Source organism: Hemicordylus capensis, chromosome 4 (assembly GCF_027244095.1).
Source record: "Hemicordylus capensis ecotype Gifberg chromosome 4, rHemCap1.1.pri, whole genome shotgun sequence".
NCBI lineage: Eukaryota > Metazoa > Chordata > Lepidosauria > Squamata > Cordylidae > Hemicordylus > Hemicordylus capensis.
Genome location: NC_069660.1, coordinates 80,355,726 through 80,497,953, shown reverse-complemented (window position 1 = coordinate 80,497,953; position 142,228 = coordinate 80,355,726). Strand labels below are relative to the sequence as shown.

At 44.1% G+C, this 142,228-nt stretch overlaps 3 protein-coding genes across 6 annotated transcripts; all 3 read right to left on the bottom strand.

The window, feature by feature from the left end:
- Positions 1 to 901: 901 nt before the first annotated feature.
- Positions 902 to 1,710, bottom strand: UBL4B (ubiquitin like 4B). Its single transcript, XM_053249011.1, has one exon. The coding sequence runs from the start codon at positions 1,659 to 1,661 to the stop codon at positions 1,056 to 1,058; it is 606 nt and encodes a 201-aa protein (XP_053104986.1). The 5' UTR covers positions 1,662 to 1,710; the 3' UTR covers positions 902 to 1,055.
- Positions 1,711 to 15,916: 14,206 nt separating this feature from the next.
- On the bottom strand, positions 15,917 to 46,677 carry STRIP1 (striatin interacting protein 1). 2 transcript variants are annotated; one of them, XM_053246119.1, is made up of 21 exons: positions 46,417 to 46,676; positions 45,672 to 45,741; positions 43,830 to 43,904; positions 42,877 to 43,011; positions 41,012 to 41,132; positions 36,827 to 36,895; positions 35,922 to 36,028; positions 35,278 to 35,405; positions 33,432 to 33,614; positions 33,101 to 33,318; positions 26,594 to 26,659; positions 25,356 to 25,419; positions 25,085 to 25,156; positions 24,480 to 24,554; positions 24,057 to 24,154; positions 23,082 to 23,208; positions 22,879 to 22,979; positions 20,291 to 20,357; positions 20,045 to 20,149; positions 19,683 to 19,887; positions 15,917 to 17,716 (listed from the first exon to the last, which is right to left on the bottom strand). In XM_053246119.1, the coding sequence occupies exons 1-21, from the start codon at positions 46,552 to 46,554 to the stop codon at positions 17,469 to 17,471; spliced, it is 2,472 nt and encodes an 823-aa protein (XP_053102094.1). In that variant the 5' UTR covers positions 46,555 to 46,676; the 3' UTR covers positions 15,917 to 17,468. The 2 variants fall into 2 exon arrangements, with proteins under 2 accessions (XP_053102094.1, XP_053102095.1); XM_053246120.1 differs by lacking the exon at positions 24,480 to 24,554 and having other exon boundaries at positions 46,417 to 46,677.
- An 8,492-nt stretch (positions 46,678 to 55,169) lies between these two features.
- Positions 55,170 to 132,238, bottom strand: AHCYL1 (adenosylhomocysteinase like 1). Of its 3 annotated transcripts, XM_053246591.1 has the most exons (18): positions 131,954 to 132,238; positions 81,586 to 81,697; positions 80,532 to 80,675; positions 79,586 to 79,686; positions 78,600 to 78,702; positions 76,684 to 76,778; positions 74,599 to 74,705; positions 73,503 to 73,619; positions 73,015 to 73,078; positions 70,205 to 70,293; positions 68,546 to 68,616; positions 68,146 to 68,240; positions 67,961 to 68,059; positions 67,228 to 67,296; positions 59,713 to 59,791; positions 58,752 to 58,872; positions 57,417 to 57,472; positions 55,170 to 55,512 (listed from the first exon to the last, which is right to left on the bottom strand). In XM_053246591.1, the coding sequence occupies exons 1-17, from the start codon at positions 132,062 to 132,064 to the stop codon at positions 57,466 to 57,468; spliced, it is 1,584 nt and encodes a 527-aa protein (XP_053102566.1). In that variant the 5' UTR covers positions 132,065 to 132,238; the 3' UTR covers positions 55,170 to 55,512; positions 57,417 to 57,465. The 3 variants fall into 3 exon arrangements, with proteins under 3 accessions (XP_053102566.1, XP_053102565.1, XP_053102567.1); XM_053246590.1 differs by having other exon boundaries at positions 55,170 to 57,472; XM_053246592.1 differs by lacking the exons at positions 55,170 to 55,512; positions 57,417 to 57,472 and having other exon boundaries at positions 58,748 to 58,872.
- Between the last annotated feature and the right edge of the window lie 9,990 nt (positions 132,239 to 142,228).

The following is a 142,228-nucleotide window of genomic DNA, read 5'->3' as shown; positions in this document are numbered from 1 at the left end:
ATGGAACTGAACCTCCAGATTCAGAGGCAGTATGCTGGTAAATAGGAAATACCTGTTGCTGAGGACATGCCCTGCTTGTGGGATTTCCAGATTGGGTCTCCTGACTGAGAAACAGTACTAGACTAGATGGGTTGGGTGGATCGAGCAAGGCTCTTCTCATGTTCATAAAATATCTGTTAGATTTAAGACAGAAAGAGCCCACAGCAATGATCCATCTAGTCCTGTGCCATCAAGCCTGATCACTCTCAGAATAGATTTACCTGTAGAGATGGAAGGACCTCATGTGCAAAGCATGTGCTCTGCTATATGCGGTTTGATATGAAAGGGGAAGGAGGGTGGAGACTTAGTCTAGCAGAACTGTGCATATTTACAGTCGAGTATCACTATATCATTTTTCTTTACAGCAAAACTGAAATGGGATGAGGGGCTGATTTTCACAAACGTCTTTGCACTTCCCCAAAAGTGCTTGCTCTGGGGTGAATTTTTAGGGGGTTGCAATGCATCAACCTGTTCCCAAGACAACCAAGATGATGCCCTCTTATCTTGCTGTGCTGGCAGGAAATGAAACTGCCAGCAAAGCATGGCAACACAAGGAGGGAGCACTAATCAGTTGCCCCACTAGTGGGCCCATTCTCGCTTCCCCTCTCCATCCAGGGCCAGGTCAATGCAAGGTCTGCACTTGGCCTCAGTGATGTTGTCAAATGACCAGCTCAGGGTGGCTACATGAGGCCATCATATCATTGCAGTGGACAGATGACCTCTAAGTGCCTAGGACCCCATAGTCATTGGGAAGAAGGATCAGTAAACAGATGAAAAAGATATGCTTTTAGATGAGCAAGGGCTGCTTTGCCTGCTCCCCTGGACCCCTTTCATGCCAAAATTATTCACCCATAAACACTGGTGCAACACTATTTTTTTTATCCCAGCTGAAGCACTGGCCTTTTCTGTACAATATGTTGATTCCTCTGCTATTTACTCACACCTCCCCCTAGGTACAAAGGCACCCCTCTTTCTATGCTTCTTGCATCTTCACTTTTTATTCTGAAGATCCAGGTTCAGACCTTTCTAGAAGTCTTCTCTTCAGAGTTCTTCCATCGGTGCCTTCCTTCCAGGAACTGTTGTGGCTCAGTCTGGGTCGCTTGTTCCTTCTTTGTTACAGACATTGGGGCCTTAGGCTGCTGCTCCTGCTGCGGGAGGTCACCTTTAGTCCCTGGCTCACCATCGGCTTCCGTGGGGTGCAGAATGTATCTTGCCAACTCTTCTATGTTTTCCAGGCTGAGCAGGCCAAGTCCTCTATAGTAGTCATTCAGCACTCTCTCAAGAACCCTTACTGCATCAGAAGTTCTGAAGTGCTTCTCTAGGACCTGGGAGAGTCGATACCATACTGAGTGAGGCTGGGCACGGACTGGCTTTGGGGGTTCCTCAAGACAAGTTTGCTCAGGTTTTTTAATGACCAGATAGAGGATGGATTCTGGCCCAATGGGATAGTCTGATAACCTGTGCTCCCCCTCCAGTACTCTGCCCTGGAACAACAGGGTCTGCTGGCTCTCTGGGACATTCAGTTCTTCTGACACCAGGCTCTTCACCAGAGAGATCCTCTCCTCACCGGATACCTGGAGGCGGCACTGCTGCCCAAGCAGCCTCTTCACTGTGAGCAGCATCGCCTTGCTCAGTGGGCTGGGAAGCCAAGCCCTGCCTCAGAGAGGAAGCAACCAGACCCATGGAAGGGACAAGGAGATGGGAAGCGATTGGCTGATTTCTTACTGATGTCATAATTCTATTAGGGCCAATGTCTGAGAAATACTCCTTTCTGCACCCATGAACCTTACCTGTGGAACAAGATTATATCTTAGGGAAGGCTAGCTTACTTGTGAACTTTTTTTGTTAGCTATCTACTGTTTATGATTTATCTGCATGTTATCATTCTCACTGTGATAAATCTGTTTGCAGTGGTTTCTCTCTTTCCACATTTCATGCTGGGCATAGTCATTCCCATTTATCACAGTGAGTAAGAATGTATTGAGAAATGTGATTGTTGAAAAGGACATTAACTATTGATATAAAAGAAGTCACAAGTAGTTATTCTGATTCCCAGATCAGTCAACAGTGCACCGTCTTTCTACTACTGCTTTGCCCAAGATAGCATACAGTAGTAACTAAAGCTGACTTAATACTCTAGTCAACTACCATCAAGGGTGTGTTATCCTATAATGGTAAAGGCATTCCTAGCAGTGGTTCTAATAGCAAGCAGGGAGTGCAAATATACCTGGAAAGAGGGACTGAATGGGTATTAAATGTACAAGTCTATCGGTATGATTTGTACTGTGTAATCTAATATTTTAAAAGGTCACAGTGAAGAATCTATCTCATCTTCAATTTACATTCTACCGAACTCTACATTTAAGAGTTCAGGATAGCTGAGGGGGTAACACAGACTTGCAGTGCTGACCCAAACAAGCAAAAGACTGCCTTTCCTGTTTCATTATATTTCATAACCTCAGCTGTAAAACTGTGAACTTATGTTAAGTTTGGACAATAGAAGTCAGTAGCATAAAATGGTGTTTTAAGAAAGTTTACTACAGAATCGTTCCTCTCAATTACAGTGAGTGTAAGCAAGTCTAATTACAGAATCAAGGCATGTAATTGCAGAGAGAATGCTGTAATTAGGAACCCAAACTGCTGCCTGAAACCTATCTTGAAACCCGAGTTTGTAGAGAAAGAGAAGGAAATGGGACTGCAGAAGGAAATAAGGGAGGCCCTTCTTTAGTTAAGGCCCTGCAGTAGACACGCCATAGGGACAGAACTTCGTAAAGGTCATAGGAACATAGGGAGCTGCCTTCTACAGTCAAATCCATGGGCCATCTAGCTTTTGTCTACAAGAGCTAGATTGTTGACAAGGCAGAGCCTGGCAGAGGCTTCTTTGAGGTTGCAGGCAAGAGTCTCAGTCTTATCCTGGAGATGCCAGGGAGGGAACTGGAACCTTCTGCATGCAGGTGCTCTTCTCAGAGCAGCCCCATCTCTTAAGGGGAATGGTGCATTGGCACTTACCTGAAGGGTCATCCTCCTTAGTGTTAGGGAGATGGGTTGATCCTCCCACCTGCCCGGAGACAGGGCCAATAAACCTTCAGGTACGGAGCCCCGTCGGAGGATCCACCCCCTTAGGCTCCAGACTTCAAAGCCCTGGGGGGGAAATAATAACCACTTTGGTGTGACAATTGTAACTCTTAAGAAAAAAAACTTGCATAAAATGCAGATAAAGCCTACAGCAACAGCACTGTCAGTGAAATGTAACACATATCCCAGGGATAGGGAAGACCCCAAGGAATCTGCCCTAGAACTAACACAAGCCCTAGGGAGACAGACCACCCAGAAGGGAAACTGCCCGACAGGACAGAACCGAAAGAATTGGAACCAGACAAATGAGGGAGGGAAGGATACACTCCCTAACACTGAGGAGAATGACCCTTCAAGTAAGTGCCAATGCACCATTCTCCCTCAGTGTGGGAGTATCTCCTCTTGAGTGACAGGACTTGCCAGAGCCCCTTAGACCTATGGGTGGGAGAGAGTCTGGAACCTTTAACAGGCACCACACTCTGCAGTACCCATCTCCCAAAGGATGCAGCTGCAGATACCAGTGGCTGAATTTTGTAATTTCTAACAAAGGTAAATATCTAGGACCAAGTAGCCACCCTGCAGATATAAACCAAAGGAGCCAATGTGACCAAAGTTGCTGAGGTAGCTGCACTCCTGGTGGAACGGGCCAGAACCCCTGAGGGAGGAGACCGACCCTGCGAAGTATAAGCCAAGTTGATACACTGGCAAATACACCTAGATAAGGAAAAGTTGGACACCTTCCGCCCCAACATACAATCACAAAAGGACACAAAAAGGGATTCAATGCATCTAAGAGACTTTATGCACCTCAAATAGATCTTGACGGCTCTATGCACGTCTAAAGAGTGCCATTTCTTTTCCTTAATAGAAGATGGATTGGAGCAAAATGATGAAAGCATGAGTTCCTGAACCCTATGAAAGTAAAATTTTATTTTGAGGACAAAGGTAGGGTCAGTCCTCAAGAGCATATAATCGGGGTGGAGGGGGAGACAAAGCTCCTTACACACAAAAAGGCTCCTAGTTCAGAAACCCTTCGTGCTGAGGTTATGGCTACCAAAAATAAAACCTTATAAGATAGCAACCGCAAAGGAACTAAGCCAAGAAGTTCAAAGGGATCCTTTGTTAACGCCATGAGAACCAAATTAAGGTCCCATGTGGGGAACCTGTGGACCATGAGCGGATTGAGATTAGTAGCACCCTTCAAGAAGCTCTTGACATGAGCATGATCTGCAAACCTCTGACTGCCCTCCAAACTCAGCACGGATGCGATAGCTGCGACCTGCCTCTTCAAGGTGTTGGGGTGAAGCCCCTTGTCCAATCCTGACTGCAAAAATGCCAGAACCTGAGGCACAGAAGTAGCTAGAGATAAGAACTCCTGTGACTCGCACCACTGAACAAAGGTCTTCCAAGTCGCCTGATATACCTGATTGGTGGAAAGCCTGTTTGAGGCCATGATGGTATCCAGGACCCCTTAGGAATAGCCACTAGCTTCTAAAGTGCTCCACTCAACCTCCAAGCATAAAGATTCATCCACCCCAGATCCAGGTGGAGACAAGCCCCTGACTGAGAAGATGAGGGTCTGCCCCTAGCCTCATGGGGGGTGGGGGGACGGGGGACGTAGGGCAGCTCCACCAGGTCTGAGAACCATGGCCAGTGAGGCCAGTGTTGCGCCACCAGAACCATGTCTTCTTGAAAGGGACAGCGCCTGCATATCATCTGGGGAATAATGGCTATTGGAAGAAATGCATACAGCAGGCTGCTTGGCCATGGGACCGTGAGAGCGTCCACATCTTCCGCCCCCTGAGCATGGAACCAGGATAGAAATCGAGGGAGCTTTGTGTTTGCCGGGGACACAAAGAGATCCATGATGGAAGACCGAATTCCATCATGATGATCAGAAAAGCCCGAGAGCTTCTGCTGGGTCTACCTGAGCCCGACTTAGCCAGTCAGCCACTGAATTTAACTCCTCTTTTAGTTGTTCTGCCAACAGAGATGCCAGGTTGGATTCCTCCCAGAACAATAGCAGGGATGCTTACAGCATCAACAACTGTGACCTCATGCCCCTCTACTTTTACATGGCTTTGGCCATTGCGTTGTCTGTCTGGACCAATACATGTTTGCCCACCATCTGAAGAAGAAACTGCTACAGTGCTAGCCAGATTGCTCTGAGCTCCAGCCAGTTTATACTGTGGGTCTTTTTGGTGACCAACCAGACTCCCTGTGCCTAGAGAGACAGAGCACCCCACTCTGACAGGCTGGCATCCATGGTTATTTGGATTTGAACTACTGGCAGGAAGCAGACTCCCCGCAGGGTAGCAGACGACATCCACCAATTCAGGGAGGAAATCACCTCCCTGCTGAGGGCCAGCTTTTGCTGGGATCACTGAGCGATCTTGTCCTGCCAAGGCAGAAGGGCTCAATGCAGACCACGGAAATGAAACCTCGCTCAGGGAGGTCAGACCTATGGAGGAGATCATAGTCCCTTGCAACTGGCTTAGGTGAAAAATTGATGCCCTCGGGTGGCGCTGTAGCGCCTGGCAACACCAAACGAGCTTTAGCCTCCGAGGAAGAAGAAGGAAAACGTCTCCTTTGACAGTGTCAATCAGAGAGCTGAGATGGAGACTCTCAGTTTGGGGCTCAGAGAACTCTTTTGATAGTTCACAATGAGCCCGTGTTCCTGTAGGCAGGACAGGGTGTCCTGGACATCCCTCTGGGTCTTCTGGGTGGATAGTGACCTGATGAGAACATTGTCCAAATAAAGATGCAAATGAACCCCCTTGGTCCTCAAGTATGCCACGAGTACCACCATAATCTTGGTGAACACTTGTGGGGCAGTCGAGAGATCAAAGGGGAGGGCCCAGTACTGAAAGTGGGACCCATTGTAAAAGAACCTGAGGTATCTCCTCTTGGCGATGAATCGAGACATGCAGGTAAGCCTCCTTCCGGTTGATTGAAGTGAGGAGGTCCCCTTCCTGCACTGCCATTAAGATGGAGTGAAGTGTTTCCATCCGAAACCCCCATTTCCTGAGGAAGTGAGTCACAAATTTCAAATCCAGGATGGCTCTCCATTCCCCACTTTTCTTTGAAACAAGAAACAACAGTGAATACACCCCTTGCCAAAGCTCTGACAAGAGAACTGGCTCACTCAATCACCTGGATTTGTAATAGGTGCTGAATGGCAGACAGCATGGCCTTGTGCTTGCCCTTCTTTCCTGATCTGGGGGAAGGCAAGAATCTGCGCGGGGGTTGGGGTGGCCAGATCCTCAGGGGTATACTTGTGAGTCAAATGGGCCATAACCCAAAATTTGGCTTTAAAAAAGCCAAATCTGGCGTCAGCTTCAGGGAGTAACCCTGAGAAATGGTCTGCTGGATCCAGAGATCTGCAGACTGCACTTCCACACCTCTCCAAACCCCTGTAATCATCTCCTTATGGCTAGGGATAAGTCATTGGTTATTTTGGCGGAAACCAGGTTTGCTGGGGCCCGACTGGTTGCCTTTGTTGTTGTCTCAAAAGGAAGCCCCGGGCTTGGCCCAAGAAAAGCGATCCTGCCTGGGTTGGCCCCAGAAATGGAAGGAAGACCTAGGGTCTTGAACAGTAGTATGGCTGGCTTGGCAGGCCTGCGATCCTCCTTGAAGGAAGCAGCAGGCATAGCCTTCTTTTTATCCTTCATTTCCACGAGAAAAGGCTCTAGAGCTTCCCCAAACAGCTTTCCATCCTTAAATGTAGAGTTGGCCAAATTCAATCGGGATTTGGAATCCACCTTCCAATTTTTCAGCCATAATATCCTCCAGACCATGATATCAGACACTAAGGCCCGGGCAGAAAGCTGGGTAGCATCCAGTGAGGAGTCAGCCATGAAAGATGTAGCCTTCCCTAGCTTATTTAACCCCTGCCTGAACTTGGGAGAATCTGGAGGCACCATGGGCAGCAGCTGACCCATAGCTTGGAGGCCCACAAAAATATGGAGTTAGCCATTGACGCATGCATGGAAGGAGCTGTAGCCTCGTGTGAACGATGAAGGGCCGCATCACACTTTTTATTCTCCTGGTTTTTTAAAGAGAATTCTCCCCATCTTTGGGAAAAATAGCACCCATTACCAGAGCATCGACCTCTGTGTCAACCAATGGAATTTTCAACTTGTCCATAACCACCTTAGGTACCATGTAACAACTTCGCACAGGCGTGCATGGGTGGGGGGGTTCGACCTTTCCCCTCAGCAGGCTTGTCCCACTCAGCCTGAATGGTGTTCAGAAACAATTGAGGACAAGGAACCACCACTTCCTTCAACTGACACAGGGAAAGAACCTCAGGGTCCCCTTCAATCTCTTTGGGTGCTGAGGGGAGAGCACCCTCAAGCTTAAGAATCTTTCTAACCTTGTGAAGGAGCACAGGGAAATCACTTAACACAAACAAGTGATGGGAAACATTTTGGGAGAACAGAGTATTGGTCACGTATCGTGAAGGCTTCTTCTGGTTGCTGTAGTCAAGGCCATCATGATGGGTTATCCCCATCATGTGCTCGTGGGCAAAACTATGCTAATTAGCTAATAAGAAGCCTGTCTAATGAAAGTTGACGGGTTCTTCCAGACCACTGCCTTACAGATCTCTGAGTCTGGGCCATTGGTAGCAAATGCCGCTGATGCTGCGGACGCTCTAGTAGAATGTGCTGTTGCACTCAGTGGAGGACATATGTTCTGTACTTTATATGCCAGATATATACAGGCATATCCATCTTGCAATAGTCATGGAGGAAACGGCTTCTCCCATCGTTGCCGGGAGATAGGATACAAACAGTGAATCTGTTTTGCAAAAAGATGCTGATCTCGTCATGTATTTTTTCAAGCAATGCCTCACATCCAATTTATGCCACAATATTGCTAGGGGGCAGGCTAACATTAATCACCTATTCAATTCCTACAGGATGGTCTAGACAAGGGACTAAGGCCAAACACGTTAGAGACAAGTGGCTTCTTTAACCTGGAGGTGACTAGGATGTGGACAAAAAGATGGTAAAAACACGTCCTGAGAGGTAAGAAACTGTGAAAGCACCTTTGGGCATACGAAGGGGTCCGGGATAAGACGAACTGAATCCTCTGTAAAAACGCAATATGACCTGTGAATTGTTAGAGCCCTCAGTTCTGAAACACATCTAGCAGAAGTGATAGCAATAAGGAATGCCAGTTTGAAAGACAGAACCCTTAAGGTTATTGAGCTGATACGTTCAAAAGACAGATGCTGGAGTGCTATTAAGACTGTATTTAGATTCCAGGATGGAAAACAGTGAACTATTGGTGGCGATAGTAACGTGGCTCCCCTTAGAAAATGCTTTAGGAGTGAGTGTCCAATCGTAAGTCTACCAGTTACTCCCGGTATAAGTCCGATTAAAGAAGCCACTTGTCTCGAATGTGTTTGGCCTTAGTTTCTTGTCTAGAACCATCCTGTAGGAATTGCAATAGGTGATTAATGTTAGCCTGCCCCCTAGCGATATTGTGGCTAAAGGACCATCGGAGGAAGGCCCTCCAGATATATTGATACACCCTGTTGGTGGAGGGCCTATTTGAGGCGAGTATGGTGGAAGCTACCTTATTTGATACGCCCTGGCTGTTCAGTAGCTGCCACTCACTCTCCATGCTGCTAGCTGAAACCACGTTGGATTGGGATGTAACACCGGACCCTGCATCAAGAGATCCGGCATGTCCGGAAGGTGCCATGGTACTGATATGCTGAGTTGAATTAGCTCCGCAAACCAAGGACATCTTGGCCAATAGGGAGCCACCATCACCACTTCTGCACGAAGTGTCCTGATGCGTCGTAAGACCCGACCCATGAGAGGTATTGGTGGGAAAGCACACAGGACGCCCGGCGGCCACTGTGCTGATAGATAACCTATCTGTATCCTCCGCATTTAAGCATGGGAACCTAGTCATGGCAGTTTCGCATTGAGGGGTGTCGTGAACAAGTCAAGAACTGGACACTCCCATTTGCAGGCCAGTTGATCAAAAAACCCTTGATTGAGAGCCCATTCTCCCGGGAGAAGATCCTCTCTGCTGAGCCAATTGCCTAGGGAGTTCAGGTCCCCTTTTACGTGGTGTGCCATCAGTGACTGTAGGTGGAGTTCCAACCAGGTCATCAGGAGCACCGATTCCTTGTAGAGGGACTTGGATTTGGTGCCCCCCTGCCTGTTTACATGTGTCTTTGAAGTTGTATTGTCAGTCTTTATCAGGATGTCTTTGCCTTCTACTTGGTGTTGTAGGTTGTACAGCGCCAACCGAATGGCTCTTAGCTCCAGCCAATTTGTGGAGTGTTTTCTCTCTTCCGTTGACCACTTCCCCTGAACTGAGAACTGAAGGGAGTGAGCCCCCCAGCCTCTTGTGCTGGCATCTGTTGTCACAATGGTTTTGGGGAACTCGAGAAATCTCTTTCCCCCAGTCAGGTTGTGTGGAACGCTCCACCAGCACAATGACTGACGAACTTGATGTGTGAGTTTCAGTAAGAGGTTTCACTTCAATGCGATGTCTGACTGGTGGGAGAGGAGAAATTACTGGAGTTCCCTGAGATGGAACCTCGCCCATGGTACTGAGTCCAGGGTGGAAATCATCAGGCCGAGGAGACGTGCCAATGAGAGAAGAGGTACTGCTTGTGCTGACAGAGCCCAAGTTATTTCCGAGTTTAGGGTCTGAACCCTGTCTGCTGGTAGAAATAATTTATTCTTTTAATGTATCTATGATGACTCCCAGGTGTAATAGACTGTGGGATGGAACATGGTGACTTTTCTTCTTGTTTATCAGGAACCCATGTTCCCTCAGCGTAGACAGGGTGGTCACCAGCTCAAACTGCTGTGTGGAGTGATGTTGATTGTATGAGAAAGTCATCTAAATAGGCAAAGGCCCAGATGCCTTGCAGACAAAAGTGTGCCACCACTGGGGCTAGAACCTTGGTGAATATCCTGGGGGCCAATTACAGGCCGAATGGCAGTGCCTTGTACTGGTAACTGACCCCCATGTACTTGAACCTCAACAACACTCAACTTTTGATGTGGATAGGTATGTGGAGGTAGGCCTCCTTTAAGTATATGGTCCCCGTGATGAAGGGCCTCTGTTATGGAGCATAGAGATTCCATATGGAACTTGCAATGGCGTACCCACTTGTTGAGGAATTTCAAATGTAAAACAGCTCTTTTGGAGCCATCTTTTGCGGGGGCGGTGAACAGAACAGAATAAACACCCCTCCCCGCCTGGTTTGGAGGAACCCACTCTACCGCTCCGATTGCTAGAAGGTTTGGGATAGCATTTTTTAAGCCTATGTGTTTTGAAATAGAGAGAAAATGGGGAGTGGGGAGAAACCTTGGGCGGGGAGAGCCGTTCAAGTCTATTTTGTGGCCTGATTGAATGATGTCTAGCACCCACCTGTTCGATGTAATCTGTTCCCAGGTGTGAAAATAGTTTGACAGACGATCCCCAAGTGCTGTTGTGTCCTGGTCAGAAGTTTCAGAACTGCTGCTTGGGTGGTTGCTTCTGCTGGTTGAAGGCTTGCCTATTTCCCGTAGTCCTGGGAGTGTAGCATTGGCAGGACCAGTTGCCGTGTTGGGGTTTGAAATCTCTATTGCAGCCTCTATAGAAGGGACAAAAAGTTCAAAAAGGTTGAAAATTTCTCTTAAAGTTTGGTCTTTCTGACTTCTTTGGAGCTGAAGGCATGGTTTTTCTCCTGTCTTTTGATTCCACAAGCACATCCTTAAGTGCTAGCTCTCCAAATAGTTTAGCATCATCATAGGGAACCGCTCTGAGGTTTGACTTTGATGTAGCATCTGCCTGACAACTTTGAAGCCAGAGATGGCATCTGTTTATGACCGTGGCCGCTGAGGCTCTTGCTGAAAACCTTATCGAATCCAATGTGACATCGGCTACAAATGTCTATGCCTTCTGGAGTTTCACTAGTTGTTGGCAGAGACGCACTGGGTCTGTTGGAATTTCGTTAAGCAAATCATCCAGCCACAATAAGCTGGCTCTAACCGCCATAGATGCTGCTGCTGATAAACGGGTAGCTAGAGATGAATTATCATGTACTCTCCACATTGCTAATTCCACTTTCTTTTCCAATAGGTCTTTTAAAGATGCCTCTCCATCCCGTGGTATCAAGGATCCCGAGACCAGTTGTGCCACGGGGGCAATCGGTATTGGGTGTTTTGAGAAGATCCACTGATTCCTATTGGAAGGAGTAGAAACGTGTGGCCACCGTCATTGGTTTTCTATGTACCGCCGGGAGTGCCCACTCCTGTTTAATGGAATCAATAAAACAGTCCAGCAGAGATAATAATGCATCTTTAGGCTTTGCTTTTGGGAAAACCATGTCCCCCTTACACGATTGGAAGGGTTCAGAGACCAATTTAAGACTGTAACCCAATTGCAGTGATTACTTTCGTCAAACTTTCGGATTAAAGTTCTCAGGTACAAACAACCTTTGTGAGAACTGAGAGGGCTTGAGGTCTTCTGCCCCTGACCACTCTCCTTATCGGGGACCATATCATGGTCTTGAGTATTTCCCCCTATGTTCACTGGGTCTGTCAAATCAACCAGTGGTTCAGTTTGGGATGCTGACTTCTTATGCAACCCAAGGGGTCTCACATTAGTGGGAGTGGGATCTCCCGAGTCAGCAGTAGACATCACCAAAGAGTGCACCTTCTGAGTTTATGCTATGTGATCTTCCCCTTTAACTTTTGTAAGGTGACGTCTTGGGTGACCTCTTATAGATTTAGAGGTTGACTCCACCTCTTTAGAGTGCTTTTATATATTTTTTCTCTCTGGGGAGCTGTGGGGGATGATGAACATTCATCTAATGAGGAAGCAGATACATGGTGACATTTTTTAGCCCTTTTCTGCTTTTTATGGGGTCTCAATTGCTTTACAGTATTCAAAATAGTATTTTGCAGCCATGCTTGCCATTCCAGGGTTACACATGGGGGCACATTGGATGCAGTCTTGGTAGAGAGAACCACTCCCAAACTCTCCCCCCCCCCCGCCCGCCATGGGCAGAGCTCACCAAAGGCTCGATAGCCAGTTCTCCGCTGCGATCTAAGATGGTGCTCTGATTTCTGGCAGGCTTCTCATTGTGGCCATTTTGGCTTCCCTCCATTCTGCTCCTTGCCGCCATCGCTGTTCCTCCTCCACCCAAAAGCTTGATTTCCGATTGAGAGGGAGGCGGTTTTGCGATAGGTCTTGCCAAGCCTGCTTTAATACGGGGGTTAAGGGGCTCAAAGGCACTTTCTTCAGCCCTCTTTTCAGCATGCAGCAGAGCCGCGGCTGTGCTGTGCATTACTCTTCCGGGTGGTGGTGGTAAATCGCTCAGCCTGGCCCATGCTTCGTAGCCCAAGGGCAGGAAGCTCATGGGGGTAGCCCTTGCAGCTGGCTCTTCGGCAGCCACTGCAGGCTTAATCAGCGGGGGCAAAGGTGAGGCTGGCGCCCTAGATCCCTTTGGGAAATTAGCTTTTGGCTGCCTCGTGAGGGGACAGATACTTCTCACAGTTCCTGCACACTCCATACACAGGGGAGCGGGGGGGGGGGGGGAGGACAGAGAGGGAAAAAGAGTAAACTTTTTTTTTTTAAGGTGAATAGATTGAATGACTAGAATTGAAGGAGGAAGTGGAGAAGCACTGAAGTATTAGAGTTAGTATAAGGTGGAAACTACGATCAGATAGTAGATAAAGTATAGATCGATAGGAAACATTCCAGGAGCGATGCAGGACTGAAAGAACTGGGCGGGGTCATCCCCATCGGGCTCTAAAGGCTTCTTATTAGCTAATTAGCATAGTCCTGCCCAGGAGCATGTGACAGAGATAACCCATCGAGACGGCCTTGATTGCAGCAACCAAGAACTCAGCCGTCTCCTCAGAAAGTTCCCCTTCCTCCCTGTCAGACACAGATTCCTTTGAGTCTGACTCCTTGTCAGGGGCATTAAGTTTTGGCAGCTCAGGAATCATTGGCCCCTGGGGTGACAAATCACGTGGCTGCTGTGAGAGCTTGGAACTTTTCCCCTTGTTAGCCTGGGGCGCTGGAGAAGTTTGCGTCCCACCCTCAGAACTGGCAGGAACAGAAGGTTTGATGGGAGCAGGAGAAGCGGACTGGTCCTTTGCAAGCTCCTCCCACACCATCTATCTGAGAAATGCTACAAAGTGTTCAGGGATCTCCTCCTTCTCCTCCAAACCACCTTCCCTCCGATTGGCTCATGAAATGAAATGGCTGCAGAAATAGAGGCCGCCCACACTCACCCGGGTTGTTTGAGTGCCCTCAGAGGCTCCTGGGGAAGCTGGGTCAGTTGACTTGGAGCTCTGTGCCAGGAGAGAGCCGGCATCGGGCAATGTCCCTCGCCTCCACCCCCTACGCTAAGCGTGGCCGCTTTTTTTGCCTGTTTGCCCTTCGCGGCTAGGGAGCGGGAACTCTTATGTCTTTTGGCCATGGCCAAGACTGCCAATGTCCACTCCTGCTGGCAAACAGCAGTGGCGGTGGAATCCTCTGAGAGAGAGCAGAAGCCTCTCTCTCTCTCTCCACTGCCTGCCTACGTGGCCATGGTGAAGGGCCAGCGCAGAAAGTTGGGCTAGACAAGGGAGAGCTGCGACCGCAGAGTAACCGCTTCCCTTTCCCACTAAGCTCACAGCTGGAACAAGGAGGAAAGCTGGGGGTAGAAGGAGACTGGCAAAGAAACACACTGTTTCACCAAGCTCCAAACAACAGCTCCTGCTCCGAGTGAGACAGGGCGAAGACTGGAGCCTAAGGGGGTGGATCCTCCGAGGGGGCTCCGTACCTGAAAGCTTATTGGCCCTGTCTCCAGGCAGGTGAGAGGATCAACCTGTCACTCAAGAGGAGACACTCCCACACTGAGGGAGAATATCTTACAATGCTCACAAATGCAGTCTCCTATTCAAATGCAAACCAGGGCAGACCCTGCTTAGCAAAGATGACAATGCATGCTTGTTACCACAAGACCAGCTCTCTTCCTCCTGAGGTTGTCTTAGATAGAGTGGGATGGATTTTAAAAGGACAATTTGTGCCTTGCCCAGGAAGATATTAGTGGCACAGTAGAAAAATAGGTTCCTACAAAGTATAAAGTCATCCACACGAAAGAGAAATACATGTGAAAGACTAGGATGGAAGGAAATGAAAGAGGGAAAATGGAGGAGAAAAGTACTCATGAATAGATGTTTGTGCTCCATCTGAATTAGATAAAATCTGTAGACTTCTAATAATCTGACTCTATGCAAGAAGTAGTTCTGAGGCAGTCCATGCTATTCATCTAATGGCTAAATCTGCAGAGGATTCAGCTACTAAGTTTCCCCCACTACCAAAGCATATCTCAGTTGCATATTACAGCTTGCAAAATACTCCAGTACATCCTCCTTGAGCGACAATAGTAATCCCTTCCACAACCATAGTGTATATGTGGTGTGGTTAGGCCAGCCATGTTGCAGTTCTACATGGAGAAGCCTTTTGTCAGGTTTAGATTTAGGTAAAGGCAGGCAAAACGTTTTCCTCTGGTGGGTACTTCCTCTGGTGGGTACTTCAGTGGGTACCCACCAGATTTTCCTCTGGTGGGTACTTCCACACTCATATTTTGTTTTTCTCTAGTATTTCGACTAACTTGTGATCCTTACTCCACAGAAGTTTGGGAGGCTGTGAGTTCTCTTCCCCTGTATATTGAACCAGATTATGGGCTGCCCCTCCCCATGCCATGAGCTCATTCAAGGTGGCAGCTATAGGAGCAGTGCTTTCTGCATCACCCCTCCTGTTGTTACTATTCACAGCATAAGCAACACATGCCTTTGAAAGCTCTGCTTCATTACTATCCCCCCACCCTCCACCACACACAGTAAAATTCCACTGCAGATAGATAGACCCTCTGAGGATGAATTTGATCTATTTTGAGGAACTGCAACTTGAGTAAAGAATTAGAAATGCTGCCAGAGGCAGACTCTCACATCTAGAAAAGGTAGTTTGTATGGTATGCAAAATTATGCATGAGAGTTTTGTACCTGGCTTACCCCCCTTTCATCCAGTGCTTCATTCCTGCTTCTACCACAGACAAGGGCTGTAAAAGGTTCTTCATTCTATCTGACAGTTTGTTTCTGGAAGGCATTCACATGCCAGCTCTTCTCTGCAATGGAGGGTGCAGCAAAGAGATTGCCCAGCTTACTCTGCTTTTGCACCACTTTTTCAACTCATTCCAGCAACAGGAAGAGAGCTGCTTGCTTCTAACTACCCACCTGCAAAATGGGTAGTTCTTGAGTAAGACAGCGTTTTCCCCAAATCTAATGCCCGACAACCAATAAGGTTTCCTGAGTTTGGATGGGCTTTGTTTAAAGGAGGACTAGCTATAACTAAGTACGGAAATATTCCATCTGCATCATGGAAAAATTGCATTTGGGCCAACTGTACAGTCCAAGTATGCTTTGTCTGCACTCTAAGTATTATTAGATGGATCAATTTGTTTCTCAAAAACGGGTGATAAATTCCACGCATCAATACATACACTCTTTGCCTATGTAAAAAAATAAAGTAATTGGGGGTGGGAGCTTTCACTGCCTCACTTCCAGGAAAGGGAACTGTTGCTTCTTGTCAGGCTCCCAAAATATCAGACTGTTTTTGCTTTCCAGCACTTGCATCAATATCCCAATAACTTGGTCCCACACAAAGATGACTCTGCACTCTCCCTCCAAAGTCCCAGCTATCCCCTGGGAAGGAATAATCTAGATTTCTCTCTAGGTGGCACTTTAAGCGCAGGACTATATACATAATCAAAAGTTGTAAGATGAAAGGTATTTCATTGTTTTAATGCTTGTTCATAATTCTTTTATGCGACCATATGCTTTAATTGCATGATCATGTCACCACCTTGTTCACAGTGCAGAGACAGAAGGAACTCCACCTCGAAAAAGCTTGTAACTTTCATCTGTGGTTACATCATAATTGTTGCTTGACTGGCTACCTGGCGGCACCTGCTCAAGCTAGTTGTGTTTGCTTTGTTAAACTTGGTTCTGATTCCAAACAATCAATATATGCCTTGGTCCCTTCTGCTCACTGCTTGAGACACCCTCTGCAACCTCAATGCTACAGGTTACTCTTATAGGAGTATTTGGTTATAAGTAATTCAGACTCAACACAAAGTGCTGAATCAGTCCCTTCCAAACCTGCTGTGTTGTAGTAGCATCTGAATGACACCCCAGTCCTAAACATGCTGACTCAGTCCCCTTGATTTAAGTGGGACTTCTCTCCATGTAAGTAGCCCTACAATTGCAGCCTATGTATGCAATCGGACTGCAAAGCAGAAATAGAAAAATGCCTCAATTGCAGTACCAGCTGCTAGAATCCAGTGTACTCTTCTTGCTCCTGAATGTTTGTAAGACAACAAAGGAGCCTGAAGGGAGCGACACTGGCAAGTGCATTTGTGCTGTAAAACTGTTTGGAAGGGGAAAGGGTGCACATTAAGGAAAACTGGAGAATGTTAGCATTTGCCTCTCTCTCTCTCTCTCTCTGGTGCAGCTTCCAGAAAGGGGGATTACTCAATGGAAACAGGTATTAATATCCAGCCACACTCGCTCGGGTACAACTTACAGTTATTATACAAAGTTCACCTCCTAGAGGGTGATCTGAGTAAAGTTGCCTTCTTGCTTCTCCAAGCAGAGACAAGCTATTTATAATATATATCCACCACCTCCAAGCAGATGCAAGTATTATTGACACTGCTATAACATATCCTATTCACAACTCTGACTTCTCCTAACTAGAATGAATTCCTACAAGCACTTGATGGGTCCTCTCTTCTTTGGATCAGCATGGACAATGGTGTGCACCTTTTCCCCCTCTCAGTCATGACACCATGAAGCTGCTCTTCTTCCTTAAAAGCTAGCAGAAAAAGGGTGCCATTCTCTTTTTTGGGGATGTGGGGGGGGACACACACAGCAGAGCAAGTTACCATTCTAGGTTTTGGAACAGAGTAGCCAGTCAAGACCAGAAAGCAGAAGCTGGACAAGAAGAAGAACTGCACAACAACTAAGGCTGATACTGATATTCTGCGGAAGGATGTTCAACTGGTTTGGGTTTCAAATTGAACTATTCAAAACCCACATAGCACCTTCCAAGCCAGCCAGTAACTGAAGCAGTCCAAAAGACTTAGGAAAGCCATATTGCCAGATCCTTGAGAACCGTATAAATCCATGCTGCCACCTGAAGGAAAAGGGGAGAACTGCAGGCTACAAGCAGCACAATAAATATCTTCTTTGTATGTCTGGCTGACTGAAGAGGAGGAATTTCATCCTTGGGCACAGGTGCTAGCTCTGAATCTTTGAGATCTTCCTCTTACATAAGTGTCACTGCAGCAATTCCTCCCAGCAGATGGGTCTAGAAAAAACTTCCCTTTCCAGCCACAAGTCATAATTCATTTGGAAATCTTCAGGCAGTTCTACACGCTGTCCCAGTACACTCTGCAAACAGTTATCCACAGGCAGAAAGTCAGGGTTGTTATGTGCCCGATCATAACGTCGAGAGTTGAAGCGCTCTATGCTGGCACGCAGAGCACACTCCTCAGCCTGGAAGTCCCATGGACGTGCATCCAAATCTACAGAAATAATGAAGAAGATAATTAAGCTCTAGCATCGTGGCAGAGACCCCACTTATACTCCACTATGACAACAAGAATATATTGCTGGTCATGCAAATATCTGATCTAGAAACTTCAGATTTTCAGCTCTCACAATTTGTCAGAATTTTTTTCAGAAGTATTGACCAACAGAAGCTATTTCCCTCCCCAAACAGTTGGGCGAAATGCATGAGCAGGAAATGAGAATCTTGTGGACAGTTGCCAAATGGATGGCACAAGAGGGTTTGTGGCTTCTGGACTACAGAACCGGTTCAACAGGAAAGCAGGCTGGGTCACAATACCTGAACAACTTAATAAGATTCTTGGTAGCCATTAGAAGCAACATTTCTCAGATGTCACCCCTATTAGTATCCACTAGGTATCTACCAGGCAGCATGCATTTTGTAGGCTTGTGCCCGAAACGTTTCGGCGGCCATTGAAAAGGCCGCCGAAACGTTTCGGGTGTCGGGGCAGATTCGGTGATTCGGCGCCGGCGGGGGTAGGGCTTTAAGGGTGGGGGAGAGTGTACTCACCCCCCCGCCGCGTTTCCCCCGCCAGCGCTCTCCGAATTTGAAGCCCCTCGGGGCGGCAGCGTTCCTCCTTGCCGCCCCGTTTACCCCCTCGATCGGAAGTGGCCAGAAGTTCCGAGCGCGCATGCGCCTGTCGTGCGCGCATGCGTGCGCTCGGAACTTCCGGCCACTTCCGGCCGAGGGGGCAAACGGGGCGGCAAGGAGGAACGCTGCCGCCCCGAGGGGCTTCAAATTCGGAGAGCGCCGGCGGGGGAAACGCAGCGGGGGGGTGAGTACACTCTCCCCCGCCCTTAAAGCCCTACCCCCGCCGGCGCCGATAAATATCGTGCAGATCCCTAGCATTTTGACCACACTGACAACATTCATTCACTTTGCCATGGTGCTAAATATTCCCATTGCCTACATAAGTGCAGGAAAACATGAGATAGCCACAGTGATACTTCTTCCTCTCTTTAAAGAGGTCCTTAGTGTTGAGTGCTAAGGACCTCTAACTGGGCAACCCCTGCTAACTGTGCAAAGAGGCATTTTTTTTAACATGGTGATTCTCTATTTAGCAGGGGGAGAGTAATTGGCCCTACCCACTCACAGCACAATACCTCCAGTGACTGGTGCTGGTGTCTATCATGTTTCTTTTTAGATTGTGAGCCCTTTGGGGACAGGGATCTATTTTATTTGTTTATTATTTCTCTATGTAAATCAATTTGGAAACTTTTGGTGAAAAGCGTTATATAAATATTTGTTGTTGTTGAGCGAGGACCAGGATTAAACACCATATATATTAATTAAAACTAGCTGGGCCAGGCACAGAGCATCTGTGTCTCCAGTTTGCTGCCGCAGAGCCCCCTTCCTCCCCCCTGCCGCCGCCCCCCCGTGCTTCCCCCTGCCCACTACTTTCCCTGCCCACCCACTCGCTGCTGCTGCTGTCATCATTTTCTGCCCACCTGCCTGCCGTCCCTCCCTCCCTCCTCCCCCTGCTGGTTGGCCGCTGCCGTTTTGTTTCCCCACAGGCAGACTGGCTACCATCACAATTTTCTTCCCTCCCACCTGCCCCCGTCGCTAGCTGCTTGCGAACTCTCACGAGAGCTGCCACGCATGGGATTAGCGATGGGTATGCCTAAGAGAAATATATATAAAGAAGATACAGAGGACTATAGGCTTTAGCAAAATCAGCCTAAAAGATTTATATGTGTCATAAGTATATAAAAGCTTCAGTCAATCAAGCTGCATATATGTAAGCACAGGCTCTGGAATGGATAAATTCCTTCTAAAGAACTATGCTCGGGGAGTGGGATCAATGTAAGGAGAAGCATATTTATCTGTTCAAGTGGAAAGAAATGCCTGTGAGGTCATACTGTCTACACAAACAGAACTGTTACATTGATGGGATAGGTAAGACACACAGATCCAGGACATACCATTGCCATATGCCCAGTCATCATTGAGCCGATGCCGCACTTTTTGGTAGATTGCAGACATAGTCTTCATGTTGCTCTTCCTCCACTGTCGCCCCAGATACTTTGTCTGCACTTTGAGAAGCTTCAGAACATAGAGCTGCATCATAGCTTGCTTCACCTTAAGGGCCCGTTTCAGAATGGGAGCAGACTTGAATACCACCAGCATCTGGGAATGTAAAGTAACATAGGGTAAATTCCTTTCAGCTGCACCTGGTTCTCCAACGTTCCCAGAGCTTCAGTAAATGCTCAATAAAAAGGGTTTGGAAAAGCACACACTACAGGTACTTATCCAGATGTAGACCTATAAAGGAGTTTCTATTCACCATGGTTCTAGAGTGTTTCCACTTTGTTAATTTATTCAGTATCCTAAGAAGATTAATGCAGGAAAACAGGTTCCGCCAGCAAAATTGATTGTTGTCCCCAGCTTCCTAAAGGGAAAATCAAAACAAAGGAAAGGACAATGTGACCAAGGAAGGAAAGCCATCATGAGGAAGTGCTCTTTGCTGACTGTGCCACCCCCATCTCCTAGCTATATAGGTAAAGGGCACAAGGTAAATGGCTTAGCTCACCAGACTCTCTGCTGTCAACTCAGGGAGTTCATGGATCACACAGTAAGGATAATCCAACACAGAGATGCTGAAACATAAGGACACCCCAAAAGGATTAGAATGATGAAGTCAAGCATACTATTTCCAATAGTGGCTGACATTGTCTGGTTCAAATATATCAGCAACAGGAAGACTGCAACACATTCTCTCCATCCAGATCTTTTTGGAGCTCCTCACGGTCTATTTTGAAATCCAAAACAGACTGTGAGGAGCTCCAAAAGGATCTCTCCAAACTGGGAGAGTGGGCAATAAAATGGCAAATGCAGCTCAATGTTAGCAAGTGTAAAGTGATGCATATTAGGGCAAAAAAACCCAACTTCAAGTATACGCTGATGGGATCTGAGCTGTCGGTGACTGTCCAGGAAAGGGATCTTGGAGTTGTGATGGACAGCTTGTTGAAAGTGTTGACTCAATGTGTGGCAGCTGTGAAAAAGGCCAATTCCATGCTAGGAATAATTAGGAAGGGGGCTGAAAATAAAACTGCTAATATTATAATGCCCTTATACAAATCTATTGTGTGGCCACATTTGGAGTACTGTGTACAGTTCTGGTCACCATACCTCAAAAAGGACATTGTAGAACTGGAGAAAGTGCAAAACAGGGCAACCAAGATGATCAGGGGCCTAGAGAGCACCTTCCTTATGAGACAAGGCTACAAAACTTGAGGCTTTTTAGTTTAGAAAAAAGACTGGAGGAGAAACATGATAGATGTCTATAAAATTATACATTGTGTGGAGTAGCAGAGTGCACAAAACGGATTTTGTGTTCTGCTCCAAGCTCAGAACGGAATGCATAATCTGTGGAACATTCCGTTGCAACAACGGGTTGAGCCGGTTGTTCTGATGAAACGATCTTGGAACACACAAAATGTTCAGAGCACTATTTTGGAATCCAAAATGGTGCTCTACTGGTCTCTGTGCACACATGGAGGCCATTTGCGTGGTGGTGCTGACCATAGAAACAGCTGATGCACATGTGCAGAGGCCAAAAGAATGCTATTTTGGATTCCAAAATGGCGCTTGGAACCATTGGAATGTTCCAACTCAAGATAAGGCCATTCTGTTCTGAGCTTGAAATAGGCCCTTCATTTGAACCATGTTCTGTTTTGAGCTTGGATCAAAACTGTTTCCAGCTGGAACGTTCCAACTGCGGAATGTTTTGCATATCCCAAATGTGGAGAGTGGATAGAAAGAGTTTTTTCTTCCTCTTTCACAACACTAGAACCAGGAATCATCCTATGAAACGGATCACTGAGAAATTTAAAATTGACAAAAGGGAAGTACTTTTTCATACATCTCTATGGAATTCTCTACCACAATATGTGGTGACAGCCACCAGCCTGGATAGCTTTAAGAAGGGCTTAGAGATAAATCCATGGAGGACAAGTCTATCAATGGATACTAGTCTGAGGGCTTTAGGCTACCTCCAGCCTAAGAGGCAAGATACCAGTTGCACAGGAGCATGTTCTCAGCTCTTGCCGGTAGGCGGAAATTCCCAGAGGCATCTGGTGGGCCACTGTGTGATACAGGATGCTGGACTAGATAGGCCTTGGGCATGATCCAGCAGGGCTGTTCTTATGCTCATCCCTTGTTATTCAGCTTGCAACACTAAGAGAGGCTCAGTGAGCACACTTTTTTCCATTCCTGCCTCCCCATGGCACTCAGCTACCGCCCAGAACAGTAAGGAGAATCAACTGCTTAGTAAGGTTTCAGCAAAAGAATATGCATCCACCCAGGGTCACAACATTTTTTTTATTTATTCTATACATTTATATTCCACTCTTCCTCCAAGGAGCCCAAAGCGTTGTACATGGTTTTGTTTATCCTCACAACCACCCTCTGAGATAGGTCAGGCTGAGGAATAAATGCCTGTTCCAGAATCACCCAGTGATTTTCATGGCTGAATGGGGATCTGAACCTGGTCCTAGTCCAGGACTCACCATGCTGGCTCTCTGAAGTCTAATGCCATCATGACCTTGGGATTTCTTTATGAAGTGTAACTCAATGTGTGTTTAAACAATACAAGTGTTTGTACATTTCTAACAACTAAGGAGGAGCATTAATTGCTTGTCACGTGGCATGGGACTCATTTCATTCCTGTAAGCTAAGTTCTGGAGCAGTGTTTCTCAACCACCGGTCTGGGGACCAGTGCCAGTCCACAAGGTGTTGGGTACCGGTCTGTAAGGCATCATTAATAAAAAGCAGCCCCCCCACATACAATTTTGGGCTGACGGTGGCTCTCCGGAACTCATTTCCAGGCAGCCCTCACTGCTGGATAATGTTCATTTAGCTTCCTCAAAATGAACATTATCCAGCAGTGAGGGCTGCCCGAAATTGTTTTTTGGGGGTGCCCCCCTTACTAACTGCTGGTCTGGGAAACTGTGCATGAATAATGTATCGGTCCATGACTCCAAAAATGTTGAGAAACAGTGTTCTGGAGATTAACCATATGTTCTCAAAACCACCATCTGGATACAAGTCAGATGTCTCTTGGCAAAGATGGAGTGTAAGATTTGCTGCAATCACATTCTAAGACTCAGGTCCACCTACCTGTTCTTGGCAGTGATATACGACATGATGTTCTGATTGAAGAATTTCAATATAAGTGGGATGCAATTGGCAAACACCAGGTGCTGGGCCATATATTCAAACTGGTATAAGGAACAACAAAAGGGTATATTAAGCAAGCAAATTCCAGATTTACTGAATCACTCCTTTCAATGCTCTCTGCTTATATGCTAGCTTATGCTTACCTGATAGACATGATTTAGTTTGAAATGTTTAAGTAGCAGCAGCAGAACTGCAGAAATTGCCTTTACAATTATCTCCTTGTGCCTGTTCACATCAACTCCGAGTTTCATGCTCTGCAACACAGTTGTTCTGGAACCCAAAGCAGAAGTATTAGCTTCTGTCTCCTGTGAAAGTGACTGTGGTGGGGCAGATCTCCCATCAATGAGCCTATTATTTGTATGGTAGTGTGCTTTAATTTAAGGTGTTTATTATTTTTAGCTTAAAACTGTAAACCACCCCATGAAGAGCATCACTATTACTTTCATTTTACATTAAACAGAGTTGAGAAGAGTTTAGAGAAAACTTGTAATCAGCTCCTCAGTAAAGCCCTTCCCAGCTCTGTAAATTAGTCAATACAATTACTTTAGCAAGCTGTGTGAGGCTATGTCTGCCAACAGAAGCAGTCATGGATGTTATGTGTAGAAAGAGTTCAAAGGAAGACTCAAATACCTGCCTGCAACCACTACATGCAGCAAGGCAAAGTCCAGGTAGGACCTAGTCAAACCTATGAAACTTTTGTTGCTCTGGGCGGATATCCCTTTTGATCTCATCTGAAGAATGATGCAAGTATTAATCTTACACCCAAAGTTAAGTACAGAAGTACTGAAGCACAAGTACCACCAGTTACCCTAGAGACTGCCAAGAACTGAGCCAAAACCCATCCTGCATCGTAGTCTGCCAATTCAAAGGCAGGCTATTTCAAACAGCTTTCCAGGCCCAATATGAAAGGTCTACTTGGCCACTTCTCCTTTCCCTGATGCCAGATCCCTTAATTATATTCTGCACATATCAATATTTTCAAGATTTAAGAAAAGTAAATGTTCCATCATCAGTCTGCCAGCTGAACACCTAAAGGAAGTCAAGTAAAACCCATCCATTGACTTTCCCCATAATTTCCTATATGCACCACTTGTTCCTCCTCCAAGAATGACACTCACGGCATCTCCTCTGGCAAAACATCTGCTAGGATGTTAATGGAATCAGTCTTGGCTTTGGAGGTGGGTGCTGCAGCCAGCAGGATCTTCAGCAAGGCAATCTGTGGATGAAGATCTGAGTTAGGATTTTTTTTTTGCAAGTGCCCAAATATAAGAAAGGAGAGGGGTCCCACAGGCACAGATAATGGCAGGAGAGGAATATGAAGCATAAAGGATGCAATTTGCCACATATTGGCTAGCAAAGAGGTTGCGTATCAGAATAGGATTTTGGGCAACCCATCAATGAAACACACTCTTGACATTTATCTCAACCTGGAGAAGGTAAGGAGGACAGCATGCACTATAATTAAGGAAATTGAATAGGGGAAAAAAGTGGGGTGGTTGGGCATTGGAAATGAACACACAGTGGAGAAGACTACAGCTCACCATGTACTGGGGCAGACTAGGAAGTAGACCTTGGTACAAGATTTCCACAGGAACTTGCTCAACCTCCTCTTCCCCCTATTAAACACAAGGAGATCAATATATATCCTTTCCAGCCTCAATTGCATGCCAAGATGGCCTGCATATTGAGTACAGTTTATTCTTCCAGAACACAGAAGGTCTTCCGTAACCAACAGAACTTCCAGATAGGCAGCTGTGTTAATTTGCTGCAGCAAAAACAAGGCCTGCATTATGATACCTTAAAGACTAAGCTATTTAGTTGATGACTAAAATTTGTTCATCTATAAGGTGCCACATGATTCCTTAGGAATATTCACATGGCATCATATCATATAAGACTAATCTGCAGGGTGGGAAACAGATGGGAACGCCTCCCTGGCCAGTAGACTACCAAGACTTCAAACAAGCTACATACACGCTGCTAAAGGTGAATCTGGTGCAAATGATGGGATGCATGCAGAGGGTGAAGCAAGCCAACATTTCAGATATGAGATTTAGGCTTCCTCCACTTCTTCCTTACTTCTTCACACAGATGCTTTTCACCACTAGTTACCCTCCGCACTGTAGATTCTTCCTATCACACTTACCCCTGACAAGGGAGAACGCAAGTACTCTTCTTCCATTTGTACTTGTATCTCTGCAATAGATGTATACTTGTGCTATGGAGTGACAAAGCAAAGGAAATCCATTTCACCATATGGCAGCACAACAGGAACCAAACAGTTTTCCTGGCTGAGACTAGATTTCTTAGCACAGGGAAGCAGCAACAGATGGCCTGGGGCTGAAAATCACCCCCTGGTTGAGATGGCCTCTATACTCATACACACAAATTAAGGAGTCCACAAAGTGGGCACTCACCAGCTTCAGAGTTTTGATACTTTCATGAATAGGTCTGGGCAGTCCAACTACTGTGTTGGTGTCACTAAAGAAAAAAATCCCAAAACAAGTCAAACAACAAATGTCATATCAAATGATTAATGTGTGCTGTTTTTGTAGAATTGTGTATTGGAGGCCAGTGAATCTGATGAACGGGCTTAATTCTTGCCTTCCCTATCATTACAATCTGTTAATTGTGGCCAGCTAAGTTATCTTTTAAAAATGTCTATTATTTGTGTTATTTAAAATAAAAACTAGTTTCATAACAAGCTGCACTCTTAGGATTTTATTCTTAACCTTTACTTATATTATACAAGAGGTTCAGATATGACCATCTCTACAACACTTCTCATTTTCAATATTTTAATCAAACAACCTATAAAACCCAGAAGAGTTCTGAAATTATAATCTGAAGTTTAGATAAATGTTGACATAACTGAACAATTAAGGATTTTAATCCTATGTATTTTGTTTCATTACATTACGAACTTTATGTAAACAGATTAAAGGCAGATTGAAAGTGTACATATATCTAGGAATTTTCCATACTAAAATGAAGGACAATTACAGTTAAATGCATGTAAAATACTTAACTACCAGGAGTTAAGATTGGTTTGGTTTTTTTAATTGTTGTTGTTACCTGGACTTAATCCATATACACTGTTGTGGCTTCATGACTGGCTTACCAGGTTTTCCTGGTAAGTTTCCAGTTACTGTGCCGATTTATCTGGCATAAGCCACTCCATGTAGGGTGGCCATGCAAATGCTTCCTCTGTCCCTTCTCTATGTCTGCCCATGACACCATAACAGTAGGGTTTGGAGTCCTATTTCTATTTTGAAAAACTACACACAAATCAACTTTTCCTCACATATAATCCAAGTTACAATAAAATGCCATTAAAGACAAGGAGCACACATCCACACAATCAACAATGCAAAATTCAACTTGTTCATTTTTTAACAGCTATTTGCGATTTAGGAAAAATTAAAGCTGGGAACCACCTATTTGTGCTGGACTGAATCCACAGGGCAAGTGATATAACACCACAAGTGTTCATCTGTGGATGGAATGTTATAGGAGTGGCACTAAATATGCTGAACAATAACATCTTAATAGCTTACACATTAAAGAAAAAGGACAGGCTGATGGTGACCCGACACATTAACACACATGGTGAGGGAGTATAAGATCCAATGCATTTGAGGCTGCTTGAACTCACCTCCCCAAGGTATAGCCAATGAATTTGCTCCGACTAGATTCCAGAAACATTTCAATGTCTTTCTCTCTGCAGAAAGAGAGGCAAGAATGGTATTGTGTCAAAGCTCTAGGGTTTGTCTTCAACATTCTTCCCATATGGCATAGGAAGGGCCTCCTGTGCATGCTGCCACTACCTGAAGTTGGTTTGGCAGCCATGTGCAATAGGCCTTCTCTGTGGTGGACCCCTCCCTGTGGAATTCCCTTCCTCAGATCCAGTTGGTCCCTCTCCCCCATTTTTTTCCAGTGGTTTCTGAAGACATATTTGTTTAGACAATAAGCCAGTGGCAGGGAATGCAAGCAGTTTTACTGTTCCCCCAGCAATTTATTGCTTTTAGTTGTTTTGTTGTGCCATTTTCATTATGTTTACTGTATATCTATTTTTAACTTGCAGACCACTCAGACTTTGGTGAAGGGCAGGGTAGATTTTCTTAAAATGCATGAATAATGTTTCAGTCACCAAAGCCCCAGAGAGATACAGTTCCTCAATATTGCAACTAGGAAAAGTGACAAATTATTTCTGATTTCATGCACCCCAAAAGTCTCCACACTACAAGGGCTAACACATTCTGACTAGGTTCAAGGAGAGAAATCCCATAGCCTGCCCTGAGTCAAGGCTTCCAAACATCACGAGGATTATGTCAAACAGGGCTGGCGGAGCACAAGGTGAGTCTGGAAACAGATGAGACTAGGGAGAAGTAACCTTGCCTCTTTGGCAAACAGGTACATTGGTACTCACCGTGAAGGTGTCTTCTGGCTGGTGTAGAAGAGGTCACCCAAGCTTGGGATTACATCCCCCCCACATGCTCCAAAAGGCAGGAAGTAGTCATACTTGAAGATCCTTAACCCAGTGCATGTGGGCGGATCTCCTCAGTGCTTAAAACAGCTCAAGCTATGGAATGAAAACCACAGAACACAACAGAGAATATACAACAATATACAAACAATAATGCAGAGAAAGACAGAAAAACTGTCCCCCTACAACCAGATCATCAGCTCCAGCCTAACACAACCCGGGCGGGCCTTGGGTGACCTCTTCTACATCAGCCAGAAGACACCTTCACGGTGAGTACCAATGTACCTTTCTCGGCTGGTGTAGGAGGTCACCCAAGCTTGGGACATACCACAGCACCAACCACGGGAGGGAAATACCCAAGCTGGAGCTACTGACCCGGAAGGACCTGTTGCAGGACCCTCCGACCAAATGCTGCTCTGGCAGCTTCATGTTCATCCAACTTGTAATGCCTTGAAAATGTAAAAGGCGACGACCAAGTAGCCGCCTTGCAAATCTCTTCATGGGACACCGGTGAAGATAACACAGCGGAAGTGGCTGCCGATGTAGTTGAGTGCGCCGTAATCTGACCAGGCACCGAAAGTTTCTGGGCTTCATACAACATCGTAATGCATGAATGAACCCATCGAGCAATAATGGCTGAAGAGACCTTGCATCCCATCTTAGAAGCCTTAAAGGCCACAAAAAGAGCATCTGACTTACGAAAAGCCTGCGTCCGGTTGCACTCCTTCTCTGCAGGGTGACGAGCATCTGGACAAAAAGAAGGTAATTAAATGACCGCCTCACGATTAAACTGAGACTTTACCTTAGGGATAAACGAAGGATCCGGGATAAGTCTCACAGAGTCCTTAGAGAAATTACACAAATTACTCTGAACTGACAGAGCCTGCGATTCAGAAACCCTCCTGGCTGATGTTACAGCTACTAAAAAGGCCACCTTCCAGGACAGCATCTGCAATGATACAGATCAAAGTGGTTCAAATGGCAGAAACTGCAGACCCCACAACACAATATGCAAATCCCATGACGGAAAACGATGGCAGACCAGAGGAGACAACAAAGCTGCCCCCCTCAAGAACTTGCGTAGAAGAGGGTGCCACGCCTGAACAAACGCTGATGAGGAAACAACATCTGGATCAAGCACGCCGCCTGGTGTTTAAGCGTGTTGGGTTTCAGACCAAGCGCAAGGCCATCCTGAAGAAAACCTAGTAATCCCCTCGACCTGCACTTGTCCAGCTGCAGGGAGAGCTTTGCCGTCCAGTGCAGAAAACTACGCCAAGTCGATTGGTAAATCTTGTTGGCTGAACACTTTCTAGATGCAAGGATGGTAAATCGGACCTTGACACAGCAGAACTGGATGGTCTGGCAAACTGAGTGGATGACCTACGGTCAAGTCGACGATCTCAGAAAACCAAGGCCCTCTGGGCCAAAAAGACGCAATCAATATCAGGGATGCCCGGAAACCCCGCAGCTTCCTGAGGCAACGGGAGAGCAGCGGCACTGGAGGAAATGCATTCAGCAGACACGGAGGCCATGGCACCGATAGCGTATCCGTCTCTTCTGCCCCCAACATCGGGAAACGTGAGTAAAACCTCTGAATCTTGGCATTCTGAGGATATGCAAACAAGTCTATCTGGGGACACCCCAGCTGCTCTGTCAGCCACCTAAATACTTGAGGGTGCAGGCCCCATTCTGCCGGCTGGATCTCCTGCCGTCTTAGCCAATCTGCCCGAACATTGGAAATTCTGTTTACATGATGGTCCAGAATGGATATTAAGTTGTTCTGTACACATTAAGATATTCCTTCCCTCACCAAGGGCGTGAAGGCTCTTAGGGCCAGAAAGACAGCCCACAGCTCGAGCCAGTTTATGCTATGGAGCAACTCTTCCACCGACCAAAGCCCCTGGGCAGAACTGTTCCAACAGTGAGCCCCCCAGCCCGATAGACTGGTGTCCGTCGTGATCATCACTCTCTCGGGTTCTATGAACAGCTTGCCCTTGTCTAGGTTCCCCGGGCCGTCCAACGAATCGACTCGCGAAGAGATATCTAGAGAGGAATGTTCTTGTCACGTTTGAGGGCAATCCTGTGCTGGTAAAGGAGGAAAGCCCACTGTAACTGGTGTAGATGAAAACCTCGCCCAAGGCACCGAGACCATAGCCGCCACCATGAGACCCAACAAACTTGCTAGATTGAGAAGGCTGGCCCACAGTCTCGAAGCAATCACACGAGCCAGTGACGTTAAGACCTCCATCCGATCCTGTGGCAGAAACAGTTTGCCTACTGAGGTGTCCATTACCATGCCCAAATGACGAAGGCTCTGTGTGGGCATCAGGTGACTCTTGCCCACATTTATCAGAAACCCATGCGCACGTAACACAGACATTGTTCTGGACAGAGCCGACTGAACTGCCCCTTCTTGAGCAAGTTGTCGAGGTAACAATACAGGTGGACCCCCTCAGTGCATAAAGTGGCCACTAGCAGACTAGAACCTTCATAAAAACTCGGGTGGCTGATGAGAGACCAAAAGGAAGGGCTCTGTACTGATAATGCCTCCCCATGTAGCAGAAGTGGAGTATATGTCGACTGCGTGGATGAATGGGGATGTGTAAATAGGCCTCCTGGAGATCTATTGAAGTCATGTAGTCCCCCATCTGCAATGCCTCTGAGATGGTACAAAGGGTTTCCATCCTGAACCTCCTTTTTATCACAAAACAGTTGACTGGGCATAGGTTGAGAACTGCCCTGGCCGATCCGTCCTTTTTTGGCACCGTAAAATCACAGAATAGATGCCCTTGCCTCTCTGAAGAGGTGGGACCTCCTCTATGGCCCCTATAGCCACCAGATACTGAATGGCCATGGACAACCCCTTGTGCTTTTCCGGATTCCCAGATCTAGGGGTAAGGAGGAATCTTTTTCCTGGGGGGCTGGCCAGCTCCACTTTGTACCCGTGTAGGCTAATGGAAAGAACCCACCTGTCGATGGATTCTTTCCAAAACAGTCCAAATGGCAGACCCCCACTTTGCCTGAGTGGGAGTCAGGACTGCTGCTTGGGGGCCCCGCTGCTGGTTTCCGAGAGACTGATGGTTCTGCTGAGTGAACCCTTGCCTGCCTTGGCCTCTGGATCTGTTCCACTGCGATCGAAAAGGCCTAAAAGGCTCCCTCTGACAAACTGAGGTCTAAACGCCCTGAAGGTTTGCATCGGTCTATGATTAAAACTCTTGTCCTTCTTCCTAGGAGCTGATGGCAGAGCCCTGCGGTTATCCTTAGTTTCAATGAGGACCTCTTTCAGGGCCTCATTCCCAATTAGCTTTCCCCCCAGCATAGGGAACAGCAGCTAATTTAGCCCTAGACGTATTATCAACTTCCAAAATTTTAGCCATATGTTGCGTCTTGCCAGGACACCTGCACTGACCGCACGTGCCGAGAACTGAACACTGTCCAGAGTAGCATCCGCTGAAAAGGCAGCCGCCCTCTGCAGACAAAGTAGCTTACGCCACATCTTAGATTGATTAGTGGGAGGGGCATTGGGTAACTCGCCAATCCACAAGACCGATGCTCTAGACACCAAGGACACAGTGGTGTCAGCTCTGATGGCCACTGCTCAAGCCTCGTGGGCCCTGCGCAGTGCAGATTCTGCTTTTCTGTTTTCTGGCTCCTTAGAAGAGGAGTCCCCATCCTTGGGTACCACTGTGCTACTAAGTAGGGCCCCGAAGTGAGCAACCGTAAGTGGCACCTTCAGCAAGTCCAGAGTCTCCTCCTCAAAGTTGTACAATTTGCAAGCCAATGTCAACATACGCTTTGGGAGTCGCAATAGCTGCCCATTCCTCCTTGATGGTCTTAGTAAAGCCCTCAGGTATCACTGATTTAATCTGCGGTACCTTAGCCTTAGGCAGCACCAAGGAGCCCTTGGACACAGGAGAGATCTGTTCCTCTGTAACTGGCTACAGATCAAGCGCAGCAATAGCCTGGTTAATTAGTGGCTGAAAATCCACCATAAGAAAGAGCCTCTGACTGTGTAAGTTTGCAACAGAGTCCTCAATCATCTCCCCCTCTTCCGAGGAGGAGGGCCCCTTGTCTGGGTTGCCCAGCAATGTCTCTGACCCACTGACCCTGGGTCACAATAGATCTGGGGAGTCCTCTCCAGACTCATCTGAAGACCTCCCCCTACGCAAGGGCACAGAGTCCTGGCGTATAGCCACCCTGGGCTGCTTAGCGGGCACCGTCTCCTCCTGAGAGTCTGAGGGCGACACATGGATCACAGCCTGCCTTGCAGGCTTCCGTGCTTTAAGCGCCGCTGCCACTGAGACCTGAACGGCCTCCTGAATCCAGCCCTTTGCAGTGGCAGCATCAGGGGGAACCCCCACATTCCCTGTAGGAGTAGGCCCTGAGGGAGGGGCCACATAGGGGGCATCTGCACTCACCTCCTCCCCCCCGAGCAAGTCCCGATCTTACCGGGGGGAGCTGTTCATGGCCTTCTGGGTGCTCTGACGCCCCATCCACGGGCTCAGCACCGCCTGCCTCATCATCCTGCACGTCTTCCCCGTCTGATTCCGACAGGCTCTGGGGCGGCCACTCCTGCTGACGTTCCTTTCAGCGTGGCCCCAATACTCGCTGAGGCAGTCCTCCTCCTGCACGCCCAACTGCTAGGGAAAGGAGTTGGGGGGGGGGCGAGGCCAAACATCACAGGCTTACCTTGCTCGCGCTGCCGGGCAAAAGCTCTCTCACCAACGGGGCCTCCTTGTAGGGAAGCCTCCGATTCTGGTGCCACCACTTGTGTCCTGCTACGGTGGATTGCTGGTGGCATGGATTGCGCCCAGTCTCCTCACCGGTATCTGGCCACCAACGGGGCCTCCTTGTCAGGAAGCCTCCGATTCTGGTGCCGCCACCTGCGTCCTGCTTCGGTGGATTGCTGGTGGCATGGATTGCGCCCAGTCTCCTCACCGGTATCTGGCAACAGAGAGGACCGCTGTGGCCTACAGGCGCCAGCGAGGTCATCTGATACATCTGCCATTTTCCTTACAGGATTTGCGCTGTCCCGAGTTTTTGGCGGGAACAGGCGCTGACGGGTGGATCTCTCCCTAATAGCCAGGAGTCCGAAGGTCTTTTTAGCGGACATCGGCCAAAAGGTCGGCAAGAGGTGAGGAGAGGTAACGAATAACAGAAAGGACAGTAGAAGAACAGATATGATTTTTTTTTTTAAATTTAAAATTATTATTATTATTTTTTCTTTAGTAACTAGAGAGAACTAATAGTAGTAGAATACCAGGTGAAGAATAGATTGGAAATAGTCAAAAACAATAGGAATATAAGCAGAAGAAAAGAAGAGGCCTAGTTAACTAGGCCAAAGCCAGCAAGCTGTAATGCGAGCCTTCTGGAGCAAAGGCAGGAAGTAGAACTGAGGAGATCCGCCCACATGCACTGGGTTAAGGATCTTCAAGTATGACTACTTCCTGCCTTTTGGAGCATGTGGGGGGGATGTAATCCCAAGCTTGGGTGACCTCCTACACCAGCCGAGAAAGGCCTGTTTCCCAAAGAAACAGAGCACATATTTCATTATAGCTATCATCTGCAGATGTCAATTAGATACTCTAGCCAAGAATTCCAGCACTCTCTGAAGAAAGTGGACTCTCCTGCTTCAGGATTCTCCGTAAACGTAACAATCCTGTGTAGGGTACTCACCTGACCTTGGGTGCCCATGGCAGACCTTTTGGGCAAGTCAGACGGTCAGTTGAAGGCTGCTGGACAGGAGGGGGCATCACCTCATCTCTCTCAAGAGGGAATGTCTCTCCCTCAAGACTGTTATCATCATCATTCTCCTCCTCCTCTTCACGGGAGTCATCAGCTTTGTAGGGATCTCGCTCATTGAAGGCATCCAGATTATCCTGTTTAATAAGAGCCTGGAAGGACAAACCACCATGAAGCACAAGTTAGCGCACCTTCTTCTTGGAACAGTGTTCTTCCCAAAGAGGCCAGATGACTTCTCCCTAATCTCATCGGTTTCAAAACTCACCTTGTGCTCCCGTCGACCCCGTTTCTGCTGCTGCTCTATTAAATCAGAAGCAGATGCTGGAGGAGAGGCAGCCCTCATGTTGCGTATTACTTTGATGCTGTCCTCAGGAAGTGGTGGGAGCCCCAACATCTCCCGTTTCTCTGCCTTCATATCCTGAAGCTCCTCAAATCCTCCAAGAGTGCACTACAGAGGCAGGGCAACACAGATTTGTCATTGACATTACTTTTTGGTTATACAAATACAACTCAAAAACCAATTTGCTCCTTATAAAACTATGAGACTGAAGGATGGAGAAGTTACTTTAGTCAGACAGATGTCCATGGTTTTTCAGAGAACCATTTGTAAATATGGAATAGCATAGCCCTATAGATACTGGCATTTTAAGCCCAGCACTGCGTTGTTATATTCCATTGTCACAAGTAACATCAACATCCCTGTCACTTATGTAACATATCCTGCTCTTCCTTCAAGAAGTCCAGAAAGGCTTATAAGGGGCTCCCAAGGGATGTTTCATCCCAGTATTGACCAAGCAGTGATCTGCTTAGCTTTAATGGCAGCATAGGGTGGTGCCCTCAGACCTGGATCCACCTACAGTATAGTGCTCTTTATTCCTCAGCTGCCAAATGGCAAGAGGAATACCAAGACCTCCGAAAAAGCCAAGTGAGTATATTAGGTTTGTTTGTTTTTGGTGTGGCAGCACCTAGGCCACATTGTGCTGCACACTGAAGTAAGTCCTTTAATATGCGCCCATAACATTGCACATTATTGATTTCATGGTCATTCAAGCCTTTACCAGCCAAGGCAACAGAGATATCAGACAGGGAAGGGATGGGTAGCCACTGACCTTAGAGCACCTTGGCTGCAGCACTGCCTGGAGAACTGTACATATTAGCAGTTCTGGCCGGGGGGGGGGGGATTTATGAAGGGTGTGTTTCCTGTGGCACCATCTTAAATGCTTTTGTAGTTTGTGCTTGTGACAACTCTGGATCCCCTTTGACCCAAAGACGAAGCCAAATTTAATCTCTGCTTCCTTTGAGCACTCTGTCCTAGAACAGGAGGCACCCTAGGTTACAGGTTTTAGTAATTTAGCAGGGGGATGGGAGCAATGTTTCCTCGAAAATGTGCAGGCGCATGTGTGCTCACACTTTTAAAATGTCTGCTCAGTTAATTTTAGATCCCACTCAGATCGAATCAGCAAGGCCCCACTCTGAATGCACATGAGCAGACACTGCCTCGATACTGCTGCTCAGAACTCATTTCACACACAGATGGGGAAAAAAATAGAGAGAACACTGGATGGGAGGCAGTCATCCTCAGTCATGTTTTGTCCACAGTGAGCTTACCTTTCTGGTTAATATCAAGAAACAATCATTATTTTGAAGTGGTGAAGTGGGTCAATATAATTTTCATAATTTAATTATAGAGTGACTAAGCCTAGGCAATTCCCAAATTCAGAGCAGCAAGAGTATTTGTTGCTTTGTTATTCCTGGGATCTCCATTGAAACTGAAATTCTTCTTAAGACGTTTTTGCTAGCCACAAGAATACTTCTCTTTTACATCCTTACATAAGGCTTGGATGTAAAGCTTGGCTCTATGGAACCCCTGGCTGTTTTCAGGCAGCCAGCCAGCAACCCAGGGAGATGTGGATGCCCAGACTCAGCTAGCAGCCAGCACAGGAAAAACACAGGATGCATGTGAAAATACAGCAAGGATAAAGCACAACAGACTATGCAGCAGCTGCAGAACATCTCTTCTACCTCTCTGTTCCTTTCTCACAAAGGGCAGTAATAGGGCATTATGAGCAAATTGTCAAGGTTTCTTTCAGTCATAGGCAGGAGCCTCTTACCAGGACAGTCTTCCAAAGCAGCAGCAACACCTTCTTCATAGGGAAGTGAGGGGCATGGCCACTGCAGAATTTCGTCACCATCCCAAAGAGCATAACAGAAAATGGCTCATTGTTATAGAGCGGTGCCCCTGAAATATGTTGACAGCCATGTCAATTTCACATGGGAAGGGAAACGGAAACAGAAACAAGCATTCCCTTGACAATATACGAAGAAATAAAGGTGAAGTAAAAGTTGAGGCGATAACGCTGAGCGTTTTTCAGAGCCAGACAGGGCAGAACTGGGTTCTCAGGGGAAGCTCCTCCACTGGATGGGGGGCCCCTCTGGTGTGTTTTTGTCTGAGTGGCTCTGTCTAGGAGCGAAAGGGGAGGAGCAACCCGCTGTCGGATGCATTCCTTCCCTGCTGGAGAAGGACTAATTACTCAAGAGGCTGCCCACTATTTTACTGTTAGAACTAAATTAATATTCAAACATCAACATTGTTAAATTACTCAATGGAAATAAGCTCCCTGAACATATCTAGACAACCTTTTCTTACAAAATACCGCCATCTTCCTAGCTAAGTGACATTTTATTTAGTTACTTTAAATTATGAAAGTTATTAGGTAGCCTTAGCGTTTTAAGTGGACAATAACAGAGCTCATACCTAGTTCTGCTCTGAAGGTCTGTCTAATTGTCTTCCACTCAGGCTTGTCTCCTTCACACTCCTGGCGGACTGTCTCTACAATAAGGTACATTATATTCAACAGCACCCTGAAGATGGATTGCAAAGATAGAGCAGGTTAGAAGAGAAAGGGGAACTCTGACAAGAACCAGCACATTCAAAGTTACTTCACAAAGTTAAGTAACCTAGCCATCAGAGCTTTAGGAGTAAAGTGGAGAGAGGAATAAAACTGAGTGGAGGCTTCTGGTGTTTCTGCTTGCTTCATCAGAAGTAGCAAAATGCTTTGCTTGGAATAGCTTGCAGATAAAAAAAATTGCAGTCTTACTGATACAAACTGAGCATTTCTGCTCTTGGATGAATTTCCCAGGATGACTGTACTACCTAGCAACTTGTAATTCTCATCCTAGAGAGCAGCTTTGCCTAAAGCTTTGCCACAAGCATCTCCTCAGAGAACTGGACTTTTCCAGCTATAGCAGCTTCTGTCTAGATGAGCCAACAGTCTACATGTTGTTCACCAACATACATTGTCCATCAGTATGATCTAATAGTGTGTTCATTCTTATGTTCTATAAATATTTGCTTTCCATTTGGTTGCCTGTCTTTGCCCTCCTGCTCTCGCTCATTGTCTCTGTGCAGGCAATTTAAGTCACAATAGTACACTATACTAAACCTAAAGGTCTGAACGCTGCACAAGTGTGTGCGTGTGGCGGGGGGAGGGGATCAGAGTACATACAAGAGAATATACAAGTAGATCAAGGGCTGTTGAGTATTTTTATAGCAAGATGGGATAAAAATGTTGAAAATAAATTAGTGTATCCTTGATAACTCTTGAGCCTTTGACAGGGCAGTCTCACCTCATCTACACACTACATGCCAACATTCCTCACCTTAAATCTGTACTGTCAGCCAGGGAGATGGCAGGTTTCCTCACTGCACTGCTGCAAGCAGCACTGTTACTGGAGAGGAAAGAAGCAAAACAGCCTTTTTATACACATCACATGTTTTATAATTGTTTTATGATAGCATGGGAACACTAAATATATTCTGCAGTCTCTTTTCAATGACCATTCTGTATATGTACTCACCCTGCTCTAATTCCCTCTCATATTCATTCTGAACTAAGGGTGGCTTCTCCAAATGCTTGTTTTAGGGTCCTGCAAATGCGATCCAACTATATTAGAGGCTTCTGCTCCAAGATACCCAAACTACTACACCAGGCCTGCTAAACTTTGGCCCCTAGCTGTTTTTGGACTACAGCTACCATAATCCCAGCCATAGTGGCCAATAGCCAGGGATTATGGGAGTTGTAGGGCAACATCTGCAGGAGGGCTGAAGTTGAGCAGACCTGTACTACACCATGTAAATATGGAAGGGGTCATCACTTAGTGGAACGTATGCTTTGTCTGCAGAAGACACGAGATTCAATCCTCAGAATCTCCAGGGCTGGGAAATATCCTGGAGAGCTGCTGCCAGTCAATGTAGACAGTACTGAGTTAGGTAGGCCAATGGTCTTCATAGAAGGGAACTTTATATGTCCATAAACCTTACAGTAACTTAATGTTAACTTTTTAGATAACCAAGGGGGTATGTGTTTGACCCAAGTGGGACATCTATGAGGAGCTACTGCTTCATCTGACTGTGGATGAGAGCAAATCCATGGCCAACGCCCCCCAAACAAAAATGGGGGGGAGGGATCCCCAAAATGCTGTGTAAATAATGAACAGTACTTTTTTCACCTGTTAAAGTGTCTGATTCTTGCTGTGAGATACAATCCTCGGAGGAATATATTATACTATATTATTGTCCCTTAAGAAGAGCTCTTTCAAACTCAAGGCAAAGCAAGAGGTTTCACGGGTAAATAGTAAATAAAGTACTGTTCATTACACAACATATTTAGGATCTCTCCTCTTTTTTGGTTTCATGGAGCTACATAATTTCTCCCACCCCATTTCCCCCCCTTCAGCAGATCATAGCCCCTACACTTTTCTTTTCCTATAGAAACTGCTTCTGTTGCCTCAGTTCTAGCCATGCCTGTGGTAGAAGAGGCAGACACACTCTTTTGGACTCCCAAGCAATATTCTCTTTACTGTCCCATCCTGCTGCAAATATACAAAAATAGAGGGAGAGAATGGTCTGCAGGACTGTTGTGGCAGAATTCTACAGAATAATTACATAGCATATTCTTGTGACCTTATAGACACAGGGTTTTTGTGCATGCAGAACCCCAATTTCTCCCCCCCACTTTTTTTTACAATGTACATGGATTCAATCCATGTGTCTCTCTTTTCCTTACACAGGAAAGTAGAATAAAAAGATTATTTAGAACTGTGTGAAACTATCCAAGTTGAGTTGAGCCAAAACAGTCTGTTTAGTTTCATTTTATTTAGGTTCTCCCTAATCCAATATATATATATTTTGACATGAAAATAGAAACTCATGCAAGTCTAACTCCTACACACATGGACAAATGTGTTGGTACCCCTCCACTAAAAAAGAAGAACCCACAATTGTCTCTGAAATAACTTGAAACTAATTGGCACCCATCATTGTTTATTCCGCATTGAACAAAAATCAGACTTTGCTTTAGAGTTTTGATGCAGAATATTTCAAACAACAACACAAATGAAAATGGCACTGACAAAAATGATGGGACCCTTAATCTAATATTTTGTTGCACAACCTTTAGAGGCAATCACTGCAAACAAGCGATTCCTGTAGCTCTCAATGAGACTTCTGCACCTCTCAACAGGTAGTCTGGCCCACTCTTCCTGAGCAAACTGCTCCAGCTGTGTCAGGTTTTAAGGGTGCCTTCTGCATGTTCCAGTTCTTTCCATAGATGTTTCATAGGATTTCAATCAGGGCTCATAGAAGGCCACTTCAGAATAGTCCAATGTTTTGTTCTTAGCCATTCTTGGGTGCTTTTAGCGGTGTGTTTTGGGTCATTATCCTGTTGGAGGATCCATGACCTGCGGCTGAGACAGAGCTTTCTGACACTGGGCAGTACGTTTCGCTCCAGAATGTCTTGATAGTCTTGAGATTTCATTGTTCCCTGCACAGACTCAAGGCACCCGGTGCCAGATGCAGCAAAGCAGCCCCAAAACATAACCGAGCCTCCTCCATGTTTCACAGTAGGTATGGTATTCTTTGAAAGCTTCATTTTTCCATCTGTGGACATAGAGCTGATGTGACTTGCCAAAAAGCTCCAGTTTTGTCTCATCTGTCCATAGGACATTCTCCCAGAATCATTGTGGCTTGTCAATATGCATTTGAGCAAATTCCAGTCTGGCTTTTAAAATGTTTTTCTTTCAACAGTAGAGTCCTCCTAGGTCGTCTTCCATTGAGCCCAGTCTATTAAAAAGTGATGGATGGTGCAATCAGACACTGATGGACCTTGACCTTGGAGTTCAGCTTGTATCTCTTTGGAAGTTGTCCTTGGCTTTTTGTCTACCATTCTCACTATCCTTCTTCCCATTCTGGGGTCGATTTTCCTCTTGCGGCCGCATCCAGGAAGGTTGGCTGCAGTCCCATGGGCCTTGAACTTCATAATATTTGCAACTGTTGTCACAGGAACATCAAACTGCTTAGAGATGGTCTTATAGCCTTTGCCTTTAACATGCTTGTCAATAATTTTCTTTCTGATCTCCTCAGACAACTCTCTCCTTTGCTTTCTCTGGTCCATGTTCATTGTGGGACACTTGATGATACCAAACAGCAGAGTGACCATTTTCCTCCATTTCAATAGGCTGAATGACTGATTGCACGATTGGAGACATGTGTGATATTAATTACCGAAAACAGCTAATTTGAAAAATCACTCTAATCCAATTATTTATTATCTTTTCTAGGGGTACCAACAAATGTGTCCAGGCCACTTTAGAACATCTTTGTAGAATAAGCAATACTTTATCTCTTTTCACATTTGCTTTGCTTTACTCAGTGACATATCAAAGGCACGCAGGTATACATGGGACAATTGCTTTTCATTTAATCGCTTTTCAGGAAGCATAAAACACTTTTTCAATGAGCTGTAAGGGTACCAACACATTTGTCCACATGTGTATCAAGAAGAGAGGAGATCCCTATAGCTTTATAGCTGGTTGGATTAGTGGAACAGTCTATTAGTTCAACAGAGGATACAATAAATTCAAAAACCTAACCAGGGATCTTTCTCTTCAAGTTAAGCCTCAGAATAGCCTATCACAGCCATTCAAAGAAAAATATCTATCTCTTGAAATATTGCACCTCAAATTTTCACCAGACAAATATTAGTGTGGGGGCAAAAACAAAAAAACGATTCCCTTGGTCAAAAGCTCAGATGCAGTCTATGCAGGAAAGGAGATTAAAATATCCTAACATCCAAGTTTGCTATTGCCTTATTTCCATAAGGCATGCAAAAATAGCTATTATAACTGGGGTGTGGGGATTAAGAGAGAAAATCTACTACACTAGGTTTCTCTCAATTTGAAACCATTATTTCCCAGATAAGTTTCTATTCTCCATTTTAACAGAACAGGAGGAGGGGACATCAGAGGGCTATCATTTACATGTCCAGCATCTAGCACTGCAAAATAAGCACGATGCTCTAGATCAAAAAAGGGGAAAACACAAACCAAAACATGGATCAAAAGAAATACACTAGAGAATCCTAGGAATGGATTGTTTCAGTCCAGACCAGTAATAATAAGTTTTTTTATTGGTTCAGATTTAGTTCTGAACTGGCAAGGTCACCAAAGCCACTCTCAAAGTGAGAAGTTACAAATAACTTGTTTTCTCTTCCCTACTAGAATGATATTGCTAGGTCAGGCACTGCAAAGGTAGATGAAACAAACCTCCGGTGTCACCTACTGCTTAGGATCCTGAGCTCCAGGGCCAGATCCAGTTCTCAATAATGTCAACAGGAGGCTTTCCACTGAAGCAGATGGAAATTGGACATACACCAGAATGAATCTGGCATCTCATTGTATTTCACAAGCTGTAAAAATATACATCCTGATGGGACAGATCATAACCAAGCTATCTAAACAGGCTGCATTCCTCTCTGAGGCCCAACTTTGCAGCAACATGGAACTCACTCAATTTCCATGTTCAAAAGCTCCACCAAAGCGTTGAATGTGCCAACTTCCAGCAGAAGAAAAATGTTGTATCTCATCCAGAACTGAACTTCAGCTTCAGAGCTGCACTCATCAAATGTTCCTACAATCACAAGCACAATTTATTTCAGCAGGCGGCTCATATTTGATTATATCTTAGAAAAGTTTGGTTTTTTTTAAAAAAAAGCACAGAGAGGACATAACATACTCTTGGTCCTCGAACCCAGATGTCCTGCCTTGTACTTATGCCTAAGAATGACAGACTTCACAAGAAAGCAGGGCTAGAACCAATGGATTGAAATTACAAGGAAGCAGATTTATCCTAGACATTAGGAAGAATTTCTGTAACTGTAAGAGCTGTTTGGCAATGAAACAGGTTGCTTTGTGAGGTGGACAACTCTTCTTCACTGGAGGTTTTCAGACAGAGGCTGGACAGCCACTGTTTATGGGTACTACAGCAGTTTCTTGCAGGGGATTGGACTAGAAGACCTCCAAGACCCCTTCCAGCTCTAACATTCTATGATTCTAAAATGCAAATTATACATGAAAATATATCGCAATGAAAGCCTGGCCAGAAAACCTGCCTCGTGCTTAAGGTTGGTGAAAAGGGGCTTGTAGCTCAAAAGATAATTCCTCAAGAAATAGCTGCTGTACAGGATTAGCGTCTGACATTCTACTTGCTGTAATATAAAGACTGTGAGATTAGAACAGTTTGATGCATCTGTATTTTGCTATTCTAGTTCTGATATGTCCAACCAGAAACTCCAGAGAGGCAGGATAACAACAATACTGTTATGACCCTGTCATATCTTGGTTACAATTGCCATAAGGGTGTTGTCCCCTTGGTCTTGATCATCATCAATCTTTATTATGGTCAGAAACCAGCATATTGGTCTTGATCTGTCTAAGGTGTCTGTATGCAATGTTTTCCTTCTTTAATTTACTGTGGACTTGCTATTCCACAGCAAATTGAAGAAGAAAAACATATTGACACCTTAGAAGGAAGGAAAACACTTTAGACAGACCAAGGTCAAGGGGACCATACCCTTGTGACAACTGTAACATAACCACTAATTGCAGGAAAGGGGATATATTTTTGAATCCCAGAAACAAAGGATATTCCATTTGTCAGTTTTGCATGTGCAGTACTAAAGGAGTTACATATGCAATTCAGTGCCCATGTAAATTAATCTATGTTGGCATGACAACTCAGATGATTAAAACTCAAATTGAGGAACACAGGAGTTGCATTAGGAGAAAGAGAACTCAGGCTCCCTTAGCTAACCATATCCAGGAGTTTGGGCATACAGATAAAGAAGGTAGAAGCATCCTGTTAGCTCCAGTGTTCCCTGTAACAGCAGTTCTCAGACCATAACTCCTATGATCTCCAGCTGCAAAGGCCTTTGGCTAGGTATTATGGGAACTGCAGTCAACAACATCTGGCAATCCCTGTTACAGTGAACACTGGTCAGCTCTTGGTTCAGATACATTCTGAGCAAAGACAGATTATAATCACTTTGACCATCACAGTTATCCTCATCCTATACACCCATAACCATATCTCTAGAAACAAGCCCACAAATTACTAAGATCAACAACAAAACTAACTCAGCCATTAAACTGCCACATTGAATGAATATGAAATGTAGTAAGACAAGAATCAGCAAATGAGCTTCCGTTCTATCAACTCTAACTTCAGCCATAAAGAGAATGCCAAAAAAAGAGAAGATATTCTGTTTAACCCAAGTGCCATATTAAGAAATATCCCAAGGAGGCATTACACAACAACTAGCGGACCATTTCACAATTTAAGTGTTCCTGTGGTGGTGGTAATAATAAGGGTGTACCTTGCGCAACATAGAGGATGGCTCGGGCTATCCTGAGCCTTTTCTCTCGAGCAGTGACCTCAAGACCATCAAGAAGCCTCATGGCATGGGTACGATGCTGACTGGTGTCCAATTCTGTCCATTTCTTATCCAGCACTGTTAAGCCAAGCAGTTAAATATGAGTATGCTTTCTGAAGCCAGGATACTGTACAAGACTGTCCAACCCTCACAGCGTTAACTTATCCAAAAAGATAAACATGCTGGAAGTTTCGAGGCAGTCATATCAACTAAGTCACTCAATACATGACTGGATCCAATACTAGTGTGCAATATGAATATAGCCTCATTCATATAGCTGGGAGAGCACTTAACCATAACTTTATACAGGGTCCAAACTTTCCATCACAAGCCTGGTTAAACCTGGGTCTATCTCAGCAAATCCAGCAGTAAGGCAAAGTTAACATGAACCACAGGCTGATGAATAATTTTGTTGTTCATGTTATTGCCAGGCTTACACATCAAATCACAAATGCCATGTAGATAAACTAGCTGACTTAAAAATTACACAATTTCAAGACCACCCTCTTTGGCTCCTGAAATATGAACTGTTGGTTAGCCCTCCAGGTTCAGAGGTCCAGCTTTCCTCAACCTGGTACATTAAAACACTGAAAAAAGTTACTAAATATGCATTCCATGCTAAGCAGTCTGGCCATATTATTTACCTAGAACAACTCACAAGTAATGACTGATTTCAGAGACAAACATCCTATTAAGATTCAATTAAAATAAAACTAAAGACCAATGGGGAAAAAATGTAAAAACCAGACTTCATGCTGAAAGAACCTAATCTTCTGCTAATATCATGTTATCCCAAGTCTTATAACACTTCTAGAGGATATACAGACGCTGATTTGGCAAGTCTACAAGACAAGAGAAGACATTTTCATTGAATAAAAACAATATGATGCCCTTACCATGCAACCTAAAATCCTCCTCAAAGCATTTTTTGTTGAGTTGAAATTCAGGACCTTCTGTGTAACTGTATAACTCTGCAAGAGATACCACAAACACACTCAGATCTTCTGATTTAAAGAAAATGAGTACCTTGCTCTAAACTTGAGCAAGATGACTAGAGACCATTTGCCTTAATAAAAGGATTAAGGTTCATTAAGTCCATGGAAGATGACATGTCATCTGAAAATAGTTAACATAATTCAGCTTGCCAAGCTTGTGCTCCCAGAGGGTGTGTATCGACTAGGGTTCCCAACAGTCCTGTATTGGGCAGAACGTCCCGTTTTGTAGCCAAAAATAGATTGTCCTGTACGGAACACTGTTTTTCCCGTATTTTGGGAGCTTCCTCTCATTCCCAGCCTCCTTTCCCCTTCTCATCTGCCTTCTCCTCACTCCTCCCTCCCTCCACCTTCTGAGTCAGACCCTCCCACAACAAGGGCAGCTAGTGCCAGCCACCAATCAAGCTCTCTCCTTCCCTCTCTCTTCTCACTCCCCTGGAGCATGCCGATTGTCTTGCACAATACTCATCCTCCCCTCCAGGAGAGCAACTAGAGTGCAGAAAAAGGGAGAAGGGAGCTTGAGCGCTCTTCGGTGGGGAGAGAAGAACTTGGCCAGTAAAGTTATGCGTATGCATTTCTCTGTGTAAACCACCCCGAGCCATTTTTGGAAGGGCGGTATAGAAATTGAATTGATAATAATAATAATGAGCTAGCACCTTTTCTCAGTTTGGCAAGGGTGGGGAAAGCTCTCAGCTGCCTGATAGGTCTCTCCTGCAAGCCGCCCAGATTGTTTCCTCATCAGTACCATGGCAGCCAGTGAGCGCTTTCCCCCAATTTCCTTCTGAGAAGGAGACAAGCCGTGGGGGAAGGCTTAAATGCCAGCTCTACAGAAGACCCTTTTGCTGCCTTTCCAGGGAACCTCTTGCAGGAAGGACAGGGTTAAAAAAATATGAAGGCAATTGGTTTTTGTGAATGGCCCCACCCCTGACTTGTGTCCCATATTGGGGCAGCAGAATGTTGGCAACCCTAGTATAGACACAAACCAGTGAGACCTGCTTGTCACTCTGCAAGCAGAAAGACCAGAGAAGCAGGGAAACTGATACAGATTGGAATCCTAAGCAAGTTTACTCAGAGATAATGCCCACTGACTTAAAGGCAAGTGTGTTGACTTAAAGGTTAAGGGTACTTTCACCTTGATTTGCTGGGTGCATATGCAGCATTTAATATGACTTGCAAGCCTAGTTCAAATCATTGGAATTTATTGTTTGCATATTACATTTTTCTTCGGTCCATCTTCCAAGGAGCTGGGTACATGGTCTTCCCCATCTTACCATGAGATAGGTTAGGCTAAGAGAGAACAACTGGCCACTGAGTTGGTTTCATGGCAAAGTAGAGATTTGATCTGAAGTCAAAGAAGCAATGGCAAAACAACAAAATGTATATACTATTTTTCAACAAAAGTTTCCAAATCGGTTTACATATAGAATTAATTAAATGGATCCCTGTCCCCAAAGGGCTCACAATCTAAAAAGAAACCATAAGATAGACACCAGCAACAGTCACTGGAGTTCCTGTACTGGGGGTGGATAAGGCCAGTTACTCTCCCTCTGCTAAATAAAGAGAACCACCATATTAAAAAGATGTCTCAATGCCCAGTTAGGAATTGGAAGCAGACTGGCAATTATAACAATCAGAGTTTCATTCTTTCAAATATTTGATTTCTGCAACTTGACAGCACTCACAATACTGAAATGAAATGGTTTTCGAACAAAGTGTTAGATTAGAGTAAACCAACCCATATTTTACCTGACAGTTCAGCAGCCCATTTGTCTGTGTCGGCATATTCAAACTCAAAATCTGGAGACTCGGAGTAGCCCTGGGAGAAGAAAACCATTTAAGTAGTACTTTTCCAGACTTCCCCTATTGAACAGGCAAGTTCAGTATTTAAAAGGGCTGGGCTTTCCCAATGAGGCTTCCCTGTTACCATGGTAACCTATTAGACCGTAATTAATTGCGGCAACGTCCCTCCCTTAAACCTGTTCAACAACTTTGCTCTGCGAAGGCTGCCGGTACCAAGCGGCTCCTGAGCTCAGGGATCCCCCCCAATCCTTAAGCCTTTTGAGGGCCAAGCAACACACCCCAGTTTTAACAAGCCAGTCCCTGCTCATTACTGAAGGGGAACAGAGCTAGCAGGAGTCCCCATTTAGCCCTCCAGGAGCAGCTGAAGCAGTTTCGGTGGCTGGATAAGGGGAGAAGGGAAGCAAAGGCTCGTGTGGAAATGGCTACGGGCATTCTCTGGGTCAGTTTGAGAAGGGGGATTCCAACCTTGGCCGACGCCAGGCAGGGGGCTGCCAGGCAACACATTCCGACCCTCCCCCGTCCTTTTTAAGAACTACCAACGACATACAAGGTCCGACAGCTGAGGTGAGACAGCCGTCCCGAGAGGGCCGCTCCTCGCCCTCCCCACTGCTGGAGACTCCAAGGGGAAGAGGCGGGTGGGCGAGGGCTTCCTCTCTCCTCTCCTTCCCCCCTCCCCGCAGCTCCCCCTGACCTCCGAGTCCTTGCGCTGGTTGCGGTTGGGCTCTCGACTTTTTCCCCCTGGTGGCGGCGGCGTCAGCCCGAGCCCCCCACTCCGTTGTTTGTTATTGACAATGAGCAAGCCCGGTCCTCCGCCACCGCCCGGCTCCATCACGACGCGCCGACAGTTCTCGCGTAAATTTAGACACGTAGCGCGAGACTCCCCGCGGGAAACGTCACCATCTTGAGCGTGGCGGGTGGACTACAGTTGTAGCAGCAATCAACCCTGCCCCTCGACGAGCCCTGCCCGGTGCATCTGAGCATGCTCATAAGCATAGGAGCATGCTCAGTACGGTCAAACGAGGCTCCATTTTTTCAGTTGAAGCCAGTGCCCTTACCCTGAAGGTCAATCTAACGGAAACTCCTACATCTTGAGTGCTGGCAAGAATGCTCACTCTCTCTGAAACCTGTCAGGAGCTCTTACGCTTGTTCAGAACTTCAGAACTAGTAAAGAGAGTTGTGTGCTCCACAGTGTTGCAATTAGTTAACATCAGCATTAGTAAATAGACTTGTCCCAAGCAGAACTTATTGGACACATTTTCAGCTATTGGAGGTTTTGTTATTAACATTGGTAACATTTAGTAATCTGGACATTATCTGAGAACGTTTCGTGCTTCAGGAACATGGGCAAAGTTAACCAATTGTGCAGCTTTGCTAATGCCCCAATCAGTTTCCAGGGATCATGCTTCCACTCCTAGGCTGAGACCAGCGTGTCCCACTCCTCCCCCCCCCCCGTCCCTTTACGTCTCCAGTGGGTGCTATTTTCTGGAGGACTGTCTGTGTTCCACCAACCCCACAGATTGTAACAGATTGCACTGCCCCCAACAGCTTTTTTGGACACAGGTTCAGCTATTAGAGGTGTAGTTGCAACTACCCCACAGATTTCAACCAGGCAGGCTTTTCTGATGGGTCTGCATCTCTGATGCAGTAGGCTGTCAGTCTTCCCTTTCCCTGTCAGATTGCACCAACCGGGCAGGCTATTCCAATGGGTTTACATTTCTGATGCACTAGGCTGTCAGTTATCGTTGTCCATATCAGATTGCACTCCTCCCGTCCTTGTACATCTCCGATGGTTGTTCTTTTTGAAGGACTGTCAGTGTCCAGCATGCTCTCATAGTCCACCAACACCACGGATTTCAACAGATTGCACTGACCCCAACAGATTTTTCGGACACAGGTTTAGCTATTGAATGTGTAGTTCCAACTACCCCACAGATTTCAACCAGGTGGGCTTTTCTGATGGGTCTGCATTTCTGACGCGCTAGGCTGTCACTTAACCCTGCCCGTCAGTTTGCCCCAACCGGGCAGGCTTCCCTAATGGGTCTGCATTTCTGACGCGCTAGGCTGTCACTTAACCTTGCCTGTCAGTTTGCCCTAACCAGGCAGGCTTCCCTGATGGTTCTGACTCACTAGGCTGTCACTTTTCCCTGCCCCTGTCAGTTTGCCCCAACCGGGCAGGCTTCTCTGATGGGTCTGCATTTCTGACGCGCTAGGCTGTCACTTAACCCTGCCCGTCAGTTTGCCCCAACTGGGCAGGCTTCTCTGATGGGTCTGCATTTCTGACGCACTACGCTGTCAGTTTTTCCTGTCCCTGACAGATTGCACCAACCAGGTGGTCTCTTCTGATGCATCTGCATCTCTGATGCATTAGGCTGTTCTGAGTTCACATCCTCAACTAGGCTCCAATCAGTTTCCAGGGAGCATACTTCCACTCCTGCGCCGTGACCCAGCAGATCCCACTACCCCTGTCCCTGTCAGATAGTAGGCAAACTGACAGGGGCAGGGTTAAGTGACAGCCTAGCGTGTCAGAAATGCAGACCCATAAGGGAAGCCTGCCCGGTTAGGGCAAACTGACAGGGGCAGGGTAAAGTGACAGCCAAGTGAGTCAGAAATGCAGACCCATCAGGGAAGCCTGCCTGGTTAGGGCAAACTGACAGGGGCAGGGAAAACTGACAGCCTAGTGAGTCAGAAATGCAGACCCATCAGGAAGCCTGCCCGGTTAGGGCAAACTGACGGGGCAGGGTTAAGTGACAGCCTAGCATGTCAGAAATGCAGATCCATCAGGGAAGCCTGCCCGTTTAGGGCAAACTGACACGGGCAGGGAAAACTGACAGCCTAGTGAGTCAGAAATGCAGACCCATCAGGGAAGCCTGCCTGGTTAGGGCAAACTGACAGGGGCAGGGAAAAGTGACAGCCTAGTGAGTCAGAAATGCAGACCCATCAGGGAAGCCTGCCCGGTTAGGGCAAACTGACAGGGGCAGGGAAAACTGACAGCCTAGCGCGTCAGAAATGCAGACCCATCAGGGAAGCCTGCCCGGTAAGGGCAAACTGAGAGGCAGGGTAAAGTGACAGCCTAGCACGTCAGAAATGCAGACCCATCAGGGAAGCCTGCCTGCCCGGTTGGGGCAAACTGACGGGCAGGGTTAAGTGACAGCCTAGTGCGTCAGAAATGCAGACCCGGCTGGGCAAACTGACAGGGGCAGAGAAGCCTGCCTGGTTGCGCAAGCTGACAGGGACAATGAAAACTGACAGCCTAGTGCATCAGAAATACAGACCCATTAGAAAAGCCTGCCTGGTTCGGGCAAACTGACAGGGGCAGGGAAAACTGACTGCCTCGTGCATCAGAAATACAGACCCCTTTAAAAGGCACTTCAGGGTGGTACTATCTAACAGTGACAGGGGTAGTGGGATCTGCTGGGGCTAGGTCCCAGCCCAGGAGTGGAAGCATGGTCCCTGGAAACTGATTGGAGCCTTGTTGAGGACTGGAACTCAGGACAGCCTTGTGCGTTCGAGATGAGGACGCCTTTAAAAAGCCCGCCTTGTTGGTCCAATCTGACAGGGACAGGGATGAGAGGGACAGGGAAAACATACAGCCTAGTGCATCAGAGATTCGGACCCATCAGAGAAGCGTGCCCGGTTAGGGCAATCTGACAAGGACAGGGAAAACTGACAGCCTAGTGCATCAGAGATGCGGACCCATCAGAAAAGCCTTCCAGGTTGAATTCTGTGGGGTAGGTGGAACCACACCTTTAATAGCTAAACCTGTGTCCCTGAAAAATATGTTGGGGCCAGTACAATCTGTACTCCTGTCCAGGACTGGAACTCAGGACCTGTTCGTGAAAAAGCAGTGACCCTGCTGCAACCCAACGCAATGAGAGCTTCTGACCTGCTCATAGAGGATGTGGCAGATGCAGCTAGCAAAATTGCAAAATTGATTAGGCTTGCCCATGCTCCCGAAGCACAAGACGATTTTAATATTTTGAAGATAACGAATGACCTTGTACCAAAAAAAAATTGCAAATATCTGGTACATAATTTTTAAAAATGTAGTTTAATTTCTCATTTAATAAACAAACCTCTAACAGCTGAATCTGTATCCAGGATAAAACATCTTAAACATAATGTTCAAAAAAGTAATTTTTAATGTTTTGAAGATAATAAATGACATTGCTCATAAGAGGACGTTACAGATCAATCTGTACCCAGGATAAGACATCTTTAATGCTTTGTTAAAAATAAATAAATTTAAAACATCATAAATATTTTCAACAATCTTAAACATCAGTTTTGAAAAACTGAGTGGTAAAACATCTTCAACATTATTTTTAATAATCTCAAACATTTAAGAAATCATAAACATTAAACATTACATTGCTGCAAAAGTCTCTTCAAGGTATGGGCAACTGAGTGGCTACAAATGGGGACTGAGCATGAGCAACGACACGGAAGCAGTAGCAAGATCTGCTGGAAACCCTGCTGGGCAGGGCTCGTCGAGGGGCAGGGTTGATTGCTGCTACACAGTCCCGTAAACACGCCATCGTGGGCGCCTATGGTTTTGGTCACAGAGGCGAGTCTAGACAAGAAATATCGCAAACTCGCGTGGCAGCCATCTTCATTGCGGGGCATCACTCACTTTCCAGGGTTGACCTTGCCCAGAACACACAAAGTTTCTAGTTCTCGGGGTAAATGTTGAGCGAAGCCACTTCGATTTACACTGGCGGCATGAGGGAAGCAGCCCCTCCCTTCTGCTCTAGGGTCTTCTTTTTGTGCAGGTTCACTTCATATTGTGGGAGTGTGTGTGTGTGTGAGAGAGAGAGAGAGAGAGAGCGCTCCATGGGGAGGATCACAATGTTGCCTTCAAAACCTCATGGGGGGGGGGGCGGGAGGGAAGAAATAACATATTTCTTCCCTTTCCCCCTCAACACATGGGTGGTGTGCTTTACATCAGTTTTAAAACCTCTTTTTAAACCAGCGAAAACCTTAAGCAAGCAGACTAATATTGTTCAAAAAGTCAACTTGAGCATATACAGAGGTTTTGTAACTATAACTTTCAGTTTGCTTCATGAAAACTGGTTTTTCCACTTTTCACCTCCAAGCAAGGCAGTTCTATTTGCATTCCTGAAGAGTGCTTTCCTCTTGTCAAGTTAATGATTATGTAAATACTCTATTAAGTACCTCTCCCTCCTGGCATTTGCTGGGGTGGTGTTTTGAGAAAAACTCGCTTAAAAGCAGGATTTAAAAAACCCGGAAATACATCGAGATAAGCTAGAATTTAGACAAAGCCCGATTTGTGTGGGGTGCTTCCAAAGATCGCAAATGGACTTAGGGTAAGTCTGGCACTGGCTGGCGTGTGAACACACACACACACTCCCCTCCCCCCCAGGAGATTTGCGGTAACAGCCCTGTGTAGAAACACTCCAGAACAACAACATTTCCTGCTAGATAGAAGAGGGTTTCCTGGACAACAAAGGTTCATCAGGTGTCTCACTTCCTAATCTGCTTCTGTCACTTAAATCCCCCCTACACACACACACACACACACACACACACACACACACACACACACACACTGCAAATAAGATGCACTGTGCAGAAATTTACATCTGCATTGCTGAAGACAGAACGGAGGAAATTATTGCAAACTCCGTAAAGTGTGAAGCGTATCGATTAGAAGAACTGTCATTGTCTGTAACTCTTCCATCCCATAGCCCTTTGACCTCACCTTTTACATTTTTTTATCCCTGCACACTCACTCAGTCTCAAAGGGGATGCCAAGCCTCTATCAGTCACATACTTTAATTTTTGGTCCTCCCTTTCATATTGTAAACACAGGTCACTAAATGGAGCTCTGAGATATAACAGTGTATGTTTAAATAGATAACACAACTTGGTCTGCCTTTGAAATACATGGAAAAATACATAATTCATTTTGCTTTTTGGGCTTGAGTATAACCTTTGTCTAAATGTTGAAGAAAATATAATACATGCCATAACTTTTGGAATGCAAAAAACCCCATGTTTTTAATGTAGTTTTAGTTGTGCCTCATACATCAGAGTTCATCCTCTGAATTAAAATAGTTATTTTGACCAACGAAATCATTCAGTATTTGATTTCTAATACATCATCATCACTGGCTCAGTAAAAACAGCATCTTGCACTACATAAGCAGAATATTCTCCATCCAGATTCAGTATCAGTCAATATGATGCTGAGCCGAGGTCTAAATATTCCAGCTCATGCCACAACTCACTGTGGAGGAACAAGGCCTAGACTTCTTGGTTTTGTAAATAAGCCCTGGTATTGCAAATGCATATTATGAATTGATTTGAAACTCCTCAAACTTCTTGTAAATAAGCCCTTGTATTGTATTAATCTTCCTAAAACTCTTCTTTATTGTAAATACTGTAAGAGTGTGCTTAATATGCTTGCAAATCCCTATGCATGAAAAAACTGGCAGGGTCAAAATTTCATGCCTGCTTTATTTTAGTTTAATTTAAATAATGTCAGCCTGACAGTTTGGTTTTGGAGGGAAAGGAAGATTTGAAAAATGGAGGGAACATTGAGTTACCCTGATTGGGTTGTTTAAAAGAAAACTGTTGGAGTAAAATTGTGTATATCTGGAGAGTTTGGCAGTCACAGTAGAGAAAAGAGTCAGTCTCAAGGAGGCAGAGTTGGTTGGTGCAGTGGAGTGCTATGCAGAGCTGTGATTCAGAAGAATCAGTGTGGTTCAGAGTGTGAAGTCACAATCACTAGCTGAAAATCACTACAGAGAGTGGAGACTCTCTGAAGGGCTTAAAACACAGAATCACCAGTCTGGATTTAGCTCCAGGCCAGTAAGAGTGACTAAGACCTGAGTTGCAGAAGGAGCAAGCTGAGTTGCTGACAAAAGGAGGTAATGGCAGAGAACTCTGTCAGGGACCAGCTGAGTTAGGTTAGTTGGATGCATTTCCCCCAACCCGTTTATTTTTTCCTTTATGCTCTTATGGTAACTGTGTCCTTTTTTAAAAATCAAACTCCTGATGAGAATCAAGCCTCATGCAATCCTTTCTTACAAGGATCTACACCCTACTGTAGCAAACTCCACTGCTGTATGTCCTCCATGCTCCCAGTACAGCCTTCCTTTCTTCTTCCCATAAATCCCCCTGCAGCTCTTATGTCCCACCCCCTCATGGACTAATTCGTTGAACCCTGGGGAGGCTGGTCACTACATCCCCCAGCCATCCCAGCCAGTCTCCTGTCACCTAGCCGCCCCCCCCCTTCAGCCAGTGTGGCATTGCTTTGGCCTAAGTCGGTCCCTACTACCTGTCTCCGTCGTGTCGCCCCGCCAAGTCTCCTCATGAGGAGGATGGCCAAGCCACAGCTTCCCTTCCAGCCTTCACTGATGGCCCTCAGTGCCTTCTTACGCCCTGGCTTGGCCATCATCCTCGCGAGGAGACTCAGCGGTGACAGTTGCCATTGCTCAATGTCTTTTCTTTCTTTCTTTGCCTCCTCCTCCACCTCCCTCCCTCCCTCAGCAGCAGCTGCCCTTCCAGTAATGCTCTCTCAGTGGAACTCTTGCAAGATGTGCCACGTACCACCCGAGATTAGCCACGGACCACCTTAGCGTTTTAATATATAGAAGATTAGATTGCTGTACAGTTCACCCAGAGGAAGTAACGTGAGAATGAAGAAGAATATGAACTGCCCCTGCCCACCACAATGAGTATGATTTCTTGTACAACAGAAAATAATTCTATAATATCCACACAGTTTTATGGAACATGATCCTGTCTGTTAGGAAGTGTTCTTTAAGCTTGGTACTGAAAGTATGCACTAGTATAGCACACAGATGCAGACCCTATAGAAGTACCTAATGTAATTATGTACATATGAACTCAGCTATAGGAAAGTAAAGAGATAACAAAAGTTTGTGTACAGAGCTCAGCTTTATTACTATTTCCAAAAGGTGATGCTATTAACCCATTGAGACTCCAGGCCAAAGCAAAATGCTCATGTCAACTCCTCTTATATACACAACTATTTCCATCATTGGCAGGGCAGTCTTTGGTTTTATAAGAAGACAGACAGCAAATCTCTAAAGACATCTTACTTCTAATTTCTTCTCTCGTCTTTAAAAAGAGTTGACCATATCATTCTTAGGATTTGAACAAACTGGTTCTCCCAGTATTATCTCTTCAACTGCAATTTACCTCTGTTTTAGACTGTTCTGGTTTCTCCTCTGCTGGTTCCAATAAGGCGTATTCTCTGGGCTCATTTTTCAACCTCTACATTCTCATCAGGTGATCTTACTCCATTTGTACATCAGATCTCCCCAAATCTACCACTCCCTTTTCTCACCTTCTCTCCAGTCCAGCATATTAGCTGCACTGATGTTTTCATCTAGAAATTCCATCAGTCTCTCATATACTCAACACTGGCAAAGGTACTCTCCCATTTTTAGCTGGGAAACAATGACTTTAAAAGATGCTTACATCATTGTTTCCTAGCTAAAAGTGTGCAAGTGCCTTTACCAGTGTTCAGTATGAGAATGGCTTTCATTTTAGCAGGTTATTTAGTAGTTGTGACTAAATAGTTTTGTATCCTTTCATATTTAAAACTAGCCTGAGCTAACATAAGAACACAGACACTTTATTAAGACATCTGAATAGTGCTTTCAAGTACTCAAACAACTTCACATGAATTATCTTCTTGTAATCCTTACAACAACCCTGTAAGGTAGTATCTCCATATAGCAGCTGGGGAGTTGAGGCTCCAAGAGAGTGGCTTGCCTAAGGCCACCTAGTGAGTTCATGGCACTGGAAAAATTCAAACAAGGGAAGTCTTGATTCAAGGCTTAGTCTCAGAGGCATTACATTACACCAGCTCTTTATGAATTTTAAATGAATATTCAAGCAATATCCAATCTATTAATCTGTCTCAGCTCAGGAATTATATGATTTTGATTGCAATTTAATTTAGATCTATCCGGTATCATAAGATGACTGACTGAAATGAAGGCCGATCTGCAATTTTCTCTCTCTGGATGTTTAGTGGCAATGGGAACCAAGTGCCCTACATTTGGAGTGTTTGCATGGAAAAGCATGAATATAAGGTTCTCTTTCAATCCTTTGTAGCCAGCTACTAATGCTGGTAAGATGGAAGTTGTTCCCTTCCTATAAAGCTTATTTGGAGGAGGAGGAACTGTCAAGCCATTCCTTGTCCTTAAGGTAGGGATTTGTAGGTCTCTTCAACCCACATCAAGATAAATGGCTTGCCAAAGGATGAAAACTGAAATCTTGCAGTTGAAATTGAGCAATCAGCTTGCCTCCTCCCTGGAACTGAGCAGGCAACTTGTTTTCTCAGACATCACATATTCCTGCATCTGGTTGGTTACCCAGAAGAGCCCTATTAGGTTTTTATGTTGTTGTTGTTTAAATCAAAAAAAGCTCTCAAGACAAAGGCAGAGGTAGTTTTTCTGCTCATTTTATTCAGACTTTGCGTAATGATTTATTGCTCATCTGCAAGGATTAATATTGCATTCATTAAAAATCATTCATATACAAAATAAACCTATCCCCACCTGGGTTGATGCTATAACATGCTCCCTCTGACTGAACTGAGGTGTCGCCAGGCATGAGAAGTTATTCCATGGCTTATACTGAGATGGAGCCCTTAGCTAAGGTATCTATTGACACTGCAACACAGAGGCAGACAAATGGAATGTAGGAGCCCTGCTGAGCTTCAGGAGGGACACAGACTTGGCTCCGTGTGATTAAACCAATCCAGGGAACAGCGCCTGCGGTACTAGAGCTGCAGAATTAAGAAACAAAATGACAGACAACCATTGTGGTAAGTGGCAAACAAACTGAAAGACCAGTTGAAGAGGAAGCCGAGTACACTGAGGCCAGGGCTTACTTCAGCAAGAAGGAAGATCATTTTGGCCAAACATAATTTAGAGCCACATTCTGGGAAACTGGGTTGATCAGATGAGCTGCGGGAGGGAGGAGCTTCTGCATTAAAGTCAGTCATGGGCCTGCACCACTGTGTAAAGCCTAGCTGCCATCATGCAACTGTCAAAGAGGAAGCGGGCAGCTATCTTGGACAGATTGTACATTGAGATAAAAGTAATCTACGACTTGGAAAATTATATAGCAGGCATTATGGGTGTACTAAGGTTTGGTGGCTATCAGGCTCCTCATCAAATCACAGGCTACTTATGCTCCTCAGTGAAAGACTACCGAGGAGGACCACAGTCTACCCAACCCAGTGTGGATCATACAACTGTCAGATTTAATGAACATGGGGTTCGAAATGTCATCTGTATTTACATTAAGTTTTCTGCAAAGTTACATAAAAAGACAGAAAGTTCAAGGTTGGTCATGTATTTACTATGCTTCACAATAGTGTCTGGCTTGTCACTGCTCTTTGAGGCTTCAGCACAAGTTTGAAGTGATCAGACATGGCAACATTTATTTGATTGAACCACCCTCCTTAAGCTAAATGTGTCTCTCTCTAAAGGTGCTGGGGCTTCCCCTCTTTTTCATGGAACTAAAATATGAAGTCTGGGCTGCAGTATGATCTCATAGAAGCGGTCAGTGAATCTTGTTATCTGGACAAAATACACTAGCCTACTAAGATAAGGTAATTAAATCAGAGCATTTAAAATAGCAGTGATGATGGGAAAGGATTCCATCTTCAATATTCATTTGCTACAAATGGAGCCTGAAGATGGAGATGCTTTACACAATGAATCATTTTTAATAGGATCTGAGAAGCTAAGCTGTTACATCATCCAAGCATCTCCTATGTTGTGTATATGAAGGGCTGGAGCACAGGGAAGATCATCTTGGCTCAAAGTGGTTGATCTGATTCTTAGTGATCCCCAAACAATTCTGCAATGTATTAACTGAAATATTTTGCCTTAAAATTCTCCAATTCAGGAGGAAAAAGGAATTCCCACCATGGCTTTTTAAAATATAATATTGGCTTATCTTGGCTTGATGAAAGCAAGCAAAAATAAAATCTAAAACCTCCAGAGAGGTGAAGACAGTGGATAGATAATATCCATTTCAATTAAGACTAACCCCCTAACAACTTAAGGTAAAACTGACCTTAAGCTTAGTGTAATCAGGCATGCAGCTACACATTTTATGTAGGAAAAATAGCCTAGCTGATCATAAACAGTATTTGAAATTCAGCCCCACAGAAATTAACAGAAATTTCCCCCACAAACAATTCAGACCAAGGATTAGGTATTTGTTGAATATATACCTATAACCTAGCTGGCCACAAGGTGTCAACTCTGTTCCAGTGCAGGAAAAGGAGCAATGATCTAGCAGCTAACAAATTGGGCTCATTAAGGCAATTTAGAATTTGCAGATAATTCCACACAGGAAAAATAGTACTCTTAATATTTTGCAGATATACCAACTAGAACTAAGGTGCACTGGAGACTTTTAAATTAAAAAAAAATAGTCACCACAAGAAAAGAAAAGCCCTTCATCATGAAAGGAAATCCTCCTCCTAGTAACAGAGGTGAGGAAGTGGAAATATACTGTATCAGTGGTGATGCAGCAGGGGAATCTCAGATTGTCTGCAGGGTCAGACAAAGACAGGGAAATAATATTAAAATGGAATGAGGGGCACAATAAAATCAAATTAATGAAAGAAAAAAAAATTAAACGTTTCTGAAAGTTCTTTAAAAATATTCTTGCCAAAGCTCTTGTGTAGATTATGTGGTCTGGTCTTCAGCATTATGGTCCATCAGTACCTAGAGCAGAGGAAGCCAAAGTCAAGAACTGGATATCCACACAAATCACAGCATCAACTACTAGCACTCCTGCCTTAGAGTGGAACCCTCATTTCAGCACAGTTGCTCTAGTCAGTGCAATTCCAGTCCTCCTTCGTTCAATCAATCAATAAATACATCCTGAGTTGGCAATAGTTATTTTAATTCAAGTTATTTTAATTTAATGAAACTAGAAGATTGTTATACTATGCCTGTATCTTTTGTTGTATCTACATCCCTTTATGGTCACAAACAGCCTCACAACCATCTTGGAAACTTGGACTCAATGTGTGGCAGCTGTGAAAGGCCAATTCCATGCCAGGGATCATTAGGAAAGGGATTGAAAATAAAACGGCTAATATTCATTCATTCATTCATTCATTCATTTGATTTCTATACTGCCCTTCCAAAAATGGCTCATTATCATTAATATGGTAATGCCCTTATACAAAACTATGGTGAGGCCACACCTGGAGTACTGCATACAGTTCTGGTCACCACATCTATAAGAGGACACTGTAGAACTGGAAAAGGTGCAGAAGAGGGCAACCAAGATGATTAGGGGCCTAGAGCATCTTCCTTATGAGGCAAGTCTACAACACCTGGGGCTATTTAGTTTACAACAAAGACTATAGAGGTCTATAAAATCATGCACGGTGTGAAGAAAAAGAACTCTTTCTCCCTCTCACACAACATTAGAACCAGGGATCATCCCATGAAATTGATTGCCAAGAAATTTAGGAGCAACAAATGGAAGTACTTTTTCACACAATGCATTGTGGAATTCTCTGCCACAAGATGTGGTGACAGCTAACAATGTGGATGGCTTTAAGAGGGGTTTGGAGAACTTCATGGAGGAGAGGTCTATCAATGGCTACTAGTCAGAGGGCTATAGGCCACCTCCAGTCTCAGAGGCAGGATGCCTCTGAATACCAGTTGCAGGGGAGTAACAGCAGGAGAGAGGATATGCCCTCAACTGCCTGTAGGCTTCCAGCGGCATCTGGTGGGCCACTGTGTGCAAGAGGATGCTGGACTAGATGGGCCTTGGGCCTGATCCAGCAGGGCTTTTCTTATGAAAGGCTGCTTACCAAAGACAGCCTTTTTAAGTTTTAAAGCCAAGCAAGACTTGAACTTTAATTTCCCATATCACTCAAAATCAATTACAAAACTACAGAAACCTACAATTCAAACTATGATTTGTATCTGTATCACAGGACTTCTGCTTAAGTAACTTTCAATTTCCCCTCACGGAGATAGTTACCTGTAATAGTTTGGTTTAAAGGGCCCATTTTTATTGAGTCCTAGATATTTTGCTTGATCATCCGTTAGTTCTGTCAGATGGGCATCAAATGAAGGCAGGTGTAAGCTGGCAACATATTCATCTAGAAAGAGCAAAGACAGACAGTTTACAAGAGTAGATTATAAAAGCCTCCACTTTCCTGTACACTTTAACGGAACAAAGACATCTTTGAGAAGAAGCTAATCCTGAAAGGTGTTCTCACCAGTTCTAAATGCAACATAAAGCCAAATTGCAGGTCTAGCAGAGCAAATCTATAGTTCTTTCTATTAAGGTCAAATAGAGATTGTATGGACACTAGGGCAGTACATAAGTAGAGTATTTTCTTGGCTTTGTGCTGCAGCATTCAGACTTGGAACTTTAGAAAGGTATGAAGTTTCTAGACTGAAGTCACTGATGAGACTGGTTATAATGGGAGAGACAGCATAACCTTGGAATCTACTATTCCACACTCAATCCATATTAAACAGATGTTTTGATTTTATAGTTCTTGCCAGAAGCACAGCAGATTCTTATCCCTTGTGTTTTTCATATTCAAGTCATCCCATCAATGTACTGGTAGGGAGAAATAGTAATACTATATTAGAGAACCCTGCAGAGTACAGATAGAATTTCCATTTAGGAGAATAATCAGGTACTATGTAGTCCCTGTTAGTGAATTTCACATTTTCATTTTGCTGCAGACACATAACATTTGATTTTTAGATTTATTTCCCACCTTGAGATATACCCATGTAGGAACATCAATTGGTTATATCCTCAGGTTTACCATCAATCACAGCAATAAACTACAACAGATCAAACAAGGTGCATTGCAAATGTACATTATGACAATTATCCAGTGTCTAAAAGGCCATTTGAAAAGTGAGGTAACCCCACACTGGTCAACATATTACAAATAAGGATTCTGCCATTTATTTCTCACCCATCTTTTTAGGCAGTAGGTACACATCTTGTTTGTATCGTCCCTCAGGAGCATTGTAAAGTTCAATCAGAGCCAGAGCCTATAAAGATCAGAGAGGGAGGGAGAGAGAGAGTGGAAGTAACAACTGCAGACTTTATTCATTCTTTCCAGCACATACTGAAAAATCATTAATGTGGTTTTGACATGCCTGGAGGCTAACCTATTAGCTGGTAAAGTAAAGTGTGCCGTCAAGTCAATTTTGATTCCTGGCGCCCACAGAGCCCTGTGGTTGTCTTTGGTAGAATACAGGAGGGGTTTACCATGGCCTCCTCCCGCGCAGTATGAGATGATGCCTTTCAGCATCTTCCTATATCACTGCTGCCCGATATAGGTGTTTCTGGGGAACATACCAGTGGGGATTCAAACCAGCAACCTTCTGCTTGTTAGTCAAGCATTTCCCCACTGCGCCACTTAAGGTGGTCTATTAGCCTGTAATAAGGTATTTAGAGGATCAACATCTCCATGCTTTTAGGGAAATTAACACATTTTCTAAAAGCTTACCAAGCTGAAGTGAGGGTTTGTTGGAACACAATAAACCAAGTTAATTGAAAGGGAAACTGACTGTATAACTTTGTGGGTTCAAAATGAAAATATGAGATAGGAAAATGCGATATTTCACACCTCCACCACAATTCCTAAACGTTGTTGCATAGCTTATTTTATTGGAGAGATTGGGCCTTCCAACCTCCCTGTATTATGCATGAACATTCAAATGTGTGTATCAATCAATCTTTATTACGGTCCTAGACCAGCACAAGAATAAAAAGCATACAAGGGCATGGAAAAAACATCAAATACTAAAAATGCATCACAATAGCCAGTTACTGCCCTACAATAAAATTGTGTTATATGTTTAAACTATAAAATATACTAAAAGGTAAAAGTGGGACAGCTAAAAATAAGGGAAAGTAGTTAATAAGACTAATAAAACAAATAAAACAACTAACTAATATAAACAATTTGATACAATCTATATAAAAATTGGTCTATAGGGGAATACAACTCTAACGGAATGTCTAATAGAATGAAGGTAAAACATAGTTAAATATATAAGTACATATATAACTATAAGTTAAAGGCAACTAAGATAGTAAAAATACTTAAAAATACATGTTAGAATAAATTAGTCAGTAGTTAAAATCACGGTTTATGGACTGGCAGTCAGGGTCCGACGGATCTTGCATGCTGCTGCGCAGAACCTAGCAACATTGTACGTGAAGGTTCGCTTTTCATCCGAGAGCAGCATCTTACCGTAGACTTGACTGGAGCGGCCAGGGTAGTTGCAAAGCAGAGGAAGTATGAGCCTCTCCCGGCTATCTTTATAAAATGGACAATTCAAGAGTATGTGTTCAGTGGTTTCCACCTCCCCAGAAGCACAGGGGCAGAGCCTTTCCGTAAATGAGATCTTCCTATATTTACCTTCCAAAACAGCAGATGGAAGGGCATGACAGCAGGTGAGGGTGAACGTCCTTCTGTGGCTGGATATTTCCAGCTGGGTAAGATATGTAGGGGGGGATACCGTGAACCTAGAGCTGTCCAAGGCCTGATAGCCAGGAACCATGCTTAGATCCACCTGACGTTCTGTATCCAGGCCCCTCTGTTTGATGGCCATTTTCGCTTTGTCACTGCCCATAGCAAGGAGGTGAGACGGGGAGAGGCCCAATAGTGCCACTTTATTATCAACTGCCTGCTTCCATGATGATTGGAAATTGTCCTGCAGTGTTAATGGGGTCAGACCCTGTGGGCAAAGAGCTAGTTTGAGCCAGTGATTGAGAGCAGTCATCCAAACTTTAGCCTCAAATTTTATCATGCCACTTTCCAGATGCAGAGTGGCACTGGAGATACAGCTAGGCACCTGTAAGGCCGCTCTTAGGAATTTAGACTGGACACGCTCGTATATACTAAAGTTAGAGGGGGAACCTGGGTGGGCATCATAGAGTAATTGTGCCAGCAGCCTGGCTTCATATAGTCTGAGTGCTGCAGGTACATAATGACCACCTCTAGTTTGAAGAAACCTCAAGATGGTAGCGGTGCTCCTCTGCCGCTAGGGTGTGTTCACAGTGGGCCTTTCATATGCCAGAGGCCTGGAGGACCACCCCCATATATGTAAAACAGGTGACCTGTCCAATTCTATGGCCATCATTCCAACAGTGGATCTTTGGTCTTCTGGCGAAGGACATGATCTTAGTTTTTTGGTAACTTATTTCAAGTTGTTCATCTTTGCAATACTGTGACAAAGCCACCAGCGCCCTTCTGAGGCCTATAGGGGTCCTTGAGAGGATTGTAGCATCATCAGCATAGAGTAGGATGGAGATGGATGATTTCAGCCAACTTGGGAGGGTGGAAATCAGTTGTTCAGAAAGCTCACCATAGCACTGATGTAAAAATTAAACAGAAGTGGGGCTAGGATACAGCCTTGTTTGACTCCCTTCTGGGTTGGTACAGGGTTTGTGAGGTGTCTTTGAGGGCTATATCTCACTCTGAGTGTTGTATCAGTGTGGAAGGCGTAGATTAGAAAAAGCAGATGTCAATCTATTGTGGTAGATTCAAGCTTTCCCCATAGCTTAACTCAGAGTAGATAGAGTCAAATGCGGCCTTAGGGTTTATGAAGGCAGCATACAGGGAGGAGGAGTTATTAGAGGAAAAATTTTCAATGAGATGTTGGAGCACCAGGCACTGGTCAGATGTAGATCCGTCTTCCCTAAAACCTGCTTGTTCGTCCACCAACACTACTTCTTGTTCTAGCCAGTCCTTGAATTTCTCATATATGCGTCTGGCATACAGCTTGCTGATGGTATTGAGCAGACTAATTGGCCTATAATTGGCAGGGTCATCCCTGTGTCCCTTTTTGAATATGGGGACAATGATCGCCAACCCCCAATCCCTGAGAATGCGACCTTGGGAGTCAATATTAATTGTAAACCGCCCTGAGCCAGCTCGGAAGGGCAGTATAAAAACTGAATAAATAAATAATAAATAAATAAATAATATGTGTAAATAACGATACCAGAACTGGGGCCCACCCAGGTTAAAAAGCCCAGGTTACTTTTTATAAGATCCACAGGGATAAGGTCTTCCCCTGGGGCCTCAAATGTGTGTATGTGCAACACTAATCCAAACAAGACAGAAGTGCTCTTGGTCAGTAGGAAAGCTGATCCCAGGAATGGTGATACAGCCCATTTGAGATGGGGAACACTCTCTCTGAAAACCCAGGTTTGTTCCTCAGGGTTGTATGGGAGCAGGTGCTCTTCAGGTTCCTTGAACCCATGCCATTTAAATGTCCTGTTTGATCTAAAGGGGAAGCTCTGCTCCGAGTTCGTCTCTCATCAGGAATATAGTTGGTGGTTACACAGTACAGGGACTTCCAAAGTCTGGTCACCACAGCCAAGAATTCCCAAGAGGCCAATCTGCCCACCCCTGATCTTGGACTTTTTTTTTTAAAGATAGTCTTTCATTCGTGCTTTTGATTTCATGTTTTGCCTAGCTCTTCTGCTGTCTATTTTATGATGCTTTAAAAAATGTTAGCTGAATTTAAGTTGTTTTTATATATTGTTGTGATCTGCTTTGAGGACTAATGCTAAAAAGTAGCATTAAAATTTTAGAAGCTCAGCTACATAAACATACATTCCATCTATTTGTTTCCAATGGGTTTTAGCCTCTCCACACTGAAAACTATGTTTTCCAAGGCACATATGAAAATAGTATACTGGCATGCCACAGTGGGGCAGCTGTGAAAAAGTCAAAGTCTATGCTAGGGATCATTAGGGGGGAAAACAAAAACAAAACTGTTATAACAATGCGATTATACAAATCTATAATGCAACCACATTTGGAATATTATGTACAGTTCTGGTCGCTGCATCTCAGGAAGGATATTGCAGAGCTGGAAAAAGTATACAAGAGGGCAACCACAATGATCAGGGTGCTGGAGCATGTGAGAAAAGGCAACAGTGTTTGGGACTTTTTTAAGTCTAGAAAAAAGGCAACCGGGGCAGGGGCATGACTGAGGGTTATAAAACTATGCATTATGTGAATAAAGAGGATTCAGATAAGTTTTTCTCTCACTCACAACATTAGAACCATGGATCATCCAATGAAACTGACTGACAGGAGATTTAAGATGGGCAAAATGAAGTAGTTCTTCACAACAGCACATAATGGAATTTCCTGCCACAAAACATGGTGATGGCCACTAGCGTAGGTGTATTTAGAAAGGATAGGATTTAGACAAATTCACAGAAACAAGTACAGGAGAATGTCATTTTACGTAGAAACTATATCTGCGATTTCACAGGTGTCTGATTGACACCCAGTTTGATTATCCACTGACATAAAATAGTTAAAACCCACGTATCCACCGTTCCTAGAAAGCTGCAAGTGACTTCAGAGGTCATTTCTGGCTGCCATTTTGTCCATGGGAGCCATTCCCATAGAATAATTCGTTATCCACAGTTTCATTATCTCTGGTAATATGCGGGAATGGAACCCGCGTGGATAATGAGGTCCACCTGTATATCAATGGCTACCAATTGGTTTCTGGGCAAAATACAAAGTGCTAGTTTTAACTTAGAAAGCCCTAAACAGCTTAGGCCCTGGGTACTTAAGAGAGCATCTTCTTCACTATGAGCCACACTACCCACTGAGGTCATCTGAGGAGATGACCATCTCCAGTTACCACCAACTTGTCTGGTGGCTACACAGAGACAGGCCTTCTTGGTTACTGCCCCAAGATTGTAGAATGTGCTCTCTGTTGAGATACGATCCTCTCCATCTCTGGCAATTTTTAAAAAACACCTGAAAACCCATCTTTCCACCCAAGATTTCCCAGATTTTTAAAACTGTCTGTTTTAATTTTATGGTTGATTTTAAATTGTTGGATTGTTTTAAATTTTTATATGTGTTTTAATTGTTTTATGTTAACCACCCAGAGATGAAAGTTTGGGCGGTATAGAAGTTTGATACATACATACATACATACATACATACAATGCTACCTCCAGGTTCAGAAGCAGTATGTAGCTGAGTATGCCTCTGAATACCAGTTGCAGAGGTGCAATAGTGGGAGAGGGAAAATACCTTCACTTGCTTATGGGTTTTTCAGAGGCATCTGACCAGTCACTGTGGGAAACTGGATGCTTGACTAGACAGGACTAATCTTGTGGTGGGGCAGAGAGCTGGTATTGTGCCAGTGAGCATGATTTGCCCCCTTTGCTAAGCAGGGCCTGCCTTGATTTGCAATTGGATGAGTGACTACATGTGATTATAAGATATTAGGGGATGGGGCCATAGCTCAATGGAAAAGCATCTGCAGAATGCAGAAAGTCCCAGCTCCACTCCCTGGTATCTCCAGGTAGGGCTGTGTGAGACTCCTGCCTGAAACCATGGCGAACTGCTGCTAGTCAGTGTAGACAATACTGAGATAGATGAATCAATAGTCTGTGGCTTGGTGAAAGCCAGCTTCCTATGCTCCTCAGCTTGATTCAGCAGGGCTCTCCTTATAGTATTGTTCAGGCTTCTTTTTTAAAAAGAAGAAGGGTAAGAGAATTTGCAGCAGATGTATGTATTCATTTGTCTATGGGTTCTCTGTTTAAGGGCAGAATCGGGCATCTTGAGAACACTGACAATTCCTTAAAAGTGTGAAGTGCCATTATGATTGCAGTGAAAATCCTGGAACACCTATGGACAGGGCACAGGAAAAGCTCAAAAATTAGATGAGAGCTAGGGCTTCCTGGAGTTCCAGGATAGGGTTTCAGCAACTTGCTTAACTCCCTATCCCCCTACCATGCTTACCTATAAAACTATAAAAGGTTTTGGCTATTTAAAATTTTTTTCACACATAAGATTATCAAAAGTTTGCATTCTTCATCTGAGGCATCCTCCAAATCCTTGTCTCTCCCCTGCCCTGGCAACAAATCATCTGAAATTGTTAGCTGGTAATCCGAGAATGCACTTTCTTGGCTGTGGCACCGCACATATGCAATGCCATTCCCAGAAAAGCTTGCCTGGCACCAGGAGTGTGCACGGAACCGGCTGGTCCAGTTTGGTTTGAGTCCAAACTGGACTGGGCCAGTTTGGTCCGGCACCCCTTGAACCCACCCACCCCCAGTTTGGTTCGGGGGAGGGGGTTTCGTGAACTTAAAAAAAAAACACCTTACTCCCTCTGGGGGAGGTGCTCCAAGGTGGCGGTTGGTGGTAGGGGGTCTGTGAAGCTTCCCCCTCTCCCCATTGGCCTCCCTTCCTTCTAAAACCAGCCCGTTTGGCTGTTTCCCGCCAGTGTGGTGGCGATTTTAGTGGCTGCTGTGCCTACGCAATGGGCCCGTGTGGCCCGGGTCATGCCAAGCCATGCGAGGCCCATTGTGCAGGCCCAGCAGCCTCCAAAATGGCCACAGGCTGAAGAACAGCCGGACAGGCCAGTTTTAGAAGAGAGGCTGGGCGGGGGAGGGGGGAATCTCCACAGCCCCCTGCCACCTTGGAGAACCCCTCCAGAAGGGGTAAGTTTAAAAAATGTTTTAAATTTAAAAACAAAAACAAAAAAACCACACCTGCAAACCCCCTGAACAGGCCGGCTGGTGGGGTGTGTGTGTGTTTCCATCTGGGGTCAGACTGAACAGGGTGTTGTTCAGTTCGACCCCGAACTGTCAAATTGAACCGGTTCGACGTTGAACCTGTCTGCACATCCCTACCCAGCACTAACCTTCATACCTTTTCAACACCACACACACAAAAAGTATCTGCTTTGGCATTCCTGTATGTTTTATAACAAGTTTTAGCACTGCTTTATGGCTTATGCTGGATTTTAATAACTCTGGCTACTTTTGTGATTTTTACTGCTCTTTTGCAGGATTTAATTCTGCTTTAAACTTTATGCTGCCCTAAGTTTTGTCACTGAAGAGAAACTTATGAAGCTAAACAAATAAATGGTTTCTTAGTTATGCTATAGATCACCTGACTCTGTTACCCATATGCTTCTCATCCTCTGTTTTTCTACTTTCGCTAGGTTTTGGGCCCCCAAATTCCACATATTATGCATTAACCTTTAATGGAGGCCAAATTTGGGTACAGAATTTATGGCTGTCTTTTTTTACATTTACATCCCACTCTTCCTTCAATATACATGGTTATATTTATCCTTACAATAACCCTGCGATGCAAGTTAGGCTGAGAGATATGACTGGCTCAGAGTCACCCAGTGAGTTTCATGTCTGGGTGGGGATTTAAACTTGGGTCTCCCTGGTCCTAATGCAACATTATCATTACACCACAACAGCTCAATTTGTAATATTTAATACTATTAATTTAAACTGACAGGCAAAGCATAGTTCAAAAGATACGCTTTTGCTCAGACTTAAGCAGCTGGAAAACTAGCATAGGCACCGATATCTTCTGCTTACATTTCCCAACCTTAAGAACACAAAACATTACAAACAGGACACAAGGCACAGAGGCCTGCAGGCTAAGGATTTCGCAGTTACACACCTGAGTAGTAGCTGTGATAGACAGAACAAAGGTAGGAACAGTTGAACAGCTCAGATTGAGAAGTCGTCCCTAGAATGACAGGATAGGGGGGGAAACAATCTTGAGAAATCACCATATGGCAAGCACAGATGGAGCCATGTAAATTATGCACAATATTTCAGATTAAAAATACTTTTAAAAACCTTCTCATCAGCAGTTCCAAGAGAGATCTGGGAATATCAGAAGCCATGCTCCTAGTTGAACTCTTTTAGACATGACAGACTTGTAATATGCCTAAGTAGTTTGGATGTGTCTAGGTATAACCACCACATATGTTACCAGATGAAGGTAACTTTTCTCAATAAAAGAATCACTTCACTTGTTAAAATCTGTACTGAACCCAAAAGGACAGGAATGGTTTAGCAGAAAAAAAGTTATGTTCTAATTCGCAGAAAGTTTGAGACCTCCCCAAATCAACATCCCCACTTGTTTGTCTAACACAGGATCTCTGGCTATATCACATCATCTGGTGTGGTTTCTGCTTTACAGCAAACACCCCCCTTCATCTCCTTCTCCCAGTCTTATATTCTCTTCCCAGCACAATGGCTTGTCCTTGCTTGCATTGTACCTAGCCAAAACGGATGCCCACATCTTTTAATCCAGATCTTTTAATCTGGAACTTGAAAAGCAGCTAGAAACACCTTATAATGTCATCTATATACAGTAGCTTCCATTTAGGCCTTCCTGGACATACCTCAGCTAGGAGCACAACTCGCTTGCCATCAGGCCAGATTATATGGTCCACCTGAGAACGTACACGCTCCCAGGTCAGCTCTGGAGTACGAAGACTAGCCTGAAAGAGGAAAGAGTGAGACAAAGTTCAGCCACCAGGCTTTGTTAAACAAGCTGGAAGAGTAATTACATTTAATAGAAGCTCACCACATCAATTTCAGTGTTGGAATGTCCCATATTACATACAATGCAGCTATTCTTCATACGGTCCAAGTGTTCCCTAGTCACCACATTCTTATTGCCTAAAATGAAAAGACACTGCTGAGGCCAGATTTGAACTGTTATATGTTCCCTAAAGCTAAAGCTGTAATTTCAAAGCTGCATGTGGAACAGATCAGCCAGTGATACAGCTTACATTTCCCGTGTATCTCCAGAAAATCTGAGATCTACTTACACACTGAACTCTGAGTAGGAAAATACTTTCTGATCAAACATAAATATTACCTTGTTAGTGGACAAGAAGACAGAACTGGAAGAATCTTGGGACTGGGAATAAATAATATGACTACATACACATATTCTCTCTGGCCCTCTCAGACTGCTTTACCTGTGCAGGTTATCACCACATCCACCTGGCGAATGACTTCATTGAGCTTCACTACCCGAAACCCATCCATACTGCCAAAAAGAAGGACAGACAGTAAATGACCACAGCAATGAGAAACCAAACAGGGATATTCAAGCTGCTCTGACCATGTAAAAACCAAACACTCAGTTCCTCCAAGTCTGATGTAAACTTAGATCTGCCACTGCCAATGTTACAGTGAAACTGTGTACCAAGTGCTCTTCCATGATTATTTAAAATGTATTGCTTTTTAACAGTCCACTTTCATGAAGTACCCTATAACTGCAGTTCTCAGCAAGTTTTCACTTATGAAAGAAACAATGGCAACTGGAATGTGAGGAGATATTAGATGATAAATCTTTGATGCAAAGGACCATTTATGGTCATTTTGCTTTTCTTGAACATTAGATAACAGAAATACAAGAATATTTTAACTAAAGTTTTATAAGAACTGGGTCTCTGTTCCCTTAAAAAGAAAATGTTATTAAAGTATAGGCCAACACCTGTTTGGCTCTATTTGGAAGAACAGGGGTGATCAAAGAGGAACATTTCTTGAACAATTCAAAGTTCTTGGGCTCAAAACATTTCTTATGGATGCCTCACTTCCACCTCATCCCCTTCAGCACAGATACAAATTTCATGGGTGTTACTGAAAATACTGATATTATCTGGAACAGCAGTAGTAGCAGAAGAAACTGAGGATCAGAATACCAGCCCAGAACAAATATCAGATTAAATCACAGGACATTGCCCTATTGCACACTGAAGCAATTCCTATGCCTTGCATGAGACAGAAAAAGAATGTACACCTATTTCCCAAGATTTGTGGCAGCCCTGAAAAAAGGATGACTTGATTATGTGATAGTCTGAAGAGAAACAGGAATTTGTAGGACAGAAGAGAACACCTTCAGAGGTACATAGATGATCTATAATATCTGTTTAAAATGCTCTTAAAAAGTCAATTAGAGAGAACATCACATCCCATGAAGTAACTATGAAGTAGTCAAGTGGCAAATCTGGTTAGATGTTACCATTTCTATACATGGTAATGGGTAGTGCCCTTTATTCTATCCTGGTTGGCCACTGTGTGAAACAGGATGCTGGACTAGATGGGCCTTGGGCCCGATCTAGCAGGGCTGTTCTTATGTTCTTAAGATCAGACGACTGATTGGTGCTGGAGCTCTTCATGACTATCCTTCTTGCTGGCTATCTACTGTTCTGTTTAAAAGAAGGTTGCCTGAAAGTTCATTGCTCCCTCTTGTCTAATATTCTTCATATGTTGACAAATGTGCCTAAGTGAATTGTTCATCAGCCACCATTATTAATCAACACAGTCATCTTTTCAGACTAATGAGGTTATTAATTTAGGTATGGAGCTTGAGGGCACAACTCAGTGGCATATATTGATGGAGCCCTCAAAGCAGTACCTAACATTTGAGCACAGGAGATGGAAGATCCCCTGAAGATGTCTATCTTCTTATGAAGATAGCTTTTGATTGTGAGGTTCTGTGTAGAGGAAGGCTCTTCTTTAGCAGACTGACTTCATTTCAACCTTCTGAAGTGGCCCAAAGAAAACAGCAAACAGTAAGAGAAGAGGCTAGTGTTCTCAGACAGCAGTATTTGCAATACCTCATCTCTTACCAGGCTTGAAGAGCACAGATGGGGTCAATCTCTGTGATGTAAACTATGGCTCCTAGGGCTTTCAGAGCTGCACAGCATCCCTTTCCAACCTGCAATACACATGAACAGCAGTCACAAAATCAAAAGAAAAACAAGAATCTCTTGTGACAACTTAAACACAAGATCATTTACTGTGGGATAAGCTTTTGTGTTCACGCCAGACGCATGAAGCGCAAGTGGGCCAAAAAAGCTGTGAAATGTAGGTCTGTGGCATTTCTACATACAACTCAAATGTATGTGAGCACAGCATTCTTTGATCTACAGGGAATCAGTAAACACAAATGACCACCTTACCATGTGAGAAACATGGGGAATTCCGAATGTTTCTTAAATATGTACTAAACTGCAGCAACACCAATTCAAAGGTAATTTCTGTAGCAGTCCATTGGGAACTGTTGTCCAAAGACATTACTTCTACCTATCCCTCCGTGCATTGCTGCAGTACCTTATTATTGCTTCTCGATTCTCTCTTTATAGAAATAAGATGGTTTATTCTGTCCTCAGTCTTAAAAGTTAACTTGTACTAATGTTGCTTCCATGGATTTTTAACTATTATGCAATGTTTAAAGTATTTTCTTGTTCATTTTAAATTATCTATGGTACACATGTGCACAGCCTCAGCAAACAAAGAATAAAAATCTGAGGACCCCTACACCGCCCCCAAATTCATTTAACAGATTAAAATAAAGATTAATCATACTTGTATGCACTTGCACTTCAGGGATCTGACAGTAGGGATGTGCACGAACCGGTTTGGTGCTCCTTTTATGGAGCATTGGACCGGTTTGGAAGTCCAGCGTTCGAGCTGGTTCAGAGGCGGTGGGGGGAGCCTTTAAGGAGCAGGAAGGGTATCCTTACCTGCCCTGCCGCTTTCCCCCTGCTGACGATCTCCCCAAAGCCACTGGCGCAGGGCTGCAGCATACCTTCTTGCAGCCCCAGTCAGCATCGTACTGGAAGTGGCTGATGCACGTGCACATGTGCGTCAGCCACTTCCGGTATGACACTGACAGTCAGCGTCATACTGGAAGCAGCTGATTGGGGCTGCATGGAGGTATGCTACAGCCCTGCACTGGCAGTTTGGGGTAAAGCAGCGGGGTAGGTAAGGGCACTCTCCCTGCCCCTTAAATTATACCCACCCACCCACCCCCGCTCCTGGGAGTTCGTGCACATCCCTATCCAACAGTACTGTTGGGTTTTTTATTTTTTGTTTTTAAAGCAAAGAAACATTGTTCCACACCAGAGGTGTGCACAAAACACACTTTGTGTTCCGAGCATGGAATGGAATGCAAAATGCGCAAAACATTCTGTTGGAACAACCATGTAAAGGAACGACCCCTGTTCCGCCACCATTTTGGATTCCAAAATGGTGCCCTGACCAGGGTCAGAACAATTCACATTGCGTTGGAATGATCCGAACTTGGAACGGGACCTTTTAAAAAGAGTGTTCTGTTCTGAGCTCAAAACGGCCTGTTTTTAGGCAGAACGTTCCAACCTCGGAACATTCTGCACATCCCTATTCCATACACCAAAACATAAATGAAAAACTAAATTACCTCACCATAGATAAATCTTTCAACATATATAAACACAATATATGGGTAGAATGGTGTAACATGAACACAATTCACAAAAGACAGGGTTGGCAAGCTGTTCCTTAGAACACTCTAGCCATGATGAAACCTTGTAGATCAGGGGATCACCTTTCCCACTCAACATCACCAGCCCATGGACTGCTAATGCTGATCACTATCTAACCACGCAGGAAACATGAACAAACCTTACCACTTGGTACAGACTCCAGTCTTTCCCACATCCAAGAATGCATGGCAGAAAAATATCACAAACCATACTTACAGAAAACCCTACCATGTGGGAGGCAAGCCGTTCATCTGTAGAGACTCATTTTATTCACATGTGAATATTATTAATATTTTTTGCAGGTAGGATAGCGCCACTAAGCTTACTGTTTCTCTGTGTCAGCTAGAAATCAGTAAGAGGAGGCATTTAAGACTCTCTCACAACCCAGTTTCTCTCCCTGCAGTTCCTCACCCAGGACAATCATTTCTAGTACTTTAGTTCCAGAAAATATGTTTAATGCAATATCCCAATATGTTTCGAGTATGTGCTCTACATTAGGGGGAAAAGAATTAAGAAATACAGGGGAAGATTCTGAACTCACCAACATGCTCATTTTGTCATCAAATTCATATCCTACCCCAACCTCTCAACACGGTTGGAGCAGATCAGCATTTTAACACACAGAACTAGTATGGCCCTAACATGTATGGGCTGACATCCGGAGCAACAAACCACTTGCAGAATGACACTGCACTAGCACAACACTTGTGCTAGCTAGCTGCACCAACTCTGGAGCTTTTACTCCAGACTAGTGTTGTGCTATTGCAAGCATGCTTGTGCAACAGTTACACAACTGTAATACACAATATATAAAATCTGGATATCTTAAATATATTCCAGATTTTATTGTACAAATGCAGTTGAGAGCAGAGACTCTTCTAATGATGTGAGAATATCTGCTTTATCTGCCTGCAATTATTTTAAGCCTGCAATTATTGTAAGAGCCATTACAATTAGAGGCATAATCTTTGGTTATGACAGAATTTCTTCCTAATCATCTTTTTATTAATCACGATAAGAGGCCATTACTAGTAAAAAAGACAGATAACTAATACAGCTGATAATGAATAGTAAAGCAAAGGTGGCTCTTTACTGTGCACTAATGAGAGCTGCTAAATCATTCAGAAACTCACCTCACCATAGCCACACACCACCACTTGTTTTCCTCCAAACATCACATCAGTTGTCCGCTTTAATCTGTGGGAGAAAAAGAGACCTTTAGTGAGAGGTTGGCTACATGCAAATTACATGCTTGACTCAACACAATGCTCCAGAATTCCACAATAATATGGCCATGCACTTAATACATAGGAAGCCGCCTTATATCAAGTCAGGCCATTGGTTCACTAAGCTCAATATTGTCTACACTGCCGGGCCATGGTTCTTCAGGGTTTCAGTCAGAGGTCCTCCCCAGCCCTCCTTGGAGATACCACAGAATGAACCAGAGACCTTTTGTATGCACAACAGCATGTGTTCCAACACTGGAAATCTTCACTTCAATTGAATATCACAGCACAGTTTTGATTTAAATTCCAAACTAGTAGGGAGTGTACTATCATGGGATAAAAGCTGGGGACTATCTTCCAAGTTTCTCCCCTATAAAGCTTTATGTCAGACTCACCCATCCAAGATGGATTCTCTGCAACAATACAGATTATCAAATTTCTGTTTGGTGACAGAGTCATTAACATTCATTGCTGGAACACACAGTTTCCCAGCCTTTGATAGCTGGTATAACCTGAAAAGAAGAGGCAGAGAAGATTTCAGAAACCCATTATCTATTTGACCAAAAAGTGTGAAGCTATAAGATGCCTCTAGGACTGATGAACCTGGTAACTTGGGTGTACCAACATATTTGCAGATAGTGGCATGTGATCATATTCATATGTTTGTACATTGGAATATCATTTGGTCTATCTCCTGATTGTTTTTAACAGATATTCCCTTGATAAAGATTTTTATCAAAACATGTTGAGAACATCAATCTTAACACCTGTCCAATGAACCTACATTCGTTATGGATCATATATTGCTTTTTCAAACTACCGTACATAGCAAGAGAAACATGCTTCACCCTACATGACTAGGCCAAGTTTATTAACCATCCAAGGTTACCGTTGGGAGTGAGCATCAGTATTCACCAGAAGGATAGCCAAAGAAACATGAGTCTCCCCTACCCTACATTTTATTCCAATGCGAGTGCTTCTCAACCCACACAGAATGTCATTATCATTGGAAACTTTAAGAACTGAATTAGTTTGTAAGTTACAAGTACTCAACACTGAAATACCAAAGGGGCAGGAGGCATGGAAAAAAAGTAGCTCAAGCAGAGCCACAGCTCAAGCAGTTCTTAAGATGAAGCTGAAGTTTAATGGAGAATAGGACGGCTGAAAGGGATGGTCAGTGGAACATTAAACACAGATTTTCTCTTTATCAACATGATGTTATGCTCAAAAGCTGGAGATCCAGAGAAATAACTGAACTAGTACAAGAAGGTCATTGTTTCAGCCTTAGCTCAGCCACACAGATATTTTATGGACTAGCATGGCCTTCACTTACCCTGTTAACCTTGCAGCTCCTAATATGGAGATAAAATTTTATTATCCAAGAGGAACTTCATGATTAAGAGTATCCATGAGTTTTGGATACTTGATATAGGGAAGGCCATAAGAGCATATTTAAGGAGATTTTCAAGCTTTTTTTCTTTTTTTGGTTACCTGTGCACACCCGTTACACTCTCTTCCACAATGCCTCTGATCTTCTTAAATACATTTGGATATTTCTTATAAACCCAATGGGTCAGGTCTCCCCCATCATCCAAGATCTAAAAATATAGGAAATATAATCAGATCAGATCATCCGCTACTAATACACAGGTAACTTTGTTGAAACACACACAACAGAGCTTCTTCTGACATGGAATTGAAACATTACATTATGCTGTTAATGCTCTGTTGATGTGCTGCAGGACACTGTCCAAACAACGTATCTGGCCTGATTTTCTACTACATACAATTTGAATACATAGACTTCACAGCACTGTGCAGTCTCTCTAAAATGAAAAGTGTAAGTACTAGTTACTCTGCATATTTGACTGGAAGTCAAATGACACCCAAAGCATGGGAAAGATCACCTAGACTCTTCGGGTAGCTAACCTTATGAAAAAGAGAAACATCTCTGGTTCAAATATAGCTTCTGTTCTTAAGAGTAGCCAAGATGTTCATATTTTTCTGTATAGGTGACTACAGAGTTAATTAAGAGAAGCCTTTTCCTGATATGTAGACATGAACCAAGGTGGATGCATAAAAACAGAAGTACTGTGGCCTGTACTGCCCAGTGTACAAGCAGATGCTACCTTGAATAGCATTATTACAGTAGGGATTAGAACTGTAATAGCTTTTGCATCTAACAAACCAGGCCAGACACTTAAGGGACCTGATCCTCTGCTGATGTTGAACAGCTCTCTAGAAGGTATGCAATTATTGTTCCAGGGAAAGGATTCTTCAAGTAGCTGCAAAATATATGACAAGCAGTTGTCAAATGTACCTGTACTACTTTCATTCTCTTAAACATAGCTATTCTAAGACAAAAGGTCAATCATAGACAAATTCAGGGAGAACAAAATAATCAATGGCTACAAGCTACCTCCAGGTTCAAATGCAGGATGCCTCTGAATGCCAGCTGCAAGGGAGCTGCACATCTCTTGCTTGTGGGCTTCCCAGAATCATCCAATGGGTCACCATGGGAAACAAGATGTTGTACTAGATAGGCCTTGGGCCTGACCCAGTAAGCTTATGTTCTTATTTATTTTCCCATGAAGTGAGCAATCCTTAACAGATAGCACACTTATAGAAACATTCACATTTAAACACTCATACTTACATGATTCAGCAAATCTGTCATTTAGTTCTATGCTAAATATCAGAGAATCAACATAAAGGGGGGGAAACCTTCTGTTAGTGCAACATTTGTGAAACTGAGGTCTGATATTAAACTAACTTCCAGTGATTCCACATTTGTGAGGCAGAGAGGCTTGCTACTATTCCTAGTCTGAATCTGAGGGTTAAAAGGTATGCAACAAAAAGGCAGCCTCTCCCTCTCTTTTTATCTGCTTTATTACTCATATCAAGCTGGCTTATCCTGGAGGCATTCATCTTATCACATTTGTATTCTGCCCTTCTTCTAGCACAAATAAGGTTATCTTTTATCCTCATAACTACCCTCTAAGGCAGATTAGACAGGCACATTGACTTGCCTAAAGCCACCTGGTGGGTTTTATGGTTAAGTGAACTAAGGTCCTACTGGTCCGAGTCCGATACTCCCTCTACTACACTGCCTCTCTATTGAGATAGGTATCAAACTAGTCAAGAACCTCAATCAAGTTTCCTACTCTCTCAATAACAAGCCTTTTTCAGTGAAAGAGAGAGAAGCAAAGGGCAGAACAAAAGAGGAAAACATGTGAGGAGCAGAATGTGGCTAGCCACTAAGTACTACAGTGTGATCCAATGTTTTGGAACCAGAGAACCACACACCAGTTCTGCATGTCCAAGGGACTTGTGTTTCTTGAATACAGTGTACTACTTTCTATGCTGCATGACCAACCTCTTTTGAAACACAGAAATTCAAGAGCAGTTTGAAATCTGGAATAGGGGTCTACGACTGAAGAGAAGTCCCATTAGGCAGGTCAGAGTCCCTGGGCATACTGAAATAGGTGTCTGAAAGTATATTGTCTGAGATCCAGAAAGAGAATGTAACAAAAAATGAATTCAAATCAGAGGAAATTTAGGGGAATGTCCTATTACCATGTTAGCCTGCCAGCTATCCACATTTACACAGCGATCAATACACCACCAAAAGTCATCTTCGGATTCTCCCTTCCAGGCAAACACAGCAACACCTAGTAAGAAGAAATATATTTGTTTCATTTTGTTCAAGCAAGATTTATTGAAGTCAACCCCAAATTAAGCCCAATACTGTACTGACACACAGCAGATGTGGCACGATATTCTTGCTCCCACCAACTGTACTTATACACATTCTGATGACGGAAACTGTCTGTACATTGCACATTTAGAAGATATAAAGTTAGAACACCAGACTGAGAATACAGGAATCAGCAGGAGTGAATGCTTGATAGTCAGCAAACAGCCACATTGTTTTATGCCATTCTTGTTCTGTTTAGTCTATTAAAATGAACAGGCTATTTGAAAAGACATTATCTCTACATCACACATAAATAATAGGACCATGATCTGTGGTAGCAGTCACCACTAAGTATAACGAAGGATGCAGCTTAGTTAAAGCCCACCCAGATCCAGCACTATGCTATCTTTCACCATAATAAGAGAGCACTACACAAGTAATAGCAGTTATTTATAACTTGCTAGTTTTTAACATTCCACCAGAGTGAATTCCTGACTAGAATATGAAGGAACAGGGAGCAATGTAAAAACAAAGTCCTGCAGCACTTTATAGACCAACAAACTTATTGTGACACAAACTTTCATACGTAAGAGTTGCATCCAGAACAGAGTAAATAACCTAAACTTAAACTCTCTTTAGCATATTCTGTTCTCTCCCAAGAAGTTCAAGGGAGTCCACCTGGTTGTGGAACATTCCTCTGTAGAGGCTTGGCAGAATATCTAAGAGTTTGCGCATGTGGGAGATTTACAAAAATATTAGGACAATGAAGTTGCAAACAGTATTTCTGAATCTTATTTTTCTGAAGTTTTAAAAATGGACAGATAAGCATTATAATTATACAATATACCCAGCAATTATATAGCAGAGAAATACACTAAAACTCTAGAGAATTATCCCTTTTCTTGCAAAATATAGTAGGGTTGTGCATGAATCACGGCTGAAGCACATTTCGGCAGTGGTGCCCAGGAGCTTTACGAACTGGTCCTTACTTGCTCTCCGCTGCCTCAAGCAGCTTCCTGCTGAGGCGGCAAGCATCCCTAGAAACCCTGTGGGGCATCAGCATGGACATGGCATCCATGCATGCAAGGACCTGCTCTCCTCTTTCTTAAAGCTCCCAGGCCCTGCTGCCAAAATGTGCTTGAACCATGGTTCGTGCACACCTCTAAAAAATAGTAACTAGCTTCATTTATTTGAATGTGCTAGATTTGTCAGCTTTATTTCCATAATATTCTATACTTTAATCACTATTCTACAGGAAGTCTTTGTGCCAGTTTTCAACATGAAATACACTTGACCGTTACAATGGGCAACATTATAATAGCTCTCTGTCTCAGTTCCTAGTATAACCAATGGATTAGCAAGTAAAACATGATCTTGAGATTTTATATACAAAGAACCAAACATCTTTTCACATAACCACCAGGTATACAAGGCTATGTAACATCCTGCTCAATTTCTTTTAATAATATGTCACCAATTCCATCATTCAATTATTTTTCTTCAAGTTTGTGCTTATGGAACAATCTGGTCCTTCTTTCAAAACTATGCTTTATCTGAAACAGGCGTTCCCAATAACTTCCCAATGTTTTCAGAATGAGTTGTCAGAAGCTTGCATAATTAACTTTAGTGCTTTGGAAGGGAGTAAAAAAGAGAAAGCTTTTAACATCACCATATCTCTTGGTGTGTCACATAAGTATCAAAAGTCTTATGGAATTAATAAGCACTGCACTAAACAAAAACAGAATTTGCATTTCTGATGTGCAACTGAATCTCTGCACAGCTGTTCCATACTCACCCGCCTCAGCCAAGGCAGCAGCCACCTCATTCTGAGTGGAATAAATGTTGCAAGCAGACCAACGGCACTGAGCACCCAGCGCACACAGTGTTTCAATCAAGACCTGGTGGACAGAGCAAATGCAGAATCAACCTGAAAAGCAGTGGCAATAGCTGGATTTGCTTAATACCAGTTCGGAACTAAAAATTAATCATTCACACACACACACACACATTTATATTTATATTTTTATATTTATATATTTCTCTTAGGCATATCCACTGCTAATCCCATGTATGGCAGCTTTTGTGAGAGTTCATGAACAGCTGCTGGATAGCAATGGGGACAGGCGGGAGGGAAGAAAATTGTGGCGGTGGCAGGGCCAGGGGCCTGGTGGAGAAAAAAAGATGATGGTGAATGGTGGTGGTGGTGGTGGGCGGCCGGCCAGGCAGAGAAAACGGCGGGAGCAGGTTGAAGAAAACAATGGTGGTGGCAGGGGTGGGCAGGGGGGAGAAGCAGTGGCGGGTGAGTGGGTGGGAAACAGCATGGGCAGCGGCAAGCTAGAGGCACAGATGTTCTGTGCCCAGCCCAGCTAGTTTATTTTATCAATCCATGAAACTAACCCTAGTTCCTGCAGGGCAGAGGAAATGCAATCCTCACATCACTATAATCATTTTAGCATCACCCTAATTGATTTAATACCACACCCATTTCCTCACCCAAGGGGCTGCAGCTGTCAGAAGATTCAACATATACCATCAGCTTCATGGATCCCTGAGCTGTCATAATGGCAAATCTCTCAACAGAGCACTTACACGCACATGCATGCTGCCCCCGCCCACCAAGATGGTTTAACAGCCAAACTGTGTCAGAGTATTCATGTTTACACAGTTTATACAACCGTGAGACACTTATCAGTTTATACTCCAAACGACAGAAATCACCTGCATGGGTAGCAGTTAAGAAAGGCCAGCTAGTATACAAAATTCCATATCAGAGGCACTCACCGCAGTCTGTGCTGTAATGTGTGTACATCCCACTATTTTAGCTCCAGCCAAAGGCTTCTCCCCCTGAGCTCGTTTTCTTAGTGAAATCAGTGCAGACATATCTACGAAAGCAAAAGAGTAGCCTTTAATGAAACTCGTGCCAGTCTCTGAGTAAACAAACATTTTCTTGGATTCCCAGGATTAGATAAGTTAAAGAAACATACATACGCAAACAGCTACTAGACAACAGAGCTCTAGTAAGGCAGAGAAAGATGATGGCCAGTATCCTGGAGGGATACTGGAACATAGGAAGCTGCCATATACTGAGTCAGACCCTTGGTCCATCTAGCTCTGCATTGTCTACATAGACTGGCAACTGCTTCTCCAAAGTTGGAGGCAGGAATCTCTCTCAGTCCTATCTTGGAGATGCCAGAGCGGGAACTTGGAACCTTCTGCTCTTCCCAGAGTGGCTCCATCCCCTAAGGGGAATATTTTACAGTGCTCACACTTCTAGTCTTCCATTCATATGCAACTAGGGCAGACCTTGCATAGCTAAGGGGACAAGTCATGCTTGCTACCACAAGACCAGCTCTCCAAATGTTCGTTTATGTAAATATAATATACTGACAATATGACACTGCAGCCAGAAACATTTCAAGGTTGCTAAGAAATATGTAGCCTAAAGATTTCACTGCATCAAAATGTAGCTGCAGGGATCAGGTTCTGTTCCTTTGTATCTAGCACAAAAGTGGTCAAACACACTGCACATGTTAGTAACCCACTGTTCACATGTGAGAATGTGGAACATTGCAAGTGGTAGCCACACCTGTTGGGGGGGGAACTGAGTTTTTTTAGATTTGTTATACATGTACATAATTTGCTGACATTTCAAAAGAGCAAGGCCATTACTAAAGTGTTTCCTAACAACGTGGATATAATTTACAATACCCAACAGCTCATCCTTTACCTTGCTCAGCAATCTCTATCTCTCGGCGCCCAAACTCTGCCTGCTTGATATTCTTAACACAGAAATTGCTACTGCCCTTGGAATTAGTTTGCTGCTTTTCTCGAGGGGAAACTTCGTCATCAGAGCTGTCTGTGTAGGATGCCGCTGGAAGAGGAAAGAAATGCTTGGTGAGAACAGAACATACATGAAGAGGACTAGGACAACCATCATGTCTTACCCAATGCTGACATTTTACCATCTGTGCTATTTTAACTTCATTTTGATAATTTGTCCTAAACAGTGAGTGTGCCCTGTCAATCTGGCCTCCTGTTTCAAGTCTTCCACTTCTTGGCTTAGATACACTAGCATAAGGTGGCACCATGTGGGTTTCAAATACTGCACGATATCAACATCCTAGGAAGGTTATTGGCAAAGAGCCCCATCTTATTTATTAAAATTCTAGGCTGCCGTTCAGACAAATCAAGCACTTAAATTATATGGGCCTCAGCTGGTTTAGGTAAAATATTGTGTAAATGCATGGAAACCTTTTTTCCAATTGTCAGCATAGTACTGAAAGTTCAGTCTTATATGTTCACATAGGATGCAAGAGACAAAAGCAGCAAAAAAAACCTGCTGAGTATTCATGAAAAGTAATGAGTCGAATGTGTTTTTCAAGTACACAAAAAGCAAGTAGTGTTCCCTAAAAGACTTGTGGTAGCTTTGTAGTTGTGGTCCTGTGTGCGCACGTCTGTAAATCTGTGCACATGTGTGAACATTAGACTGTATCCTATATAGACAAACTTGACTTGGAAAATAGAAATAGTCCACTCTGGAACTGTTTGAAGATCTTAAACTTTTCCATCTAGACAGGCTGCCACCAGGACACGAAACCCTCTTTGCGGATCTCACATTGAGCATTGTGAGCAAACTGCTTATCCAGTTCCGTAATTACTATTGGTGCTATGCTGTATCACACACACACTTGCTGCTGGAAACTGGAACAGATGAATGCCCATACTGGTGCACAAATGAAGACAAAAATAAAGTATCAAGAAAAAAAGAACCAGACATTTACCAGAGCTGTAGCTGTCAGTGGAAGACTGTGAAATAGAGCGAGAGAGGGACCTGCGACCAGTCTTAGTTGGGAATTTGCTGAACTCTTGCATATCATCCGCAAACTGGATTTGCTAAGTATAAAAGAATAAGAAGAGACAAATGCCTATACTGCTTTTTTCTTATCACAACTCCACACAAATCAAACAAGCATTACAAGGTAGCACACATAGGACAACTTCTTGAAGTTTTTATCCCAGATCCTTCATACAAAAGTGAACTCCTGCGCTATCAGAACATGCACACAGATGCAGGACTAAGATTCATAGTGCTTCCTCTGTGAACTTCAAGGTATTACCCAGCTTCAGGGGTTCCAAAGTTCATCAGGGTCTAAGAACAGTTAAAAGCATTTACGTTCAGAAATCTAAGGAGTGCATTCTGTACAGCTACACTCATATTGTAACAGAGATATCATTACTAACACCAATCTATCATTCATGCCAGCTTGGTAATGAGAATAAGATGGTAACAAAAGCTAGGCCTCAATCTCCACAACCGCACCCTTAACAACTTTCACCTTAACAAAAAACCAAAAACCCAAACCAACACAAAAAGGACACCTCAGACTTAGTGTAGCGGATTAAAGCTTTTGTCTCAGAGCGATCTCATGTGAAGGAAAGAAATGCTGAATCATCCCTGCTGAGCTGCCTGGCTAGGCTTCTCCTAAAACTATTCCGTATTATCAGTATGTTCAAAATGCTGTCACCACCACCTCTCTTATTGACAGAGCTCGAACCTCCCTGGGCTTGGGGTGGGATCCCAGGGGAAACTCTCTTAATTTGGCTCTTGGACAAGTACAAAAATCTTCCACCTGTAAGCCTACATGTGTGGGGAGAAAACTGATAGCTGCTGAACATTTAAGGACATGTTTGCACCAGAAATCCCCCTTCCTAAAAACGTACCCAGAAAGGCTTGTAAAAAGAAAAGAACTAAAAAAAGAAACATTGGTCTTACCATGAAGGGTTCTTTTTCACAGCCAAGGAGGTCATCCTTCATAGTATGGGATTGCAGACTGAGCACGCTCCAGACAGGACCAGTGAAAGAACTGAAGGCATGGCTAGCTTACTGTGTAGGAGGCGAACCAGCTCCAGTTCAGGGACTGAAGTGCTCTCAGAGAACAGGAAAATAGAAAGGTTAGATAAAATACAACAGAGCAGGTAAACAGAATCAGCCACAAAAGCCTAAAAGCTAAAACACCCTAGAAGTCACCTCCACCCAGACACGTCATGCCCTCCCTTCAAAAAACCAAGTCACGATAAAAAGTAGCAGCAGCACACATCCTCAGGTGGGCCGGATGACCATCTCGGCTGTGAAAAAGAACCCTTCAGGGTAAGACCAATGTTTCTTTTTCTACAGCCTGAGGAGGACATAACCAAGCTAAGAATGGCCTTAAGTCCCAGGGATGACTGTTGGAAGGAGACAAAAAGGGCATCTGAATGTTGAACGAATTTGGTCCTGCACAGATAGATGCAGAGAGCCCTTATGACATCCAGCGAGTAACAAAGTTTTTCTTTGGGATGGGTAGGGGAGAGGCAAAAAGAAGGCAGGACTATGTTCTGTAACCAGTGAAAGGGGGTATTGACTTTTGGAAGGAAGGTAGGGTCAGGCTTCAGGATTACAGCATCCGATTGGAAAACGCAGAATTCATTCTGCACTGATAGAGCTCCCAGTTCCGACACTCAACGGGTGGAGGTGACAGCCACCAAGGAGAGGACTTTAAGAGAAAGGAAACAAAGATCAACCTCTGAGAGAGGCTCGAAGAGGGGTTTGGTAAGGACATTAAGAACCTTGTTCAGGTTCCAAGTAGGGAATCTGTGGATAGGAGTAGGGGCCAAGTTGGACGCCCCTCTGAGGAACCTCCGAAGGTGGGGATGAAGTTGCGAGGATGAACCAGACTATAGGCAATGAACTGGAGACAAAGCCGAGGTCTGGCATTTCAGGGTGATGGGCAGAGCCCCATGTCGAGGCCTGCTTGGAGAAAAGAAAGGACTTCAGGAACACCTGCCGACAGAGGGTCCGTGTGTTTCCTGCATGCCCATCTGGAAAAGGCTGCCCAAGAGGCCTGATATATTCAGGTCATAGAGGATCAATGCGAGGCTAGAATAGTTTTTTGAACTGAAGGAGAACAGCCCTTCTTTGCTAGTAATGCACGTTCAACTTCCAGGCAGCTAGGTAGAGCCACTGAAGCTCTAGATGCCAGAGCGGGCCTTGAAGAAGAAGATCCGGCCGTACTGGGAGATGCCATGGTGGTGCGATGAGCTGCAGAAGGTTGGAGAACCAGGGCCTCCAAGTCCAGAAAGGGGTGATCCAGATAAGTTCTGCCTTCTCTAGATGGAGTTTTTGAACCAGCTTGCCCATCACCGCAGTGGGGGGGGGGGAGGCATATAGGAGACTGGCGGCCAGGGCATCTGTTGCCTCCGCTCGAGGGGAGAAGCAGCGGGAGAAGAACCTGAGGAGTAGATGATTGCGTTGTGAGGCAAACAGGTCCATGAGTGGTTGGCCGAAGCAATGTACAACCCAAAGAAAAACTTCTGGATGTAGAGACCGTTCTGCTTGATCTATCAATTGTCGGCTGAGCCAATCGGCCGGCATGTTTGACGTGCCCCGAAGTTGTTCTGCCACTATTGATGATAGGTGACGCTCTGCCCAGAGAAACAGCCTGTCGTTCTCCGCCATCAGCATCTTGGACTGAGTGCCTCCCTGCTTGTTGTTATGTGATTTGTCTGTGCATACAAGGACATGTGTGTGATGGACCAGAGAGTGAAACTGCAGTAGAGCCAGCCGGACCACCCCCAGCTCCAACCAATTGATATTGTGTTTTCTCTCCCATGTTGACCATACACTTTGGGCATATTGGCTGCTGCAGTGGGCTCCCCAGCCAGACAGGCTCGCATCTATAGTTACTATCGTCCGGTGTGGGATTGTGAGAGGGCAACTCTATACCACTGTAGAGAGTGACAGACCTCAGATGGCAGGAGGACCTTCTTGTGTGTGCAAGTCATGATGTCCTCCTGGAAAGGAAGGAGGAGCCACTGAAGCGGGTGGGAGTGCCAACGAGACCATGGAGTGCACTCCAGGCATGAGATCATGGACCCAAGCACCTAAGCCAGCATCATGAGGTCCGCCAAAGGTTCGTGAAGAAGAGGACCAATGAGAGAGGCCGGTTTCTGGCAATGTTCTGGTGGTAAGGAGACTGACGGGTGCCATGTGTCGAACATAGCTCCCCAGAGTTTGGGAAGGAACAAAATGACTCTTCTGGTGGTTCACCAGGAAACCATGGGCGCCGAAGACAGACAGGGTCTTCTGCACAGATAGTTGGACTTGAGTGAACGAGGATGCCTGGATAAGCAGATCGTCGAGATACGGGTATATGTGGACTCCACTGGACCGAAGGTGGGTAACCAGAGCCACCGTTATCTTGGTAAAAACCCTTGGGGCCGATGACAATCAGAAAGGGAGGGCTCTGTACTGATAATGGTGGCCATTGTAAACGAATCTGAGGAACTGGCAATGAGCAGGGAGGATAGGTACATGAAGGTAAGCTTCGGACAGATCGACTGATGCCAGGAAGTCATGAGGTGCTATAGATTCCTTGATGGAACGAAGAGATTCCATGCAGAACTTCAGTTTGCATACAAACCGATTGTGAGACCTGAGGTTTAAGACAGCTCTCCAAGTTACATCCTTTTTTGGAACTAGAAATAAAAGCGAATAAACACTGCACCATAATTTGGTCGACAGCACTGCTTCGATGGCGTTGATCTGCAGGAGATGTTGAATAGTGAATGTCATTCACAGATGTTTGTCTGAAAACTTGGATCTTGGGGTTCTGGTGATGTGGTCCCGGGTGTGTGTTAGGAAGTCCACGGTGTACCCGTGGATTATGGTGGAGAGTACCCAATGATCTTGCATCATTGCCTCCCATTGTGCAGAAAAGTCAAGAAGCCTGCCTCCCACCAGAGGGTAGTCATTGCTTTCTAGGGGGAGAGGGAAGATGTCTGGGCAAAGGATCAGTATGCTCGACCTCTGGCTGATCCACCTCCCCATTGCTGCCACTGGTTACGCCAGGAGGGGCGATAAGCAAAGCCTCTACGGTCTCTTGGTGACACCCAGGAAGACCTTTGATTTCCCCTGAAAGGATGAAAGGACTGGGTATTTTATCTAAAAGGTCTACGAAAATCCCTACAGGTAGGTGGTAGAGCTTTTTTCTTATCTTTAGTCTCTACCAGGGTCAGGTCCAAAACTTCCCCGAAGAGCTGGGCCCCTGCAAAGCAAGTCGTGGAAAGGTTAGGTCTAGAGCGCGAGTCCACATTCCAGCGTTTGAGCCACAAGGAACGGTGGACTGCTACCCCTGAAGCCATAGCGCGGCCTGCCTATTGGATACAGTCCAGACAAGAATCCGCCTTAAGGGCAGTGGCCTTTGCCAATTTGTTTAAACCCTGGCATACTTTGGTGAGATTGGGATAGATCATAGTGGCGATTTCTTTAACCCAGAGCATGGAAGCCCTGGCAAAGATGGAGTTTGTGGTGGCTGCCTTGACAAATGTGGCCGAGAAAGAATGCGACTTGCAAAGCAGCATATTCGCCTTACGATCCTTGGGGGATCTGAGTTGTGTCCCCCACCCCCCCACCCCGCCACCGCTTTACCACTACAGAAGCACACACCAATTGAGCCACGGGAGGGTCCACCGTGGGCACTGCCAGGAGAGAATAAATTTCTGGTGGTAGATTGTAGTGTTTTTAAGGGATCAGACCCAAGGCCTTGGATGAGGCGGGGGTCACCCATTCAGCCATCATAACATCTTTGAACAACTGGGGGAAAGGGACTGTAGCCAAAGGGTGGAACTGGAAGGAAAAACATTATGACCAAGAGAAAGAACAGTACTAGAATTGTCAGTTGGTGCCACATCATTGACAGCGTGCCTCGCCTTAGAGAGCATGACCTTGAAATTGGAGGAGGAAAATAGGTGGTACATAGGAACATAGGAAGCTGCCATATACTGAGTCAGACCATTGGTCTATCTAGCTCAGTATTGTCTTCACCGACTGGCAGCTACTTCTCCAAGGTTGCAGGCAGGACTCTCTCTCAGCCCTATCTTGGAGAAGCCAGGGAGGGAACTTTGAAACCTTCTGCTCTTCCCAGAGCGGCTCCATCCCGAGGGGAATATCTTGCTATACTCACACTTCTAGTCTCCCTTTCATATGCAACCAGGGCAAACCCTGCTTAGCTAAGGGGACAAGTCATGCTTGCTACCACAAGACCAGCTCTCCTCTCTGTTACTGTGGCTGGGGATGGTGGGAGTTGTAGTTCAAACACAGCTGGAGGGCTAAGGTTCCCCACCCCTGCGGTAGGAGGATGGGAGACGACCCACAGTGTTCTCATCCAAGAGTTCTCCCTCTTTCTTGTCTGACTGGGAGGGCTCAGTGCCATCATTATCACTCAGTCCCTCCTCATGTTCAGAGAGGGGGTTGGTGGGTTGAGAGGGGGGTATGCGTGGGTCAGGAAGAACTTGCACAGGTGCAGAAGGCGGGGAGGGGCCTGGATGGCACTCCCGGTTGGTGCTGTGAGGTAGTCGCTTGGGTGAAGAGGCCCCCTTAGAAGATGATGATGGTGAAGGAGATCTTGGTCTCTTCTTTCACCTCAGGGCCCTAGAGCGAGGCTGCAACAAGCATTAACTGGAATGGGGTGTCTACCAGGATTGGAGTCTGGGGATGATGAGCGAGGTGCTGGTTAGCCCTGGGCACCAATGGCAGGGAAAGAGAGGGCTGCGGAATCAAAAGTGGCACATGAGCCCGAATAATATCAGCGCATTGCCTATTAATGAAATCCCCTAGCCAAGTCACGATATCGGGTGGAAAGGGATTAATGCCAGGGACTGGCATATTACTCATGTGCCCTAAGCCTGCAGGCAGTGTAGAAGGTCCAAGTGGAAGATCAGGCCACACCGGCAGCAATCAGGTGGGAAGGCTAGGCCGTGGCGATGGAGGACACTCCTGTGTTGGTATGGCTGGTTCAGCTGGCAAGTGCTGAGGAGGTGGGAGAGGCATCCTGGGCGGTAGTGCTGAGGAGGCGGGAGAGGCGTCCTGGGCAGTAACGCCGATGCAGTCTCCATCAAAGGCAACTCCATGTCCCCTTCCAGTGGTTGGGGAGGAGGAGGGTCGATTGCTGCAGCCTGGTTCTCAATCACCTCCTCCGGCAAGGTGACAGGAGGGATTGGAGGCAAAGGAGGGAGCCAAGCACCCTGGTCCAGAGGCATGTCAGCTTACTCGCACTCTGATTCTGGGACGTGGTGGGGCGGGCACTCCTCTCAGACCGCCTGGATCAATAGACGCTCACTCAGGCGCACAGCTGAAACAGGCACTGAGCATGTTTTGGAGGCAGAAGAGCGTTTTTGAGCCTCATCTTTTAGGTGTTTGGTTTTCTTTTTCACTTTCTTCTGCTCCTTTTTTGAGTGCCCCATTGAGGTGGTGGAAACAGCTGGCCGTTTTGGGGGGCAGCATTTGCCAGGGCTAGAGATAGGTGGATCTCTCCCAGCGAGGCAGACATGCGGAAGGGCTGTTTTGCCCTTCAATCAGATGTGGGCCCCTCAGAGAGGGAGCCCTCAAGTGGGGCACCCATCTGAGCACGTTCCACAGAGCCGACAGTGAAAAGCAAAAGCAAAAGAATGAACGCCAATGAGTTAAGACGAATTAGAAAGAAGCAAAACTAAAGACCTCAAATTTAGAAATTTGCAAAAAATACGACTTCTCTCTTCCCGCTTGCACGATACTAGGTAGCAGGAGAATAAAAAAGTTGAAAAAAGCTAGCCAGCCAAGCACTCAAAAAATTTGCAAGAGCAAAAGAACTAACCTGTCCATGGAGCAAAGACAGGACTGGGAATTGGGGCTGGGTCGCCTCCTACACAGTAAGCTAGCCACACCTTCAGTTCTTTCATTGGTCCTGTCTGGAGCATGCTCAGTCTGCAATCCCATACTATGGAGGATGACCTCCTTGGGCTGTGGAAAAACACAGTTTTATGCAATTACTACAGACTGCTTCTGTCTGAGGCTTTCTCAGCTTTAAATACAGTGAAGAATACTTAGTAGGATTACAAAAATAGGTTGTCTTAATGCACGCTTAAATGTTTATAGTCTTTTGCAACGCCCTCGGTAGGATGGGCGTAGGCTAGTGTTTCTCATTTTAATTACATTACAAGTAAACAATAATAGAACAGCATCAGGAATATGCAAAAGCACAAACACCAAAGGAATATAACTTTCCAACACAAAGTCTGACTAAACAAACTTTCCCCTAGACGAAATGTCCTGAAGCCATAAGCCCTGGCTCCTTCCCTTGAACTCACCAAACCCCTGATAAGAATTCAGGCTTCCTGCCCTCCTGTCTTTCAAGGATCTGCAGAGTTATTCTTCTGCAGCCAACCTCCATGGCCACGTCCTTCTCAGCACCTGAAGCCTAGCTTCTTCCCTAACAAAGAACTCCCTTCTTCCTGGCAATAGCTCTCCAGGTCCCACTCAACTGGTGTCCACTGAGCCTGTCAGCTGAGCCCTGGTGTTCACCAGCCTGTCAGTCAAGACAGGGTTCACTTCCGGTTAACTCTTTAGAAGGAGGAGAGACTGGTCACTATACTTGGATTATCACATCTCCCACAAAGTTCCACATTCAATATTTTGGAATTTTTTAAAATAAAATTGTTTAACCATAATAAAATCTGAAACCAAGTGCATAATACATTAATATATTAAATTACACAATACATTAAATTGAGTATCAGACATCAAAATAGGGCTTAAGCATGGGAATGAAATATCAGATTACGTTCATATGAATAATTTATTCCGTAGCTATTATTCAATAAAAAAAGTTTAGTGGCAGGCAACTAGAGTGTTTGAGAATTCCAGAATGTAAGCCAAATATGATTTGTTTTTTAGTTTTTGAGACAACACAGTTCAAAACATATTATAGTTTCCACAATTAAGCTGAGAAACCCAGTATATCGGATATTCTACATAAGCATTCCGAGATTAATTACAACAAACCAGGATGGAGCTGCCAGTATACAGGAAGTAGCATCAAGTTGGGCACCGTAGTTCACAACAAAGAGATGGGAAGTGTCCCAGGAAGAGTCAGGCACCAGTTCCCCTGATGCTTTACTGGAAGAGGAATTTGTGTGGACTACACCACTTGCAATGGCCTCCATCAGATGAAATGTGCACATGTATCTCCTGATTGGTCTGGACTGTGGTTGGGGGTGGAGTAAATAGAAATTTGAAGCACTGAAATGGTACGTCAAATCCCTAAACAGCTATCTAGAAGAGCTGTTAAGAGGATGAAAGTTATTTTGGAAAATGCAAAGTGTAATGTAAAAGGAGGAATTCAGAACAGTTCACTCCTATAAAGTTAAGTCTAGGAACAAACTAACCTCAGCAAGCAACAGTAGGAAGAAACAAGGTCATAACACATAAGTGTTAGGAAAGCCAAAAAGTGTGTGTGTGTGTGTGGGGGGATCTTAGGCCCCCACTATAGAAAATTCAATGATTTACTATGAAGCCCCTGTAATGCTTTAAACTGAGATTGACAGTCAAATGGTCTCTGTCACTTTTGAAGAAACTTGCATATCAACTTGCATTAAGGAAATGAAAGCAGATGTTTGCATTCAAGAATCTGCATTTTTAAAGGAACATTTTACACTTTTGAAAGCTATTTATTCAAGCCGTAGAGTCACCAAGAGAGTATTAAGGCCTAATCTGCCCATAGAAGAGAGTTCAGAAAATTGCAAATGATTCAAAATAAAACACGCATCTAATTCTGCAAGACACAGCCCAAAGTTTAAGCATCGCAAAAGCTGTCACCATATGATTTGCTTATTTCAACTAACAAACCCCATGTGCTGCTTGTGTGGCCTTAAAACAGCACGAGAGCAATGGGTCAGAGCCAGAGCTGAAAAAACAGTTCCAGATATAAATGAAAAAGTGCTTACCTTTTACATTTGCATGTATTCAACCATCATGCCTTAAGTGATTCAATTAACAAAGAGTAAAGCTGTGTCTTAGAACAACATTTTTGTTTTGATAATACAACTTCTTTATGGAATCTACGGTATGTAACTGGGCCCAACGCGTGAGGAATATGTATGCAACACGTTCAGGTTGCAATGAAGTTGGTAAGATTAATTCAAAACATTGGAGAGATACTGTCTGCTTATAGCTTCCCTGATTAATTTAATCTATAAATTAGTAATAATTTAGCCAAAGCCTCTTGCCTCATGTCCTTATCTGCTAGAAAAAAAGGAAAAAAATCAAAAGCCTACTTTAACCTTGGGCCTTGTGATTTCACCCAGGTCATGGAAGAGAAACAAATGAGGTCTGATCAAATTAATCCAAACTGATTGTGCCAATGCTATTTTAAGTTCTATCAGAGCAGCACTTTGTTCACCACCATGTCTTCAGGCAATGTATATATTTAAGAGTACATCACAAGGGACTTCAGCACAAGGAACTGCTTGTTTATGAACCTAATAGGATCTCAGCTATAATGTTCTTTGTTTTATTTTAGCCTAACTCTTATTTAATAAATGCTTAACACAGATTTTTATAACCCTCACTGATAACTGAGATCCACAGTTTGGGCCCTGGAAACCTGAGGAACTGCCTGCTCCCAAGGGCTTCCTGCTCCCTATTGATGAGATCATTGGAGGGGGCTCTGCTCCACATGCCAACAATGAGGGAGGCTCAGTTGTCATGCATGTGGGACAGGGTCTCCTTGGTTATTGCTCCCAGACTTAGAACAACATTTTTGTTTTGATAATACAACTGATAATGCTCTCCCGGTGGGCATCTGCTCCCAAGTCTCTATCACAGTTTTTAGAAAGCAAGTGGAATATTGGCTTTTTACCCAGGCTTTTATATCAGTGTTTTTGTTGCTGCTCCTCTGTATTTTATGGTTCTATTGTGTATTGTTTTAAAACTTTTAATTAGATTTGTATTTTTATATTCAAATTTAATATTTTTGTTGTGTAACTGTTTTATAGTCTTATTTTGTTTTAAATGTTTTATAATCCCACCTTGAGATTGTTTTAATGAAAGGCGGTATAAAAATTTAACAACAGACGAAACAAATCAATCAGAATTGGGTTCAAAAGTATTACATGTCTCAAATATCAATTTATCAGAGCTAGTGTGCTATTACTGCTATGCACCATGTTTAGGACTCTCGTCAAATTCTAAACCTCTACAGGGAGAACGACTCCATCTTGATTAAAGTTTTGGCCAGTTCAACCGTTGTTAGAGGATTATAGCAGCAGTGAATGAAAGTGATCTCCCATGGCCAACTCTCTTCTACACTGGTGCTCTTTCAGGGAGTGGATACAATTCATATTAAATAGTTTAAATCAAAACCTGATCTAAATTTAAACTGCGTTTTGTTTTTAAATCAGTTATATTAATGTCTCTTTTTAAAAATGTTTTTTCTCTGTAAACTGGATTTGACCCTGGGACTTTCAGTTGCTGATCCCAAATCTAAAATAAGTATGTCTTTGTGATATAGCCAACCGCTTGCCCAGTTTATCCTGCTTGTGCTTTCCTTTCTGAAAGGAAAATCACTGTCTGAAATTTTCAATGGATCCTCTCTTGTGGATAAAAATTTTCACCTTTGTAACTGCTTGAACTTTGACTTTGTAAGCAAATCGCTGTTTTCCATTAGCACTAAATATCACCATATAGGCCTGCAATTAATGGGACTTGACAGTGCAGTACTTAAAATGTCAGAGGCTGCCACGGGAGTGCTACCTTTGCAAGAATGAATCCTTTTTTTCCCTATGGTTGAGTCCTTATGGTGGTAGCACTGGTAGCTTTTGTGAAGTCAGGGAAGCCTAACATAGGCAGATCTCTCTGTCAAGTTCTGTCACCTATTTTGACCTGATAGCTACTTAGCATGCTCCACATATCAAACCTTATTGGCCCAGGGAGAAAAAGATCAGGGTGAGAGAAGAGGGGTGAATAGATTTCAATCAAGACATTAGTCCACATGCCTTTTCCTCTGAAGAACTATTTAGAGACAAGGTGGGCAGTTCTGAAATGTCTGTTTGGTTCTCTGTACACATGCAAATACACACAAAAAAGATCATTTAAGTAATGGCTAAATGCCAAGACCTTTTCAGAAGCAGGCTAATTCTGTAGTTACTGGGCAAAGCACTGTGTCTACGAGATGGACTATGGATAAAATCAGACTAACGGTGAGCATTAACTCTTGCTGACTTCTATACAAGTGTGAAGCATGAACCTAACTCTCCCTTTTGAAGTCAGAGGGACTTCATATTGTTCATACCATTTGTTTGACATAACTGCTCATAATTTGCCATGATAATATGCTATGTTGCATCATACTAATAATGCCAAGCCTCTAAAGTCAGAAACCCTCCTTGGAGTTACTTTTTTTTTTTAAACATAAAAAGAGTGTGTGTGCGTTTTTGTGTGTGTGAGAAGGCGCGGAGCCAGCCAAGCGGCGGCCTGGGTCCAGCCCAGCCCAGCCCAGCTCAGCGGCCCCTCTGACAACGTCCCATGTGCATGACGTCACACGCATGGGGCATGCCTGAGCCCCGAGAGAAATCCCCTCCCCGTTCATGAGCAAGCGTTTGCCCATCCTTTTCAGGCAGCGTTTGCTAATGGGCAAGCGCTCGCTCGGGACTCTTAGTAGCCCAGGAATGGGGTGGGGGTTGTGAGGGGCTCTTCTGGAGCCTGAGCCATGCCCCCCTGGGGGCTTCAGTGGCTCCTACCATTAGCGGCCCAGGTTCTTTGAACTTGTTCACACAATGGTGGCTACGCCCCTGTGTGTAAGTAATAGAAATTAATGGCTTCAAGTTTTAAGAGGTTCGTTTGTATTTGACTTATTTTAAAACCAGTTTATTCCTCTTGCCCAGGGGCAAGGGCATGAGAAGCAAATAGTGAGGGGGCAAGAGGGTTTTGATAAAATACTAAATGGCAGAATACTGTCAGTAGAAAAATCTGCTTTCTGGGATCACAATTTCAGATGAAGTAATAAAGTTCATGTCTGAATGTCTTGACAGGGATTTGAGTGGCCCAGGGGCAAGAGAGTGTGTAGCTAAAAGTGAGTATGACAATAATATTTGCTCACATTCCCCACTGAGGGATGGGAATAAGATCTGCCCCATCAACTTTAATCCCTGCTTAAAGTGGCCATCCTGTAAAACTAGCTGCCTATCAAGACCACCTTGTTATCCTAAGATGCTTTGCTCAAGACTATCTGTAAGGTAAAGTGTGCCGTTGAGTCAGTGTCAACTCCTGGAGACCACAGAGCCCTGTGGTTTTCTTTGGTAGAGTATAGGAGGAGTTTACCATTGCCTCCTCCCGTGCAGTATGAGACGATGCCTTTCAGCATCTTCTTACAATGCTGCTGCCCAATATAGGTGTTTCCCATAGTCTGGGAAACACATCAGCCAGGATTCGAACCGGCAACCTTCTGCCTGTTAGTCAAGAATTTCCCCACTGTCTTTATATAATTCGGAACATTGCCACTACCCACTGCCATGGATTTGTTGTGGGAACATCAACACCAAACTATGAAACAGTTCCACCCCCACAAAGAGCTTAATCACATTAACTGTCACTAAATCCCTGACATCAAATCCCTGTCAAGACATTCAGACATGAACTTTGTTGCTTCATCTGAAATTGTGATCCCAGAAAGCAGATTTTTCTACTGACAATGTTCTTCCATTTAGTATTTTATCAAAACTTAATATTTAAGAGCAGAAGAAGTGTCTAGTTCAAATCTCTTCCGTCAAACTCATGAAGTGGCCTTGCATAAACAACTATCTTTCAGGCTCAGCCCTGCACATCTGCAACATGAGGAAACAATGAGTGAGTGATTATTGTAAGGATTATTGAGAGTATGCAAAGCACTTCAACTATTTTAAAGTGCTATGTTACTGTATTTACCTGAACAGCAGGTTTTTTCCAAGTTCTCCGATGTTAGAAATGGGTTGGGGGGGTCGGGCCGTCTTAAATTCAGAGTCTTCTTCCTTTGAGGTAAATACAGGTATAACCTGTATTTCGCCTCTATATTTTAAGGGGGTCAACTTGCATTCAGAATAGTCTTCTATTTGAGTAAATGCAGTAATACTAAGTAAGAATGTGTTGAGGGATATATCCGGGTGTTTTGGTTCCCCACGATTCAGAGAAAATAACTTTTAATTTGCATATGTAAAAGGCTTCCTGATCACTGAGCAATAACCAGTCATCATTGTCCCTGTGATAAAGAGACAAAATGTCCAGTGCATGTGCACACGCGCACACACTTGTGCATAGCATATCACAAGCAGCAACTACTGCTGGGTGTTCTGTACTGTTGTTGGTACTAAGAGTGAGTGCAGGCTGTCTTCAAATGATTGAATAAATGTTATTGATCAGTTATTTATTAAAATCTGTAAATAAGGTTTTTATAGGGTACTGGTGATTTTTGGTGGCCAGGAGAAAATCTGGATTTCAAAATTGCATCTAGCTTCAAATACTCAAGGAAACTAATGAACAATGAAGATGTGTGCCCACATTAAAAATAAATGTATTTCTTCCCAAGGCAGAGAGAAGCTTTCAGCACTGGATGCACAGATAACGGGGAAAAGATAATTTGTTGTTCATATAAAGTTCAAGTAAAAAAAACATTTAGTGTATGTAAAAGCCTTAGCAAGCATGCTTAGGATATCAAACTCTTAAAGTTTGCTCAGAACAAAAAGAATCAGTTTTAAAAATCAAGCACATGCTAATATCAGGGAAGAATTAAAAAATTTCAGGGGAATTACCACATCATAGACCTCCATAACAAAAGCAATAGGAACATAAATAATCCAGGTTATGGTCTATCATAAAATTTTGATCCTTGCAAATACGTTGAAGCATTCACACAAACAGTGATTTTTACATATTACTGCAATGTGTAAATGCACAGTGAACTTAGAACATACCCTTTTCAAGTGCTCCAGACTTACAGAAGATTCTCATTTCCCTGAAGAAAAGCCCCTGTTTATCTAGATAAGATATTTTCTTGCTAGAAATTGGCCAGTGCTTAATTTCATCCACCAGTTATTTGCCCAAAATACAAGAAGAAAAACAAGTTGTATCTGAATCTGGTTTTTAAGCTTTAAAAAGGACAATTTGGATCTAGGAAACTGCTTGCTAATGAAATCAACTGCTGAATTTACCACCGTAATCCCTGCACCAGCTTTAAGGGAGCTCATCTGAACTCCACAGCTTAGTAAAATCTGCCCTGTCTAAAAATATTATCAAACATTGCAAGCAGCTTACTAACGAAGTGAATTACTCCAGCATTAAATCAATTTCAAATTTAGCACCCAAAAAGGTGCTAACAGGGCTGGGATGCAACTCTGGGGGAAAGACAGGACCAACTGCAGTCTCAGAAGCTGACCTTCGCATAATACCATCCTCCTTGCTTATGGGTTGAGAACTCTAGTTGGCATTAGATGGAAAACCCTCTTTCAAATATCTCAGACACCAATATTGACTGCTGCAGAGTGTCTCCTGCACACACTGCTGTGGAATGTAGACCTCCATACACTTGTTTTTTGAAAGGCTTGGACAGCTTGCTGCATTCGGGATCAACTGATTTGGCTTCACCCAGGAAAGCAGAAAACTGCTTCTTTACACTCTGAATCAATATCTCATATTTCCAAAGCCAAAAGCAACCTTTACAATGTCATCTTTTTATTGGAACTCACACTTGTTTCACTGCTGGACGTAGCTTTCCCAACCGGGTGGAGCACAGTATTTAGAAGAAAAGAAAATATTTTTAATCCCAGTACTTCAATACAAAGTAGGGGAAATAGTTTAGTTCTTGCCTAGAGCTTTAATCCACATAGCTCAAACACACTTAACAGTCAGTATTGTCCTTATTTTGCAGGAGGATAGATCTTAAGGTCATACCAAAAGAGGTGTATTATTAAAGCACACCATTCCCAATTTCAACTGATGTCTACTAAAATGATGAGCAGAGAGTGAAATTTTTTGCTAAATTTGAAATGTTATATGCAATTGACAGTGTTCAGAAGAGAATGTTCTCAGGTCTCAAGTAAGGTCCAGTTAAAAGGACAGACACATCCAGGTTTACTTTAACATAAAACAAACACCACATAAATTTTAAAATATGAATTTCCAAAATGCTAGTAAAACCACCTTGTGTATCCTGAGTTTCCAGAAAAGGTTTTGGCAGCAGCACTCTGGTCTGACCTCCAGATTGCATGGACTTATAAACGCTAGACACAGTGTGCAAAGCTGACATTGGCACTGCACATGATTAAGGTTCTGATATACAACCCATAAGTCAATGGGCATACACACATTCTTATACTGGTTCATGTCATGGAAATCAAGGAGCTTAACTTGATGAATCACACCAGGAAAAACACATTTCAGACAAAGCTTAACACTTTGAAAAAAAGGAAGGGAGGAGATGCCCTGGACAATAGAAACATATATAAAGGACCTAAATGTTTGAAGACTGGGGATCACATATATTCAATATGAATACTGTTAAAAATGAATTATTTACTGCACAGAATAAGGTATTCTGAGAGCCCAAGATCCTATTTTTAAAAGCCATTTCCTAATCTGCAGATAACAGCTCAGAAATACCTCTGCAGCATCTAGTGAAGATTCAAAAGCCAAAGAGGACTAGCCAAAGTTGCCATTAGGCAGCTGATCACTTGTACAGCTTCTTCTCTTCAGTGACCATTACTAGTCCCCTGGCCTCTGATATTCGAGCTCCCTTCCCTTTTGTCATAACAGGTCTTTATAAAACATCCTAAGGGTTTGAAGTTCTGGATCCAAAAAGAATCATAAACAGTACATTCCACTAGCATTCTCGGTTAAAATAATCAAACCACACAAAAAGCAGAAATCAAAGCTAAGCCTTGTGATATTCAATGTAATATTCTCTGTTTAAAACAGAAAAGGCTATTCTTTTTACAGGCCTAAGTCTTGGGTATTCAGTATTCCAAAGAACTAGCCTTGGGGCTATTTAGACTAACTTATTACATTATTAACTATTTTATAGGTCTCCTTCTAGAGAAAGGTGGAATGAAACCTTTATTGTAGGACAAAATGCTAAACACAGAATACATTTTCTATAGTGACTTTAATTGAAGTACTATATTACACTGCTTAATGCTCTTTATGGCACAGACTTAAATGGCTTTGGGGGGGGAGAGGACAAGTTGAGGATTTAACAAGTAGTTAAATTACTTGATGATTTAACAAGCAGTTGGCCAGCCGACATAATGGCAGCTGTTGAAACTACCATCTTTGGTCAAAGTGCATGCCCACTGAATCTGCTCCCCAAGAGTTAAGCTACATATATACAGAAGAACAACATATTACAGCATTCTTGGAACACAGAAAGCTAGTATATAAGGGGCAAGAGGTCAAGGCCTCTCCCTGAACTGCTAATTTTCTACACACAGGAACCTTCTGACATGGGGAGTATTTAATTATGTGATCCCCACACCTACATTCTCAGGAGTGTTCTTGATTATGTAGACCTGTCCTAATTCACCCTAGTGAAGTGGGAGAAAAGGAAAATGTTCCTCCTACAATGAAAGATGGGAAAGCCAAGTGCTACTTACCTCAAAAGGAAGAGCAGGAGTACACTACTATGGGTTTGCAATGGAAACTGGCACTTCTGTTATTGCTGCTATTTAATATTTAGTACCACAAGTGTTCAGATGATAGGTCAATGTGCTCAGATGATAGGTTAACTTCTGGCATCATGACCACCACCAGAAAAACAGTAGCCATGGCAATTTCTCACAGATTTTTTCCTAAGATGGACCCTTTCTTTTGCTAGACATTTGAGGCTGAAGCTCTGAGTTTCATGGTGGCGATCCACAATTCCTGTAAGCATCATACTTGAGACAGTTCAGTCCAATTGCAAACTATTAGGTGTAAATTGCTTGACTGCGGATATGTGGAACTGCAGATGTCAAGACTGTGAGTAATGAGGTCTACCTATACTAAGAATACAAATAATGGGTTTACACAAAAAGCCATTAATTGTCCTCACACTTTAATTAACGCCCCCCCCCACACACACACACAGAGGGGAAATTCTTCATTCTAGAGCTGGTAATTTTACACAGCAAGTCTAGATTGCTAGACAAAAATGGTAACTTCTACAAGGCCTGCATGGTTGTTTCTCCTAGTCCTTGTATTCTCCTCAGAGAAAGGTCAAAAGCATGTTTTAGGTTTGCATAGATTAATGTATTCCGTTTCCTTGTTCTGCTCACCTGAGGAGAAGTGAACCACCAAACTGGAAGATACTTCTCTCTCTCTCTCTCTCTCTCTCTCTCTCTGGTAAATGTGGATTATTCCTGACCATAGAGAAGTTAACTCTTCATAATAATAATGAGATCTCCTGGTTTGATCATTCACTTCTATCCACAGTGAGAAGAAGGGAAGATGTATCCCAGATATAATTCCAGGATACAAAGTGTGGGAAGGAAAACAAAATATCCAAACAGGCTTGTAGATTCTTCCAAAAGCAGGAGCTGAAGAAAACTGTGTGGGATACAAATCACCACTGATGCTCAACACAGGATTGGTTCTCTACATACCTGAGATTACTGGATTCATTTCAGCACATTAAATTGCTTTTCATAGAACAAATGGAACACATCTGAACTCTGCATGTAGCTTCTTTGTGAAGAAGCAGGTTGCTTTATTTGTTCTGTACATATAGTTCTTATTAAATAAATTGGAGCAACCAACCCCTTTGCTCAAAATCAGAGACTGGAATAAACTAGATCTTGAAAGAAATTAAAGCACCATAAAAAGGCAACTAATTGGAACTATGTAATCATTCTGGTTTCTGAGCAGCCTTATAAAGTGGGAGTAGAAAATTGCAGCAAGGTTTTTGAAGGGAAGGGGGGGAAACTATACCTGAAAAACACCCAAATAGGGAGAGAACTAAGTGGGGGTACAAGAAAATACAACCTTTGAGCAAAAACCAAAAAGTCATCCACACAAGTCAAAGATTCTGATCCTGAAGACACAGAAGCAATGATGCCCGAGAACATCAAAAGCTAAAGCTGACATCCCATGGTTGCAGCTTCAGGTGCACACTGTACAGAATGCTATCCCATCATACACTGCAATACATGCCACCACCAAGGGCATAGATATGGCTGCCCTTGTAGCCCTATTACTTTTTTCTGCAAGCCCTATCAAAGCTGTATGACACATCATCACCCTACACTCCTCTCCCAAAAGTAAAGAACATCCAAAGTGAGGACAGGATCAACCCATTTCCAGCTCGCTTCTAAGTCAGAAAGCAGGGATGGACCTGCAAAAGCCACAGTAGGGAGAAAAAGCAACTTGGTCAAGTAAGAGCAGCAGGTTGCTGAATTATTTAGAAGACTGTAATAGATTCCAATCACTTGTGAGTGGCAAGAAAATAGTTGGGATACAACAGCAGCTTTGCCAAGCCTGAATGATGAAGTCTGCAGGCATGACAACACCTCCTTGTGCATAATTTCAATAGTAGTTGTATGTATTTGTTTATTTTGGCCCAAGGTCAGCATAAATACAAAAAGAAAAAGAAACAACAACAGCAGTAAATACATAAAATACATAAAACATTACCATATACATGGCTAATTTCATTCAAATAAAACCGGTTAATCTGAAGTGCACAACCCAGCATCTTGTGCCTCAATCACTCTAAACCGAATCTTGCTTGCTATGAAGAGAAATTTTGCTATTCTCCTGTAAGCATACTCTGACCTAGCAGTAAGCAAAAAAGGACCTTATCCCCATCAGAAGGGCAATTAGGAGTGTAATGAGTTAGTAGTGGGGAGAGAAGCTTTCCCCTTAATTCAGTATAAAATCTGCACTTCAGCATCAGATGTTCCATAGTCTCCACTTCACCGTTCTGGCAGGGGCATAATCTCTGATCGTAGGGCACCTTCACAAAATGTCCTTCCAATACCAATACAATACAATAGTAGCAATAGCAATAGCAATAGCAATAGCACTTACATTTATATACCGCTCTATAGCCGGAGCTCTCTAAGCGGTTTACAATGATTTTAGCATATTGCCCGCAACATTCTGGGTACTCATTTTACCGACCTCGGAAGGATGGAAGGCTGAGTCAACCTTGAGCCCCTGGTCAGGATTGAACTTGTAACCTTCTGGTTACAGGGCGGCAGTTTTACCACTGTGCCACCAGGGGCTCTTAGTAGTTATCTATATGTTTATTTCTCCTGGGTGTGCCATGGAATGTGCATCCTGGCAACCCAGCTGATTGGCTGGGGCGCAGGCGAATGGCGGGGGGGGCCCTGCTGGGACTGGCTGGCACTGGGAGGCAAATGGCGGCTGCGGAGGCCAGCGGTGGGCCGCAGAACCAGTACTCGGCCCCAGCTGCGGAGGCAAGGCGGTGGTGGGCTTGGCCGCGGTGGTGCGGCGGCGAGCCGGCCTGCTGGAAATGGCTGGCACTGGGAGGCAAGCAGTGGGCAGCAGAGCCGGTACTTGGCCCGGCTGCAGAGGCAAGGTGGCAGCAGCAGGCCAGCGGCGGCAGGGCCTGTGGGAGGCCGGGGCAGGAGGGAACTGGACGGCAGAACTTCCATTTGCCGCCCGAGAGGAGCAACGGCGGTGGCAGGGGTCTTTTCGGCCACCCATCACCTGGTAAGGAGGGCCTGGACTGTGGCAGCAGAGGTAAGGTACTCAGTAAGGGGAGAGGGACGGGGAGGGCAAGAGAGAGTGGGCCAGGAGGGGAAGAGAGGGCAGGAGAGAATTGGGTGGGAGGGGGAGAGAGGAAGGGCAGGAGAGAATTGGGTGGGAGGGCAGGACAGAACTGGGTGGGAGGGGAAGGGAGGGCGGGAGAGAACTGGGTGGGAGAGGAGGAGGGCAAGAGGGGCAAGAGAGTGGGGCAGGAGGCAGGGAAGGGGAGGGAGAATGGGCAGGAGGCAGGGGGGAACAGCCAGCCCCAAAGTGTGCACAAATGCTCTGTGCGGGTCGGCCAGTATTGGTTATTTCCCCTTAAGTTCCCAAATATGATCCACAATGAACAGATTTTCCACCTTATAACTGAACTGCAACAGGGCTCTCCACTGTTCCAACCTCCCAAAAGTCAACTCCAGAAACAATATTATGGCTTGAAAAGCAGTGTCAAGAAGTTACATTTATTTCCATAGCTGTAGATTTTACTCAGTCTATCTGAAAAATCTACATATCTAGACCTCACCATTAGCACACAATTTAAAATAAATTCAGTGGTAAGCATCCAGAGCAGTGCTTGTGTGGTTGTGTAAGCAGATGCCATTCACCACATGTTCTCTTCATGGCTGCAGCTTGCAGAGTCACTGTAAAAGCCATCCCTGGGTATCAAGGTATCCTTGGCAACAACGTGAAATTAAGCATGTGTGGCTGTAGGGAAAACAGACATTAAATGAAAACAGGTGGAAACAAGAGGGAAGTATATGCTAGTGCACTAGTCTGGACAGCATCCAGTACATACTGGACCAAATATGTACCAATCCCTCTTAACAGCATGTCTTATGTGCACACAGCATATGATTACCTAAAATCTGCTAAAATGAGTTTTAGTTTGTCCCTGCCTGGAGGAGGTGGAGTCAGCTAGGGCTGGGGAGGCCCCACATTCCTTTGACCCACATCCTGTGTCTCAGTTGGAAGCCTACTCTCTACGTAAGAGGTGTAGGCCCGAGAGCATAGCAAACAGAACATAGCGAACTGGGATAGCAAACAGGGCATTGGGGTTTTGCAGCAGTTAGCGGGAAATGTGCGGGGGAGCCTGGAAGAAACCCCTGTGATCACAAGGAGCCCGCTGGAGAAGGAAGTTAAGTACAAATCTCTCCCTCATATTCCTGAGAAAAGCTATTTGGACAGCTAAATAGCTGACCATTACAACTGAGACCTATCCTTCAAATGAACTATCTCTAAATACTGTAAACAGCCAACAAAACCACTATGAAGCTAAAAAGTCAGCAGGAGAGGGGGCACTTCCCAGTGTATTGCACAGAGTGCCACATGTATGACTATTTGCCCCTAAGGCAGAAGCCATGGATGTGTGCTCGGTGCAAGGAGCTCCTGGCTCCCAGGGAACAAGTTTGTTCCCTCGTGACCAAGGTGGCAGATCTGAAGAAGCTCAGAGAGACAGAAAAGCATGTGGATGAGACCTTCAGGAACATGGTAGAGGCATCCCACTCCAGGACTGATAGCTCCACTGCTGTCAGGATGAATGGACGTCTCGGGGAAGGAGGACATTGGTCTGAGGAAGAGGGAAATGCTCCTTTAGAAGGGACCCCCCTTACATGGATGATGAGCCCATATCTTCTTGCACAGGGGATACTCCTCCAGGGGGTGGGGGCCTCCTTGTAGTGGGTGATTCTAACATTAGAGGTATAGAGAGATGGGTTTGTGACCCGAGTGTTGACCGCACAGTGACCTGCCTGCCTGGTGCAAAGGTTGCGGACATCATGCAGTGTCTAGATAGGCTGTTAGGCAGTGCTGGGGAGCAGACAGCTGTCGTGGTGCATGTCGGCACCAACGATGTGGGGAAATGTAGTCAGGAGGTCCTGGAAGCCAAATTTAGGCTGAAAGGTTGCGTTTTGAAATCCAGAACCCCCAAGGTAGCATTCTCAGAAATGCTACCTGTTCCACACGTAGGTACAGAGAGACAGGTAGAGTTGAGGAGTTTCAATGCGTGAATGAGATGCTGGTGCCAGGAGGAGGGATTTAGATTTGTTAGGCACTGGGATACATTTTGGGGCAAGCAAGGCCTGTACAAAAGGGATGGGCTGCATTTGAACCAAGATGGAACCAGACTGCTGGTGCTTAAAATCAAAAAGGTTGCAGAGCAGCTTTTAAAATGGCACCTGGGGAATAGCCGACAGGAGCTGGACAGTATCCGGTTCGACAAATGCCATCCTTTAAAGTGTGAGGGTGCAGAGGATTCAGATAAAACAGAAGGGGACAGAGCAGAACCACATAAAGAACAGACAGAAGGCTATGCCAGCTGGTCAAAGAGTCAAAAGAAAGACAGCAGACATCAGGGAAGAGATTCAGCGTAAAGGTGCTTATATGTCAATGCCAGAAGCCTCCAAGCCAAGATGGGTGAGCTGGAGTGCTTGGCTGCTAACACAGAAATACATATAGTGGGCATAACAGAAACATGGTGGAACAGTGGGAACCAGTGGGACACTGTTATCCCTGGATATAAACTCTATAGAAAGGACAGGGAGGGGCACCTTGGAGATGGAGTAGCACCGTATATTAAAGAAGGGATAGAATCTAACAAGCTGGAAAACATAAGTGGACTGGAGTCCTCCACACAAACCCTGTGGGTGACAATACAAGGCCTGAAAGGAAATGTGCTACTGGGGACGTGCTATCGCCCTCCGGATCAAAATGCTGACAGTGACTAGGAGTTCCAGGAGGAAATCAGGGAGGCTTCAAGGAGTGGCAGGGCAGTAATAATGGGTAACTTCAATTACCCACACATAGACTGCGTAGATTCATAGCCAGGTAATGACAAAGAAGTCAAATTTCTAGATACACTAAATGACTGTGCCCTAGAACAGTTGGTCTTGGAACCAACCAGAGAGAAGGCGACCTTGGACCTAATTCTGAGTGGCACCAAGGACCTGGTGCGCGATGTCAGTGTCATCGACCCTTTAGGGAACAGTGACCATAGTGCCATCAAATTCAGCATACATGTGGGGAGAGAATCACCAAGGATGTCTAACATGGACATTTTGAATTTCGGAAGAGGAAACTTCTCCAAAATGAGAAGTATGGTGAAAAGAAAGCTGAAAGGGAAAATCAGGAGATTCACTTCACTCCAGAGTGCATGGAGTTTACTCAAAACCACAATACTAGAAGCCCAGTTAGATTGCATACCCCAAAGGAGGAAAGGTACCACTAAGTCCAGGAGGATGCCAGCACTATCAAGGAAGCCCTAAAAGGGAAGAATACTTCCTTCCAAAATTGGAAGGCCTGCCCAAATGAGGAGAACAGAAAGAAACACAAACTCTGGCAAAAGAAATGCAAGGTGACAATAAGGGAGGCAAAAAGTGTTTGAGGAACATTGAGCCAAAAGCATCAAGGGGGATATAAAAACTTCTTTAAATACATCAGATACAGGAAACCTTCCAGGGAGGCGGTTGGACCTTTGGATAATGAAGGAGTGAAAGGAATTATTAAGGAGTATATGGAGGTTGCAGAGAAGCTAAATGAGTTCTTTGTATCTGTCTTCACGGCAGAGGATACTGAGCATATACCTGTTCCTGAAACAGGCTTTTTGGAGGGAGGCTAAAGAACTGAGTCAGATAGAAGTGACAAGAGATGATGTTCTAAACTGTCTGGATAAATGGAAAACTAGCAAATTGCCAGGGCCGGATGGCATCCATCCTAAAGTCCTCAAAGAACTCAAATGTGAAATTGTTGGCCTCCTTGCTAAAATATATAACTTATCCCTGCCATCAGGCTCTGTACCAGAGGACTGGAGAGTAGCAAATGTAACACCAATTTTCAAAAAGGGATCCAGGGGTGATCCAGGAAATTACAGGCCGGTTAGCTTAACATCCATCCCAGGCAAATTGATGGAAAGCATCTTCAAGAATAAAATTGTAAAGCACATAGAAGAACAGGCCCTGCTCGGAGAGAACCAGCATGGCTTCTGCAAAGGTAAATCTTGCCTCACAAACCTTTTGGAGTTCTTTGAGAGTGTCAACAAGTGTGTGGATCAAGGTGATCCAGTTGACATAGCACAGGTGAAACTCGGAAAATTAGAATATCGTGCAAAAGTCAATTAATTTCAGTAATGCAAATTAAAAGGTGAAACTGATATATGAGACAGACGCATTACATGCAAAGCGAGATAAGTCAAGCCTTAATTTGTTATAATTGTGATGATCATGGCGTACAGCTCATGAAAACCCCAAATCCACAATCCCAGAAAATTAGAATATTACATGGAACCAAGAAGACAAGGATTGAAGAATAGAACAATATCGGACCTCTGAAAAGTATAAGCATGCATATGTATTCAGTACTTGGTTTGGGCCCTTTTTGCAGCAATTACTGCCTCAATGCGGCGTGGCATGGATATCAGCCTGTGGCACTGATGAGGTATTATGGAAGACCAGGATGCTTCATTAGCGGCCTTCAGCAATTCTGCATTGTTTGGTCTCATGTCTCTCATCCTTCTCTTGGCAATGCCCCATAGATTCTCTATGGGGTCAGGTCAGGCGAGTTTGCTGGCCAATCAAGCACAGTACACTGTACAGGTGAAACTCGGAAAATTAGAATATCATGCAAAAGTCCATTAATTTCAGTAATGCAAATTAAAAGGTGAAACTGATATATGAGACAGATGCATTACATGCAAAGCGAGATAAGTCAAGCATTAATTTGTTATAATTGCGATGATCATGGCGTACAGCTCATGAAAACCCCAAATCCACAATCTCAGAAAATTAGAATATTACATGGAACCAAGAAGACAAGGATTGAAGAATAGAACAATATCGGACCTCTGAAAAGTATAAGCATGCATATGTATTCAGTACTTGGTTTGGGCCCCTTTTGCAGCAATTACTGCCTCAATGCGACGTGGCATGGATGCTATCAGCCTGTGGCACTGATGAGCTGTTATGGAAGACCAGGATGCTTCATTAGCGGCCTTCAGCAATTCTGCATTGTTTGGTCTCATGTCTCTCATCCTTCTCTTGGCAATGCCCCATAGATTCTCTATGGGGTCAGGTCAGGCGAGTTTGCTGGCCAATCAAGCACAGTACACTGTATACTTTTCAGAGGTCCGATATTGTTCTATTCTTCAATCCTTGTCTCCTTGGTTCCATGTAATATTCTAATTTTCTGAGATTGTGGATTTGGGGTTTTCATGAGCTGTACGCCATGATCATCACAATTATAACAAATTAAGGCTTGACTTATCTCGCTTTGCATGTAATGCGTCTCTCTCATATATCAGTTTCACCTTTTAATTTGCATTACTGAAATTAATTGACTTTTGCACAATATTCTAATTTTCTAAGTTTCACGTGTATACCTGGACTTCCAAAATGCTTTCAACAAAGTTCCTAATCAAAAACTCCTGAGGAAACTTAGCAGTCATGGGATAAGGGGACAAGTACATATGTGGGTTGCTAACTGGTTGAAAGACAGGAAACAGAGGGTAGGGATAAATGGAAATTTTTCACAATGGAGCGAAGAACTGGGGTCCCCCAGGGATCTGTACTGGGACCAGAGCTTTTTAATTTATTCATAAATGATCTAGAAGTAGGGATAAGAAGAGAGGTGGCCAAATTTGCAGATGATACCAAACTCTTTCGGGTAGTAAAATCCAAAACAGATTGTGAGGAGCTCCAAAAGGATCTCTTCAAACTGGAGGAGTGGGTGACAAAATGGCAAATGCGCTTTAATGTTGGCAAGTGTAAAGTATGCACATTGGGACAAAAAACCCCAACCAAGTATACGTTGATGGGATCTGAGCTGTTGGTGACTGATCAAGAGAGGGATCTTGGGGTCATGGTGGACAGCTCGTTGAAAGTGTTGACTCAATGTACGGCAGCTGTGAAAAAGGCCAATTCCATGCTAGGGATCATTAGGAAGGGAATTGAAAAGAAAACTGCTAATATTATAATGCCCTATACAAAACTATGTGTGGCCACACCTGGAGTACTGTGTACAATTCTGGCCACCACATCTAAAAAAGGACATTGTAGAACTGGAAAAGGTGCAGAAGAGGGCAACCAAGATGATCAGGAGCCTAGAGCACCTTTCTTATGAGGCAAGGCTACAACCTGGGGCTATTTAGTTTAGAAAAAATGTGACTGCGGGGAGACATGATAGAGGTCTATAAAATCATGCATAGAGTAGAGAAAGTGGATAGAGAGAAATTATTTTCCCTCTCCCATAACACTAGAACCAGGGGTCATACCATGAAATTGATTGCCGGGAAATTTAAGACCAACAAATGGAAGTATTTTCTCACATAACGCATAATCAACTTGTGGAATTCTCTGCCACAAGATGTAGTGACAGCCAACAACCTGGATGGCTCTAAGAGGGGCTTGGATAACTTCATAGAGGAGAGGTCTATCAACAGCTACTAGTTGGAGGGCCACCTCCAGCCTCAAAGGCAGTATCCTTCTGAGTACCAGTTGCAGAATAACAGCAGGGCATGCCCTCAACTCCTGCTGTAGGCTTCCAGTGGCATCTCCCCATCTCCAGCAATGCTCCCCCGCCAACCACTTTGATTTTCTACCAAAAATAAATAAATCACATGGTGTTTGTTTTGTTCTGAGAGCCACAAAATGGCTCTAAACTGTGAAATGATGGGCGGGAATTCTATCAAAAGTAACTCGACGCTGCAAATAGAAGAATTTCACCTATTTTTTAATACCACGGATAAAGGAACTGGGTCTCTAAGACCTGTCTGCAGATATGCGAAACCGTGGATAATGAGGGCCACCTATATAACAGTGGGATATGGGGGGGGGGGAGAACGAGTGTTCTGCAATGTAAAATCCTCTTTTTTCTACCCAATTCTCTAGTACAACAGCTTCCTCTCATCCTTTACTGGTCAATAAAATGCTGAAATTGACTCACCAGACAGTGTTGTTAAGTACCTTCCACAGCAGAAGGTTTCACTCTGAACTGAAACTTTTGGAAAGAAAATGCTATTAAATGTGGCTAAGGTTCAGACAATTTTTAAAATAAGGGAGTCTGCTATAAGAATTGCACAATAACCACACAGCAGGTAAATTGACCTCACCGCTGGGTGAGGTCATGAGGGATTTGGTGCAGGGTGTTATCAGTATGCTGAGGACACCCAAATCTATTTCTTCTTATCATCATCATCAGCAGCAGCATCATCATCAGGAAATGGCATTCACTCCCTAAATGCCTGCCTACAGGCAGTAATGAATCCAAGCAAGGCAAAGGTGCTCATTGTGGGGGATCGGAATCTGAGGGATGGGTTAGATCTTCCTGTGCTGGGTGGGGTTACACTCGCCCAGAAGGAACAGGTACGCAGCTTGGGAGTGCTCCTGGATCCAGGCCTCACCCTGGTATCTCAGGTGGAGGCTATGGCCAGGAGGTCTTCCCACCAGCTTTGGCTGATTCGACAGCTGCGTCCATTCCTTGAAGAGAATGATCTCAAAACAGCCGTGCATCAGCTGATAACCTCCCGGCTTGACTATTGCAATGCGCTCTACGTGGGGCTGCCTTTGTATATAGTTCAGAAACTTCAGTTAGTTCAAAATGCGGCAGCCAGATTGGTCTCTGGGGTAACCCGGAAAGACCATATTATGCCTGCCTTAAAACAGTTGCACTGGCTGCCGATGTTTCCGGGCGAAATACAAAGTGCTGGTTATTACTTTTAAAGCACTGAACGGCTTGGGACTTGGCTACCTTAGAGAGTGCCTTCTTCGGTATGATCTCCATCGCTCACTGAGGTTATCTGGAGAGTACATCTGGTGGCGACTCGGATCTGGGCCTTTTCTGTAGCTGCTCCTGGTCTATGGAATGCACTCCTGGCAGATATCCGCAGGCCAAACAATTTATTTGTTTGGCCTGGCCTTCCAAGGTTTGTAAAGTGGTTTGTGTGTTTTTTTAAAGTATTTTAATTGGTTTTAAATGGTTTTAATTGTCTTTGAATTGTTTTTATATTGTTTTTGGCACTGTGTTTTGAATTGTGTGTTTTTATGACTTTTTAAAGTTGTTGTACACTGCCCAGAGCCTTTGGATGGGGTGGTTTATAAATGTAACAAACAAACAAATCTGAGAGACATGAGACCAGAGAGTTGAGCTGAACCAAAACACAGAGTTCAGAAAGGGGTTTTCCCCCCCGCACCCAAGTGAACTGGAACTGAATTCAAACCTAAAATCTCTTGACTGCCTTGTCTAATCTAAACCAAATCACTACATACAAAGTAGTAGCCCATTCAAACCCAGTTCAATAAAGTATAAGAGATTTCTTTTGAGAGGTGATAAGGGCTCCTTCTCTGCTACAGTTATATTTGGATAAAATTTTATTTCCCAGTAAAATATCTAAAAAGGAGCAGGAAGAGCTGGAGAGACTTTCCAGGGCCTAAGACTGGTAATTCTCCTGGTGCCCAAGCAGACATTTGCTCATCTGCAAGCTGCTGTCCCAAAACGAGGCTTCAGCGCAGCAGATTCTTAAACTGGAAGCTTCTTACGTTTCCTTGGCACTGCAGTTCTTCCTTGATGTCATTTTACCATTCACCCTAAACAGGGTCTTTTCCTGGTTTTTATCCTGCCCTATGTATTTTGTTCGTGAAAACCTCTTAAAAGCAAATAAACCAAACAGTTTTTAAAACTTTTCAGGAGTCGACACCAACTCGATGGCACACTTTACCTTTAGTTTGAGAGCAGTACCTTAGGCCACAAATGAAGTGGTGCTGGTATTGGAACTGGTGGAGGTGTAAAGAAGAAAGAGAATTTCACAAGAGCATCATGCCTCAGAAACATTCTCCAAACTTATGTGACAAAAACTGATGGGGTAGAAACAGCTTCCTACTTTGTTATGTACAAGAAGATAGCTTATGGGCAGTAAGGACACAATATTAAATAAGATTTGTTGCACTATCCTGGCAATAAGTGAACAAATCGGATTTGAATGGAAGCCATTTTGTACTGGTGCAACCCAGCTACGTTGAACTTGTGGAGGCAAACCAAAGCCTAGACTGTGACAACGAAAGACATTTAGGCCTCACAGTTGCACAACCGAGGGCCTGCTTTGACCTCCCTTTACTTTTTAAGTCTTTCCTGAAGGCATATGACTCATTGTCCTTATGTGCTTAGATTTTATAACAAAGCAGTTATTGTAATAAGTGCCCATCCACCTTGCACTGGCTTATACCAACAATATTGACTGGACAAGTGTTGTAAGGGGAGGGGAGAAAAGAATGGCACCATCCTTCACAAGCAGACATATTCATGTCTTCCTTATGCAGAACATCTATCCCACAGACTACAGCACATCAGAGAATGCTGTTGCTCCCTATCCCATAACCTTGACTGTCTGGATGGAAAAGGTAAGGAACAAACTATTGGCAGCAATGCAATTGTGATGCTGCTGCATTGCAATTTGTACTCTGTATGCACTTGCTAGGGATAATGTATGCACTTGCTAGGGAGCCAGCGTGGTGTAGTGGTTAGAGTGCTGGACTAGGACTGGGGAGAGCCAAGTTCAAATCCCCATTCAGCCGTGAGAGCTGCTGGGTGACTCTGGGCCAGTCACTTCTCTCTCAGCCTAACCTACTTCACGAGGTTGTTGTGAGGAGAAACTTTAGTAAGGAGTACACCGCTCTGGGCTCCTTGGAGGAAGAGCGGGATATAAATGTAAAAATAAATTAAAAATGTGATTGAGGGGGAAGTTGCAAAGTTACTGTGGAAGTAAACATTCATGTTGCTGCATCTTGAACAATGTTACAATTTTAATAAGCTAGTACATTAGGGTAGGATTCTGAGAAGCTCGTGCCTGTCATTTTGGCAGGATGCAATCACATAGGATTAGACTGGCCCATGTCCAGTAGCTGAACAATTAACAGCCTTATAAATGCTGCCAGTCAAAAAGTTAATTATTGCTGCAACTCTAAGTTTAAAAAAGCACGCCAAAGACTATATATGCTTACCTTATACACTGTCAAACTAATCTAAGTCATATACATGAAAGAGAAGAGGTGCAACACTTAGAGCTGGAAGGATTTGTAGAACAGCAGGAGATGTAAAGGAGGCTGTTCACATGAGCAGCCGTACCCATGTAGGGCTGCTCGTATGAAGTGTCGGGATCAAAGCCAATCCCGGCACTGCCTCCCCGGGTAGCCCAGGAATATTACCTGACCTTTTACCTGGGTAAAAGAGTGCGAGCACACCCTTTTACCCAGGCAAAGTGAATGCTTGAGCTGCACAGACACAGAGCCAAATGCCTAGAGTCATGGGGGAATCCCTCAATGCACCACACGCATGGTGCATTGTGGGATATCTGGAGGCCGGGGCGCATTTTCTTAGCGTCCACAACTGCTGTGCGGCTTGCAGCAGTGCAGGTCATGTGGGTGCATGATCTGGAAATGCCACTAGATCGTCTGGGGTAAGGTAAGTGCTCCCCCCCCCACACACCTGCCCTCCTCAGCCCAGCAAAAGGTCGTGTGAACCTTGGATGCCTAAAGTTACAAAATCCAGGCTTGGAATTTTGATGACATTGCATGAATTCATATTGGTTTAGCAATGTTAGTTGATACACACATTTGTTAATCCAAAACACTAATCAGACTTAAATGTTAAGATGGTACCATTAGCTTACCTTGACAAATTGTCAAACTAATTTGACACTGATGCATAGACAGCTATTCCACCCAGGCTGTAAATTGCTTTTTAAAAGGACAGAAAATTAACATGTCTACCACGAAACAAGATATGACAGAGTCTATATAAACATTTGGTGATTGATGAAAGATTGTGAACACAAAGCAAAAACATGCTTAATTGTATACTTCCCCATTTCATCAAATACTGTAGTTTATAGACCAGATGAACTTGTGTTATTTTAATAAAAGATAGGCACAAGGACATAAGAACATAGGAACAGCCCTTCTGGAGCAGGCCTAAGGCCTATTTACTAAAGCAGCCTGTTGCTCCCCTGCAACTGGTATAGAACTGTCCTCCATGAATTTTTTTAAGCCCTTCTTAAAGCCATCCAAGCTAGTGACGACGACGACCACCACCACATTCTGTAGCAGAGAATTCCATAGATTAATATGCGTTGTGTGAAGTACTTCCTTTTGTTCGTCCTAAATTTCCAAGCAATGCAACATCCATGAAATAGCAGTTTCATGGGATGACCCCTGGTTCTTGTGTTGAGGGCGGGGGGGGGGGGGGAGAAAAATGTCTGTCCACTCTCTCTACTCCATGCACAATTTTATACACCTCGATCATGTCACCCCATCGTTAGAATCCAGCATTTCCAGATGCTGTAGCCTTGCCTCATAAGGGAGGTGTTCCAGGCCCCTGATCTTGGTTGCACTTCTGCAGTTTTAAAATGTCCTTCTTAAAATAATGTGACCAAAACTGTACATAGTACTCAAAATTTAGCCACACCATAAATTTGTACAAGGGCATAATAATATTAGCATTTTTATTTCCCTAATGATCCCTAGCATGGAATTTGCCTTTTTCACAGCTGCTGTACAACGAGTCAACACTTTCAACAAGCTGTAGTAGTTCAACTTGTTGAACATCCATCCACTTGTGAATAGTTTTGCACCTTTTTCTAAAAGATACCAAAAACCACCAGGGGTCGTTTCATTGGGAGTTATTTCATCCATCTTGGCATTTGCCAAGCATATTGCCTCTGCATATTAGTAAGGACTTTCTACAACACAGTGTTAGGGCCAAATGACACACTGGACCAGTTCATTTGCTGGGAAATGGCCCATTACATGGAACCATAATTAAACTTAGGGTGGGTTCAGTGATCACACAGAACCACGGTTTATTTTAGCTAAGGTTTAGTTAAAACAAATCTTGGTTTGTTTCACTATATCATAGTTTGTTTGGGTCACACACATATCTCTTTGACCTAGGCCTGCCTTTCTCTATGCAAGAGCCCTGTGAGGGTGGACATATTGAAACAAACCAAAATTAAACCACAACCGCAAATTCAGACATCATGCAAGACCATGGTTAGGATAAACCAACTAAACTTCAAACCTTAGCTTCAAACTACAGTTCAGTTAGGTAATATAAACCATGGTTCCATGTGATGTCTCAACTTGTCTCCTCGCTTTGTCTACTATAAGACAAAATACTAACAGGGATTTGAACGCTACTCCAACAGAAGGTGCATGTAGGAAGTGACCACCACTCCCATGTAAAAGCCACTTTTTCTTTCTTTTTAATCACAGAGGGAGCATACAAATTCAGGGATACAATGCTAATAACCCAAATATGCACATTCAGTTGTAAAGTACTATAGGATATATATATATATATTTTCCCCCAGCCCCATTTACTATGATAGCCACTGACACTGTGCCAGTTTTTTAGATTGGATCTGCTGAAATCCAAGTCCACACAGCAAAAACATGTCAAATGGTATCATGCTAATATGTTGGCTAGGTGGCAACTGCTCATGCAGACTGGCAGTATGCACAGTTATGTGTGACAGGTGGTTCAAAAAGTGTATACCTGCATAGGATTAGTCAGTGCAGTGCAGTGCTTAGTATTTATGGGTTGGTTTGTTTCAATGTATTCGAGCAATTCACTGTCCCAGTGTCATAAGCTCATCAAATCTTACCAAATACATTTGCTAGCAACATTAAAATCAGATCACTCTTAACTACGTTAACCAGTTTTTTAAAAAATCATTCATGAAAGTATGCCTGTGTCCTGCCATTTAATCTACCAATTCAGATCTCTCATAGCAATCTTATCATGTAGAAAATGTAGGTTTTTTCTTCTTGTAGAGCAAGAGTATCATTGCACAATGTATTTAGCAGCTTAAGTAGATCTCCACCATTTGTTTTCCAAAGAAACACGGTTTAAGTCAGCAGGTTACAGAATTCAAGAACTATTCTAGCAGCAGACAAGAGTTACATATATTCAATTTCTCCCTCCCAATCAAGACAAATTTTAGTTCTACTCATTACACTGGCAAGTCCCCTAATCCCAATGAGCAGCAGCTTTAAATTCACCACATACAGGGAAATCTCGTTATACGAGGACTCGATATCTGTGAATTCACAGATATCAAATCCTCATATAATGAGGCCACAAATGGCTTCCAAACCATTTTTTAAAAAACCCAAATGGTGATTTTGGGGCATTCTGGGGGCACAGTGCAACATGGGGGGGGGGGGGGGCAGCAAAGCAAGGTAAGGAGCTCTCCCCTGCAAACCCCCCCCCCCATTTGGCTGAAAATTGGCATTTTTTCCTCATTTTCCTGGTGACCAGGAACCTAACCCCCCATTCACTCAATACCTCGATATTCATGGTTTCCGTATCCATGGTACAACTGTGGAACAGAACCCTCGCAAATATAGAGGTTCTCCGGTACTGGATTGAGAAATTATTTGATGGTTGTTAGCACCAGGCTATGACAGAGGTAAAACAACTCTAGGCTTGTTGGGCTTCTGGTATTCAGGGGAACATAGGAAACTGCCATCTACTGAGTCAGACCACTGGTCTATCTAGCTCAGTATTGTCTTCACAGACTGGCAACAGCTTCGCCAAGGTTGCAGGCAGGAATCTCTCTCAGCCCTATCTTGGAGAAGCCAGGGAGGGAACTTGAAACCCTTCTGCTCTTCCCAGAGCAGCTTCATCCCCTGAGGGGAATATCTTGCAGTGCTCACACATCAAGTCTCCCATTCATATGCAACCAGGGCAGACCCTGCTTAGCTATGGGGACAAGTCATGCTTGCTACCACAAGACCAGCTCTCCTTTCCCAAGAGGGGCAGTCTTCTGAGTTGCTGTCAGGTTGTCTATACTTGGTTCATCTAGGGCAAGACTTGCACCTGCTTCAGGATGAGAGAACATTAGCCCTGCATCCTTAGACAAGGCATCACAAAACATGTACAGGTCTTGTAGCCTTCAGATGTCTTGGAAATGCTGCAGAACCTAGGTTGAAGCTGTGCCAGTGGTGGCTGCAGTCAAGAGTAGAGCTATAGCACATATAAAAATAAAACAGCATTAGTCAGGCTTTTAACCATTTTGTTTTGTTTTGTTCTGGTTTCTTAGTAGGACAATGTAGGTCCTTTCTATATTGCTGCTGCTTTTAATGATATCAGGCATTCAGTTGTATTACTGTTGTAGCATTTTTAGATCTGTAATGTAGTTTTGTTTCATAAACCAGTAGTATAGAAAATTTTAAATGAAATATGCTTCTCTAGACAGTAAATAGCAAGTTTATAACAGGACATTTGGCTTTTCAACTACTAATTTTCCATGCAGGACAGCTAAACCTTCCCACTTCAAAAAAGTATGTTCCTATGTTCCTTGAACCCATGAATATATCAGAAACCCAAGTTTGCATGCTTGCATGTTCACATGCAAATTCCATAACTAGGCAACTTACTTATTTGATGTTGGAATGTATCCAAATTATGCAAATTACAAAGTTCATCATTTGCATGATTTGTTCTGGTTGAAGCATCAGATTGCTACACAATATGGAAACCATGTGGAGACAACAGCTGTTGCTGCTTTGGTCAGTTTGCTCTAGTGGTACCAGAAGAGAGGTATTTAGAAACAGATTAGAAGATGCTGGAGAAAGTGTTTATATCAGAAGATTCAAGAAGCTGAAGTTCATCTGAAGGTCATACAACCTTCCCCACCGCCCAAACTGAAGAACATCCATACTCCAGCACAGTTAAAAATTAAACTATCAAGATAATAGGGTCGTACAAGGAGTTGGAGATCAGGGATCCTGCTTGAATGCCTTTAAATCTAGACAGAGCAGCAGTCAAGTTTCACTTTACAAGCAGCAACTATTATTATTATCCTCTCTTCACAAATGCAAGATTGCAACAAGCTAAATGGACACTTGCATCTTAACTCAGAATATGAAAAAGAAGGATAGCTGCTGTTTTTGGAGATAGGGAACTGCCTCTTGGCTTCTGTCCTATTTCTAGCACCAGTCCTCACTACACGAGTGCCTTCAGCAGGGGGCAACTGGGGACAAGTTCAGTGGCTTGTAAAAGTGTCCAGATGTGGACATTTGAGGATTGGTAAAAGCTGCAGCACACCACCTCAGAGTTGCATACATTTTTGAACTGAATTGCCACAAGACAAAGAATAAAACCACCCCCATCTGCATCACCATAAAGGCCAACTTAACTCTGTACATAAACAATTAAGATTTAGAAAACAGCTCTCTTAAATTGTGTCACACACGTACATTTTAAAAACCCAGTGCTCTGAATACGTTTTAATGGCCCCATACAGATTGCTTGTTTCTAAACCATGTTCTAGATTAGGGCCAGAATGCAATTCAGTCCATGCTGCTAAAGTGAGAACACAGGAGAATTAGCTTGATTGAAGCAGAGGAAGGTCATGCTTTGTTATGTATACAGTCTCGCAATCCAACTTTAACAAGAATTGGCAATATGCTCTTATTTGGAGCTTGCCCAGATCAAAATTAATCTTCTTCCTGTGGGGCCAGGAAAGCACGTGCAGAATTCTGCCCAGGATTCTTGTGAGTCTGGGAAGCACAGCTAAATCTGAAAGCTTTCACAGAACACAGGTCCAAGTTATAGAAAGAATTTTACAGGATGATAAAGCAAGAGTAAAACAAGCTCTCACTGATTCATTCTTCCCCAAGAGGCCAGAGTCTGCTCACCTCTGAACCTAACATCAAACCTCCACTTTTTAGTTTTGATATACATAAACTACTTCCCTCCCACTGCTAGTGCCAGGAGAGCAATGGCACCAGACATTTAGTACAAGATGATTCACCTGCATGCAGCACTAAACCACTCTGCCCCTCCCTCACCCACAAGGACTCTCAGCCTACACCATCATACTTTCAATCTGATTTATTAGAATACCATGTCCTCGGCCAGTTAAATCCTTTTTCTGTTACAACTGAAGTGAACAGATTCTGCAGCAGCAAGACTGTTACCAAGGACACAGTATTGATTAAAGCACATATTAGAGTTCAACTAACCCAGTATGATACACCAAGGTGGTTCCTGAACCCAGGACTTTGACTAGGCCAAAAGGAAATCTCCCTTTTGCCAAGAAGCTTGCTTGGGGGGAAAAAAAAGATTGTTCAGCACTTTAAGTTATATGACCACAAGTTAACCTGTGCTATCACTCTTTCAGAATCGCTTGCACATTGTTACCATCAGGGCTGGTTTTGTAACAAGCTGAACTATATACACCTTAAGGAAATGGCATTTAAGTGGTGCTACACATTAACATTTAAAGCACCTTGGCCTCTAAGTAAGAAAACTTGACAACAGAATAGCTCAACTTCTCAAAAGAAAGAACAGCCAAAGATAGCAAATTCAATGCTGGTAAGCCCTGCAGGCTGTTATGTCTCTATGAACAAAACTGATTCAATATTTAAACTAGCTTTTGCAATGTAACATTCTATGACCTTGGAAGATATTCTCTATAATATGAAGCATCTGAAGTACTCAATTGATAAAGTAATGCAAGTACAACTCCTTCAATGATTCATTCAGCAAAGGCAGTTGTGGAACTAACCTCCCAAATTATTTGTCCATAATGTTTTTACTAGTCCTGCCCACACAACTATCAGTCATTTGTGGCACAATGACCACCTAAAAGGAAAAAACCTAGAAGCAGAAACACTTGTGCAACTTACAAATACTTTCTCACCTGGGTTAGCTGTAATGCACCAAAGCCAGTGCAAGAGACCCCAAGGTAGGCATAATTTTGAGCCATGAGATCCCCAAAGACACCCAACAGTCCACTGTAATTACGGAAGAGAGCAGATCTCAAAGTTTACATTGTAGCCTAGAACCATTTTATAATGCAAAACAATCTATAATACAAGAAACTTTAAAAAGCCAAAGCTCTTTTCATGTCTGCTACTATGCCCTTCCCAGCCTTCACAAGTGACAAGACAACTGCTTCCTCATTATTTCTCTCAGGATATGAAAACACCGAAGAGATAAAGACATGCAAACTAAAACATTTCTACAGATCTGTACCTCATCATTTCATCAACAACTGGGACAGTTATAATGAGACTCTCGGGAAACCTGTCAGAGTTGCTCCAAAGGGCTGGAATTAACAAATGCAGAATGACAACCTTGTCTTCTAATATCTGAACAGCAAATGATGTCAGAAAGCTATTATGTATACAGAATACCATGCTTGAAAGTTTGCTCATCTGCCCAACTCTTGAACTGCTTAACTGACCCAAGTCAAGATGTGCCATAAAGAACCTGAAAAGGAAATATAATAGGTGTAACAAGCCCTTACTTTGTCTCAACAGCATTTACGTGATTAAACACACTCTAGTAATAAATGACATGCAAGCACAATCCATGTGCTTCTAATTCAAGAGATGGTGCAGCAATTTACTGACCTGGCTTGCACTTCAGACAAGGTGCACAGAAACTTTTCTGAAAGACTCACAGAACCAAACACTGTGCATCACTGACATTTAGAATGGGATGTAACAGCACAGAAAATATATGGTAATAGTAAAAAGTGTCTAATGGTCATATGTTGGAGATATTAGTGAGAGGGAAACTGTGATCGATCCACACTGCGAGGGATTCTTAGCAGGGGACAATAATTGTTGTTTGACACAAATGAATTATTAGAAATCAATGTGGGCATACAGAGGTGAACATTCAAAGCAGCAAGACTAAGCTGTTTGGATACACAAGAGACAGACAATGTGTTTTTGGATCCTAAGCACAGCATGTGGAAATTCCCAAAGGGAAACCTCACCTCCTCCTCCTCTCCACAGGAGCCTTCTGCACACACCCCCACCCCAAGAGAGAGTCAGCAGACGTTTGGGAATGAGGAACTGCACAGGAAGGGTGGAGAAGCACCTTTTGTCTTGCAAGGAAGTACTCCTCACTAAATCAATGTCAATCAGCTAGAGAAAAACATGCCCGAGCAGCTTCTGTAAGTGACCTGAGAGATTCATCCATCCAGCTGGATCCTAAATGGTCAAAACCTGACTTCTTGGTGCTCCCATTTACCAGTTTCTCCTGACCTATCAATTTTCACAAAGAAATTCAGACTGTACGATGGCAATGTTGCAGCAGTACATTATGAATCCTTAGCATCATTAATATACCATACCTGCAGGATTTCACCAATGCCATCAGATATACTAAAAGAAAAGCACAACAACAAAATAGACCAAAGCAAGCAATTCTATGGGGAAGAGAATATGGAAGGGTACAACTCTCCTTGCTGTTCTAAAAAACACAGAAAGTCGTAACAAGATGTTAAGTTTCAAAATCAGTCAACAGAATCATCCAGGCCCTTTTTTGTATGGGGCAGTATATAAATTTTAAAAATAAATAAAACATTAGATAGCATTTTGGATCCCTTCTACATTTCAACTGTTATGCAAACCAGCACAGCTGATTAGATTTAGCAAATAAAAAGCTCTTGCATATGTTGCCAGAACAATGTGAAAATCAGGAAGTCAAGCTTCACAAGTGAAGCAGGAAGAGGGCACTGCAACAACCCATTGCTATGCAACTGTTTTTAGATTTTACAGTCATCAGACACCAACGATAGGGTTCCTCCCATGAGCATCCACAGGACTTTTTCAGGGGGATGTCGGTTCAAAAACTGCAATCCTATACTCACTTACCTGGGAATAAGTTCCATTGAATTCAATGGGGCTGCCTCAATCCTGGGAGTGCTCTTCTTGCCCCACCTGGACACCCATGCCCCTCCATATCTATCCCACCATTGCACTTTAAAGTGATTATGAAGAAACGCATGGCAGTTAGATCCACTTCACACATTGTCTGGATTCAAATGGCTAAATATACTGTATGAATTATTCAGTTGTGAGAAGTGTCTGAGCCTGCATATCCCCTCTTCAACTATTTAGCTCTGTCTCCAAGTTGTTTTATTTTGTTTAAACCATGGCTCAGTGGCCCATCCAAATCTGGAACTGTGCTTTAACTGTGATTTACAAACCACAATTAAACCAACATGTGGAAAAGAGATTCAGCTCTGGCTTCAAATGCTGGTTTAATCATTATTTGTAAACCACAATTAAAGCACAGTTCCAGGTTTTGACAAACCACAGAGTTGTGGCTGAAATGAACCACAATGCCTATGGATGTGAATGGATAAAGTCAAAGGAGATGCATGCAAGTTGTGTTCACAAGCACATAAACCAGTTTATTTGGTCATCTAAACTTATCTGTAGAAAAACTATCTTCTAGGGGTGTACATGGAACTGCTCCAGGTGGTTTGAGTCTGAACCGAACTGCCTGGTCCATGAGCCGGTTTGTCAGAACCAGCTGGTGGTTCGGTTCATGCCCTAGAACCAGATCGACCCGGTTTGGGATGCTTGCAAAGGAAAATTCGGTAAGGATTCCCTTTTACAAACATCAGGGGAACCCTATGAATTGGAAAAGGGTGGGCAGCGGGTAGGCAGGAGGTCACCTTACCCGCCGCGGTGGTGGCACAACTCCTCAGCGGCAGCTCCCCTAGGCCCTACCAGTGTTTCCCTCCATTAGGACTGATGGGGGGTAGAGCACCAGCAGGGCCTAGTGGGGCTGTTGCCGACCCCCCACCACCACAGAGACCTCCTGCCCACTCCCACCCCTTTTTTACCCCATCCAGTAAGGATCCCTTTCGCAAGCAATCAGAACTGGTCAAACCGGCCTCAGGTTGGCTCATACTTGGACCAGCCCCCCTTTTTGGAGGGCCAGTCCAGTACAAATTCAAACCGGGTTTGAGTTGAACCGGTTCACTACTATCTTCTCAAGTGGATACATAATGCAGGGAGCCGAACCAACTGGAGGTTGCCTACAGCAAGCACACATATCAAAACTAAGTTTTAAGACATGCATTACAAAACACAACTGTTATACTTTTAACATGTCTGATACAAGTATATGCTAAAACATATGAAGCAAAGTACGCTACTGCTCATCCTCAGGAAAATACATGTAATTTTAAACCCCTGAAAAATGAGCACAGAACGTGTTTGCAAGCTGTCAGAGAGCTAGTGAAAATGTGAGGTAAAATTGGAAAGATGCCTAATCTATACACACTTAGAAGTCCGACAGCTAAATAGTGAAACATCTCTAAGCAGGTTTCTTCTCATTAATAAAGTCTGTACACCACTGATGATTAGAAATTGCCACCAGGCAACAAGTCAGGTATCTTAATTTGCAGCACATTTTCAGCAAAATGAGTGTAGCACTTGAAGAAATTAAGAAAATGTACTGAATTTGTGGGGCAGTGGGAAATGACTTGACTAGCAAGCCAGAGGTTGCCAGTTCAAATCCCCGCTGGTATGGGAAACACCTATATTGGGCAGCAGCTATATAGGAAGATGCTGAAAGGCATCATCTCTTACTGTGCAGGAGATGGCATTGGTAAACCCCTCCCGTATTCTACCAAAGACAATCACAGGGCTCTGCGGTCGCCAGGAGCTGACACTGACTCGATGGCACACTTTACCTTTACTGAATTTGACAGTTCAGCACTGAATGAACTCTCAATTACAAGCCAGTACTTGGTGCCAGAAGCCTTTTAGAAGAAGTTCTCCAGTTTATCCTTTTGATACCTAATCAAGTCCCAGTAAATTAAGAACTCATTCAGCAGATTGTGCTCTGTGAGCCTATTTATCTTTCCCTTGGTCTGACTGGAGTTTGAGGACTACTGGTAGTAAGTAGAACAATAAATTCTAGTAAGACCTAATCAGCCAACTTTCCTTTCACTATAAGCTTAACTGATAATTATCTTCACAAGTTAGCTCACTTCCGCCTCAAATATTCACGTACCCGCCATCTTGAACTGGGGTGAATGACATTACAAACTTCACCACTGAGGTGTCCCGTGTCACTACAAGTGTTCCAAATGTGGTTGAAATCAGTTCAGGCATTAAGCTGATAAGAGGAAGACATACAGAACCTGGGTGATCTTTCCTTTCTCCTAAAAATTCTCCTAAAATAAGAATGCTAAAAAAGCATTTTACTAATGTTCAGATCAATTGCTTCGTGTTTTTGGACTGGGTCCTAGCAGGAAACACAGGTATGACATTCACCTGCAGTGTTTTATTATATGTAAGTGCCAGTTTGGGAAAAACACAATCAGCAACCATGGCCATAATTTTCTCTGTCCTTTAAAGGTTAAAAGTATTTCTCCTCTGTTTTTTTAAATTGTTCTACTACTATGTAATTGGGATAAAACTGATTTTGAATTTTTGCTTATTAGCAACAGTAGTAAAGGATTAATAGTTAAAAATGATACATTGAGAATGGGAAACCATCTTTTATTTCTAAAAAGAAATGTTACAGCTTGAACCGTAACAGAGTGACTGGTCAATATTACAACATTTTTGCAAAAGCAGTGTTTTTTCAAAACTTTGTATAAACAACATTTGACTCTGCAGAGGCTACATAAAATCTACTCTAATGTTTATGAAGTATGATGGAGATGCCTCATACTGATTACACAAGGTTTTTGGTCTTGATCATTCCAGATGGAAATTCTTAGAGGACAATTCATGACACAATAGGCCTGACTATCTCTCAGGAATCAAAAGAAGGCTAACTGTTTAATTTCTGTTTTAAGAAAGTGTTGGAGCAATTGATTTAGATTTTTACTGAATCTTATCAGCAGCTAAGCAGGGTGGATTTAAATCCAATCGATTTAAATCTAGATTTAAACGATGTTTTTTTACATAAAGACTCATTCTTGCTAGTCTCATCTATCCGTTCTGTTGTGTCCAACTCTCGGTCATTCTATGGATCAAAGCACTCCATGCCATCCTATCTCGTACAGCTTCCTTTAATTCCGCCATGGTTATTCCAGTGTCATTTTTTATAATATCCAGCCACCGAGTACAAGGCCGTCTCCTTCTCCCGCTGATCATTCCCAGCATAATTGTCTTGCTAATATAATGTTAATATTTACAACCAGATGAAGATTTCATTTTTGGTCCTCTTGTAGATAGAAAAATTGCACAAAATAATCTTACAGATTATTAATTATTACAGATTATTAATAATCTTACAGAAACCTCTGGAAGAGCATGACATTGTGAATGGATTAATGGAATTCATTTACCAAAAATTTTAAACATTGCATATATACAGCCTCATGCTACATAATTAAAAACTAATCCTTATTTCATGATGAATAACCTTTGGACTATAATGTATCTTAAATAGAAAACTATCTTTACATAGATTTTTCCCCTCAAAAAGCATTTTATTTTTAAAAAAATCTGATTTAAATAAAAAAATCTGATTTATTTATTTATTTATTTATTTTTAAACATTGATTTTTATCCACCCTGCAGCTAAGATTTGTGCTGCAACTAACTGGAGAAAATCAGAAATACCGCCAATCTCTGAATGGTTTAAAATTTTGTAGAATATCACATTGTTTAAAAAATTAAAACTTTTGATTTCAGGAAACAGTTTTTGTTGAAAGGTAGTTCCTTGATTATAATTTGGAACAACATTTAAGATAATTTACAATAAAGTTCACTTTTCAATGATACAAGTATGCTTTTTTTGTTTAATAAATGCTGGGTAATATCTAGGGACATGCAAATCAATTTGGATTCGGGTGATGGATTCGGGTGATTCGTGCTCGAAATGAATCTGCCCAGACACTCCTGGCCAAATCCAAGCTTGAATCGAATCACACCAGATGCTATCAGAATCTATTCAAGAGTCAGATTCCTCTTATTAATTCCCCCTATTCCCAGCTTTCATCTAAAAAAAGCACCAAGCTCTAGCCCTTGTAGAAGTGGAGTTATAGAGCAAAATGTGCAGTCGCTATTTTTCAAGTGTTTGGATTATTTGGTGTATAATAACCAAAAACCATTTCCCTCAATGAATCCCTATGAGGATTCTTATAGGGAGAATGTGTGAGGAATGAATTCCTATGAGGATTCATTACACACCTTCATTTCTTCTATGCATTTTAACTGTCTCTGGACAATGCCAACAGTCAACTGCCATGTGCCAACTACAACCCCACCCACAAGGCAGTGTACTACTCAGTTTATATTCTAGGATTTTTTTCAAGTGTTTGGACTCTTTGGTGTCTAATAACCTTTCCTCATAATGAATCCCTATGAGGATTCATTACACACCAAAGAGTCTAAACATTTCAAACATTTCTAAAATATAAACTGAATACCCTAGTGGCTTGCGGGTTGGGGGTAGCTGGCACATGGGATGCCACTAATTCCCCATCCCCATCCGCAAAGCAGTGGGGTCAAAATTAACAGAAGAAATGAAGGTGTGTAAAGACAACACCAAAGAATCTAAACACTTCAAGAATTCCTAAAAAATAAACTGAGTACGTGTGTGTGTGTGTGTGTGTGTGTGTGTGTGTGTGTGGTGCAGTTGACATATGGCACTTGGCACTGTCCAATGAATGGCAGTTGGCACTGTTCAGTCAAAATGAACAGAAGAAATGAAGGTGTGCAATGAATCTTCATTGTGATTCATTATGAGGAAAGGTTATACACCAAAGAATCCAAACACATGAATAGTGACTGCACATTTTGCTCCATAACTCCATTTCTACAAGTACTAGAGCTTTGCTTTTTTGCTTTTTTTAAAATTAAAGCTGGGGATCCATATTTGGGTTAGGGATAGGGTAACTTCAAATCCTCATTATTCCCTATGGCAGAAACATATAAAATCAGTAAAAACTTTTTTAAAAAATCATTAAAAAATTAACCAAGTGCCCCACTGCCTGAAAAATTGGGTAGTAGGTACCAGCTGCCCAGGTGGAGTGACCTCCTGATTGCAGAGGTTAGGCAAGCAAAGGGGTACAACCAGGAAGAGGGTACTGGAGGGCCTACAACTAGTGCTCAGTTCAACCCCTAGCAGCAGCATGACCACCGCTTCCTGGTCCAGCAGCATGGACCAGCTTGGCAGGGCCAAGTAAGCCGTTGGTTCTGCCTCTGCATTCCACCCAGTCGTTCACGGAGGGGTCCCTTGGCGCTTTGCCAGGGGTACAGGAGGAGCCCAACAAGCCCTGCAGCAGTACTGAGCAGTATGTGCTACAGTAACTGCAGGAACCAGGGGTCGGCTGGGAGACAGATCTTGGCCAGACTTGGCGGCAGTTTCCAGACAGTTCCTCTTGTGCCCACCAACCAGCATCCAGAGCAAGAGGGTGTTCTCCATGGCCGGAGCTGTGATGACACCCCATCGCTCACACTTGGATGCTGACATGGAGGAGTGGCTGGTCCTTCCTGAAGGCCAACCTCCCACTGCTGGATTATCCCAAGCTGGCCTTGGAGGGTGAGTGACTCATGATCACCCCACCCACTGCAATACTACTGCCAGCTTGCCCCACCCTGGCCGACTCCAAACCCAGATGTGTCCAAGTCTGTCCGTTAGTGCTGCTGACACATGCAGACATGCACACATGCCACTGCCATGGCTGATGATGAGATATGGACTGGTGCCCTGACCCATGTGTCAGGTTGTCAGCTGATGAATGTATGCTTTCACCAGAGAAGAAGAGATGAGCTTCTCATGTTAAGAGTCTAGGAGCGTTTTTCCTTGTCAGACCATGACTACTCTGTCCTCCTGTCTCTCTGTGACAGGCAGGATGGAAGGAAAGTAGGTTTGATTTTGTGGTTTTCTCAGCACTAATATGCTTGCTGTGCTATTGCTTGCTGTGAATTATCTGGTTTTGCTGGATCTCGCTTGACAAAGCCAGAATTTGGATGCCTGCCTGCCTTGAGATGTGGTTTGGTCTGTTTGTGAGATGGTGTTGTGGCAAGAAATGGACAGTGGCAATTTTCTGTGTAATTTCTTGACAATTACTGTGATGAGCTCCGTATCTAGCCTTAAGACTAACTTGTGTGTCACTTACTGCTCTAGTCTGCTCTGCAATTTGTATTCTTACTCAGTCTAAAAGTGGCTGAAGATGTTGTTCCAGTTGAGCTTATGAGCTTATTGAGCTTACTTGCTGGCTGCTAAGGGTGCTGCTGTGGCAGCAAATGAAATGCTTAAGTGAGGAGTTGCAATTGTGTGAGAGAGCAACTTTTGCCAATGATGTTACTGCAGTGCAGGCACTGTGGCAAACAGTGGATTCTGAGTCAGTGATTCTTTTTTAGCCATTTTTGGACTGTGTTTGGCAAAATGTAGTGTTCTGTGTTGGGAGGGACTGTATACTTCTGTTCTGCAGCATTTTCCAAGGCAGGGCTGCAAGATCTGTGCACTCTGTTTGTTTTGGCTATAGTAGAATCACTCAAATTTTTCAAGCTGATTCATTGAAATGGCTGACAGTGACCGGCCATTCCAATGAATCAATTCAAGTATTTTGCGATTTGATTTGACTTCAAATCGATTCATAAAAACCGATTCATACACATCTCTACTGACTTCCTGCTGCTTCACTTTTTAAACCTTTACCATGTCAATCACAATAAGTTAAACTCTAGGTAATAAAAAATGATTACCTAAAAGATCTCAACCACTGGCTCCATCACATGCCATGAAAAGCTAGCATTTGAATAAATTGAACACACAAAAATCTCTGAACTAAATGCTAACACACAGAAGAATAACCACAATAAGTCCTTGCTAGCACCCCACTAGAATGACACTAGAAACTGTCTGAAGTGAACTATGTGATAGTTATTCCCAGCCATTATGGTACATGCTGGATGTCTTCAAGAAAGCACACAGAGTAATTTAAGCTGTATTTAATAAGCACCCATGTATGGAGTGCTTTAACAAAGATCCAATTCACATGGTATGTAAGGGAATATTCTCTTACTTCCTAAATCTTATTTTCAGTCCTTCCCATACAGAGAACCTTCTGGTCAATTACAAGACCAGGCATCATCTGATAATCCTAACTAAACAGAATTAAAGCCTCATGCAAGGATTTTAGTTTCAGAAATAAAGAAACTGGAGCTAGACAACTCAAAAAACAGCTCAAAAGAAATGCATGCTGTGCAATCATCTTCATGTCACTGGTTTTTACCAACGTTAAATCCAAGTTAGTTCAACTGGAATTCACTCCAAGCAACATATCTAGCATGAGTGTCATAAGGCAAAGACAAACATGACGACTGTAAGAAAGGTGTACACTACTTGTGTGCAAAGTGTCCCTGTAACATGCAAAAGCTACATATTTTTTAAAAAACCTTCTAGGAATACACAACATACAGGATTATACCTTCAACTAATGTAACCTTAGTCAACGGGGCAGAACAAGCCAGTTTAAGTACGCCTCTGGCTCAGAGGGAAAATGCTTGACTAACAAGCAGAAGGTTGCTGGTTCAAATCCCCCCTGCTACTATATCAGCAGCGATATAGGAAAATGCTGAAAGGCATCATCTCATACTGCGCGGGACGTGGCAATGGTAAATCCCTCCTGTATTCTACCAAAGACAATCACAGGGCTCTGTGGGCACCAGGAGTTGAAATCGACTTGACAGCAGACTTTACCTTTACCTAGCTGTTTAAGTGGCCTGCACCCATATGTATGTTAGATGTTTGTTTATTTTATGCAAATCATAAAATATGCTGAACATCAGATTTACTCCCAATCACAGAAGCAGCAGTGAAAGGGTTTAAGGTCCGAGTTTAACTCCCTACCTGAAGAAGAGCCATTCATTCACCAATCTACCAGACCCTGAGTATGGACATCCAACTGTGCCTTTCCAAAAGAAAGCATCACACACACACACCCCACACCCAACATCCTATTCCCTAGCTGTGGCAGTCCTCAGGGCAGGGCAGGGGGCAGGGAGAGAGCTGATAGCACATGGGAAAATCATCCTTCCTATTGAGATTGGCCATAAGTGAGTGAAGACAATAGTAGACACAGTGGAAATCTTATTTTCATTCCTTTTGGTATACAAATCATTTTGAGAAACCTTTTGGCTACAGAGCAGTATATACTGTATTTACCTGAATCCAAGACTAGGTTTTTTCAAAGTTTTTTGATGTAAGGAATTGCGGGGAGGGTCATCTTAAATTCAGTGTGCTCTTCCTTTGGGTAGACAGTATAACCTATATTAAACCCATATTTTTAGGAGGTTGTCTTAAATGTGGGTAAATATGGTAAATATTCTTAAAATTTAGTAAGCATCCTTATTCTTAATTAAACAGCAAGGGTTCCTGGATAGATGTGAGTGAAAGGGAGACTATTCAAGAACATCACAGCTCTGATTAAACCTTCAACCTGCAGCTACTTTTTAAAAAATGCTTGTCAAGGGAACTCCATTATTAACAATAAACACCATCTCTGAATTGGAGAAAATGATGATGAAATATTAAATTCATATCTGGTCGTACAGATCACCCAAGATTTCACTGTCTTCAGAGTCATACATCTCAGATGTTAACTACACACCCTACATTTCTCTGGGTAGCATGAGAGCCAAGTAGTTCATGAGGTCAACCCAAGTAATACAACCTGATATTATAGTTAGAAACAGGCTGAACCTTAAGGCAATTGGGAAAACAACCAATTGTATCCAAACATCTGAAATTTCCCACCCTTGCAATTCTCTAACACAGGGCTGCACAATTTCAGCCTCCCAGCTGTTGTTGGACTACAACTCCCATCATTCCCAGCCACAATGGCCAATACTTAGTAACTATGGGAGCTGTCATCCAAAGACCAGTTAGAGCCAAAGATCTAACACATACACACACCACACCAACTATATTACACTGTATTCCAATGAGTTGAGCTCCCATGTGGGCAATTAATCATCACCACGGTAATACAGTCACATAAGCAAACTGATCACAGTATACCAATAGCAAAACTAAGTGTAGGCGAGAGGAGTTTGCAACTTTGATGTCATCCCTTTTGCAGCATTCTGATGGAGCTGTACTTAAGATTAAATCTCTGTGACCCCTTCCTAATCTGAGATTTCAAATCAGGGAGAAGATGTATCCATATCTCTGCTCTCCAGTGAAGCTGTCCTGGGTGCAGTATCAAGGGCTGAAAGGTCCAACAAGCACACCCAAAAGGCACTATGGAATGCTGTGAATAATTTCCACTTTCTGTGTATGAGCCCTCAAATATGAAGTGAAGGGCTTTTCGATACCACAACCAGCAGATTCTTTTCATCATGAGAAGATACTAGCCTCAATAATGCAAGACTTTAAGGACTCTTTACATAGTATGCTGTCCATAGATGGCTGAACATGCATAAAATTAGTCACATGTTGCACATGTGCATCAATTTGCATGGTTAGTATGGTTGCTGACCATGCATATGGCTGCCACACATGCATGGAGGCCATGTGCATGCCGGTACTACACGGGGGTAGCTGGGGGAGAGTGCCACCAGTGTGCACTGTTCACTGGGGGGAGCGTCATGAGAACAGCACCGGTGGCGAGTGGAGGAGTAGGAGGGATAGACCTGCTCTCCTCCATGTTACAGGGGCTGTGGAAGCCCTCAGTTTTAAAGGGATTGTGCCACAATTGAGATGCCGAATCACATTTCGAGCACATCTCTAGTACACACATACAATATAACATGTGAATAATCCACCAGAAGTGGTTAGAATAAGCAAGGCAGTACTTTGCTCCAGCTGCAGATGGTTAGTAAACCAATTCTCAGCACCTGAATTTCTCTGCAAAATACACCAAATAGCTCAGGGCTGTCAAACACAAAGCCCAGGTGCCATATCAGGTCTAAAGATTCCCAATATGGCCCACCTATACCCTGTCACTCTCTCTACATATTGTGGAATCATCTTCAGGGATAGATACCTGCATTAGCTGGTTTGGGTGGGGAGCAGAAATGCTTGCTGTGGGGGCCCACTACATATAGCAAAGCAAGTGTGTCTATATAATAATCTTTGATACCATAGTTATATGTTATAAATATTTAAGGACAAATGATTTGCCAAAATTGATGGAAAAATCCTAATTTTTGAAGTTTTAGTGTCAGAGGTAGAAATGATGGTTTGGCAAAACATTCAGATGAAGTTAACACTCTTAGGAAATTCTTACAGGTGTGGGTCCCTGAACACTTTCTGGGTGGGAGCTCAGCCCTCCAACTCACTGGAACTTAACATCCCTGTACTAGTTTAGCATACCAATTGTGCATATACTTTTAGTCACCAACACAAAAATGTTTGTCCTTTTGATGGACAATAGAAAAGTAATTTGAAATAAAAACAACTCTAACAAGTAAAATTCTGCTTCAGCTCAGCTATGAAAAGAAAAAATGACAGTTCACCCAAGAAAAGTTCTGCTACCTCTGGAGTTTTGTATGTTCAGATTTTAACTTGGAACTATGCAGTATAGACCTAAAGAGAACAAAATGTTCAGCACAGCAGGACTTCAGACAACAAATCTAAGCTGATAACTTTGGCTGTATCTACCCATCCATAAATGCAGCTAACATATGCAGCCCCACTAACAAGAACAACCATTATGGAGGCAAAATGGAAACAGTTTTCCAAAAGCCTAAGCCAGATAAGACCATAAGTAGTCACTACCTGCTAGTGAATTCCCAAGTAGCAATTAGAAAGTGCACAATGATTTTATGATCTTCTCTGGAAAGTGCTCAATGAAGAGCAAAAACGGACCAAGAGCACATTCCAGGTAGCACAGAACCCCACCCACACCTCTATCTGAAGATGTATTCACACACACCAAGCAAACCCTGGGGGAGAGGTTGTATTATTAATTATGCCAATAATGATTACAGAAGTACACTGATTTGCAGGGCAAAAGATTGAGACACAGTACTATATAGCCACTGCAAATACTCATGCTCTCATAGCAAAATAGTTAAAGGGAGAATGGGAAGTGCCTCTCTTCCCCAGGAGAATTCGGGTAACAGGCAGTCCACACTACTGATCACACATACATGCTGCTCCCCTATTGATACTCCCTAGCCAGTAGTGCAGGTGCGGAGGGGGGAGGGGTCAACTAGGACTTTGAACATGCAGTTCGGGCACAATGTAGGAACAGTCAATCCCATCAAGAAGCTGCTGCGCATAAGTAAGTGTGCTCCGTGGAGAGAAAAGGAGATCGAGATCTTCATGCCAACTGAGCCTTTAGCCTGCAAAGCAACTGTTTGCAAGAACACGGCCTGGGCCTGCCGGATATTTTCAGTCTCTGCACCTGCCCAGCTCTCGCACAGTCAGCCGTCCCTTCGTCCATCAAAATGCCTGACCGGCTCCAGACCCTTCTATACCGTCCCGCTCCTTCGGCGCTTCCATCTCTCCCTTCTTGTCTTCCCCCACCCCGCTCCCCTCACTGAATCGCGTCTACGTGCCTCACGCCCCAGAATCTGTGTTCACCGACAGGTCACCGCCCGGGGGCAGGAAAAACGCCAACAGACAAGACAGACAGTTCCCCTGGGCATGTACAGAGTGCCTATCCCCACTCCCCAGCCGCAAGCGGCCATTCACGAATCAGAGCTCAGGAGAAAGAGGCTCCCCTCTCCGAGGGCTGTTTGGGATGGCTCCGCCCCGCAGCAGCACCCCTCCTGTGGGCCCGGAACTGAGCCGACCCGAGGTCTGCTCTCTGGGTGCGTCGCACAAGGCGCCCTCGCCTCGAGGCTGCTGCTCTAGCCACCGGCCCGCACCTTCTTGGGCGCCTTGGTGAGCGTGGACATGAAGGAGTACTTCTCGGCGTCCTCCATCTCTTTCGCCTGCTTCAGCTCGTCTCCACCGGCCGCGTCCGGCACAGAAGACATCTCGAAGAAGGAAGCGGGGGTGCGAGCTAAGACGAAGCGACGGAGTGTTCGCGAGGGCCGAGGAGCAGCTTCGCACCACTCGTGCCCTGACCGGCTCCACGACCTCCCTCTGCAACTGCCAAGCCCGCAGCCACCACCGCGCTCCGGCAAGGGGCGGGGCCAGACATCCACGTGCGTCAGCACGCAGAAGCCGGGCTCTGGAATCCGCACGCAAGGCTCTGGCCCTGACATCACCGCGCCGCGCAGACTCTGCGTGAGGGTGTTGTAGTGCCGCCTAGCGAAGGGTGGCGAGTCGGCAGGGGGTCTGGGGGAGTTGGCGTTGTGGACGGCGTGTCTGGGATTGCTGTTGCATTCTCAGGAACAGATCCGGCGAGGTTTCACTTGAGACACAGGCTCTCTCAGTCAGCTCGAACCCCAGAATGTGGGCTCCAATCAGCACGTGAAGCAACGTTGTTTGTTTGTTTGGTTTGTTTTTACATTTATATCCCGCTCCTCTTCCAAGGAGCCCAGAGCAGTGTACTACATACTTAAGTTATTGAGCATGTACAGAGTGCCAAACGTAGTTTCCACTGCACACGTCGAGAATTAGCAAGAAGGTTACAAGGTGCACCTCTGTCACAAGGGCGCTTTCCAGACTAGCTGCTCATCAGCAGCAAAATGCCTCCGTTTGGTTAAGTCACATTCAGAATCAGAACATAAACAGCAGGAGACTTTCCAGACTAACTGCTTCCGGTCTTTTCCACAGCAGCAAAATACCTCTATTTGGGCAACTCACATTCGGACATAAACAGCTGGGGGAGCAGTCTCGCAGCAGCCCGAAAAAACAGCAACTTTTTCATGCCGGATGTATGACGTCCTTGCTCTACATCGCGGCTATTAAATTCACAACAAGGCATTGGAAATATGAACGACACCCTGCTGTCCCCGTAGGGACTGTGGTGTCACGACACAGGAAGTATTCAAGCACACTTCTGAGATATGTCCTGACCCCGTTATAGGGTCTAATCTGGAAAGCGCCCGAGGGAGCAGTCTCGCAGCAACTAACAACCCAAAAAACCAGCAACTTTTTCACGCCATATATATGACTTCCTTGCTCTGTGTCACAGCAATTAAATTTGCAACAAGGTACTGGAAATGTGAACGACATCCTGCTATCCATGTAGGGACTGTGGCAGGGGCATAACTATAATAGGGCAAGGGGAGACAGTTGTCTGGGGGCCCACTGCCTTGGGGGGGCCCCCCAGAGGCAAGTCACATGACTGACTCCCCCAGCTGCACACCCACCCGGGCTTCCTTCAGTTGTATTCATCCTCTGAAATTGATGTGAGTGTTAAGACCTGGAGCTACCAGAGCAGCATGTCTTTCTCTAGTACCATTAAATGACTTGCATCGTCCACAATTTACAAAACCTTTAAAAAAATAATTTAGGATGATGTTCTATTGTGGCATATATAGATAGATAGATAGATGATGATAATAATAATAATTATTATTATTATTATTATGCTTTTTGTTACCACTATTCAGCCTAATTTAAGATTTCTTTACTTCATGAGCAGAGCTTCAGTGAGGGGAGGGCATTTTAAAATCTTGTCTCTGGACCCACTCCAACCTTGCTATGCCCCTGGACTGTGGTGTCACAATGCAGGAAGTGTGTGTGGAAGCACACTTTCTAGATGTGTCCTGACTCCATTGTAGGGTCTAGTCTGGAAAGTGCAAGGTGCAGCTTTCCAGGTAGTTTAATATAGGAAGGTGCTTTATACCAAGTCAGACCTTTGGTCCATCTAGCTCAACTGGGCCAATATGAGGTGACGAGAGAGGATGATTGATTGATTGATCAAATTAAAGGATGTAGCTATAATTGAGCAGATGGGTTAAAAAAAACCCAGGCACCCCAGCTCCTGAGGCCCCCCCCCGCTCCACTCCTCCCTATTTTCTTCATTATCTCCCTCCAAGGTGCTGCTGAGGAGAGTGGTGAAAACGGGCCCCCTCTCCCCTAGCTACACCTAATCAAATTCTATACTGCCTTTCATAAAAAATCCCAAGATGGTTTACAAAGATTAAAATACAATAAAACTCCATAAAAATCACATTAAAACATTAAAATCAGTTAACAATAACAACCATAATACACCAGAAAAACAACAACCATTAAAAAGCAAAGGAGTTAAGACCTGGTGGACCCTATGGGGTAAAAGCCTGAACAAACAAAAAAGATTCTATTTTAGTTGCTTTTTTTGGTTGATTTCTAAAAGCACCCACAGATGTCAAGGAGTGGACACTCACTGGGGGAGCATTCCATTGCCTGGGGGCAACAACCCCTGCCCCGCATGCATGGCAATGTAGCCTCTCTCGATGTTGGCTCTACTGTACCTTCTTGGGCAGGCAGAAATGCTTGGGAGCAGGCAGTCCTTCAGACCATGATGGCTAAAAACAGAACTTCCATGTCTGGAAGCAATATACAGTAACTCCAAATACTGGGTGCTAGGGCCAAACAAACTGTCTAAACTGTCTTGAAAAACTAAAAATTAACCAATCGCCAGGGCCAGATGGCATCCACCCAAGAGTTCTGAAGGAACTCAAATGTGAAATTGCTGATCTCCTAGAAAAATATGTACAGTAACTTGTCCCTACAATCAGGCTCTATACCAGAGGACTGGAAAGTAGATAATGTAACTTCAGTTTTCAAAAAGGGATCCAGGGGGGATCTGGGAAACTATAGGCTGGTTAGCTTAACTTCGGTGCCAGGTAAATTGATGGAAAGCATACTTAAGGACAAAAACACATAGGAGAACAGGCCTTGGTGAAGGAGAACCAGCATGGCTTCTGCAAGGGCAAGTCTTGCCTCACTAAATTTTTGGAGTTCTTTGAGAGTGTCAGCAGGCATGTGGATAAAGGTGGTCTAGTTGAAATAGTATACTTGGACATCCACAAAGCTTTTGGCAAACTTCCCCACTAAAGGCTCATGAGTAAACCTAGTATTCAGTGGATAAGGGGACAGGCTCGTGTGTGGATTGTAACTGGTTGAAAGCCAGGAAAGATAGGGTAGGAATAAATGGAAAGTTTCACAATGGAAAGTAAGAAGTGGGGTCCCCCAGGGATCTGTACTGAGACCAGTGCTCTTTAACTTATTCGTAAATCATCTAGAAGTTGAGGTAAACAGCGAAGTGGCCAGATTTGCAGATGGCACTAAACTGTTGAGAGTAGATGAAATCCACAACAGATTGTGAAGAGATCCAAAAGGATCTCTCCAAACTTGGTGAGTGGGTGACAAAATGGCATATGCAGTTCAATGTAAACAAGTGTAAAGTGATGCATATTGGGGCAAACCACACACACCCCACAACTTCACATATATATTGATGGGGTCTGGGCTGTCAGTGCCTGACCAGAAGAGAGATCTTGAGGTCGTGGTGGACAGCTTGTTGAAAGTGTTGACTCAGTGCATGGTAGCTGTGAAAAAGGCAATTTCCATGCTAGGGATTATTAGGAAAGGAATTGAGAATAAAAATTCTAATGATTCTCTTTATTTAGCAGGGGGAGAGTAACTGGCCCTATCCACCCCCAGCACAGTACCTCCAATGACTGTTGCTGGTGTCTATCTTGTTTGTTTTTAGATTGTGAGCCCTTTGGGGACAAGGATCCATCTTATTTATTTATTATTTCTCTGTGTAAACCACCTTGAGCCATTTTTTGGAAGGGTGGTATAGAAATCAAATAAATAAATAGATAAATAGATAAATAAATATTATAATATTCTTATACAAATATGTGGTGCTGCCACATTTGTTGTACTATGTACAGTTCTGGCCACTGTATCTTAGGTCAGATATTGTAGAACTGCAAAAGGTGCAGAAGAGGGCAACCAAGATGATCAGGGGCCTGGAGCACCTTTCTTATGAGGCAAGGATACAGCATCTGGGGCTCTTTAGTTTGGCAAAGAGGCAACTCTCTTGGAGGGAAGACATAATAGAGGCATATAAAATTATGCATGGAGTAGAGAGTGGACAGAGAGAAATTTTTCTCCCTTTCTCACAACACTAGAACCAGGAGTCATCCCATGAAACTGATGGCCGAAAAATTTAGGATCGACAAAGGGAAGTACTTTTTCACAAAGTGCACAATTAATCTATGGAATTCTCTGCCATGGGATGTGGTGATGGCCACTAGTTTGGATGACCTAAAAGGGGGTTTAGACAAATTCATAGAGGGCAGGTCTATCAATGGCTACTACTCTGGTGGCTATAGGCCACTTCCAGCCTCAGAAGCAAGATGCCTCTCAATACCACTGGCAGGGGAGCAACAGCAGGAAAGGGGGCATGCCCTCACCACTTGCCTGTGTGCTTCCCAGATGCATCTGGTGGGCCACTGTGTGAAACCAGATTGTGGACTAGATAGGCCCTAGGCCTAATCCAGCAGGACTGTTCTTATATTCTTATGTTCAGTACACTCACTGGCAGTGGCTCTCCTAGGTTTCAGGCAGGATTCATTCCAGCCCTACCTGGAGATGTCAGGAACTGAACCTAGGACCTTCTGTGTGCAAGCAGCAGCTCTATCACTGAGCTATGGCCCCATCCCAGTTTTGAGTCCTGCCCCCTCTTAATTTAGTTTACATTAGAAATTAGGCTGCACATCTTAAATGAGAACTGTCGGGTGCTCACACCTCAGCCGCTTGTGCTAAAATTCAGAGGTGTAGAAGTCGATTTTTGTTATCTGGTGTGTGTTTCATGACTGTATGTTTCAGAGCTGGAGGGAACGTGCATGGGAGGGAAACCACTGAGAGAGTGGAAAGGAGAATAGAAGCTTCCACCTCCATTGAATTTACAATAAATACTGCATTTGAATACTGTGAAATAATAAAATTTAATAACTCGAATACTATGCCCTGAGAATCTGAAAATCCAGTCCTGTTTCCCATTCAAAACTCATATATACATGGTAAATATAGCAATGCATCCATAGTAAGTCTCCCTAGTAAATGTGCTTAAGTTTTGCCTAGAGAAACAAAAGGATGACAAAAATGAAGACAAATGGTGTATAGAAGCAAGATGAAAACTTGTGTTTTAGCAACAAATGAGCTTTTGGTTACAAAAGCTTTACTACTACAGATACAATGAAGTGGAATGAGATGGTGACAGGCATGGGTTAAGCTCCACTGGAGGATTAAACCAAATTGACAAATGGAAAAAATAAAGAATGGGGATGCAAAGCACATTCTGAAACACAGTCATATCGAAATGGGAGAGTTTGTTATTTATTTGGCACCAACTCTGTGATAATGCTTACACCCCAAGCAACGCAAAGATGTGATCACAGCCAGCCGGCTGAGACCAAATGAGGCAGTTGCCTCAAGCAGTGGATTGCCTGCTGGGTGCCTCAGTTGGCCCATGGCCCTCTCCCTCCAAGGGATGTGCAGGTGGAAGAGGGAGGAGAGGAGAGCACTACTCTAGACCAGCACTCTCCTCTTCCAAACTTTGTCTTCTGCTCCCTTCTGTGGTGGCCCTCCTCCTCCTCTTCCTTCTCCTTCTCCTTCTCCTTCTCTGCGCACTACTGCCTGGAGGCTTTACACACACAGGGCTTTTTCTTCAAACCTCCTCCGGAATGGCGTGGGCCAGTCCACATATTAGCTGCATTTACCCCGAAGTAGCTGCGGGCTATCAGGGACCAGTACATACAGGACTCTGTTTCCCCCCAAATCGAGGCTGCATATTCTGGTTTAGCCCAAATTATGTCCAGCTTTTAAAAATCCTCTATTTCCAGCAGCTTTTGGGGGGGAAACAAACCCAGAGGCTTCTGTTATGCCCCACAGTTTCTCTGTGATGTGTGGAGTGGCCACTGGCAGTAATTCAGCATTTTCCAAAACTCAATAAAGGGGAGTTTGACAGCTTTGTTGAATATGGTCTGCTATGAGTGATTTGCAATTGCAAGTGCTATGGGGGAGGGGTTGTAGCAGATCAGTGAAAATCTTTGGAAGGAGTCCAGAAGGAGAGAGGGAGGGGCAATTCCTGAGTTAAATGCTTACAGTTTTACATATGCAGAATGGAGACTACAGGTTCCGTTGTAACCCGAGCACTTTGTGTCTGAACTGATTCCATCGGCTGCATTTTTCTTCACGTCACAGAGAAAGCAATGGTTTCTACTTTAAACTTCCCTGCCTCTTAAATGGTCTGGGGTATCGTGGTGGGGGGGGGACATGATGTGATGAAGGCAGTCACTCACAAAGGCAGGGTTTGGGTTTGGGTTAAGTGTTCTCTTGTTGGCAACTTATCATGTTGGCCTTGTGGTCTTCCGTAACCAGCTGTCAAACTAACAACAACAACAACAACAACAAAACTCTCTCACCTCTGCATCCTGGGATGGGATTGGTTGGATAAAAAACCTGGAGCAAACAGTGGGAATGCACCAAGGAAAAAGACCTGCTTGATTGTGGAGAATAGCCGACCCTATGTGAACTGTCCATTTAATCCCCTGAATTAAACATCTGCATTTCTGCTGCAAAGCGGATTCGCTCTTTAGATATCTTGTGGCATGAAGACATGTGTGAATAACTCCCAGGTGAAATAAGGGGGACATGATAATGTTCTTGCATCCCCACTGTTAGATTCAATTAACCTTTTCCAGAAGAACTTCCCAGTGAATCATGCCCCATGTTAATTAGGAAGGACAGACTCTGTCCCAGGCATCAAAATGTCTTGGCTCAGTAAGTTGGTAGCAGAAGGCATAGAGATGGAAGTACAAGATACAGGGAAGCAGATGACCTTGAGACACAAAAGTACTTACCATCCCTCAAGGGAAAGAGGATTTAAGAGAGGAATGGCCACAAATCAGATATCATAAACAGGGGTGTACCTAGCTGATTTGGGCACCCGGACCTCCCAGCTGTGGACACCCCCCCACGAGGCCCCCTGAAACCTAATTTTTGAGGCCTCGCTGAACCTTCTTTTTTTATTATTATTACAGCTGCCGCACAGCCGAGGGATGGCTGCCAGGGGTGAGCAGAGTAGTCCTTCTTGCCCCTCCGGCAGCGGTGACCGGAGAGATGCTGGGCCTGAGCGGATGGGCCCAGCCTCGCTCTGCACTACCGCCGCTGGGGGAGAGGGGAAAGCGGAGAAGGGCTGCTCTGCTCACCCCCCAGCAGCCACCCCTGTAATTTCTTTTTAATAGAAGTTCAACAGGGTGGATGCGTGGTGGCTGCCGGAGCCCCCCCCCAGGCATTTGGAGCCCCCCCAGACCTTGGAGACCACGGACCGAGGCCCCAAGGTCCGGAGGTTAGAACGCCTCTGATTATAAATGAAAATGCACTAAAATAAATAGGAGAGTCTCCAAAGACATTCCATCTCTGACCTTAAGGTGGCGATGTTGCACCTCATGGCACAAATTCTGCCAAGTGCTGGGTTAGTAGAACTAGCACTAGGGTGAATATGGAGGGAAACTATAGGCAGCCAAGACAATCTGTGAGGGGGGGGGAGGGAATAGAAAAGTTTTGTAGCAGTAGCTTGTTCATTTCTTTGTGACTCTTCCACCCTAATAAGGAGGAATATTTATTTAAATTTATTTCTTAAAAGTATGTACTGCTATTCATATATACTTTCACAGCAACATAAACAAATTTAAAACAATATCAGACAGCAGTTATAGGACAGTATAAAATATCCAGAAGCCACCTTCTCTATGTGGATTCATACAAGTCTGAACAACCATGTATGCTTCTGATCCTGAAAACATTTGTTTCAGTTAAGCAGAGTCTGCATGCTTACCATAAAGCTGCAGAGTGTATAGAATGACTGCATCTTTGTCAATTGACAGTCATTTTAATCTTTTCCATGATGGAGGTTTAGGACAGCCTACTTGAGCTGGGGTTCAGAGTGGCTCAAAGTGATACAAATTTTGCTTTCAACAAATAGAAAGTTTTCCTTCACCTGCATTTCCCAGAAAACTATCAAATGCAGAAAATGAGAGAGAGAGAGAGAGAGAGAGAGAGAGCACTAAAACACAGGTCACAGCACTATAAACACTTCATCCCATGAAACTGATTGCCAGAACATTTAGGACCAATAAAAGGAAGCACTTTTTCATGCAGTGCATAATTAATCAATGGAATTCTCTGCCAAGCCATGGGATGTGGTGGGGGCCATGAGCTTGGATGGCTTTAAAAGGGGATTAGACAAATTCATGGAGGTCTATCAATGGCTACTACTCTACAAGGCTACAGGTTGCCTCTGGTCCAGAGGCAGGATTCCTCTAAATACCAGTTGCAGGGAGGCAGCAGAGAGGATATGCCTTCATCTCTTGTCTGTGGGCTTCCCAGGGGCATCTGATGGGCCACTGTGGGAAACAGGATGCTGGACTAGATGGGCCTTGGGCCTTATTCAGCAAGGCTGTTGTAATATTTTTATGTTCTTAGAGGTGACAATGTATGGAGACAGGCTCTAGATGGGTGTGGGGTTGAAGTAATTTACATATAGGAAACCGAGGTGCACCTAGGTAATTTTGGAGCCTGGATCTAAAAGCCTTTGAGGCCCCCCTCCTGTGCAAATTAAGCATAAGGTGTGGCTGGGCGACCACACCATCCGGGACAGACTAAAGAGGATTTGTGGGGGCCCAGGGGCTGTGGAGGCCCTGGACTTCATCCCCAATGTCCAGGGGTAAGAGCACCTCTGATGGGAAATAACCTTAGGGATATTTCTATAAAGAGTGCTGCTAGGCTCTGGGTTGCTCCCTTTCACACCCAGAACAGGCCCTGCTGCCTTGGTTGTTGACACCTTGTCACTTTAAAAGTTCACTGTTTCTATTTCTTTTATTAAAGTAATAAGTGCAAAACCACTGAAAGTCTCTGGGGAAGGAAGCCACAGAGCTGTATTCTTGGAAACTCTGTCACAGCATCTGAAAATCCGTTGAGATGGTTATCGTGGGACCATTGCCTTGAAATGCAGAAATCTGAAAAAGCTGCAATCAAAATTCCTTCTAACTTGTTTGCAAGGCATTCTGAGTTGTCAAAGAGAATCACATTATGGGAACAGCCAGCAGTGAGATCTATTGCAAAATCAACAATGGTTTTGCAGATTGGGAAGCCCACCATTCTCAGGAAAGAACCACCTTCTGACCCATGCTTCAAATGACAATCAACACTAGCACTGAGGAGTTATTCTTCCCAGAGTGGCCTTCTGTCATAGAGACCCACCTTTCATCATTAGGACTCTTGGGCTTTTAATTGTTGTGCAGACTAGGACAGGGTCCTCCAGATGTCCCAACCTGTGGTCGCCAGATGTTGATGAACTACAACTCCCATCACCCCCAGCCTCAATAAATTGTAGCTGGGGATGATGGGAGTTGTAGTTCAGCAACTCTGGAGGCCCACAGGTTGGGATTGGAACCCCTGGACTAGCAGGTGCAGCCTGTCATAACACAAGTGCTGCATGAGTTTGAAAAATACCTGTGCAGTTGGGAAGCGATCTATGCGCCTGTGCAGTTGGGAAGCGATCTATGAACTGCGCTGGCGCGCCTGTGCAGTTGGGAAGTGATTCTCTGAACTGCGCAGGCGCGCCTGTACAGTTGGGAAGCGACGCCGGGCCAGATGGCAGGCCTCGGCGTCGCTCTGCTGCACTGGGCGATCCGCTGCCACCCGCCACTGCCGCACTGGACGATCCGCCACTGCCGCACTGGGCGATCCGCCGCCGCCGCACTGGGCGATCCGCCACCACCGCACTGGGCGATCCGCCGCCGCCCGCCACCACCGCACTGGGCGATCCGCCGCCGCCTGCCACCACCGCACTGGGCGATCCACCACCACCGCCGCGCTCACTCCCGCCGCCGCCCGCCACCGACACGCGATCCGGGGGTCGGGGTCGGGGGGGCATGCCACTTTTTGGCGCCCCACCACATGACCCACCGGAGTGGCGCCCAGGGCATGTGCCCTGCCTGCCCCCCCATCGTTACGCCCCTGGCCGGCCTTAAAAGAGACCCCATTTGGGAATATTTTAATGAAGTTCCTGTACCTGTGGGTAAGAAAGGCATGTCTGCAAAATGCAAACAGTGCAACGACAAAATGCAAGGCCTGGTTGCCTAATGAAACAGCATTATGAAAAGTGTGTACCTGCCTCCTAAAAATGAAACCTACATCTATCTCTAAATACCTATTAAGGTTATATTAGACAACAAGAATGT

Coding starts and splice junctions, on each gene's coding strand:
- UBL4B (XM_053249011.1), bottom strand. CDS start 1,661: ATGCTGCTCACAGTGAAGAGGCTGCTTGGGCAGCAGTGCCGCCTCCAG.
- STRIP1 (XM_053246119.1), bottom strand. CDS start 46,554: ATGGAGCCGGGCGGTGGCGGAGGACCGGGCTTGCTCATTGTCAATAAC. Junction 24,155..24,479: donor CTAGTCTGCCCCAGTACATG/GTGAGCTGTAGT, acceptor CTTCATCCACAG/ATTGCCTTGCTGAAGATCCT. Junction 20,358..22,878: donor TATATCACTGCCAAGAACAG/GTAGGTGGACCT, acceptor CTTATGTTTCAG/CATCTCTGTGTTGGATTATC.
- AHCYL1 (XM_053246590.1), bottom strand. CDS start 132,064: ATGTCTTCTGTGCCGGACGCGGCCGGTGGAGACGAGCTGAAGCAGGCG. Junction 74,706..76,683: donor ATAGCTGGCAGGCTAACATG/GTAATAGGACAT, acceptor CTATATTTTTAG/ATCTTGGATGATGGGGGAGA. Junction 70,294..73,014: donor TGGTGTGTGGCTATGGTGAG/GTGAGTTTCTGA, acceptor TGTGTATTGCAG/GTTGGAAAGGGATGCTGTGC.